The 144,179-nt window shown below is 39.9% G+C and overlaps 1 protein-coding gene across 1 annotated transcript; it reads right to left on the reverse strand.

Annotated features, from left to right (window-relative positions):
• Window positions 1-40,127: 40,127 nt before the first annotated feature.
• On the reverse strand, window positions 40,128-96,193 carry LOC124555818 (molybdenum cofactor biosynthesis protein 1-like). The gene is made up of 7 exons (XM_047129886.1): window positions 96,170-96,193; window positions 96,032-96,069; window positions 95,683-95,938; window positions 76,334-76,558; window positions 67,217-67,362; window positions 62,236-62,321; window positions 40,128-40,183 (listed from the first exon to the last, which is right to left on the reverse strand). The coding sequence occupies exons 1-7, from the start codon at window positions 96,191-96,193 to the stop codon at window positions 40,128-40,130; spliced, it is 831 nt and encodes a 276-aa protein (XP_046985842.1).
• Between the last annotated feature and the right edge of the window lie 47,986 nt (window positions 96,194-144,179).

The raw sequence follows: 144,179 nt of genomic DNA on the forward strand, positions 1-144,179 counted from the left end.
AATATTGAAGACCAGCATCTAAGTTTAGCTGCTACAAAATTATGTCACAGGTAACAATTATTTAATTCACTTCTTAAACATAACAATTTAGTTTAAAAAAGACAACAAATAACATTTTTAAGTACAATATTCAAGTTTAGGTGCTGCAAAGATGCATAACAATCATCTATGTTTCAACATTCTTATAAAAAATACAACATAAAAAGGAAGACCTGATTGTAGATCATGGGTGGGCTATGTAAAATAAATGACAAAAATCAGCAGCTGTAAAAGGCAGATTTTTTTCCAACTACAACCAATTCCTCCATATTACAACAGCATAAATGAATGCAGCTCTTTTTCCCCAAATTTGCTGCTTCAGATTATTAGTGTCATAATGAAGTCTTTTAAGAATTAGAGGCACAAACAGATTAATAAATACAAACAAAAGCAGGAATATTCAATTTGCTCGAGGCTACCAAATGAAAGAAGAAAGGGGGCTACGGAGGAGAAAACAAGATCACGTAAGAAAGAAATAAACTGCTGATTGTTTGCATCATTCCTAGACTCAAAACCCTAAGCAAAAGAAACAGTGATGATACCATTGATTTAAAATCATGTCAGAAAAGACGGCAGCTAATTCTAGGTGATCCTCCATAAAGCCATGGTCTCACGTTGTCAAACCCCTGCATGATTGTTTGAGGGACAATGATTTGACATTGATTGTTAAGTCAAAAAGGCAATGCATCTTTGACTGAAGAAACAATCAAAAATATATTCTTTTAATGGAATATTTACATTGCAGTGTACTGATCTGAGAAACATACTGAAAAGAAACATGACTATGTTGAGAAATTTTCATTTTGTATTTTCTTATATTTGTAACCGCAGTACATGAAAAAAGTGACACTCGACATTTGAGTTAACTGAAAGATGAAAGATTAGGGTTTCATGCCCTGCCGATCCTTGTCCCCAAACGGGGACAGCCCGCAAACAGAATTCTACCAACCAGCTTGGACTGAAAACATAACACACAAGAATCGTGCCCGTGAGTGTAGATGACACTCGGAATATCACGCAACACGGATACCCGAGGATGGTGTCTGTCAGAGCAGATTGCAGATGAAGCACGAAGGCAGAGGGAACAAATTACAGACCTGCTCCATCTGACGGTCAGTCTCAAGTAGCACTTTGTAAAAGCAACAACTAATGTCACCAAAATATGCGAGGAAGACAATGATGTCCAACTGTGCAAAGGACAACTCAGGAATTTCAGCAAACTTCTGGAAAAACCTGAAGAATTAAATGGACAGAAACCTGTTCTGGATTGGTAACTTACAAAATAAAACATTTTCAATCTCTGGACTAGTCACACACAAGAAAGATAATAGGCCTTTAAAAAAGAGGATACCATACAGTGTAAAGCTGAAACATGTAAATTAGTCTGGCCAATATGCTCTACACCTGAGCAAAAGTGTCAATGAAGTGGTGCACCTTTTAGGAACTGTTAAAAAAGTGTCATTTTACATCAATGAACACAGCAATGACAACCTGATCCTAGGAGAAAAGAGCTGATACACACTATTTATTTAAGAATGAACACTTCACCTCAACTTTTCACAGCACGGGACCATCAAAAATTGAAACAATAGAGCAACACAGAGGACACTACCACACAGCTGGGGGAGGGCACAGAGAGAGAGAGAGAGTTTAATGACCTACTTACTCACTTTTTACTGGCAACAAGATAAGAGTGCAGGTGGTGTCATATCAAAATTGTAGAGAACATGCACGAGAAAAAGTTTTAACAATAGCAAATTAACGTACTTGCTAGTGCTTATTTTTTTTTTTTAAATATCTCTCTCAAACTGATCAGGTATTGGAAAAAGAAAGATAAATATTTTGAATTAAGACTTAAAACAGGATGGAAACGGGTACCATATTGGCCTGAATATAAGATACACCATTTCTACAAAAAATCTCCCATAAAAACTGGGACTTTTATGAATCATAGAAACCTCAACTGTAGTGCTTTTTCTTAAGTTTGAAATGAAACAAAAATATCACTACAGTTTGTAAATCAATTGTTGTGTATGAGGTAGCAATGCAAACATTCTCTTTGTTGCTATCCCATTTAGGTAGTGACTACAGAGGGATCCAGAAAAATGTAGACATTCTCTGATAGTTATTACCTTTGGAACAAAGTGTTATATGGCTGCAATTTTGAGTGGTAGCATAAACCACTGTTTTCCCAACAGATCTTGTCGTGTGGGTTTCCAGCAGATGACAATGCAGCACTGGATGAAGTACAACTATTGTTTGAGCAATGCAAGGCTGTACTGAAACAACAATTTATTGTATTTGGTATAAATTTTAAGCCGACAATGCTGTTTAAAATGTGCACAAGGAAAGGTCCTCTGAACAACAACATCAACCTCCAGGTTCCAGCACTGCTGTATTGCAACATTTTTCTAGATCATCTCAAAAATCTATGAAGCATTGTGTATGGGGAAGTGGGATAAGCTGATCAAGTGCATGATAAATTCTGAAGACTGCAAAGTGGAAAGTGTACATTCCAAGATTGTTTCACACTATGAATGAGGACAACTCAAATCGAAGGATGGAGCACTACGAGTGGTCTGAAGGCATGCTTCACGAAGATGAATGGTTTGCAGGGAAGGTTATCTGGCCTAATGAGGCACAATTCAACCTGAATGGTAATGTAAACTGTCATAGCTGCGTGTATTGGGCTGCTGAAAATCCTCATGTTCACATGGACAAACATGTTACTTCACTTGGTGTTAATGTGTGGTGTGGTCCGTCATAGTATTGTTTCTCTGACCCATTCTTCTTTGAAGGTACATAACTGGTGAGGTGTATCATATACTGCAAACATTGATTTTATTAGCCATCCAAGTGGTGTTTGGAAACAAAAGATTTTTACCTACAAGACTGTACTCCGCCTCACCACCACAGAGATATCAGATTCTACTTAGATGAAAATATACCTGGACGACAGATAAGTCGAAGAGGAACTGTCAAGTGCCCACCAAGTTCATGGGACCTTACAATTCTCGACTTCTACCAATGGGGGACCTCGACAAACAAAGTTTACCAACAGAACCCAGCTACACTGAATGAGATATGAGAAACCATCAAGACATCCTGTGCAGCTACCACACTGGCAACATTGACAGCTGTACTTCAGTCAACAATTCAGCAACATTGATGTTGCTTGGCTGCTAACAGGTGTCACTTTGAACACACAAAATGATCTTCCTCCCATGCAAGAATTTTGACACTATGCCATTTTGTTCCATCAATATTGACTATCAAAGAGAGTCTACATTTTTCTGGACCCCTCTGTATTCCCATTCTCACAGTTTCACTATTTTAGACAATGGAACAGGCACAGTTTTTCTCTAACTAAAGAATATAATTTATTCTTCACCAATGAAGCACAACATTGAGAGAAAATTTTGGAATTCGGTACAGTTACGTTGCAAATTTCAAACTCACAGTTATTCATCTAACAGACGTGCTTTTTAAAGGTACGGTTCAAGAAATGCTGCACATGCAATGCCCGGGATTGTAGCGACGGCACTGTACTTTGGGAGGAGAGTGACAAAAATACTGACAGTGACAAAACAATGAATGTTAGTGAAGTTAAGAGTGTCTTACATGAAAACTGCAACTGAAAGCTTTGTTTTTGTGTGTAATTTATCTATAGTGTACTACAAAAAAACTGGTTAAGGGTAAATCACATTTTGAAAAGCTTTTGTAAATGGGCAACTTGACAAATTATTTTTAATTAAGTTTCTCTCTTTTTCGAAATTAAAGGTGCAACTTATATTCAGGCCAATTCGATGTGTATATAATTTATGATAACTATGGACAGACTTTGAAATTTGCCTACATCACACCAGGTATACTTAACTTATTTCACTGCCACACAGATGCTCATGTCCGGTGGAAGTCTCCTCTAGTTCCCCCACTTTTGGCCAGAAGCATTATTTCAGATATCACAATGTCATGACTCACAGCTTTGCACATATCGTACACTGTTAAGGCAGACACCGATACAGCAGCGAGAGCTTCCATCTCCATGCCCGTCTGCCCTCTACACTTTGCCGTGCCAGTTATAATCACACAGTTGAGAGCAGAGTCCAGTTCAATGTCCACAGCCACAGAGGATAAAGATATGTTATGACACAGAGGGATAAGGCTGGACGTCTGCTTGGACCCCACAATTCCCGCCAGGCGAGCAACGCTAAGTACCTTCAGGCCATTTTCTCATATGAGTTTCATCAGTTCGGGTCCGACAAAAACCTTTGCTCGTGCTGTAGCAGTCCGTTCTGTCACCAGCTTCGAACCCACGTTGACCATTTTCGCCCTGCCAGACCGGTCAACATGAGTCCGACTTTCGGACTGTGCTCCCAAACTGCAGAAACGGCAAGAGAAGACAGAGGGCTGTGCTCTGTGTGTTTGTTTTGTTAGGAGTCCTGCATTGCACATAATGCTTGGGGCACAGGGAAGCAAAAGAAACTGTTTTCTAGATTCAGTCACTACACTCAAATTACGTGACAACAACTGAGACGTCTGTGTATCCGACACAAACAGGGGCGAAATATTGGTATCTGAGAAGAAGTACTTTTGAAAATCTTGTTTCTGAAGGTTTAACAACTTCCAACTTTGTGCCTTCACGACATCACTACAGCCATCAAGTTCAGGGCCGCCTGGAACAAAAATACAAGCTGTAACAAACAACTCTTCATAATCTGAAAATAGGTTAACTACAAAAGAATTTTTAAGCATTCGTGTTGAAACACCCCCGATTAATTCCTTTACTGGATTTTGGGTAATTTACCGAAGCCACCAAACAGTTAATTATTATGATATATGACCGTGTGCTTAATGGATGAAAGGCTATTGGTTGTTCTGCTGTGGTTTCAGGAGTATTTCAACCGAATGCGGCTGTTCTGGGACGGAATAGCTAATGATTGAAAGTTTGTCTATTGTTAAGAATCACAAAGGTTGTGATGTACAACTGATATATATTTCCTACTAACACACAAATTCTGAGGCAGTTGCTACCTTTGCCTTACACGTCTAATTGTGGTCATCTCTTTTTATTGATTGCTGATTTTCAGTACTTTGTCACACGCAATGCTGATGGTTAACATTCACAACAATCCTCACTGCAATCCATGGTTGTTGCTGGCCGACACGGTTGACGTGAAACACGTAATTCGGCACTTGTCACTTTCTGTTTCTTATCACTTGCGAATCGGCATTAGTGAGAGTCAACCCCACGACGATCAGGGGGACGTGCTCACTCGTCATACTCCAGTGAATTTTACCGTTTACAACTCACTCGACCACCATTCTTGCCCGTCTTTCCTGCTCTACTGCTCACTTGACACTCTACCATACTACTGCGCACTCAGCACTAGTCTCACTGCCTACTGCAGCGCTCGACAATCGACTCCTGTCCGCTATCGACCTGGGCGTCAGATACTAGCATCTTTGTTTGTGGGATCACGGATCCCTTACAGTGTTCAAGACAAGTTCTTTGAACCTTAATGATCTGTTATGATTCTTTTCTTTCCTAAGCTAAGGTCAAAAATCTGTTTTGTCTGCAGAAGTGTGCAATATGAATATTACACAAAGTTGATAGGAATATCTCACATAAATCTCCTCAGTGGCTGTAGATTTCACAATCTTGCAGGAGTGGATATAAGGGGAGGTCGTGGCAATGGTGAAAACTACCACCCACTTCCCAAACAACATATTATACTGGGGTGCACTTAAGAAGGCAGCAGTGTGGTGCATTCTGTGCAGAAAGAGATGGGGAATGCTTTATGGTGCTGTCTGTGTGTTCTCTCTCTCTCTCTTTCTCTTTGTCCCACGACTCACATTTCAGCCACTTCCAACCCTCATATCTGGCACAGGCCACTGTGTCTGCTTCTGACTCTGCCTAGTAGAATTTATGCGGTCGGAAAGCTATCGCTGTTGCTTTCTAATGTAATACTTGTCATGTTTCCTTTATGCCAGCCATTGTGAACATTAATGGCTAAGTAACCTCATCATACCTAAATGCCTTGTATCGTACACACACCCCAAAATGCACACTACAGACAGATGTGGCAGAATGACACGATGTCTTTATATTTCATACTTCACCAATTTCCAAATGCACACATAACTTTTGGAGAAGGAGGTAGCATGGAAACAGAAGTGTGTCAAAAATGCCAAGTTCTTCCAGCAATGACAAGCTACATTTAATAAAGGACACTTTTCAGTTGCTCGTGCTAGGGTCTGCCCACAAGGACATGCTTTTGGTCTGATTGACAACATTCCAGCCGGGTAATGCTGCACACCACTGGGTTGAACATACCAGCTGTCAACAGATCCGATACAACAACAACAGAAAGAATGACTTCCCGAACACAGTTGGAAATCACTGATAGAAACAGTATTCCCCTCATTCACATGTGTTTGCAGACCTCTGTTCAGTCATAATGTTTATTGAAATAATGATGGTGAGCACACACTCTGACAGAGTTCAACTTCGTTGTTACATGTTTGTTCAGCTTTTTCCTTCTTTCCTCCTCCCTTTTCTCTTCCCAAAATCTTTTCATTCTTTGACTGTGTTCCTGTTTCCTTTGATATGTACATATTTTCTCTGTTTTCTTCCTTCCCTTTACTTCAAGTTTTATGTTCATAATTTTGATTCTGAATCTGTCTCTTTCATTCATCATTTCCATTCTGATTCCTGCTCGTTTTGGCATTCTTCTATCTCTTTAAACCAACTGGTTTTTTTTGATTAAGGCATTTACTACATCCTAAATCCCTTTGTGATTCTGTCACTGTTCGTTGTGTGTATGTGTCCACAGAATGTTAGTCGGTGTTTTCTGATTGTGACTGAATCTGCCTCTGTGTTCTTATAATTCTCTGGTTGATCTCTTCATCCATATGCCATCTCTGTGCACTGCTCCAAAAAATTTTCTGAGGATTTTGCATTGTATTCTTTCTGCTTTGTGGTGCCTGGTCCACAGATTGTGGTCATTTCTGATGCGAAGAGTGCTTCTGATACTATAACTGTATTATAGCGCATGTGTTTGCCTTGTACTGAAATGTTTCTTTTATTACAGTGTGTCCATGTCAGTTTGTACACTTTATGAAGTTCTTTTGTTTGTTCTATGTTTTCTTCCTTCTTTGATCCACCTATTTGTATTGTTACTATTATATTGAATAATTTAATATATTTTTGTGTGTTTATTATTGTTATTAAAATTGTAGATGTCTGTCGTATGCTAACAGCGAGGTTGCTAGCGAGTTGCATTTTTGAGGGAAGCTGGGTGAGGGGGGGCGGAAACAATAACAAACTGTCACTCCCCCCCCCAAATAACCCAACCCTGGATGCCAATACATTTGCTCTGTATAGGTGTTTGTGTCCTGAAGTATGAGTCAATTTAGCAAAAAAAAGCAAAGGAAAGCTTCATGTTCTGGCCCACATAAAAACCAGATGACCAACCACAGTGTAATCCTCTGCAATGGCATCACTGAAAGCAGTATGGTGGGAGGGGGAGGGGGGGGAGTCAGCACACCCTGTTCTGGTCACTGCCAGCTTTCTTGACCTCAGAGTCACTACGTCTCACTCCAACAGTTCCTCAATGGGCATCACAAGGCTTGATGCACCTCGTTCCAGTCCTCCCACCAAGGAAAACCTCGGGCAGTACTACGGGTGAGTCGCAGCTGAGCAGCTGCCTTCCCCCTGTACCTGCAGTAGCTGCGAGAGGATATTTGTGTTACACATACGCTAAAACTGGTGTAGATGCCACAGGACACTCTTTGGAGTGTCACCTACAAGCACACGCTGCTACACACTTGACAGTGCTAGGTGGCCATGAGTTCTGGCTCAAAGATCCTGCAACTGTGGTTGGAACTTCCCCAGTGTGACTCTCTCATTCTTTAATAGGGTATTTCAGTGTCCGGGGCACGTTCACATTGGACAACACTGTCCAGTACAGGCTGCTGTCTTCCACCCGTGCTCTCTTGCACTGAGCATTGCATCTTGCACAAGTGAGTCATAAGGACTCCCCTCTTCTGTATGTACACTAAAAAAGCAAAATTGTCTTTTCAGACGAAAAAGTAAAATTGTCTCATATCCACATTCTATCCTTAAAAGTATCCTTATGTCTGGGAGACGCAGATCCACCGAGCAGATCCCACCCGACGACCCGTAGCAAGACTGCAGCACAAGAGGCAGGAGTGCCATCTGTTCCCTTTGACGTTTCTGTCTTGCTTTGCCACCTATCAGTAAGTGATGAACCAGCTAAATCTGGACTTTGCTGCCACAAATCAAGAAGCAATGGCTCGGAGACAGCATGAGCTTATTGTCCAACTGACGGGTGGAAGCAACGCAACAGCAACAGCAACACCAACACCAGTCACACCACCAGTGAATATACTAGAGAGGCCCTCAATACCACCGCAGTAGTCCTCGAGCTGGAAGTGACAGCTCCGTGGAACAAAGATGGACCTTCGAAGCTGGTGGGTCCAAAATGGAATCAGCAGCAACATACACGAACAACTGAGCCTACTGACTCACACGGCAAATGCAGCGTGCTTTTACCAACACCAGTTCTGAGCATCGGTAATATGAGGGACCATACAAACAATTCTGCAGCACCTCAACTACACAACACTACCCCAGCCGCTACGCAGAACACTACACCGACTGGCTTCCCACTGGTCATAATACACAATTACACTTGCCCCGGCAAGCTAAAAAAGACATTTGTAGAATGTCACTCCCCACAATATACCAAACACAAAACTCACAAGGGACCATGTATCACTGTATGTATGCAACAAAAGAGATTGCACAAATCTCCTGAAAATCGTCAAAGCTGGGGGAATTGAGTATCATAAATATAACACCCAAGGGGGGAGAACTCGAATGTACATCGTGAAAGGAGTTGACACCACAACCCTCAATGACATTCTTCATGGTATAATCACAGCTCTCAGCTGGGACTGTGAGAGCATGAGATGAATTCTTGGATTCGTGACACACAGATTGCAGCCAAACTATTTAGTGGAGTTCGATGACACAGCTTACTCCTGCAGCTTTCTGACGCAGATGCTCCTGGTTCACATGGTCGTAGTAGAAATATACACACTTCCGTGTGTCCCCCAACAGTGCCACCACTGCCAGCAGTTTGGCCATGCGGCACCCGATGTGATCTGGCACACGGTGCCGCAAATGCACTGGTAACTGTGTAGCACGACACTTTAAACTTGGTACAACTATCAAATGTACCAAATGTGGAGGGGTCCATGTGCAAACTACAGATGGTGTGCAGCATACAAAGAAGCTCTAAGGTGCAAAAGTGCCAAAGACAGACAAGTGGTAACCAGAACAGCTCCAAGACACTCCCCACCCCCCAACCAGTAAGGTGTGGAATCTCTTTTACTGGCATTGTCAGTGGAAGTGGATGAACTGAGGATGCACAGAGCTCCAAAAACTCACGGCACACTCCCACAACAACAGAACCACAACCCACACCTGCAATGCTAGAAACTGCCCCTGTACTGATGACAACACTGCCGGTCCCAGACAACACCAAGTCAACTCTGTCTAGGCCAGATTGTGACACTTGTGATATCACAGAAGACACACCCAAACTAGGGCAACCACAAACACACGAAATAAAACAGAGGTACCCAAAAAACAAAAGAGGGGACACTATCACACCACAACAAATACACCAACAACAGACCAGACAAACATAGGAACACATTAAAAGGAACAATGTAACTGTAACTCACACTCTTGCCCCCCTCACCACAGCAATAACACAGGTGACCCCAGATGAAATACGAACCATGAATAACACACAAGCCAGCCCATCCAGTACACCAACATAAGGACCACCAGCCACCAACACCACCGCCAGCACCTTGGCTGACATAACAAACATTCTCACCACAATCAGAGGCATAGTGGAGACACTATACCCCACTCACATGGCTTAAGATCCTCTTGAGGCTCTTCATCGTAACACATGCACAAACTCATGACGGCTACACACAGCCAGTGCATGGCTGCTATACAAACTGCTATCACCACACTGCCCACACACTTCCATAGATAATACACCACAAAACACAAACAACAGTACTTTGACCTAGATGCTATTCTGGAATGCAGATGGGATTGGCAACAAAAGGGCAGAGCTAGCTGCATTTATGGAGGAGAAGGGAATCTGGAATGCTCTCATGAACGAAGCTGAGCTCCAGTCACACAAACAACTACTCTTCTCAAGATATTACATCTACTTTACTGACCACCTGAAGGCACAACTGTGGGTGGAACAGCAATCTTCATATATTGAGACAAAGAATACACAAATATTAAGATCCCTGAACCTGAAAGACTAGAAGCCACAGCTGTTAGGGTCAAGTCAATTGAGTGAACACTACATTGATATCGATATACAATTGATCTGGTAATATCATAACAAGCGATATCAGCACAATACTCAACATAGCATAGTGACTAATAGCCACTGATGATGTTAATGCTAAACACTCTGCTTGGAACTAACAAAGATCAAACACCAATAGCAAAAAAACTATGCGAACATGCACTGCGCCCAAACTACATTACACTAGTGCCAGCTGAGGTGACACTTAAAACAGGGAACAGAGACTAAATGTGATAGACATTAGATGTGATAGGCATTATAGTCACAATCAACATTGAAATTATACATGATTTGGCCTCATCAAACACCTGTAATACTTTACTCGCAAGAAACACAGCAGTATGATGAATCTCACAGGATACTGAGCTACAAGCGTGTGAATTGGGCATTGTTCAAGGAAATGCTTGAAAAGTCGTATCCCACAAATTCCCAAAATTACACAAAGCAGGAAACTTGTTGAAGCTGTCAAAGCCCTTACCACCGCAGTTCAGGATGCAATAGCAGGTACCATTACAGTACTTATACCACAAGAATGCTCAATGGCCCTGCTCCCAGAAATACAGGGGCCAATGTCAATGAGAGATCATCTCGGGAGATACTGGATGTACAAACAGCATATTAGCAGGCTCCAGGGGATCATACAGGCTAAATTAAAACTTTTAAAACCACAAACTGGGACAATAGACTCGCAGGGCTGCACACCACATGACCTGGAGTGTGGCAAATAGCTGTCCACTCCACCAAGAAGAAATACTACACACCAAGTTTACAAATACCTTACAGACCAGCATACTCCATGGAGGGGAAGCATGAGCTGATGACCAGAACACTAGCAACATCATTCACACTGAATCTGGCTCCTTCCAATCCAGCACTGCTACTTGAAATGGACCAGGAGGTTACATGGCCTGTAACCCAGCCCAAGTGCAATGTAACAATACATACTGCTACACATGAAATTACACAGGTTATTAAGCACAAAACAACTAGAAAAGCTCCTGGTCCCAATCACTTTCAAAACCATGTCACCCAGGAGTTCACGAATAAAGCTATAGAGCATCTCGCACATATGATGAATACCATTCTACAACATCAACACTTCCCTGTCCTGATGTTCAGGAAGCCAGGGAAATACCACTCCCTACCACAAAATTATGGAGCCATCAGCCTGCTGAGCTCCCTGAATAAGATTGTTGAGAAGATGATTCTCAAACATCTTACTATGCACTGCAACACCAATGACTCGCTGAGACTGGAGCAATTTGGATTCAGCAATCACCACTCCACAACACAACAACTCCTCCGTGTAGTAGAACATATTACACACACCCCCAACACCATAAAGCTACAGGAGCACTGTTCCTGGTCTTCAGTCATTTACGGAACAATCGTCTCATTCGCAAACTCTGCACTGCTAGTCTCTCTGACGAGCTCGTACACCTTACACACTCATATCTCACTCACAGAAGCTTCAACACCGACATTCAGGGCAAACAGTCAACACAACACAGTATACAAGTGAGAGTACTCCAAGGCAGCATCCAAGGGCCCCTCTTGTTTAATCTCTACGTCAATGACTTTCCAACTGAACAAAACACAATGGCAACCATCTACGCAGATGACACTACCATCCTAGTGCAAGACTGGAAACCATCAGGCATAATTCGCAACTGCAAACAAAACTGCCTAGCTGGAACGACAGTGTGTTAAAGCAAATGCTGACAAGTGTGAAGCAGTTCTGTTCACTGACAAACCATAACAACTGCACAATCATTAAGTGTTCTGGCATACCCACAAGCACTGGAATGAAAATTAAGATCGCAAGAGCAAAGAAGGCAGTGAACACACCGTCAGCGAATAGCCCACTGGCAAGGACCACACCACAATGGGAGCAGGCCCCTAGACAAAGAGAATATAAGTGCCACTCCTGCCAGCCTCGGCCACTCAGTATTTGGACAGGATTAGGACAGTATACGGACAGGCCTAGCGCAGAATGCTACAATAACAGTTACTAGTGATCCACAAGCTGTGTGTGAAACTTGCACGAACATTGTATATAGCAAAGGACTCGGATTTATACTGCATGTCGCCTATTGCTTGCGACACTATTGTAAATTCCAGGTCAAGCATTGTCAAGCTTCTTATTTGTAATAAAAACTATTAATGTTGTTTGCTTGAATTGTTGTATAGCATTTTGAGAATGCAGCATCCTTTAGGCACCCTATATGAGATGAGTGGGTAGGACCCCACATTAAGACTGCAGACAAATAACACTACACACACGCCCAATACGTTTCAGTGTGAAAGTCAAATACTTCAGTGACAGGCCAACTGAGCAAATGCAAGGCTCAAACAGTGTTACTCTAAGCTCAACAGGTAAAGCACACTGAATAGGAGGATATCGAGGTCCGTGTACATGATACTGATTAGACCCATGATGATACATGCAGCTGCAGTCTGGGGTTACGTGGCTCTGACCGCCTGTGCCGCCTACAGGTGATACACAACGAAGTGCACCACAGTCCACACACACTGTCGACCTTCACAGAGAATACTGCCTTGAGACTCACACACAGATATTCAAAAAACTCACCACACTACTGTACAGGAACTTGAGACACTCTGACAATCACTTCATTCTTAACCTGGGAAACTACGACCACAACCACGGGTGAAAACACAACTGCTGAAAAACACTTCTATCTAGGGACAATTAATCACCTGTGGACAGCACAAGCTCACAGACAAAATAAACACTGGTGAATTCCTGCATTACAGCAAAACTAAATGGCATTGCCAGCTGCAAATATCTAGCTGACCAACTGGCAATACGGGAAAGCAGTATTGCACACTAAACATAAACATATCCAACCAAACCTCTTTATGGCCAATTGACCACTCGTATAATGACCTTGGCATGTTACAAGTACAGATGCTGCAGGTGGCCCAGGAGAAACTCAGGTGCACAGCCCAGGAGTACCCCTCCTCAATAGGACTGACACCCGTAAAGAGCTTAGAGTTAAGAAAACTGTTTTATATTCAGGTGCAACACCCTTTTAACATCTCCCAGCCGAAATTAGGAGCAATCTGGAAATCCCCAAATATTCAAATTTAAAGTAAAAAATGTTTTATTAGCCAGTCCACCAATAATTTACCTGGATATGTGAATTTACCTACCTGTCCCACCTCAGATACACAACGCACAAACACTTTCTAACAGAAAACCATATTTAGCCATGCAACATATTCTCTAGGAGCAGACAGGTATGGTAGATGGTTTACTCCACAGAGGGAAGCTGGCAGCAGCTTTGGAATGCCTTTTGAAGTGGTGATTCCATCATAATAATAGCCTATGTGCAGGTACGGTTGGTTCTCCACGGAACAGAAACTACTGTACTGGTCCCAACGTGGCATTGACAGCATAAAGGACATTGCACAGGAAGGAAGTATATGAATTTATCAGAATAAGTTTAGATGACAGTGTCCTGTGTAGAATTAAATGCCCATTTAGCATGAAGTATTAAATCAAAATAGTGGCAGAGCAGTTTAAGTAGCAGAGCATTGGCTTTTTTCAAGTAGTTGCTTCTCTGTATATTTATAAAAATAAAATGATGTAGAACTGATCCCCTTGAATAATGATTAATGTGAGCAGATTAGTAGTAGATGAAAATGGTTGTTAGTAGTTCAGTGGCACTTCTCACTTACTCGTTTTACACCCCTGAAGGCTCTCATGGGTGATGGAGCTGTTGGAATATTACATGTGAATGAATGGCTGAACTCAATAATTTTCAAGGTATTCAATATTCTTGTACAGTGCATTCAAAACAAAGTTATATAAAAATGAAGAGGGATGTGTACTTCATAAACTGGCTTGCCAACAAGCACACAACGAAGCAGTGTGATGTAGCTTACTCAAGCACCTCAGTTTCGCAGGAGACCCTGAGGCAACAAGTACACGCATCATGTTTGCTCACTGTTTTTTATTGCCTGTGCTCGAGCACAGTATGAAATGTATTAATTTCCTTCTCCAATCTGTGGCTGCTTCCCATCTCTAATTAATTTGTCGTTAACAGGATGTTAATTGTAATATTCCCTTTAATGAACTCATTTTCAGCAAATTGCTAAGCTGGTAATCTTCCTTTTTGTATTGAATAATAATAGTAACTCTGACATTTACATGAAGAGGCATACCAGCAGCAGCAGTTAGCTGTCTTTTAAACTTCATTTGATGCATCCAGAACATTGGAGATATACTGCAACGTTAGTAGGACATATGTACTGAGAAAAATCATACACGACACACTTGCCTCCACTGAACGCATCCACACCCATTAATGTACAGGCAAAAATCCACAAAACCTAACATTCTAGAAGTGGAACAAAATGAATAATATTTTTCAAATACAGTGCTTAAAAAAGTTTCACACTGCCCCCACAGCTTGCATACTTTGTTTTTAACCCATTTGTAGGCACATTTTTTGTAGCAGCCCTGTAAAGTTAATTGTTTTGGTATCATTTTAGAAGTTTCAACTAAATTTAATTTTTGATTATTTTATTTTTGTGATTTAGGAGCAAAAAACTATAGTAGTAAGTATACTTCCCACTGTCTTTAGTAAGCTGTTATGAGTTACTACTACATGTGAAAAAAAGGAATTTTCTGTTTTTATTTGACTATCTATTTTACAATCCTAGAAACTTCATTTAACACTGCTTAAAGAAACGAGCTGAGACAAGTCACAATAGCATATATTGCAGAATGAAACAATGTGTTCTGTTGTAACAAGTGACAACAGCACTGATGTCATGACAAACAGACACCAGTTGTTTAGCATATTATCACAAAAGGTCAACCACATCCAGAGGAGGTAGAACATTTTCCCAAGAGCATAGTAAAACAACTAAATTAGTGGTAAGTATGGTCAGTTGGTGGTAAGTATCTTTTCTGCAGTCCAAAAAAGAAATTAATTTTGTGGTAAGTATATTCCCCTTGTATCACGGAAAAATTACTTTGGTAGTAAGCATACTTCCCAGTGGCCTTCAAAACAACATTATTTGGTGGCACGTATATTTGCAACTGCTTCTGAAAGGAACAAGTGACATTTAATGACAATTAAAAGCTACATTTCATAACAGACAGAAAGTTCAGCTGGTGCAGCTAACTAACATCAGGTGCCAGGTGCATACAGAGCTCGTGTGATGTGTTCTCAGGAATACAGTAAAGAAATACAGTTAATGGGAAGTGCACTTCCCACATCCTGTGAAATGGTTAAATCAGGAACTTCTCTCAAAATATATCGAGCGAGGTGGCACAGTGGTGAGCTCACTGGACTCACATTCAGGGCAACTAACAGTTAAAGTCCATGCATTACTCTCCTGTGGCAACCTGTTCATCTCAGAGTAGCCCTTTCAACCTGAGACAATGTAGGTCGAATGAATGACGATACAGCTACAGTAGTTTGGTGCGTGTGGTAAACTTAGCAGTCAAGCTTTACCACGTAGTCATTGCTATGCGTCAGGCTCTCCATCCATATTTATACTAGAGAGCCTTTTTCACGTGCGTCGTCTGGTTTGAATTGATTGCTTATTTTTCTTTGATCTGATAAGTGCCGTTCTCTTTGTTATAGGTGTTTCTGTCACTCTAAGCTCAAAACGCATTATCATACTGTGCCATGCATTGTTTGTCGCATTCTGATTATGCGTGTTTACGGCCTGTCGCCGCTCGCGGGATGGCTTGCTTATGCGCACGCTACTGCCGCTTACAATTAAAAAAAAAAAAAAGAGAGAGGAATCATCTCATCAGTGAAACAATGGCAAGAGACTGCTATTTGTTGTTACTTACACTGCTGGTTTCTTTGATAATGATCAACAAGAACCATATAATAGACTGCATATGATAGATGTTCCAAACGAAAGTTAAGCGAAAAATTTTCTCCGTTTGAAAATTTTTGCAGACGCCTCTTTAGTGCATTACATTCTGCACAGAAATTAGAGCCATCTTAGGTTTAAAAATCTAGTCAGTTGCCGTGCTTCATTTCTGACTGTATCACTATTCAGCATAGGAATAATACGAATATAAACATGACATGATATATATATTCTTCCGCGTTTGCTGTTGTCTCACTCTAGTTTCATAGTTTATTAGGAAGACAGGATTTAAATGAGATAGCAGGAAACATGTAGGAATACATGGCAAAATGTTTACATTCGAATTATTCTTATGGTGAAGAGAATACTGGATGTGATTCACAATTCATAAAAGTTGCTATTAACAACCATCTCTTGTCACAGGTAGGACAAAAATTCAGAACGTAGACTTGGCCATATTGACAAACATCCCAAACAGTCTTCCAGTCAGATTTTCATAGTACATTGAAAGGCTGCAACATTCGGAGATGAAGAATACGGAATTTGTATTTACTTTGTTGGATAAAGTATGGAAATGCAGTGGTTGAACCTTGGGGCAGAGAAAAAAGCTCGTCTTCCACCCCCACCCCTGTTTTTTTTTTAGTTTGTTTACTGACGCATAGGTTTTGGCGCCAGTATTTATCTTTGTGCCTGCAAAGCATGCCTGTGTAGTGCTACATATATTCGACGGCAGAAGTTAGTTGTGGCAGCACCTACCAACATTTTTCAGAACTTCCGCTTACTTTGCACTTGATTCTAAGCCGCAGGCAGTGTTTTGGATTACAAAAACCGGAAAAAAGTGCAGCTTAGATTCGAGTAAACACAATTATGTCTTTTGTGAATCTCGGGAAGCATACTTGCCAACCACTTAGTCGTTTTACAAAGCTTTTGGGAATATATATTACCATCTGTTGATGTACCTGGTATCTTGTGATAGTACACTGTACCAGATGCATAAAAATTGCTACAACAAACAGTTTTTGTTTATTGTCAGATCACTACTATCGTCACTTGTGTAGTCGGAAAAAAAAATTGCCTCATTTTCACAGAGGAAAATAGCAGCTCACAAAAGGGCTCTAGGAGAATTACACTACCACTACAGTTTTTGTACTAAACCACAAAAATAAAATTACAAAAATAAATAAATAAACAAACTGATCACATGTCCAATATAACATCAAAAAATTTGACGTTGCAAAGGGATTAAAGCGTTAATGCTTAAAGACTGCCCAGGCATTGTTACTTTACAGTAAGAATGCTTATCAGCATGGAAAGTTACCACACAATTGGCAAACGCTACAGCGACATCAAATGAACATTCCACAGCCTTTGCAGTAACAAAATGTTAAAAATCAGCACTACAGAGATTGCTCAGAGCCAACAACAACTGATGACTGCTAACTTCAAATTATAGCTGCCAGGTAATACCTCGGGAACTTACTGTAACTGCACTGTGACTTTTTTTGCAGATAATGGGGAGAGCTGTGTTGACTCACACAGTACACAACCATCTCGACACATTCAGTGGGGTCTCTAGGTGTCCATTATGTACTACAGTACAAACCCCCGAGGAATGTAGTGCACAAAGAATCGTGGTGTACATGGAAACCGGTGGATGGCAAGCGACAATCTTTTTAAGGAGCACTAGTGAGAAAATTTAGAGAAATGGCTGTTGATGCTGACTGCAGAACAATCTACTGCGACTAATAGGCATATAGACAAGTCATTTTGCCCTCACTCTGTTTGTGGTGCAACAGGAAAGGAAATTACTAGTGGTGATACAGGGTGTCCTCCAGCGGAACTTGGATCAGTGGTATTGTATTCCTTTCACAACAAGTGAAGCATTTCTTTGATACCTGATGATCCTTGTAGAAGGGTGCGGAAATGGCCAGGTACCAATGCATGTCTCAAGTGTGAAGACCCACAGATTCAGCACATAGTTGAGTCAGTCTGGTTTTGGTCTGGTGTCACCTATGGATATCAAATGCCTCTAACATCTAGTAAGTATAATTTGAGAGCTGTGCAGTATCAGAACTGAATCCTCCAACCTACTGTCTAGCCAACATAATGTCAAAATTTCAGCAATGGGTCTCTCGACTAATAGTGCACTATGGCATAGGTCCTGTTCTTAGCATGCATTTATTGTAATTTCCTGCTTAATGCAAAGTCCTAACCAATTGGAAAAAAGCACAGTAATTCCTGTATATAAGAAGAGTAAAAAAATGGACCCACAACATTACAATCCAATATCCTTAACAATGGTTTGCTGCAGAATTCTTGAATGTATTTTCACTTTGATTTCCACGAGACAGAAAAGCTTCTGTTCACAAATCAGCACAGATTTAGAAATCATCGTTCATGTGAAACTCGACTTGCTCCTTTCTCACAAGATATCCTGCAAATCAGCGATGAAGGGAACAGGCAGATTCCACATTGCTGTTTCCAGAAAGTGTTTGCCACAGTGCGCCACTGCAGACTGTTGATGAAGGTCTGAAATTACAGATTAGGTTTCAAGATATGTGAATGGCTCGAGATGACTTCTTGTGTAGTAGAAGCCAGAATGTCGTCCTTGATGGTGAGTGTTCATCAGAGGCAGGGGTATTGGGGTTATTCTCAGGAGTGCCCCGGGGAAGTATGATAGGATCACTCTCATTCTCTATACAGGGTGTTACAAAAAGGTACGGCCAAACTTTCAGGAAACATTCCTCACACACAAATAAAGAAAATACGTTATGTGGACATGTGTCCGGAAATGCTTAATTTCCATGTTAGAGCTCATTTTAGTTTCGTCAGTATGTACTGTACTTCCTCGATTCACCGCCAGTTGGCCCAATTGAAGGAAGGTAATGTTGACTTCGGTGCTTGTGTTGACATGCGTCTCATTGCTCTACAGTAACAGCATCAAGCACATCAATACGTAGCATCAACAGGTTAGTGTTTGTCAGGAACGTGGTTTTGCAGTCAGTGCAATGTTTACAAATGCAGAGTTGGCAGATGCCCATTTGATGTATGGATTAGCACTGGGCAATAGCCATGGCGCGGTACGTTTGTATCGAGACAAATTTCCAGAACGAAGGTGTCCCGACAGGAAGACGTTTGAAGAAATTGATCGGCATCTTATGGAGCACGGAACATTCCAGCCTATGACTAAGCGACTGGGAAGACCTAGAACGACAAGGACACCTGAATGGACGAGGCAATTCTTCGTGCAGTTGACGATAACCCTAATGTCAGTGTCAGAGAAGTTACTGCTGTACAAGATAACATTGACCACGTCACTGTATGGAGAGTGCTACGGGAGAACCAGTTGTTTCCATACCATGTACAGCGTGTGCAGGCACTATCAGCAGCTGATTGGCCTCCACGGGTACACTTGTGCGAATGGTTCTCCAACATTGTGTCAATCCTCATTTCAGTGCAAATGTTCTCTTTATGGATGAGGTTTCATTCCAACGTGATCAAATTGTAAATTTTCACATTCAACTTGAGTGGGCTGACGAGAATCTGCACGCAATTGTGCAATCACGTCATCGACACATATTTTCTGTGAACGTTTGGGCAGGCATTGTTGGTGATGTCTTGATTGGGCCCCATGTTCTTCCACCTACACTCTATGGAGTATGTTATCATGATTTCATACCTGTGCTGCTAGAACATGTGCCTTTACAAGTACAACACAACATGTGGTTCATGCACGATGGAGCTCCTGCACATTTCAGTCGAAGTGTTCGTACGCTTCTCAACAACAGATTCAGTGACCGATGGATTGGTAGAGGCCGACCAATAGCATGGCCTCCACACACTCCCAACCTCAACCCTCTTGACTTTCATTTATGGGGGCATTTGAATACTCTTGTCTACGCAACCCCGGTACCAAATGTAGAGACTCTTCATGCTCATATTGTGGACGGCTGTGATACAATACGCCATTCTCCAGGGCTGCATCAGCGCATCAGGGATTCCATGCGACGGAGGGTGGATGCATGTATCCTCACTAATGGAAGACATTTTGAACATTTCCTGTAACAAAGTGTTTGAAGTCATGCTGGTACATTCTGTTGCTGTGTGTTTCCATTCCATGATTAATGTGATTTGAAGAAAAGTAATAAAATAAGCTCTAACATGGAAAGTAAGCGTTTTCGGACACATGACCACATAACATATTTTCTTTCTTTGTGTGTGAGGAATGTTTCCTGAAAGTTTGGCTGTACCTTTTTGTAATATCCTGTTTAGACTGGTGGTCCAAAACATTATGACCTGCTTAATAGCTTGTTTGTCCATCTTTGGGACAAAATACATCACTGATTCTGCATATCAGGGATCAGACAGCTTGTTGTTAGGTTTGAGGAGGTATGAAACATTAGATGTCTACACACAGGTCTTGTAATTCACGTAAATAACATATCACTGATTTGCATATGTGGTAATGATGCTTGATAGCGATCCAGATGGGTTCTTTAGGTTTACATCAGGCAAATTTGGCCACCAAGACATCAACATGACGTCACTATAATGCTTTTCAAACCTCTGTAGCATGATTCTGGCTCTGAGACACAGACATTTACACTGCTGAAAGATTACATCGCTGTCGGGGAAGACATCAAGCATGAAGGGACATAGGTGATTCACAGCTGTCAGCATGTCTTCGATTACTACATGCAAGTGCAGGAGAATGTCTCCCAAGCATAATGCTGCTCCCACCAGCCAGCATCCGTGGTGTGCTGCACATTTGGAGCTGCCATTCACCTCAATGATGGTTTTTGTGGAGACACCTACCAACCTAGTGTAGCAAAAATGGGATTCACCCAAAGAGCCAACATTTCCATTGATTGATGGTTTAATCCGAATGGTCCTGTGCCCACTACAATCACAACTGATGATGTTGTTGGGTAGACATGTGAACATGTAGGAGTGGTCTGCTGCGGAGCTCCGTGTTCCAGAATTTACAATGAACAGTGTGCTATGGAACACTTGTGCGTGCACCAGCATTGTGCTACAAATCACCATCTATCCACATTGCAGCCAGACATGCCTCCAAACCCTAAGTACTGTGAAGAGTCATGGATGTCTAACCATTTAGCACCTAGTGATAGATAGCTCATGAACATTTGACCAGCACTGCCGCTTTTGAGATGTGTGTCACAGGCTCAGCATAATAATAATCTGCCATTTATCAAAATCACTTATCTCAACTGATTTCCCCATTTGCAGCCCATATCTTACCTAAAGTGAGCCCCCATCTGCGTCTGCTCTATTTACATATTTTTGTTACTGCATCACATGCCCCCAAATCCACCAGGCAGCATCCAACTCGCAGTGGGCAGTGGTCATAATGTTTTGGCTAATAAGTGTACATTAAGGATCTGACAGCCAACGTGGCCAGCACTATGAGGCTGTTTGCTGATGACGCTATTGTGTATGAGCAAATGTCGCCATTGAGTGACTATAGGAGGATATAAGATGACTTGGACAAAATTTGTGATTGGTGAGATGAATGGAAGCTTACTGTAAATATAAAAAAATGTAGGTTAATGCAGATGAGAAGGAAAAAAAATCCCATGATGTTTGAATACAGCATCAGTAGTATGCTGCTTGACAGTCATGTCAATTAAATACCTAGGCATAATGTTCCAAAGCAGTAAAACATGAAACAAGCAAAATTGGTTGTAGGGAAGGCAAATGGACAAATTGGTTTATTGCAAGAATTTTAGGAAAGTGTAGCTTATCTCTAAAGGACACAATACTAGTGTGACCCATTCTTTAGCATTGCTTGAGTGTTTGGAATCTGCACGACATTGGATTAAAGGAAGACATTGAACCAATTCAGAGATTTGTCACCAGTAAGTTTGACCAGCACATAAGTATTATAGAGATGCTTCATGAACTCAAATAGCAACCCCTGGAGGGAAGATGATATTCTTTTCACAAAACACTATTAAACTATTTAGGTACCTCGTACTTGAAGCTGACTTTAGGTCGATCCTACAGCGACCAATTTACAATTCATGTAAAGGCCACAAAGACAAGAGAAATTAGGGCTTGTACAGAGGTATATAGACTACTGCTTTTCCTAGCACTATTTGTCAGTGGAACAGGGCAAGAAATTACTAAGGTGGCTTGTGGGGTATGTACGTAATTTTAATCAGCATGATAGATACATTTTTGTACATGTTTACTTTCAAGGAACTTTATTGTGCTGTTCTTTTTTAATAAAAACAAATACAAAGCTCGTGTGGGGTATGTACGTAATTTTAATCAGCATGATGGATACATTTTTGTACATGTTTACTTTCAAGGAACTTTGTTGTGCTGTTCTTTTTTAATAAAAACAAATACGAAGCTCGTGCTTATTCACTCCATTCCTGGCTGATGAAAGTATCTATTGTAATTATCATCTTTCTCATGTTCCCAGTACCTCGGAAACTCTCTGTCAATTGCATTTCTTTTTATTTGGCATTTATGGTGTGGACATCTTGGAATTCACGAGCATCTATTCTGTTATCAGAAACATTACATTCTCTTCAGACCATTCTGCTGCTCAAAGATCTTGAGTTGAAGACAAAAGTTCACTGATGAAACACCAAAATTTAGCTCTTTCTCTCCTGCTCTCACCAATGCAGAGATGATGGAGACTTCGTTTGACAGTTCATCGAAGGACTGATAATGGGCAGAACATGAGTGAACACCTGTGAATGCTTACCAAATGCAACAGAATGGTGTCTGCTTGTGCTCAGCTACTGTTCAGAGCCACAGAGAATTCTTGTTCATTTGTGTCCGCTCCAGCGAAAAATGAGTTTCAGACCTGCAGTCCAGTCTTTTAAGTTTAGCAGGCAGATGGATCAGTCATGTTTTGGGCCAGTATGGTATACAGATGTCTGACACATATCATTTCTAATGAGGCTATTTGAGGGCTGTGCAATTTGATGACAGGATCCTCGAAACTACTGACCTGTCATATAGTCGACATTTGGATGATCATTGGTTGTGTTTCAAGATGACAATGCACAAGTACACCATGGGATATGAATGATGGAGGAAATCAAAGTCAAAATGAGGGCAGCTCAGTCTGTATTATTGTAAAATATTAGGAGAGAGAGAGTCACGGACATGATATGCGAGTTGAGATGGTAATCACAAAAAGAAATACTTTTTTGCTGTGGCAAGATCTTTTCACAAAATTCCAGTCTCCAACTTCATCCTCCAAATGCAAAAACATTTTAATTTTCATAGCACTCACCTTCATAGGGAAAAATGATCGTTATAATAAAACACAACAAATCAGAGATCACACAAAGCAATTTAAGTGTTACTTTTCCCCACACATTGTTCAAGAGTGGAACGGTAGAGAAACAGTATGAAAGTGGTTTGATAAATCCTCTGTCAGGCACTGATTTGTGAAATGCAGAGTAGTCATATAGATGCAGACATTTCATATCCCATAAGCACGGTGGTTGTGGAGGTCTAGTGGGTAGCGCACTAGACTCCAATCAGGAGGTCCTGGGCTCGATTCCCCATAAAACATAAAAGTGGGGATTTTTCCTTGTTCCAGTGACTGCAGGATCGCCCCAGGTGACACCAACCTGCTATCAGATGACTCCTGGGGATGTTTCCCAGGGGTAAAAGGAAGCTGGGGTGATAGGCCATAACCCTCTCCCTCCTAGTGCCACGGTGAACAAAGGCTGCACCCTACCTGCTGTCAGGACAACAGCCCAGTCACTGCCTGCCATCATAGACCTTACTTTAACTTTTATGTTGTATGCGTCTGAACAATTACTTTAACACAGAACAAATACAGAAATGAACAAGACCAGAATAATTAACATATTCTGTTGGATTTTCTGTTGCGGCTATATCATAAATTAAACAACAACAGAAAGACATCTTCAATCAATTTTCTAAAATTCATGACATAAAAGTATTGTATAAATCATTAAAACTCTACTGTACTCTATCGAAATTGTAATACTCCTGGGTAGATGCCAACGTTAGCATGCAGCTAGAGCCAGTGTTGACATGATTTTTAGGCTGTTGTCCACATCCAACTAGATGAATAGCAGACTGGTATGCACACCCCACATCAGTTACATGATCCTCAAACATTTTGAAAACATTCTCACACTTTCACACACGATAATATTAAATACATACAGATACAGGGTACATACCTTTCACCCTGGTGTGGGTTGGATGGTTGGGGGGGGGAGGGGGGAGGTGGCATGGAAAGGGCATCTGGCCACAATTTACCACTAATACTGCCAAATCCACATTAACATGCTGAGACTGTGATAGCAGGGGATAAAGACTAAGAAAAAGAAAAAGTAAAATGTATCAAAGTTGTGAGGTAAAAGTTTGTGCCCACTGCCAGAAGAAAATTCACTCCATATTTAATGTTGCAACAGTGCATATGGAGTACATGAAATGATCACATTTACAGATCAATACTGCAAATGCTTCTCAGCTAGCATGTATCGGCCCATGCCAAAACACACACATTAGTATGTGGTGTAGCCCTCACTGGTGACAATGCAGGCACTGACTATAGCATTCAGTCGATAGTACAGATGGCAAAAACTGTCCTGAGATAAATTATGTCACACATGCTCAATCTGTTCAGATAGTTATGTAAGAGTTGTTGGTTGACAAGTTGCACGAGTCACTTCTCATCCCATGTTCCCACATGTGCTCAGTTGGAGACAAACTCGTAGATCATGGTGGCCCGGGAAGTCACTGTTCATCTTTCTGAGAACACTGAGTTTCGTGGGCAGTGTGTGGGTCAACACTGTACTGTTGGAACAGTACATTACCTTCCAGTTGCAAGAATGCAAAAATAATGGGTGTAACATCATTCTGTATGTACCAAGTGCAGAAACACCACAGACGAATGAGAGTTGTAGTTTATCGCCTGGGGTGGGGCCACTGTATCTTGGACAAATGCACTCTACAAGAGAGTGCTCACCAGATTTATGTCATTTGCTGATACGACCATCACTTGTCTGCGAGCGGAATCTGCTTTCATCACTTACAACCATGGCGTGCCATGCCATCCTCAAAGAGATCCTCTGATGGCACCACTCGAACCATGCATGTCAGTGCTGAGGCACGATTGGAAGACGGGATAGATGTGTGCACGTCCGTAACGCAACTGGCAATAACTGCTTCGCAACAGTTTGTGTTGACACATCTGGGCCTCACAAGACCTTTTATCTGTGCTGTGGTAGCCGTACGATCTGCAACTGCTGCCCTTTCAGTACAACAATCCTAGTGAGCATCTGTGCTGTGTGGATGTCCAGAACCTCGACTACGTGTGTGAGAATGTTCACGTGACTACTGATACTAGCAATGTTGCATAACTGACGCAGCACATCCAACTTGTGTGGCAGTTCCCCCGAAAGGACCATCCTGCCACTCGGAAGCCCACAATTTGACCCCTTTTTAAACTCACTCGTTGGCTATAAGAATCACGAGTGTGCCTTCCTGGCATGGTTGCCTGCTTGCTTCACATGTCTGCATCACACTGGCTGTGAGCATTTCCTAATAAAGGGTAGACACATATAGCACTCTGATAGCTATGCCATTACACTATCTGTTGGCGGATGACACTGAAACCATTGCCAGTACATCTACTATTCCCAGGTGACATGTGTTGTCATCAGAACAAAATTGACATTGTGTTTCCAGGTGTACAATATAAGCTGTATCAGCAGAAACATGTGACTAAAAAGATGCTAGCCTTACATTATTCTTGCACATTATCATTATCTTTGATGTTAATATGACAAGAAACATGAAAAATGCAATATTGAAAGTGAAGTTCATGGGAGAGATCTATGAACCGTTCAAAGTAAAGACAGGAGTGAGGCATGAGGATGGCCATCACCCACTCTATTTAACTCAGTTTTGGAGAAAATAATCAGGACATGGGACAAAAGAGACAGATGGGTGAAGACTGAACTGTCGCCCTCCAAGTGCCGTGCCAAACAAAGACTGCACTCTACGTGTAGTCAGATCATGTCACACACCACACCATGACTTTCGAAATATATATGCACATGTAGATAAAATGTCTGGCCTTTGCTGATGATATAGCCATCATAACAAATAACAGAAAAGAAGACAAAAAAGCTCTACAAACTCTTTATCAAATCTCAATCAAAACGGCACTACAAATCTCAAATGAAAAAAACTTGTACATTGACACAATGTAAAGAGACAGACACCCACTGGTAACAAAGTATGGGAAGATATCACATGAAGAAAGTTTCCAGTGCCTGGAAGAGATTACACAGAAAATAAGACTGAACTCAACATCCAATGAAAAAAGAATCACAAAACTACATAAGGTATTCAGACTTATATGGAACAATTATAACAAAAGAAGTTTTTCCATCAATGCCAAATTAAGACACTGTAGTACAGTAGTTACCACAGGCCTTGTACACCTCAGAACAACAGCCATGAAGGGAAGAACAAAAATCAAAGAGATGGAAAAACAGAAGGAAAGATCTACAGGCCAGTTCAGAGAGAGGGGATCTGGATAAACATATTGACAAAAGAACTGTACAAATACAAACAGAGGATTAAAAACAGCGCCAGGTAAAGAAGGACAAGGTTCTAGAGACACATACAAATTATGCACAAAAACAGACTTACCAAGAATATTTTTTATATAGTTATGACTAATAAAGTGAAAACCAACTGGGTATAGGAAACCATGGAGGACCTCAAGAAACAAAACATCTCCACAGAAGACATCACAGACAGGAAAAAATACAGAGTAAAAAACTGGAAAACAGAAATTTCAGCAGATATTGAAAGAGAAGAAAATGGGGAAGAACGGTACAGAAGAGAGGAAGAGGAATCACAATGAATATATGAGAAGTTTTTGAAAGACAAATGAAATAGACAGAAAAAAAGCCTTGAAAATTGATGGTGCTCTCCTTAAGGGGGTATTAATTAACAATAATTCAATATAATAATAATAATAATAATAATAATAACAATAACAATAATAAGAAGAACTAAAAGTAAAATATAGACAAAGACTAACAGAAATACTGAAAACAGAATTGACAGCAAGAAACAAGACAAAAGCTATAAATACTTATGCCATACCAATATTGACCTACTCATTTGGAGTAGTGAAATGGAGTAACACAGACCTAGAAGCACTCAATACACTTACACGATCACAATGCCACAAATATAGAATACATCACATACATTCAGCAACAGAAAGATTCACATTAAGCAGAAAGAAAGCAGGAAGGGGATTTATCGACAGAAAAAAACTACATTATGGACAGTTAGACAATTTAAGAAAATTCTTTCTAGAATGAGCAGAAACTAGCAAAATACACAAAGCAATCACTCATATAAATACATCGGCTACACCACTGCAACTTCATAACCACTTCTACAACCCTTTAGATCACATAACATCAACAGATACGAAGAAAGTAAATTGGAAAAAGAAAACACTTCATGGCAAGCACCCGTATCATCTAACACAGCCACACATCGATCAAGACGCATCCAACACATGGCTAAGAAAAGGCAATATATACAGTGAGACAGAAGGATTCATGATTGCAATACAGGATCAAACAATAAACACCAGGTATTACAGCAAGCATATTATTAAAGATCCCAATACCACAACGGATAAATGCAGACTTTGTAAACAACAAATAGAAACAGTAGATCACATCACAAGCAGATGTACAATACTAGCAAATACAGAATACCCCAGAAGACATGACAATGTCGCAAAAATAATACATCAACAGCTTGCCTTACAACATAAACTTTTAAAACAACATGTTCCTACATACAAGTATACACCACAAAATGTACTGGAGAATGATGAATACAAATTATACTGGAACAGAACCATTATAACAGATAAAACAACGCCACATAACAAACCTGACATCATACTCACCAATAAAAAGAAGAAATTAACACAACTAATCGAAATATCCATACCCAATACAACAAATATACAAAAGAAAATAGGAGAAAAAATTGAAAAATACATCCAACTGGCTGAGGAAGTCAAAGACATGTGGCATCAGGATAAAGTTGACATTATACCAATTATACTATCAACTACAGGAGTCATACCACACAATATCCACCAGTACATCAATGCAATACAGCTACATCCAAACATATATATACAACTACAGAAATCAGTAATTATTGATACATGTTCAATTACCCGAAAGTTCCTAAATGCAATATAACACATACCATACAGTTGAAAGGAAGTGACGCTTTATCAAGGTCCACGTCACTTTCCATTTTTAACCAGACTTAACGTCTGAGGAAGTAAAGAATAACAATAATAATAATGACACTGTCTCTGTCTCAAGAAATTGATCTTCGAAGATCAGCTGAAGTTATCTCCCATGTCTTACTCTGCCTCTGTCCATGTGAATAACAGTAAAATTTAGGCTTATTTGGGAAAACAGCATCAAAGAAATTGTTTATTACAAATGGAACAACAGTATTATAGATTGCACATGACAAAGATTTATTGTCACAAATTGATGTTATCACACCACTCCTTCCTTTTTACCTATTCGCCAACCCAACTACACAGGTCTCTCCACTTGCCCAACTGTGGCTGGGTACAATCCTCCCACTGAAGATCACATGCAAACCATTGTCTGTAACCTCCCATCCTACAGTGAAGACAATGCTTACTTCCTTCACCGCCTTTCTGCAGTTCCTGTTTTGCTACCACATGACTCCTTGCTGGTTACTATGGATGCAACATCATTTTACAACATCCCCCATGCCCATGGCCTCACTTTCCAAACATCCTCATGATACCAAACCCACCACCTCTTTCCAAATCCCCTTCCCCAAACACATCCTGACTCACAATTATTTCACTTTCGAAGACCAAGTCACAGGGTGAAATGCCTAAAGCTCGCACCACAAGTATGAAGTGCTATTGATTTGCGGCTTTGACTGAATGGATTGGTAGACAGGGACTCATTACTGTTACCCAATCAACAGATTGTAAAAATCCTTTCTTGTGCAGATGTACACTTTTTAAATGAAACTGTGCTTACTGACATTAACAAACTAAAAATATGGTAAATCAGAATGTCAGTGGGGTTTGTTGCAGGATTCTAGTACAGGTTGTCAATGAGATACAGTATTTTTAAAAGTTTCCACACCAATACTAGTTTGTGCCACTCAATCTGGGTAGTTGCTAGGTATGATGTTGTTTGCTTACAGTGTGTTTGTGTGTGTGTGTTGGTAGTTGCTAGGTATGATGTTGTTTGCTTACAGTGTGTTTGTGTGTGTGGGTAGTTGCTAGGCAACCTCTTCAACCAGTTATGTGGAAGTCATAGCCTAACTCTTAGCAACATAATAGATGAAACAAGTAGTTGATCCACATGTTACCTCTTGCACAATCGCATGTGGAAATGGCATTAATCGGGCAAGTGTCCTATGCATTCTCCATTGATATAGGTGTATCCCTTTCTATAAAGAGCTGCATGGAATTGATCAAGAGAATTGTGTTAACTTCCATACATGGGCATTAAGACAGGATACTCCAGATGTATCATGTATCTTGTTTAGCGGTGAAGGAAATTTTAACAATCGTGGCCTGGTAAAGTGCTGAAATAAGCACAATTGGTCTGTTAACAATTGTCTTTGGCTGTGGCAGGTGGAATCTCAGCATCCTTGGAGTGTAAACGTGTGGTGTGAGGCAGTGAACCATCAGCTCATAGGCCCGTTTTTCTTAGAAAGAACACTGAATGCGCACAAGTATCACAGCCTCCTAACAAATCATCTTCCACGGATGCTAGAAGAGATTCCTCTGCAGACTAGGAGCAACTTGTGGTACCAATACGATGGCTGTACAACCCACAGTGCACGAAGTACAACATGGCTTCACAAACTGTTTACAAATCATTAGATTGGATGCAGAGGACCTGTATCTCGGTTGATCCACTCGCCAAATTTCATGCCTGGAGACTTTTTTTCTATGGGGAAAGCTGAAAGACTGTCTACAAGGGCATACCAACTACATCTGATGATATGCAATGATGTATTACTGCAGCCTGTCAGATTGTCCCTGCTGAAATACTGGTATGTGTGCAGCAGTCTTTCCATAATAGAATGGGAGCATATACTGGTGCTGCCAGTGGTCATTTTGAACACAGCCTGTGATGGTCAATTGTCTCATTACTGGTCACAATCCACATAACTAGTGTATGGACTTGGACTGTTCTTTGGTTTGTGCTACCGCAGCTAATGTACAAGTGTTGGTGTGGGAACTTTACAGCTAATGTACAAGTGTTGGCGTGGGACCTTTTCAAAATATGATATCTCATGAATGGCTCACACTAGACTCCTGCAACAAACACCGCTGATAGACTAATTTACCCTACTTTTAGTTAATACCGATAGGCATAGTTTCATTTAAAAAAGTTTATGTTTGCACAAAAAATGCACTTTCTAATATCACTACAACCTGTTGGTTGGTTACTAGCATAAGCCCCCAACTACCAATCCATTCTGTGAAAACCACACATCAATAGCACTTTCCATTTCTGCAATGTTTGTGGTGCAGGTTTTAAGTGATTATCCCTGTATAAACAAATCTGTAGTACTGCCATGGGTACTCGCATGGTGCCATCCTATACCAGCTTTTATATTGGCCATCAGGAGAAGTCCTTCCTATCCTGTCAACACCTAAAACCCATTGTCTGATTCAGAGTAATTGAGACATTTTCATGATCTGGACTCATGGTATAGACTGCTTCTTCCATAACCTAAAAACCTACTCCCAAATCATCTTAACCTGATTATTCTCAACTCAATGCGCCATATCACTAGACATCGATATCCATAAATACATGTCAAGTGGACCAACCACCAACAGTACCTCCCTCCACTTTGACAGCCGTCACCCATTCCATGTCAAAAAGGCTCTTACATGCAGCCTTGTCACACGTGGACTCACTATCCCCAGTGGAAAGCAGGAGTTGTCTAAATATGGCAATAGCACTACCAGAGCCACAGTATCCTATCCGTCTCATTCATAAATAGATCTCCCGTGCCATCTCCTCATTTCACACCTGTAACCCTGCTAACCAGACAATGGTCAGCACTCATCTAATCACCCAGGCCTTGAAAAGCTCAACCACATCCTTCACTGGGGCTTTGGCTATCTCAGATGGGGTATACTGTACTCAAGATACTACCCTATTCCTGCAAAGTAATGTTCCACTGCCCACACAATCTAGAGAACATCCTTGTCCGCCCCTAATCCTGTGAGTGACCCAGGTGCAAGACCTGTCCCACAGATCCACCCACCACCTCCTACAGCAGTCCAGTCGCAGGAATCTCCCACCATATAAAAGGCACGATCATGTGCAAAAGCAACCTGTTAAAAATCAGCTATGCTGCAATTACCATACAATTTTCCATGTAGGGATGACAAGTAACCAACTGTTCACTCGCAGTAATGTCCAGCACCAAACTGTGGCAAACCACAGACTTGACATTGCAGTTGCCAAGAGGCTGTACACCACTTCAACAACTGCTTCACTAGACATACCATTTGGATATTCCCTTCCAGTGCAAGTTTCTCTGACCTACGCAGGTGGAAATTGTCTCTCCAGCACATCTAGTGCCATCCACCTGACCTAAACCTCTGCTAATTTGTTTCCCACTGTATCACTTCACCTTTTCCCTTCTCTCTTCTGTACCCACCAATCTTTTCCCATTCAGACAATGTACTGTCTTCTCCAATCACTCTGCCCCCCCCCCCTCCCCCCCCACCCCCCCACCCCACCCCGTGCAGCTACTGCGGGTGTGTACATTTGGGTGTTTGTGTGGTTTCCAAACTAAACCATGTGCATTTTAGATATGTTAGATCCATATACTTTACCTGAAACTAATTCTCTGAGGTACTGAGACTACTGCTTCCTGGCTCTATTTTCAGCTAACACAGAAGTATTGTCTACAAACAAAAGTGTATGGGACAGGATATTTACCAGTGAATCATTCACACGGGACACCAAAAAGACTGTTGTGTGGCATGTAGACAACCCCCGAGATGGTCCACCAAGGCAGTGTGACTGCAGGAGCATACAGCAAAAACTCTACACAAAAGATGGTCCAGCACTTCTCAGAGCTTACAGTCAAAAATTATCAGGCAAGGTGTCCATATTATGCAAATTAACGTAGGATTAACAAGTGACAAATGCAGTTACCAAAGCAAATTAGATGATGAGCATGCCGTCAGTATTATAGCTCTATAGGAAATGCATTTAGGTGATAATTCAGAAGCTACATGCAAGATTACGCAATATAAAGCAATATCAATACTCCTCTCAATTGTTAGGTGCTACCACAATAAATGAAAAAAGAAACAGCTCTTGGATTATGCTGGCTTAAGCTGTCAGAAAATTAGTGATGTAGAAGTAATTAGAATAAAACTCAAAGGCCTGGTTATTACATCAGTCCACAAATCACCTAACGGAAAGTGTCTGACACTAGTCTTACACACAGCAACTAGACAGCACGTATATGTTTAAGATTTTAATTCCAAAACACAACCCGGAGATACATAAATAGAGACAAAAATAGAGAACCATTGTTCGAATGGATCAACACACAAGAAATTATCTAAGTTTGATGCCAAGGAATTTAAAACGTTTTGGGCAGGCAGATGGAAACTGATACAAAACCTTACCCATCCATCTTTTCCACTGATGAGAACAAATTACCACTGAATCACTCAATAGTAGTACTGAAACATTTTTCAAGGAGTGTACATTGGCTCACAAAAGTTATCATTGGTGCTGAAATATCAGTTACAAAATACATTGATAAACCCACATGGAAATTTGAAAAAGCTAACTCGATACAATACACCCAGGAAGTGGCGTCGAGTATGCAAGCAGTAGTAAATCGTGCCGTAGAAAATCGTATTACATTTAGTTTAAAGTGCATAGTCTGCCAAAACAGTATTCATAGCGGTATTTGTTTGTGCTCTTTTTCACATATATGGATCCATCTATCGTGTATGAACAACAGAAAAGTGATAAATCCGAATTGTGTATGTGGCTTTGTTAAGTGCAGTGGTCGAAAAAGTGCAGTCAAGATGTATAATGCTGGTACTGAAGAACTCATCTCTGATGTGCTGAAAGAAGAACTCGCAATAGCTAAAAAATATATGAATGACATCGAATCGTTAATTAATTCTTTGAATGTCGATTTTAATCCTTTTGTGAAAAATGTACAAAGTGAAAACTACAACACTCTCAAAGAAACCGTTACTGAAATTCAAAGTGCTCCAATATCTGCTATAGTTACGAAAAACTCGTTTGCGCCCATTGCACAAGAGAAACACCGACAAATGAAATTATTGAGAGAAGACGAGACAAAACCAAAAGTTTATATCTTTGCAGACAGCCATGGACGAGATTTAGCCACTATTCTTACGAATATGCAATCTAAATTTTCCGTTACTGCCACAGTAAAACCCGGGGCTCCTTTCCAGCAAATAATTAAAGATTTAAGCCCTCAACCAAACGATGTTTGTGTAATTATTGCTGGAGCTAACGATGTTTATAAAAATGAGTCGAAAAATGCAATCACAGCATTGCGAAATGCACTGGAAAGAATCTCGCCAAGAAAAACAATCATCGTTAGCATCCCATATAGACATGACCTAATAAACAGTTCATGTGTAAATAATGAAATCAAATTCACAAACAGAATGTTTCAAAAGGTATGCAAAGCATTCAAGGACGTGAAGTTTTTGGACAGTAATTCCAAAGAGAGAAACCATTTTACTCGGCATGGAATGCACAGGAACTGGCTAGGAAAACGTGTACTCGCTAAAGCATTATTAGCAGAAACATTCAAACTATTTGAAAACACCACTCCTCCAATCATTCTAAAAGCACCTGTGCCCATTGAAACTGTACCATTGGAAGAAATACATACAGTGTCGTCAAAATACTCCTTCAAACCTAATGGAACAGCTGAAGGGAAGACTTCATATGCAGCAGCACCTGCATGTGAATCAACACAAACAGGTCTTTTATACAAAAGCAAGACAGCACCAGCAGTTACAACTCAAGTGGGAAACGTTAGTCCACCGCCAACTTGTGAAGCAGCAGCATTTAAGGAGGAAGAACAGTCATCAATAGCAGAAACAGCAACACCAACCCCCACAGGATCAAGTGTACAAGCCGACAGTGTAGAAACCTCACCAACAGGAGATCCACCCTCTATGGCAAAAAGGAGCACAGTAGTGACTGCAGCTGCTCCACATAGGATGTGCCTGAGATCAAGAAAGTCCTCAGCTGCAAATGGGGATTTTTTATGGTACTGGGGCAGAAGGGGGAAGGTTCCAATCAGAATGTAAGTAATGTAGTTAATAACAACAAATGTGGGTGTTACCAGCACAACAGCTCCCTCTTCCCTGCAGAAAACTGTTCCTGTAATACTGGTATGTCAAAAGTAATAAAACTCAGTCCTAGCAATGGTAACACCACAACTAATCATGTAATTAAAAATGAGCTCAAAATTTTTCACCAAAATATTCAAAGCCTGCTCTGTAAGTTAGACCAATTTATTGTAAATATTGATGAACCAACAGGCGCAAATTGTGCTCATATTCTCTGTCTGACAGAACACCATATCACTTTTGGCATTGAAATGCTCAATATACCAAATTATGGTTTAGCTACCTCATTTTGTAGAAAGCATATGTGCAAAGGTGGGGCAGTTATTTATGTGAAAAACAGCCTGTCCTTTGATACAATAGATGTAGAGAAATATTGTGTAGAGAAAGACTTTGAGGCATGTGTCACAGAAATAGTAGAAGGTAACAAGAAACTGGTAATCGTAGCAGTATACAGGGCTCCATCTGGTAATTTTAAAGTATTCATGAAACAATTAGATTCTGTGCTATTGTATCTCACAAGAAAAAATAGGGACATTATAGTGACTGGAGATTTTAATATAGATTTCCTAGGAAGCTCATCTTCTAAGACAGAGTTTGCAAACTTAATGCATACCTACAACCTTGTCTCCACTGTCAGTTTTCCCACAAGAACTACTGCCACTTCCAGCACTCTAATAGACAATATCTTTGTAGATATGAGTAAAACTAATCACATCAAAGTTGAAAAAGTCATAAATGGACTCTCTGATCATGATGGGCAAATACTCACAATTGACAACTTTAATACAAATCAGAACAAAGCTAGTGCACAGTGGAAAACCATTAGAAACATGAATGAGGAAAATATCCAAAAATTCAAATTATGCATTCGGGAGACTGACTGGAGGTATGTTTATCTTGCAAATGATGTTAATACAAAATATAATTTATTTACTGATGAATTATCAGATATATTTGAAAATTTCTTTCCAAAAAAGGTCTGTAGACTACAGAACAGGCAATCAAGCAAAAAACCATGGCTCACCAAGGGCATAAAAATATCATGCCAGAGAAAAAGGGAACTGTATATAATATCTAGACAATCCAATAATCCCCTGCAGATGAAATATTATAGGACATACTGCAAAATCTTAACTAAAGTCATTAAAAAATCTAAAAGTATGTGCATGCAATCTAAAATTAACTGTTCAAACAATAAAATCAGAACAATTTGGAATGTAATAAAGAGGGAAACAGGTACTTCACCATCTGACAATGAAAAATCTGCTGTCCTAAAAATTAACAATTTGGAAATAACTGATAGTAAACAGATAGCAGACACATTTAACAACCACTTTCTAAGTGTCACCTCTCAAATAGGTTCAGTGGTGACCTAAGAGAAGCTTTAGATATTCTGAAACTTAACCTCCCACAATGTTTTAATGATATAAATGTAACACCCATAACTGTTAATGAAATAAAAAAAATAATTCACTCATTGAAAAGTAAAGGATCTTCAGGTATAGATAACATCTCTAATAAACTGTTGAAAGCCTGCAGTAATGATGTAAGTGTAGTACTTGCTCACATTTGCAACATGTCTCTTTATGAGGGAGTTGTTCCAGAGAGAATGAAATATGCCACTGTGAGACCTCTTTTCAAGTCTGGCGATGCTACAGATGTAAAAAATTATCGTCCTGTCTCTCTCTTAACAACATTCTCAAAGGTTCTTGAAAAGGCAGTGTATAACAGGATTGTGGCACATCTTGATAAACTTAATATTATTAACCACAGACAGTTTGGTTTTCAAAAAGGGGTTTCCACAGAGTGTGCCATATATTCACTCACAAATGATGTCTTGGAGTCTATTAATAGTAAGAAGTCACCAGTTAGTGTCTTCTGTGATATTTCCAAGGCCTTTGATTGTGTAAACCACAAGATACTCTTGGAGAAGGTCTATCATTACGGAATCAAAGGGCCTATAGGTAACTGGCTAAAATCATATCTTCAAGACAGGAAACAAAAGGTGGTTCTACATGGCTGCAACAAAGGATCTCCTAATCTAGTGGATTCTGAATGGGGCAAAATTCAGCATGGAGTTCCCCAGGGATCTGTCCTTGGACCCTTGCTGTTTTTAATATATGTTAATGATTTACCCCTGTCCATTAGTAAAAATTGTGAATTCACAATGTTTGCTGATGATACAAGCATTGTCGTTGATGGTCAGTCTACTGCTGATATGGAGACTGATGTTAATGATATACTCAGAGAAGTTACAGCTTGGTTTTCAATTAATTCTCTTTCAGTTAATATTAAAAAAACTATTTTTATACAGTTCCACATAAAAATAAAACTCTAGAAAGTATAGTAATTGCTCATGACAACCAGGAACTAGAACAGGTGCAATCCACTAAATTCCTGGGGGTTCACATTGACAGTAGGCTCAACTGGGAACAGCATGTGTCCCTTACTCTAAAAAGGCTTTCATCAGCAACTTTTGCTCTAAGAATAATTACTCATTTTGGGGACATCCACATTTTAAAATCGTCTTACTTTGGGTACTTTCACTCATTAATGAGTTACGGAATAATATTCTGGGGTAATTCACCAGCCTCAAAAAAAATCTTAAATGCTCAGAAGAGAGCAGTCAGAATCATGTGTGGGGTTCCTCCACGAACCTCATGTAGAAAACTTTTTATACAGTTAGGTATTCTGACCTCAACATGTCAGTACATATACTCTCTGATGAATGTAGTTAATAAAGACTATGCTCAGTATGAAACAAATTGTTCATACTATAACTACAATACTAGAGGTAAAGATGATCTACATGTTGAACTAAAAAATTTAACACTTGTACAGAAGGGAGTAAAGTATGCGGCTATAAAGACTTTTAATGCATTGCCTAATTATATTAAATGTACAATAGAAAATGAAACGCTGTTCAAAGGTATGTTAAAAAAATACCTGCTCGACCATCCACTGTACTCGTTAGATGAATTCTTTTCCAGAAGTAATGCCCTCCCTTAATAATAGATGTATTTAGTCTCTTAGTTATTAGATGGATGATACAATATTATGTTAATGTTATAGTGTTAATGTTATAGTTATAATGTTATGTTGAGAATTGCTATACTAGTTTAATGACAGCTTGTAATATCTATATCATTGAATTATATTACTATTCTGTAGCATTAATTGTATTTGTACAATTGTATTGACATGTTCCACATCCAGGCGAATCACTCGCATGTACGGATCTATGGAATACGCATATCAAATAAAAAATAAAAACAACCCGCACTGGACACCTCAAAAGGCAGAACATTGGGAATTATTGTAGATGTAGCTAAATGGAATATCTGAAGGGAGGTAACAAAATAATGTGTACTAGGATGGGACAAACCTGCCCAAGTCCTCTACAAAGGATACCAAGGGTCTAAATAATGTTTTGATAACATTTTGTATTTAAAAATATTTGTGTGTATAAATTGTTCGTGTTGATGTAAATTTGACAATTTAAGAAATGGTCATGCTTAGGAACAATGTAAGAAATAGGTGTTATGTAAAAGCCAGTGTGCTTTTGTTTGAAACGAAAATAGCTGTGGGGAGTGGAAAAGGTGCGAAAGGCGAATTGGCGTGCTACCTTGAGCAAGTGTGGGAAGTAAGTCACACAGCAGCAGTGATTGAGGTAACTCCTTTGTGGAGCAGAAGCTTTGCCTGCAAATTTTCATAAAAATGCCTTGGTTGAAGACTGCAAACAGCTTACAGCATAGCTGCGAGTTGTTGAGCTACTGTATGTAAAACTGAATGAAGCCAAGAAGAGAAATTGAGCCCATACAGCAAGAAACTTGCAGGCCATAGTGTGGGTAGTGTAGCCGTCATAAATGTTCGCCAAACCCAAGCCTATAGCCACCAGATAAGATTTTTTTCTATTTTTACCTTTGTACAGCATGAACCATTAATTTAAACTGTGATTTAATAATCATTCTTGAAATTTACGGAAACTGGCTCACCCTGTCATTTCATCCTAATCATACATCTGTATAGGGTTCCTTCCTGGTGTTTGATTGATCCGAGTGTCCTGTTTTACAGACTTATGAAGTGCCAAGTTAATATAAAGAGGAACCATTTAAATTGCTTTAGTGTAAATAATAAAAATGTTTTCTTAACTATTGCAAAGTGTTATAGTTTGCTTACATAAAATTCAATCAGAGTGAAGTGCCAAGTTAATATAAAGAGGCACCATTTAAATTGCTTTAGTGTAAATAATAAAAATGTTTTCTTAACTATTGCAAAGTGTTATAGTTTGCTTACATAAAATTCAATCAGAGTGAAGCCAAGTTACTAGAACCTGTTAGATGGCTATACAGAATTAGTTCAAAGAATAATAGCTTTTGAAAGTAAATTCCACCAAGAAAGAGGTTTTCTTTAAGTGAAATGTTCAGTTAAAAAGTGTGTGCTTTAGTGTCTAAGTATTTAAGTTTCTTGATTATGGAAAGTGCTTTTCTAAAGGTTGTTCCCCCCATCCCGGGCTAATTTTTTTTACCTTCCTTGAAGTTATCTACTGGGCTTTTTCTTTTTTTAAATCATAATGTATAAAGATGTAGCCCAAAATTGTTTAAGTGGGGTAATTTATTCGAAGAGCCAAACTAAACAGTAGCAAGAAAGTAGGCAAAATTCACATTTCTGCTTCTCCAATACTTCACTATTTCATTGCCAGGATAGGTTGGTGACCATTAAGTACATGTTTTAAACCACTAAATGAACTTGGAAATGAGTTGTCCTAGCTTCAGTATATTATTATTCATACTGTGTTTCTATCTAGCCACTGGGTAAGATCTTAGGAAAAGAAGTGAATAGTCCAATTTACTTATCCATTAGACGCAACACACGGTAAATCCTGTAAGAAGGATAACTCTATTGATTATCTTTTCCTATAAACAGGACTATCCATCCACAGTGTATTTTATTTGGAAACTAAACTAAATTTTAGTAAGAGGGTTATACGTGGCAACATAGAGACAGGGTTTCTGTTATTTACATAAAAGCATACTAATATCATAATGGTAGTGTTACAAGGTCCTATTAATGTGTGGTCATCACATTTGTTAAATGTCTCACCACATTCCTATTGAAACTATTTACTCTTCTTGTAAATAACACCTATGACAAATTTATACAAATGTCCACTAAGACTTTGCTCGTCAACTTTCATTTAGGTAACAGCGATCTTTTAGATGTATTTAAATCAGTACTGTTAAGAAATACTGACTAGCTTTATTTTCAAGAATCTCAAGTTTAAGTTATACATACTGTTATCCTCCAATAAGAATCATTGGCCGATTCTTCATCTTTGACAGGTTCAGTATGCCTGCAATGCAAAACATTACCTTTTGTATTAACACATGAAATCCAATTTTTAAATTTAATAAATGCTTATACAAACATAAAGTTTCTTCAAAAAATGTATTTCTGACAACTTCCTGTCACAGATAATTTTCACTGAATGTTTCAACCCAGTTATATTGCTGATGAGAAGCAAATGTTGATCTTTTCCCTCTCTTCCTTCACCATCTCCTGTTTTGTTCGCCTTGACATATTTCTACCAAAAAGACTACCCCAATGGATCCACTGCTTATATTTAACACACAGTAAATTCAGTGCAAATATTTCCTTAACACAGGATGTGCATTGACGAGCTTGAATTAATCAGAAAAATATAAACAGATACTAACCATTCCACAGCTCTTACAAAATACTTGCATTAAGTAATCATCAAAGCTACTTTTTCTACAGCAAGAGGACTAACAGTCAAAATGGTGCTACATGCTACAGGCAGTGCAATACAATTTATTTTACTCATTGCTACAGCAATAAATGTACTTATAAAAATATTCAGACTTAGACTATAATCAAATACAGAGAGAGAAAATATTCTAACTAAAGAGATATAGCAGCCATAGGCAGAAACAAATAAAAAAACTGATACTAATCTTAGCTTTGAGGACCAAAAGTTTCTTCATCTGGAAAATGTAAAAAGAGAAATGAGACTGTTCAAGAAATAAGGATGATAATTTAGGATCTTGAGTCATGGAAGATGGATGGTTAAATGAATGAAAAAACTAGACTGGACATGATGAAATTCAGATGCGAAAGAGCAGCAGATGATGTAATTTTAAATGCTGAGAAATAAGATCTCTTCAAGAGGAGCCACCAAAAGGTCAAATAAGTGAAGAACAAGCTGAAAATACCGGTAAATGGGTTAAAATGGCGGCAAATAGATAAACGAAACAGAAAGATAGTGCTGAAGAACAGGCAACCAAACAACAACAACAACAACAACAATAACAATAACAGCACATTGTAGCAATATATAATAGCAGTCCCACAACATCTGGAGGACGATTTTCCACTAACAGAACAATAAATTCATGAAGCCATCAAATCATTCCAAAACTTCAAAGCAACAAATGAAGACTCCACTACAGCAAAATTATTGAAATAGTCAGAACACACAAATGATCTACAACTGCTGTTTGAGAACATTTGGAAAGCTGAAGAGATTATTGAAAGCATTAATCCACAGCTATGAAAAAAAGGGGACACACAAAATGTCAACAATTGCAGAGATGCCTGACTTCTGCCAGTGGTATACAAAATATTATCAAAAATTCTCTGGACAGAGTTGTAGAAACTTTAGACAAATAACTGGGAGAATCTCAAGGAGCTCTAGAAAGGGAAGACCCTGCACAGAACAGATATTTATTAGAAAATTGATAATTCTCCACAGACTGTTAATCACCAAACCAATAATAGTATCACGTATTGGTTTCAAGAAAACATTTGATTTGGTAGGCAGAGAAATTATGGGTAAAATCATCAAAGAATTTTGTGTTAAAGCAAACATAATCCTCAAAACACTAGCAAATAGGGTGACTGAAGCTAAATTTATGGGAGAAGTATCTCAACCATTTGAAATAAAAACTGGTGTTAGACAAGGGGACAGTTTATCACCTTTACTGTAACACTACATTCTAGAAAAAATAGGAAGTTATTGGAATTTGGAGAAAAAAAAATCACAAAATTGAACCAATAGTTTTAGGACGAAAAACAAATGGAATTAAGGTAAACTGCCTGGCTTCTGCAGATGATTCTGATATACTTTCAAAAAATCTGACAGACAGTTATTAAAAGAAATCTTTTGGAAGAAATAGCATAGAGAGCTGGTCCCAAAATTTCAGCCGAAAAAACAACATTGATGACAATTTCAAACAATGCATCAACATTCTTAGAAAAACAAAAATGTAAAATAGCATTAGTAAGTAAATTTAAATATATTGGACAAACTGTACAACAAAATGGACTAGAAGAATTAACAGTAGATGTAAGAGTCAGCAAACTGGAGAGAGCAAATCGTTTGACAAAGGATATTTACAACAAGAAATGTACAACTAAAAAAAACAAATTTAAACACTATCCCACAGTGGTATGACCAGGATGTTTACATGGATGAGGATGCCTAATGATGAACTATAAGCTGGACAGAACAGAGGTTCCACAAAGGAGCATTATTAGAAAATAATGGTTGCAATACAAGCTACAGATGGCTGGAAAATGAGAAGTAATGAGGAGATATACAAAAATTTTGAGAAAATATCAGAAGTAATGGCTAAAAGAAGATTAATCTTTTTTTAGAGACCTCTACTGAATGAGTAGTTCTGGAAGAAGGAATCAATGATAGCATGGATTACAGAAATAAGAAAGAAACAACATCAAACAATCAGAAATAATAGAAAGAAACCTTTTTACAGATAACATACTGAATGTAAAAGGATCATACCTCTCCAAGATCAAAATTAATTTCATCCCTCTCAATAAGACTGTGAAAACTGGAAATAAATTTCATAAATATGATACTGCGAAGCTCAAAATCAATCAAAACGTAATGGAACAATGCCACCAGTAACTGACAGTTGAATCCCATAAATGTGCAGACATTGCCTCCATGATCCAACAAGCAGCTAATACTACAATCCTGACAGCTAAAAAGAGGAATCATACATGGTGGAATGAGGTTTGTGGTGAGGTGGTGGCCCAAACAGCAAGTGCATGGAAATAGTGGAACTCTACCAGGAGACCTGATGATTTTGATGTATTCCATGAAGTTCGAAAATATGCAGCCAGAACTCTACTGCATGAGAAACAGCAGTTAGAACAGATTGATCAGCGTTGCCAGATAAACAATGTCAGAGACTTCTATCAGACGTTCAAATCGAATTTGAAAGGATACCAAGCCCCTAGTTTTTGTTTTAGAGACGAAAATGGAAAGCTCAGTGTTGTGTACATAGTTCCGCGTATTCAGCGCGTACACAAATTTCCCACTAGAGTGCGCCCCGCTAAGCACAACAGCGCAGGCGCAGCACTCGTCCATCTCCCCACTACGAGATGGCGCTGCCATAGAGACGGACCAAATTCTGCTTCCGCCGATCCGCGTATTAATATGTAACGCAGCCAATGAGATTGCTGCTAACATAGAACACTTTCTCCTCGCGCATCACACTCACGCAGTGATACATGAACGTGCGAGGTATTATAACGGGTGTAAAGACCTTCGATCAGTCAGTCTGCATTTGTCTGCACCAGTCTGCATTAGTCTGTACCAGTCTGCATTAGTCTGTACCAGTCTGTACGAGTTCTACAATTGTCTGTGCCAGTCCATAGTCAAGATCCAGTCTGCGCCTAATAAGATTACCATATTCCTGTACATAGCCATGAAGATAAATGTATAGACACTTTTGTCAAGTATCCGAGATATATGTAAGAATAAGATTAACGTACCAATACCAAAGGAACTTCAGATTGTCAATTGTAAATAGCATCCAGAACCAAGTTAAATAATTTTTATATTTGTTATTATTTTAATAAATGTGTGTGAAAATTAATCAAGTTCTATTTAAAGTTGGTCACCATCAATCTGCTACTCTAAGTGTGCAAGTGGCATTTCTATCGTCTGACCTAATGGCAGAAGATAAACATGCCATGATAAGACCACGAGACATATTGCTGACACTCACTTACTTCGTTAGAGCAACAAGTCAAATAATCTGATGGTGTGTGTACTGAAGGTCTTACAGTATGCACACCACACTCGGCCTGACCAACAAAGAGAACTGCAAGATAATGTCTCGTTACTTTGAAAACCTACTTAATTGTGATGAACCGAAAGAAAGATTCCCTGTATGTGCCCCAATCCACAAACTACCCTTCATCTCCATCTAGTAAAGAGGAGACCAAAGAGATCGTCAACAACTTTAAGAATAATAAGGCAGCTGGAGAGGATTCAATAGTGGTGGAACTACTGAAGCTGGCAAATAATGAAACTCTAGATATACTAGTCCAACTTTTTGAGGAGATCTGGAGAGCTGGGATGATACCAACTGAATGGCAGTCAGCTTTAATCCATCGTATACACAAAAAAGGTGATAAATAGAATGTCAATAACTATAAGGGTACCTCATTAGTATCTGTTCCATATAAGATTCTCTCCAAAGTGATACAGAATAGAATAGAAGATCATTGTAACCAACTGATTGGGGACTATCAAGCTGGTTTCCGAAAGGGCGATTCTTGCGCAGAACAGATCTTTAACTTGAAGAACATGATCAGGTACAAAAAAAATTGGAAAAATAACTATGTGGTCATATTTGTTGATTTTCAGAAAGTATATGACTCCATCGACTGACAGGCAGTAATGAATATTTTGGAAAAGTTTGGGGTGGATAATACATCAAGAAAGCTGATCAAACAAACTCTTACTAACACAGTGTCAAAAATTAAATTTATGGGTGAGGTATCTGAACCTTTTCAATTGTGTCTTGGAAAAGGTCATTCAAGAGTGGAGAAAGTTATTAGCCCAAGGAGAAACAAATGAAGAGTGGTTCAGACTTGGTCCTAAGAACAAAGGGGTGTGCATTGGCTGCTTAGATTTTGCGGCTGACCTAGCCATTTTTGCTAACAACATAGAGTCAGCAGTCAACAAGATAAATAGGCTGTCAGAAATTGCTGAAAAAAGTTAGACTCCAGATCTCTATTCAAAAGACAAAACATATGACGAACATCTGTGATGGACCTGAATGGATGATAACCAACCTGGGAAAAAATTGGATGAGTTAAGAATTTCAGGTATCTCGGTGAAGTCATCCACCTGGAGAATGGATTAAAAGAAGAAGCAATTGTCGGGATGAGGAAGTTAGACCAAGCATACCAACTGACAAAGAATACTTATAACAAAAAGTCTATGAGTATATGGGCCAAGTTCCAACATTATAAAACCTGAGGGCTTATAAGCATCCAAATCTTTGACCACGAATAGACAAGGTAAGCTGAGCGGCTGGAAAAGCGTGAGTGTAGGATATTAAGGAAAATCCTAAGGTAATAGATGGGTCGATGGACAATGGCAAATGAGAGCAAATGAGGACTCGTGCAGCAAGACAGAACCTATCACAGCATCCATTACGAAGAAATGATTGTTATTTTATGGTATCTCATGAAAATGGATGGTGATCGACTAACAAAAAGAATATGGAGTTTCATCCCATCTAAGAAAACGAGGCCGAGATGGTTCAAAGAATGTGAAAAAGATCTTAAGCAGATTGGTATCTCAGAGAGAAATTCCTGAAAGGAACAAATTTAGAAGATTGGTGACCAACTACCAAGGTTTTAACATGGTATCAACATCCGAAAGACAGTGAGGACCATTATCTGAAGAGCATAAAAAGGCACTTCTTGCAGGGGCTCAGAAGATACTGGCAGGAAGTCAAAGCTGGAGCAAGAACAAGACCTGGACACTAGAGTGAAGTCGGTCGTTACCACGCAGTCCGTAGAGACTCACCTCAATAAAAAAAATAAGTAAATAAAAATAAAAGGCTTTCAATGCAGAAGAAATAGGGGATTGAGAACAACACGAATAGAATAAAGGGGGAAAAACATGAGGAGGAGATGGACGAGTACTGGAAAAACAGGAGACGACAAGGGAAGAAGAAGAAGTGAAGTTATTACATGATGAGAGATGGTGATTGGATTTGATTTGATTCAGTTTTCATTACATACACCGAAAAAATGAGATGATTCTCGAGGGTGTGGAACATGTCAGAATGCATAACACAAAACATTTTAATATAATGAATACTACCCTGATCATTTGTCATGAGATTGTCAAAATAGGTGAATACAATACAATAAACTGGAAAAGCTAATATTTACAGAATTAATACGCTGTCAGAATGAAACATTGTTATGCACTATTAATAAATTTATCATACACAAAATACCTAATTTTGACTGTTGCAACCAAGTGCTGTCAAAACTTATATCTAACATATTTTTACTTAAGCTGGCCTAACAGTCTCTGTTAGGATATTCATCTATAGAGTAGAAGGCATTGCCTATCAAAAAGTCATTCAAACTCTGTTTAAACTGTGCTTTATCTGAAACCAAGTTTTTAATGGTTGCTGGTAATTTATTGAAAATGTGTGTTCCTGAATATTGGACCCCCTTTTGGACCAACATAAGTGATTTTAGGTCTTTATGTAGATTTTTCTTATTCCTAGTATTGATAATATGTATTGAGCTACTTGTTGGAAATATAGATATATAACTTGCAACAAATTTCATTAAGGAGTAAGTATACTGAGAAGCAATGGTTGGAATTCAAAGTTCCTCGAATAGGTTCTACACGATGTTCTTCAAAGACTGGTCCCAGATACTCCATTGCACCATTCACCGAACCTGATAACCCCGAGCCGTCAGTAACAAAAATTAAGTCTTGCTTAAGAGATTTACAACACTACATGCACTTGTTACCAAAGTCTCATTTACTTTTAGAGCTATCTGTTCCACTTCCTTTTTGGCCCCACTTCTCTCTGTCTTCACTATATCTGAAACAGTTCTTATTTTGTTGCCCGATACAATTATCATTTTCTCTTAATAAAGCTACTTCGATTTCTGGATTACTTGATTCAATATTTTGCAGTATTCTTTGTAATGCATTACAATTCTAATATCAGAAACGTTCCTAGATAGTAGATACAGTCTCCTTTTTGCCCCACATGATATCTTTATTCCTTGTATAATCCATGGTTTATCTTTTGACTTCTGTGTGATCTGAGTTACCTTTAGGGGAAAACAATTTTCAAAAGAGGAGGTAACTTTATTAATAAATGCTTTGCATTTTCCATTTGAGTCAGGTAAACATCTCTCCAGTTCATGTCTTTGAGCAATTTCCTGAATTCCTCAATTTCTGGCTTATTTATTATCCTCCTGTACTCAGATTCAATATTTTTTTATCCTGACAAGTTTCAACATTTAACACAAGATGCTGCACGTCGTGATCAGATAGTCCATTTACTATTGGTTTTGTGATATGACGTCTTTCCCCTAGATTTGTTCATAAAGATATTATCAATAGCAGTCTCAGAGCATTTACATATCCTAGCTGCAAAGTTCACAATAGGAACTAAATTGAATGATAATGTTAAAAACACCAGCAACCACTATTTCCCCTTCTTTTGTTTTTTACACAAGCTATTCCTTTCGCTTTGTGAAATGAAGCACTGCCTAGTTCCAAAACACAGGACTACTATGACAAGGTGAAATGTTCTCAGAGTGCTACATGTATGATAGTAAATGTAATCAGCACTATAGTTGTTTTCTGAGTAGTTATGCTGTGTGTGTTTCATTCAATCAGATGAAATGGAATAAAATCATCAATTTATTTATTTGGGCTCTTTATCACCAAGATACATTCAATGTTGGTTGAGGTTTATCTTTTGAATTCACTCCAGTGTAGATTGTCAAAATTTTATCAGTTGTCAATGTACTTGTAACACAGTTTCCGAATTTACTGCCATCCAGGAAAGTATCGCACTCAAATTATTCTCAGAGACTGAGAGATGGCTGAAACCCAGAGTAGAAAGCTCTCACATATTTAGTGATTAATGGAATATATATCGGAAAGGCAGGTTAGACACTGTAGGAGAGGGAGTGTCCATTGTCTCTATTAAGGTCAAAGCTGATTGTGACAGTGAAGTTATCTGGTTGCGTATAACAAGTCTAGGTGAAATCACGTAAATTAATGGATAATCAGCCACCCAGTTCTGCTATGACAGTTTTGGAGCCATTCACAGAAAGTCTACAGACAGTAGCACGTAAATACCTAGATCATGCAATACTAGTTGGAGGTGAATTTAGCCTACTGAGTATAGATGGTAGCCTATGGCTTCATTGCAGGGGGTGCAGTCAATCTTGTGAAGCACTTTTGAATGTGGTTTTCGAAAATTGTCTTGAGCACCTAGTTTGCCATGCCACATGCAATGGAAATATCTTAGACCTTGTAGTTACAAACAGGCCAGATATCATCAATGACTTCAGCATAGAGATGGGGATTAATAATCATGATAACATCATAACAACTAAGGTTACAAAAATTAATAAATCAGTCAAGAAGGCTAGGAAAATGTTCATGCCAGAAAGAGCAGATAAGCAGATGTTAGCATCTCACTTAGACAGAACTGACATCACTTAGTTCCATTAAGATGGACGTAGAGAGATTATGGTCAAAGCTTAAACAGATCATGAATTGCACTCTCAACAAGTCTGTACCTAGTAAACGAATTAAGGATGCAAAAGAGCCACTGCGGTTTAACAATGAAATTTGGAAAATACTGAGGAAGGAAAAGCTACTGCACTCTTGGTTCAAAAGAGAATGCCAAATGGCAACAAGGAAAGGTTACTACCACTGTCATACCTCAGCAAAAGATCTGGCTGAGAAGCAGGGGAATTTATTGTCCTATGTAAAATCACTAAGTGAGTCAAAGAATTCCATCAAGTCACTTGACCAGTCTGGTGTGGCAGTAGGAGATAAATGTTTTAAATTTTGCATTTAAGAAATCATTCATGCAAGAGAATCATATAAACATACCGTCATTTGACAATAGCACAAAGACACCTAACAACAATCACCACAAGAGGCCAGCACTAGCACAAGTTGTTCACATGATATTCGTTGGACTGTTGCCTGTAAACCCGTCCCATGTCAGTGCTCTTGGAAGAGAGCTGTGGCAGTGACACGGCTCTGTTGTTGTTCCTGTGCAGTGATCTGCAAAGACGCGACGGTACGGGACGGGGGGTCGGGTCGAGATTCAAGCAGTGATTAAATACTTCATAAAGAAAGGTATAAAAGTGAAGGACATTCATGCCGATTTCCAGAAAACACCAGGGGACTCTGCTCCTTTGTCTTCAACTGTTGCCAAGTGAATAAATGAATTTCAATTTGGTCAGGAGAGCTTAGATGATGATCATCCATGAATAGGTCAGCCAAAACGTGTCACTACTCTAGAAATCATTGCAAAAGTCCGCATAATGATCAAGGAGGATCACCAATTTAGAGTGCATGAAATTGCTCACGCTTGCCAGATGTCATCTGAAAGATATTCACAAGATGGGTGCCGCGACTCTTGACGCTGTGTCAAAAACGCATGAGAATGGACATATCACAACAAGTTTGGCCTGTTTTAGGAGAAACAAACAAGATCTTTTGTGCTGGTTTGTGACCACGAGGAAACTTTGGTTTACTACTATACCCCAGAGACAAAGCAACAATCAAGGCAGTGGAAACATGCTGAATCTCCGCCGCCAAACTCCTTCAGCGGGGAAGGACATGGCGTCAGTGTTCTGGGATGCGCCACCAAATTCATTCAGCGGGGAAGGGCATGGCATCAGTGTTCTGGGATGAGAAGGGGATTCTGTTTGTACATTATCTCCCCACTGGGCAAACAATTACTGGAGAATACTATGCTAAACTTCTGGACAAATTGCAACAAATGATATGCGAAAAAGGCCAGGTTTAATAAGGAAGAAAGTCGTCTAGCATCAAGCAAATGCACGCTCGCATGCATGTACCATTGCCATGGTAAAATTACACAAACTAAGGTATGAATTGTTGCCACACGTGCCTCTTCCCTAAACTTAAAATTTTTCTTTGTGGATGAAGATTCACTTAAATGAAGAATTGATAGCCTGAGTTGACAACTATTTTATAGGCCTGGAGGAAAATCATTGTCGAGATGGGATCGAGGTATTGGAACACTGTTGGACCAAGTGAATTAATCTACAAGCAGGGTACATTGAAAAACAAAAAAGTTTCAGTGACATAAGTACATTTTTTCTATTCTGTTTCAAGAACTTTTCAAACCACCCTCGTAAGCATCCCCGACGCCTGAAATAATTAAAAACAAATAAGTCGCCAGTTGCAGATGGAATCTCAATTTGGTTTTACAAAGAGTGCTATATGGCACTGGACCCTTACTTAGCTTGTATTTATTGTGAATCTCTCACCCAGCAGAAAGACCTAGCAACTGGGGAAAAAAATACAGAGGCGTCTCCTGTATATGCGAAGGGCGAAAGAACAGACCCGCGAAATTACAGACCAATACCCGTAACATCAGTTTGCTGCAGAATTCTTGAACATATTCTGGGTTTGAATCTAATCAGTTTCATAGAGACCAATAAGTTTATGTCCACAAATCAGTACAAAGCATCGCTCATGGGCAACTCAGCATGCCCTTTTGTCATACGACGTCTGTTCAAAAAATTCCAAAACTTTGTCCACAAAATTTTCTATGCTTATCTTTTAATTACTATGGATTGTCTCCTTCGAAATACTCTCCTCCACAATTGATACACTGCTCCCAATATCATTTCCACTTCCAGGAGCAGTCTTGACACACCTCTTGCTGGGTCGCATAAAGTGCCGTCTGCGAATTTTCTTTTATCTCATCTACCATTGCAGAACTTCATCCTTTTCAACTTTGGAAATAAAAAGAAGTCTGCAGGGGTCATACTATTCTCGCAAGGAACATCTCATTCTCATTTGTGAGATCCAAAAGTTTTTTTGGTCTTGACTCATGAGCCGTGGAATGAACTTGGCGGCAACACAATGCATTCCAAGATGCTGTGTCATTTCATAACATGATCCAATTGAAATGTTACATTCTTCTACAATCTCTCAGACAGTGTATCTTCGACTGCCGCACACAATTTCTTTGACGTTCCTGACACAAGCGTCATCAGGGGACATCTAAGAGCGTCCTGAACAAGGATTATTTTTGACTTTTGTAAAGCCATTTTAAAACGTGTGAATAATACATAACACCAAGTATGGCTTAAGCACTCATCGCTATAGGCTCCCTGCATCATTTGGTGTGTCTGTGTAAAGGTTTTCTTGAGTTTCACGCAAAATTTAATGCAGATGCATTGCTCCTCTAACTTTGCCATCACAAAATTCACAAACCCAGATTCCATATTTCTTGATTTCCGAGAAGCATTTGACATAGTGCCTCACTGCAGACTTTTAACAAAGGTACAAGCACATGGAATAGGTTCCCAGACATGTGAGTGGCTCAAAGACTTCTGAAGTAATAGAACCCACTACATTATCCCGACGGTGAGTGTCCATCAGTGACTAGGGTATCATTAGGATCATTCCAGGGATGTGTGATAGGAGCGCTATTACTCATATTTTCTATGTGCATAACTGATCTGATGGACAAAGTGGACAGTAATCTGTGGTTGTTTGCTGATGATGTTGTGGTGTATGGAAGGTGTCATTGTTGAGTGATTTAGGAGGATAAAAGATGACTTGGGCAAAGTTCCCAGCTGGTGTGATAAATGACAGCTAACCCTAAATGTAGAAAAATATAAGTTACTGCAGATGAGTTGGAAAAACTAATCCATAATGCCAGAATCCAGCATTAGTAGTGTCATGAATGAAGTCACATTGTTTCAGTATCTGGACATAACGTTGCAATGTGATATGAAATGGAACAAACTTGTGAGGGTCATGGTAGGGAGGGCGAATAATCATCTTTCGTTTGTTGGGTGGATTTTACTACAGTGTGGCTCAGCTGTGATGGACATCACATATAGGATGCTAGTGTCTGGGATCCACAAGGGGTCGAATTAAAGCAGACATTGGGGTAATTCAGAGGCAGGATACTAGATTTGTTAACAGTAGGTCGAAACAACAACATACAAGTATTATGGAGATGTTTCTGGAACTCAAATGGGAATCCCTGGAGGGATTTTGAGGAACACTGTGCTGACTGCAGAACAATTCTGATTGCACCAACATACATTATGCGTGAGGACCACGAAGATAAGAGACGACAAATTAGGACTCATAGAGAGGCATATAGACATTCACTTTTTCCTCAATCGATTGGCAGATGGAACGGAAAAGGAACTGACTACAGTTGAAATAAAATTACTTGATAGTTGGCACTTCAAACGCCAATAAGAGTAGTCAGCGTCACACTTGAACTGTCTGCTGTTGCCAAACTCCACCAAAATTGGCCAGTCACTTCCAATTCCTGGTTCAGCATTCTTTCTTGATGTATTTGTATCCCGAATTACGAGCCCGACACTTTTATTATGTATTTCATGACACGCGATAGCTACACCAAAAACAACACACATTAACAATGCTAATGAAAGACACACATTTCATTCATAGCACTAACCAAACACTACCGAATAACTCAGCACAAGGTGTAATTCAGTATCATACATATAGTTATCATATTCACAGAGATCATCTTACATTAGATAAGCTTTTCACTACATTGTGTGAAACTGAAATTTTTAAGGTTGCAGTTCATAGTTGCAACTGGATCACTACATTCACATATATAAATACTTCATGCAGTGCTGTGGCATAGCACAATGGTTGGCAGATTAATCTAATGTGTAGCATGTCGTAGGTTTGAATCTCATCAATGTAGCAAAATTTTTATTTCTAAATCTAACCAAAAGAGTGTGATTATTATTTTCATTCAATTAATTGGTTTAAATGTATTTTTTTATTTTTAATACTTTGCTGCATCATTTTTCATCATTGTTTTGACTGTTCTATTTGGTCTTATTTTTCTTCCTGTCACTATTTCTTCATTTGGAATCTGCCTCAGTCATCTATAATCCACGAACAAGTGCCCACATGGACTGTTCACTTGTTTCTAACATGGCAGCATGTGCAGCTAGAGTAAGGATAGTTACAGGTAACAAATGAAACGGAGAAATTTTAATTTGCTTTCAGCCCTGAAATTGAGTTTTTGTTGTCTTGAGTTTACCCTTAAGCGTTAGCTTTAATCGCCATGAACAAAGCGATCATGATATTAGTACTGCTGCAGACTGTTGACCACAATTTTCTCGGCTGGGTTAGGACACAAGTTTACAGTCAGGGATACAAAACGGGTCGTCTTCCCCAGTTCAGTCACTGGTCACTTTAAATCAATAGTCGACAGAGTATCCAACATTTCTGACATACCTTGCACCAGCCACTAGAAAAATTGCTCTGTGTTAAACGTTTAACATAATTTGTGAAGTGAGCCGCTTGTTTGTTGTCACCTGTAACCAAACGGTAGCTGGTAGCCAATGTGGCAACATTGTTGCGGCAAGTGATTGATGTCAACTATCAAGTAATTTTATTCAGACAATTGTAGTGAGACAGGGTACCTTCTGCCATGCACCATATGGTGGCTAGTGGAGTATGTATGTAGATGTGGAATCAGTCTTTCCTTCTCATCCCATCTGGAAAGTCTCCCCTGATCTGCAGTTCTGGGTAACTTTCTCAAAATCTACAATTTTTCCTAGACCTATCCTTCACCCCTCTTCCTTCCACTTCAACCCTTCTGCCTGAAGAATGAGCTACTGGCTCTGAAAGCTTGCCTAATTATAATCTTCTTTTATGTGTGTGTTCTGCCGCCACTTAGCAAGTAGATTGTTTATCTATCCAATTCAATTATCATGTAACCAAAAGCTGCATTTAACACACCAAGTCTCTTTTACCAATCACTTTTAATATGTCCTACAGAATGTACTGTCTATCCTGTCCTTTTTTGAGATTACTGTTTTGTTGTACTTTTCTACAGGCATCATCTTACTTATTAGGAGTCAGTTCCTTCATGTTGTTGTTGTTGTGGTCTTCAGTCCTGAGACTGGTTTGATGCAGCTCTCCATGCTACTCTATCCTGTGCAAGCTTCTTCATCTCCCAGTACCTACTGCAACCTACATCCTTCTGAATCTGCTTAGTGTATTCATCTCTTGGTCTCCCTCTACGATTTTTACCCTCCACGCTGCCCTCCAATGCTAAATTTGTGATCCCTTGATGCCTCAAAACATGTCCTACCAACCGATCTCTTCTTCTAGTCAAGTTGTAGAGCTGCATGTACTCGGGAAAAATTACGGCTGTAGTTTCCCCTTGCTTTCAGCCGTTCGCAGTACCAGCACAGCAAGGCCGTTTTGGTTAATGTTACAAGGCCAGATCAGTCAATCATCCAGACTGTTGCCCCTGCAACTACTGAAAAGGCTGCTGCCCCTCTTCAGGAACCACATGTTTGTCTGGCCTCTCAACAGATACCCCTCCGTTGTGGTTGCACCTACGGTACGGCCATCTGTCTCGCTGAGGCACGCAAGCCTCCCCACCAATGGCAAGGTCCATGGTTCATGGGGGGAGTTCCTTCATAGTCAACAGTTAAGGAATGGGTGGCTGAATTCATATGTAGCATATGTCTCTGTAAGATGACTCATGAACAACTTCCTAGAATTACAATCAAATATGAAAATGCTGAGAAAGAACACAGTGTGATATTGCAAGATCAGTAATTAAAAAGATGAGCAAAACATTTGATGCCGTGGCCATACCAGAAAGTGAGTGGCATGTCTGTTGAAGCCTGACTACAAACTAATGTGAAAAACAATTTGGGACAATCTGACACACAACTGATTCTATGCACCAATCTGTTCCCGTGGATGAAATGAAACAGCAGTTGCACAAAAATAGCCAAGGTGACTTAATCGGAGAGAAAGAGTGGTCATTGTTTTCTAGGATGCAAAAGGGATTTCTATTTTAGATTAGCTTGCAAGACTGAAACAATACCTCACAAATACAATGCAAGTATTCTGACTCAACTGGATGAAAAAATATGGAGCCAAGACCCAGGGGGAAAAAAAAAGTTTATTGTCAGTGAAATGCATATGGTCACAAAGGCACTTTCACAATAGGAAAACTGGGAGTTTCAAGTGTGAAGTTTTCAAATATCTATTCCATTCTCCAATTTTTTCACATTCTGACTTTAGCTTCTTCTTCTTTTCTTTTTGTATGAATGATTCACTTAAGACTACATGCGTCACAGCTCAAAACCGTTTTGTGAGTCAACAACTGGATATGTTTTCACTGGTCTGTCTCTTGTAACTCCGTTGGACATGGAGGTAGCAAATGAGGATGTAGGATGTCCATGACATACTGCTGTGCTGTCAGAGTGACCTGAAGTCATATCCGATGCTGCCCCACACGCCCTCTCCCTATGTCGTTGTCATACTCACTGACAACTGTCATCGCGGGTCTTGCAGAATGTCTCACTGCTGGTCACATGACAGGTGCAGGTGTGAAAGGGTTACTATGTGCTCGGCGTACATTACAGCAATTCTCCCATGGGCTCGTCAGACACGGTAAACCGGAAGCTTGCTGACAAGCACACCACCCTTACGTTCCCAAGCAGTCCAACATGGGGCCACTACCACATCTGAATGACTCACAAATCTGCATATTGCATAATTCAATCAGCCTGGCAAATGGAGACACCCAATTAGGCCCCTTCAAATTTTGTTGCGTGCTGATAATGCTGACTCACAGAAGTACAGGGCATCTGTGTCCTTCACAGGGATCACTCAACATCTTACACTCTTCACATCTCTTATAGCTCCTACCATTCTTGGTAACAATCCGAGACACAAACAAAGCTAATGCAATCTGGTGGCCTTTGTATCCATTTCAGAGAGTTGCGACTCTCATAATTTACCACTGGTATGCACACTCGTGAAACTACGTTGCTTCAGGGAGCTTCCCTTTTTTTTCTTCAAGCTGTTTAGTTCTTTGAATCCATTTTTCTTGTAGCTCAGAATAATTATTTTATTGTGTAGCAAACTTACAGACTAGCATTCTGGTCTGAGCTGTCGGAGTTGGCGGTCATGTGTGTGTGAGGTGTGCTTGCTTGTGTGAATGAATGGTGTGTATTTCTATTTCTTTTTCTGATGAAGGTTGTGGCCAAAAGCTTATGTGTAAGTGTCTTAACTGTGCCTGTCTGCATTTTAACGTGCCATCTTTATGGTAATTAGCACTCTATCTTTTCCTACACTGCTGATATTCCAACCTGGAGTTTCCATTGTTTGAACTTACGGTCTACTGTTTTATGTTGCAGTGCACTTCTACAAGTGTAATACACAAATGTTGCCTTAGGAAAGAGTCACAATAACATCCATGTCTACCTTTTGCTATTTTTTACGAAATAGCACATCACACTCGAAATTTAACTTAGCCAATGAAATAAGTTTGAAGATTTATTGTGTGTAAGAGACACGAGGGCCCACTGTGTGGGAAATGTGGGAAGTTCTGTGCAGAGATGGAGTTATCCACAGACGCAGTAAGTCTTGGGAACTATACGGGTGTTTAAACATCGACACCTGCTGGGATGAGGGGCCACTTACTCTGAGGTGGCGCTGTGCCAGCAACGAGCTCGACCCATTGATTAGCACCACAGATGACAATGAGCAACCAGCTGCTTCTCTGTGCAGAGATATAAAATTTATCGATTTTGGACATCTTTTGACAATCTGTCACATGGAGAACAATGTTTACTCTGGCAATTTTAACACTAATCTAGTGTTCTGCAACATATTAATGTGAAATGTTGTCTATGATGTTGAAGCGTGTAAGTTAAACTGATATCTGAGAATTTGTTGTTTTTGTGGCATTATCTGGAAAATGGCCTCTCTTGCAGCTCCAAGCATAAATGTCAAGTGAAGAAGAATAATTAGCACAGCACACTGGAACCGAGTAGGGATCCGGTTTACTGCTCGGCCACTAAATTAGCATATTGTGAGTACACCAGAAGAGACGCTGTACACACTTGCATATACTACATACACAAGTACAAGCATCGATCAAGCTACTGCGAAACTGCACTCTGTGTGACTCATCACTACATCAGAATACTGTAAATGTGGTGATTCCAATTTCTTAAGGTCTCTTCCTGTTTGTTTTCATCAGTAGGATCATATTTTTCAAGTATGTGGGAATCCAATGAGCTGCCTGTTTGGATACATTCTTTCTGTATGTCCCACAAGTTGGATTCCTTGGAGACACATTGTAACAAGAGCTTTTAGGAATTTGCCTGGAGATTTCACACTGGGTTCTGTGTGATGTATCCCATCCTTTATTCTTGGACCTAAGATTTTTACTACAATTTTACATTCTTCTAATTCAGTTTGCTGTTTTCATGTCTTGTGTTGGACAAAGAGTCTCTCTCATGCATAAAGAAATTCTAATTTGATCACTGTTGTACAATGTTAGATTTTAGAGTTCCAGGAAAAATACTTTTAGTTAACTGAGAGACAGTTTGTACTTTCTGAAGTCTGGATTCTATGGCCTTCTTTTCATTATGATGTTCAGTGGTCTTTTTCACCAAATTATTTAAACTATTTAACACCGAATACTATGTCATTGCCTATATAAGTTCACCCAGTGCCATTTTGGTATCAGCCAAGAATTTTTTCTCCAGGTGAAATTAGTAGTCCAATTTTCCTAGCTTGCTCCCTTAATATTTCAAATTGCTTTAGCATATCAGTGATGTCTTTGTCAATTAGTATTATGTCATCGGTATAGGTTACACAATATAATTCTATCTTTAAGTTTACGTTCTAGTCAGTGTAATAGTGCACCTGCTCTTCTCCATTATCTTACAATTTTCTTAGGGGCATAGTTGAATAGCAATGTGATATGCCATCCCATTTTCATATTCTTATGTCTGTCTTAAATTACACTGCTTGAAAAAAAGTGAGACACTCAGAAGGTGGGGAGAAAACAAATTGAAACATAGCTAATTTAGAGGGTATGTGATGTTATTTCAGTGATAACAAAACAGAGTCAAATTTACACAGAACTTATCAGTTTGAGCCCACTTATCAATACAGCAATGCACCCTGTCTGGCCTGGACAGTGCGGGAGGATGTCGTAAAGCTGCTGCATACCCTCCTGAGAAAGGTGATCCACAACTGTTGTAACTGGACATTGCAATCATGGATACAGGCAGTGGGATGGAGTTGACGTCCATGTTGGTCCCATAATGTTATATCGGGGACAGATATGGGGATTTTGCTGGCCACAGGAGTATATCAACATCACACAGACAATTTAAAGAGACACATACTACATGTGGACAAGCACCGGCCTGTTGAAAAATAGCACCACAATACTATTACACACTGCTGTACCATCAGAGTTCCCATGGCCATTACAAGCCGTGACCTGAAGTCATACCCAATGGCTCCCCACACCATGGGACTCCTTTGTGACCCACCCCCCCCCCCCCCCCAAAATGTGGAAGAATGGGACCTCTCCCCATCTCCCCGGGTCACTGTCAAACTTCTCCACGATAGTCATTTGGAGCAGTGCAGGACTGGGACTCATCAGTGAACATAATGTGACGCCATTCATTAGCAGTCCGTACTTCTTGATCATGGCACCACTTCACATGCAGTCATTTGCTTGGGTGTTAATGGCAGCCTATGCGCAGGACGGCAATTCCATAGTCTGGCTGCTCCTAGCTGTATGACACAGCATGTTGCAAGGAGACTATTACAGTGAACTCCTGTTTATCCGAAATGATCAGGACGGTGGTCAGTTCCGATAACGAAAATTCCAGATAAATCAAAGTCCCCCTGTTTTCACATGTGAACACTCCAAATTGCGTCAATATTGCGAAATACGATCGTAAAACGTGCGTAGGGTATGTAAAACATTACTGATATGGTTGCAAATAACCCTACACTTTTTTACTGAAAAAATTGTGTTGACATGTTAAAAAGGCACCAAACTATGATTGAAAACTCAAAGTTTTTAAATGCTGTATAACAAAGCTCGTTTATTTTGGATTCTTACAGAAAAAATCTCCCTTATTTGGCAGCAGGAAAAAACAGGAGTTTTAATTTTATTATCTACTCTTTTGAATAAAAAATAAACTACTGAACAAAATTATGAAACAAATCTAGAGATTACTCAAAGGAACGAAAAGTCTGTCCAGAGGAACTTTCAAGAAAAAAAAAAAAAAAAAAACTTTTTAAGTTATGGACATAGAAGTTCTAGGATGCTTCATTAGAGTTTATTTTTTGGTAACGAAGTCACGAATGCCTTTTTTTCTTTTTTTTTTTTGCTTGAGAAACTATTGCTGCAACAATACATCTCCAACGTTGAAATCAAACTATTTCAGGATAAATCGTCTCCTCCTGTTGGCTGATGTACTCCAGGGCAGTTTGGATCACTTCGTAACAGAATGTGTGAGGAATATTTTTCTCTGATTCATCATCAGAAACATAGTCTTCTAACGCTTTATGATCGGTCACAATTTGGACGATTTCATCCTCAGTCACATGAAAAAATGCCATTTTCCATCCACTCTTCAATGTCTTCGAAGTGTGTGTCTTTACAACCAGCTTCTCCAGTAAATTCACCAAAATTATGTCAGCTTGAGTTTCGGTGTTGTCTCCTCCTTCCCACCACTTAGGTTGCCTTACGATCTAAGAGTTTTTTCCAAGACCTAACAAGAGGAACTGGAGGAATTAGATTCCAAGCTTCAGCAATCAATGAATGACACTTAAAACATCAATTTTTTTAAGAGCTTCCACAAAATCATCTGCAGCATCAATCACACCTATTAAGTATTCCAGCATCTTGTGTCTGTAATGTTTTTCCATCGCCTCAAGAATACCTTGATCCATCGGTTGACATAGAGATGTGACATTTTGTGGAAGAAATACAACTTTGATATCCCCATCTTGCAGATCACCTGGGTGAGAAGGAGCATTGTCCACAAGAAGTAGCGCTTTTCAAGGAAGTCCTTTTCCTTCCATGTAATTTACTACAGCTGAAACAAACTCTGCCTGGAACCACTCTCTGAAGATGGCACGGCACTGTTCATACATGCCTTAAGACTGATTCATGTACCTCAGTGGGAAAGCTGGTTGGTTGGTGTCTAAATGCTCTTGGTGTTTTGGATTTGCCAATTAAAGTAAGACACAGTTTATGATTGCCAGTGGCATTACTGCAAGTGAGGACAGTAAATCTTTCTTTGATTTTTTTGTATCTGGAAGCCATTTCTTCTTCTTTAGAGGCAAGGGTTTTCGTTGGCAGCATTTTGTAATTCAACCCAGTTTCATCACATTTGTAAAGTTGATTGTCAGTATAACCTCCTTTGTCAATGATTGTGTGCAGTTTCTTCTTAAAATCAGCATAGCAGCTTCATCCCCAGATAATGATTTGGCACTGATGGCAATTTCATGGATGCCATGCTGCTTCTTGAAATGATCCTGCCAGCCATTACTTCCGAGGAATTCTTGCATCTTTCCTTCTATCAGCTCATTAGCTCATTTTGACAAATTAGAGGACCTGAAACTGACACACCTTTGGCTCTTATTTATTCGTGCCACAAAAATAATGCCTCTTCTAACTGAGGATGTGCACCTTTTCTCATTGTTTTTCAAGATTTCACTGCGCTGCCCAATGCTTGGATGGAACAAAAATTTTTCAATTCCTGATCGATTTGTCTTCCGATCAGTAATTGTACTCCTACTCTGCAGCAACTTTTGTGGGTGGCTCACCAGCATCAATTCTCTGCAAAGTGTGATGCTCTTTTTCCAACAAGATCACATTCATTTTATGTTACGTGCCCGTAGTCACGTTCAGTGTTCTTTTTACAGACACTCAACTGAGTCCTTTATGGTTTTTGGCCCCTTTTATCTCTGGACACTTTAAGGCACATAGTGGGAGCACAAAACCTCAAATCAGAAACACACAAATGCACAACTTGACAACACTCGAGATGCACTAGACAAACTTTTGATTTTTGAAACCAGGCTGTGGCAGCCATCAAATGAAAGCATTCGATACATCTATGCCATTTCCTCTGTTCTACCCAAGCCCACATGGCAACACAACAGGGTGTTGTACGTTCACTGTTAAACACTCAGCTTTGATGTACCGACAACAAGCGGAAAGAGTTAGGCGGCGCACTCTAATTGTCAGTTTCGACAGGCCTACGTTGCACTCCATAGAACAATACTGTATGTACTGTACTTCCAAGGAGTTCCAATAGATGGCAGTGGCATGAAACCATGCAATACGAATAAGAAACGCACTAGAGCTTCAACCAACACACGCACGAATTGACGATACTTGGACTTTTGACACGCACCAGTGCACTGATTAGCAGTAGATTGCCAAAAAACACCAGCAAATGCTTGGCTCCAGGTGCACGCAAATTGAAACTTGTCAAGTGTCAATCTAGCTAGCCAAAAGTGTAGCTGCACGAGAGTTTACTGTACTTGTTCTCAAATGGCAGTCACAGACGTGAACAGGTTACAATGTACTCAGTACACTACACAGTGATGCTCCCTTGTAGTGGTCTGATGTAGTCAACTGGAACACTGATGATGAGTAAGCCCTTACTTTCCAACATCAGGCCACTGTCAGATCCAAATACTCCAAAAATACAGATGTTGCAAGGTTTAACCAGGGGACCAAATGGACATCCACAATGAGGTTTCTTTCAAACTCTCATCAGATAATGCTGTCTCACACCAATATGCAGCACCTTCATATCCTCCAGAGTGATGATTCAACATCTGACGCTATTCACATCCCTTATATACCACACGATGCTTGCTAAACAGCAATAAAAAAAAAGAACACTAATGAATAATGAAGGAAAAGACAGACTGTTACTTACCATAAAGAAGATACCTTAGGCTGCAGATGGGAAGAATTAAAAGACACTTACATAAAGCTTTCAGCCACAGCCTTCATCAGTAAGTAGTAATCTGTCTTTTCCAACATTGTTGATATTCCTACTGGAGTTTCCATTGTTTCAAGGACACTGATGCTTTTCTGTGAGTGTTTGCTTTATGATGTTTTCTGCATTTTGGCTTTTTTTTTAAAAAGAAAAAAGAAGAAAGAAAGAAAGAAAAAAAAAAGATTTGTTGCTGGAAAACTTCTGAAGTCCAATAAAGGAGTTACAACAGCCATATATGGTTATCTGGTGGACCTTGCAGAACCAAATTCTAGGGCTGAAATATACTGTTGACCAATGGGCATTAATCAGAATGAATACTAAATAAAAAATTAAATCCAAGTTTACACAAAAAACACAGGTTCTATCACTGTTGCTTTTCATTCTATTTTGCTCTTATGTTTGCTATGACTTGTTAAGCAGAAATTTTCTTTCTATCTACAGAGTTACATTTGCTGTAATGTATCTTACCTCCATGTTGTTTCTTCTTTCTTCTCACTGCTGCCCCAATCATGGCAAGCAAGTCATCCTCACTGCATTTGCTTCGTATTGCATCTCTGAAACAACAGTTAAAACACCCGTTAAACAGTACCAGGCAATTACCACACAGTGAAATGTTGGTACACTAAAAAGGAAGAAAAACTTTGCAGAAATCTTCAACAGTAATCTTGTAGTCTGCAGTAGGCAACAGCAGGATAACAAACCCACTGGACAAGAATGGGAAAGTCATGATAGAAGTTACTTTTATTTTTATAAATAAACAGGTATCTTACACAAATGCTCAAGAGTATACATAGGATCTCGGGCTGAAGAGGTGGAGCAGAAACTGACATTAGTTTTGTTGAAGAGGGAGTACTGGAACACAGCACAATTTCTTGCAAAATGAAGCCAAATTTATTGATAAACTCTTAATTAATTGCCAAGCTCACTAATGTGACCATTTTATAACAGGTACTTACTGCTTGGAGTATATGTGACTTTTCAGGCTTGCTTAATAGATCTGTTGCAAAAACACTTTGGGTTCCCCACCAGATAACATTATGCAAGTCCCTCCCTCAATATTTCAGTGACACAACGTTTTGGCATCTTCAGGTGGTGGTGATTTCCACCATCACTGCTGCAAGATGCAACTGGCAATTTCCACGTGACAGCTTTGAAATTTATCATGTGGATGACTATGACCATCATATTTAGAATTCAGAGGATTTCATAGAATACCTGAAGATGCTTAAACTAGAACTTTCAGATCTTTTAGTTAGCTCAAATGTTATATCATTACTTACAAAAGTGCCCCTGCAGCCCTCATTAGAGGTTATTAGCAGCAAGTTTGAGAAAGAAATTGTGATGCTGTTTAAACATGTGCATACCTCATCCTATTTCTTATGTAACACCAACTACTTTAATCAAGTGGACAGTGTTCCCATGGGAGATCCTCTATTTCCCTTAGTAAATATCCAACATTCCTCCTTCTGGCAGATTGCTGAAGAGACATTTGTGGTGTGGCCCACATAATACAGACACTACCTATGTCCCTGCAGCATTTGCACTCGCTCCATCTGAATATTCAGTTCACTGTGGAAGTACAAAAAGATAGCAGCTTACCATTCCTGGATGTCACGGTTAGAAGAAAAGCTGACATAGCACTGGGGCTTAGTCTCTACTGCAAACTGATACACGCAGAGTTATATTTGAGGTCCAAAAGTTGCCGTTACCCTGCACAATGTGGTAGTGTCTTACACTCCCTGGCACATAGAGCACACGTGATTTCAGATACCGACAGTCTGCCTGGTGAACTGTAACACCTAAGAACAGTGTTCCAGCAGAATGTTTATTCTTGTAAACAGATTTGCAATGTGTTCTGAGCAAAGCAAGTTCAGTGTAGGGATGTAAATGAAGATACTTAGACAAGCACTGCAAATGGCTTTCTTGCCATATTTCAGTGGCATGTTTTCAAAATTAAAAGAATCGCTAAGAGAAACAGAATCAAGTGTGTTTTTCGTCTACCAGCAAAACTAAGGAATTGTTTGTGTTCAGTTAAAGACAATCTTGACCTTAGAAAACACAGATCATATATAAGATCTGATGCCATTATGGGAAACCTTATATAGGGCAGACACCTCACATTGTGCAAGAACACTGTGTTCAACAGCGCTGACAAAAATGCCACCCAGTAAATTAATGGTAGCAGAGCACTGCCTGAATACAGGGCACCACACGTTTCCCAAGAGGACTGAAATTTTATCCTCAGCATCATCACTCTAGGACTGTGTTTTTAAGAATGAGGCATGTATCCATACGGTGGGCAATCTTACCAACAGGAATATGGAATTTTGACTAAGCACTGCCCAGAATCCAGCACTGACTGCCATGAAATTAAAACAGTAGAAACCAGATCCTCCGATGTATGACCTGATGCAGCACCTTGCAGAGAGTTAATTCAGCTTTTAACCACACGAGTGTCCAGAAGTGCAGTCATTGCCCACAACACATAAGCAGAAGGCTACTATGAATGGCATTCACATCCAACTGGGAGTGCCTGTCCACACATTCGTGCTCCTGCTTCTAGCCTGACAAATTTCAATTCTGCTGTGCGAATATCACCAGCCACATCTTGCAGCAGTGATGACAGGACCCACCACTACCTGAAGATGATGAACAGTTGTGTTGGTGAAATATTGTGAGGCTTGGACAAAGTTATTCAGTGGCAAATCTGAGAAGATTTGTATACATTATTTTTCTGTGACGCAGGTAATGTGCAGCAAAATGTGATAACTTTCTTTATTTTCCTTTTTGTACATTTCAAAATACCCCAAAAATTGGTGAGAAACACTGAACATATGACATAACCAGATGACACACCCCACAGCATGTGCAGCAGTCGGGGTTGAGTGTAAATGAATGATTGAGCAGTGCAATACTTTCATTTGAGCAAACAGAGCAAATTTCGAAAACATTTTGTAAATATGATCTGTTGTAAATGTAGATGTTAAAAATTATTGTCCCTGCTGTAATCAAGCAAAAGCAGTTCTGATTTTGTGTTTATTGCTTCTGTCCCTTCTCTTGTTAGTAAAGAAAACATAGGTCATTTAATGGCGATGATGCTATTCTGAAGTTTATACTCATCTACTTGTTATGCAATATGGTAGGTTTTCATTGTACTGTACTTTGCAAGAAATCAAGGAAACTGCAAGACCGGTAAATAAAATAATAAACTTCTATATATAAAAATAAAGATGAGGTGACTTACCAAACAAAAGCGCTGGCAGGTCGATAGACACACAAACAAACACAAACATACACACAAAATTCAAGCTTTCGCAACAAACTGTTGCCTCATCAGGAAAGAGGGAAGGAGAGGGGAAGACGAAAGGAAGTGGGTTTTAAGGGAGAGGGTAAGGAGTCATTCCAATCCCGGGAGTGGAAAGACTTACCTTAAGGGGAAAAAAGGACAGGTATACACTCGCACACACGCACATATCCATCCACACATAAAGACACAAGCAGACATATATATATCTGCTTGTGTCTGTATGTGTGGATGGATATGTGTGTGTGTGCGAGTGTATACCTGTCCTTTTTCCCCCTAAGGTAAGTCTTTCCGCTCCCGGGATTGGAATTTTACTATCATTACTTTTTTTTTTTTTTTTTTTTTTTTTTTTTTTTTTTTTTTTTACTTGTACCACACATATTCCACACGGTTCATGCTCACTCCTTCAATGATACTGCCCATCCTTCTCTAGTGTGTGAGTTGTCCCTGCTTTCCTGCGTGTTTGTTGGTTTAAACACCCTTGTTTCAAAAGAGAGTGACAGCTTAGATACAGTCTTGTCAACATTTTGTATTTTTATTTAGCAATTATTGTTTGAGCCTTATAGGTGAATGTCACAAGATATTGTCAACCACTGCATTCACTAGATGGGAATGGGGTTCATGGGGTTCATTTTTTAAGTTGCTGTTATCTTTTTCATCCTATCTTGGACTAGCTTTTCCATACTCCCACTCTATTTTACGTAGCCAAACAGTTATCCGCCCTTGCAAACTTGCTCCTTTACTACCAAGTCAACTAATACTGGGCAGCATAACAGAAGTTCCAATATCCAGTCTTTCACCACAATTCACCTACACACACTTTTCACTCACTGATTTTCTTTTTTCAATGTCATAAATATTTTGCTTTCACAGGCTGCTGTGCTTTGAACATAAAATTGTAGGAACATCTGCCTCACATGTCTTTTTTTTTTTTTTTTTTAATTAAAGAATATGTTCCTTGCTTATTCTAATTTGCTTCTGATACATTTCCATTCTCACTTTTATTTTGTTTTGATCCATTTCTTTTTTCTTTGATAGACAAGTCAAACAACAATGGCAATATGTTGCAGCCCCCTGTGTTTCACCCTACTTACTATGAACTTACTTTTCTTAGCTTCCAATTTTATTAGTCATTTGGTTTTTAAGATACTTAAATTAATTGTTTGACCCTGTATTTTTATATCTTATTTTACCTTCGGTTGATAAAGGATTTCTGGTATGCTCACAAAGAGAGAGCTGATTCTTCCCACCCCTCACCCCCCTTACCATGTCCTGAAACAAACTTATCGCCAAGTCTTAGTCTAGTCATCAATTTAAAAGTGTCAGTTGTTGGTCCCATTGTCTAATAATTTGTACATTTATACACATGAAGTTCCAATTTTTATTTGGAACATATAGACTCTGATAATCATGAATCACAGTTGAAATGGCTCTGGGCACTATGGGACTTAACATCTGAGCCAAGGCAGGATTCAAACCTGCGACCGTAGCAGTCGCGCAGTTCTGGACTGAAGGACCTAGAACCGCTCGGCAACGGTGGCTGGCGAATCATAGTTACCATCACATGGACAGAAATACTGTGTTAACTTTAATACAACACAGGGACATAGCCAAAAATGTCTTTACATAATTTCCAGTTCTGATTACTTTCCTTTAATTTAATCTCACAAATAGGTTAGTGTAACATGATGTTGACAGAGGCAAATTATATATACTCACAAATTATTTAGCTAGAGGTATCTGGTTTGTATGTCTGGGAGGGAGGAGGGTGCAAGCTGAAAACTTCAAGAAAAGATTACTCATTTCATACCTGCTGGATTTAACTGCAGTTTATCTCTTCCATATACCAACCACATACCTAATGTGCATGGCAAACAGTTTGAAAGTATTATTCTATACTCAGCATTTGGAACTATCAGTTCCTTCATGAGAGAGGAAAGAGGGATAAGTTTCTGAAGGTCTCAAAGGTCACTCGGAGTCCATGACTAATGTGAGGACAAGAGGAACGAATGTGTCTATAAGAAGTTTTGGAATTTCACCTCCTGAAGGTAAAATACTGATCACTCTGTCAGTCTTCTAGTAATTTTATGGTTTCCTCGCATGAATTTTCACTTGGACATGATTATTCTATGTTTCATCACTCACCTGAGAGATATCTCTGAATACCCAAAGAGACACACCTCCAAATTGCCATCAGCTGTTATCTGTAAACGGTTGCACGTGCCACACAAGTGTTCACTCATTGAGGTAATAAATCCCACACGTCCCTTGAAGCCCGGGACATGGTATGCCTGCAAAAAGAAATTGTAAGAAAATAGCTACTGCTGTTGTGTAAATACTATAAATGTGTTGCTCACCAAGTGGAGGAAGGAGAAAATGTGCATTAAGGGGAGTTTGAACGCCCTATCCTGACAATGTTAAATTTGGTGACTTAACTTCCCCGTATTTCAGGAACAACTGTAGCCATTGACAAGAAACTTTTACAGGACATTAAACTATATGTTCTGAGTCTTACAATAATTCCATTTCAGCCACTGCTTTTGGAAATGCAATTTTTTAATTACACAGTTAAAATTTTGTGTACTTTTTTGTATGTTATTCTAAATAATTTTATTTATGCATAATATTACGTTCTTCTTTTAGTTCAGAAGACTCAGAATACGTATGTTATTACTCCCTGAAAATTTTAATTCGCTACTCGAAGTAGTTTCTGAGATTTAGGGAAAAATGCAAGAGAAAATCTAAATTTTCAAGAAGAGTTTTTAAAGTTTTAATAGACTGTAACTCAATATATGCTTAACATTTTATTTTTAGTCACTCAGAAGCACCCTGCACCATACTGTATATCATCCTCTTGACCTTTTTTAAGTTTTTTCTTGTTTTCTTCTTTCTGGACTCCGTAGTGGCCAACTGTGCTGCATACAGTGCTTTACCATTGCAAACCTTGTCCATCCATTCAAATTCTCTGATGCAGTTTGCTCCAGAATTAATTCTCATATGTTGTAGCACTTTTACGCTACCAATGTTGCCATCATTAAAAGCAATAACAGCATGACTGACCCCCACTTTAGTGTCTTCATTACAAGAAAAACATTTTTTGGTCTACATCTACATCTACATCCATACTCCTCAAGCCACCTGACGGTGTAGGCTACCTTGAGTACCTCTATTAGTTCTCCCTTCTATTCCAGTCTCGTATTGTTCGTGGAAAGAAGGCTTGTTGGTATGCCTATGTGCGGGCTCTAATCTCTCTCATTTTATTCTCATCGTCTCTTCGGGAGATATACGTAGGAGGGAGCATAATACTGCTTGACTCCTCGGTGAAGGTATGTTCTCAAAACTTCAACAAAAGCCCGTACAGAGCTACTGAGCGTCTCTCCCGCAGAGTCTTCCACTGGAGTTTATCTAACATCTCCGTAATGCTTTCATGATTACTAAATGATCCTATAACGAAGCATGCTGCTCTCTGTTGGATCTTCTCTATCTCTTCTATCAACCCTATCTGGTACGGATCCCACACTGCTGAGCAGTATTCAAACAGTGGGCGAACAAGTGTACTGTAACCTAATTCCTTTGTTTTCGGATTGCATTTCCTTAGGATTCTTCCAATGAACCTCAGTCTGGCATCTGATTTACCGACGATCAACTTTATATGATCATTCCATTTTAAATCACTCCTAATGCATACTCCCAGATAATTTATGGAATTAACTGCTTCCAATTGCTGACCTGTTATATTGTAGCTAAATGATATGGGATCTTTCTTTCTATGTATTCGCAGCACATTACACTTGTCTACATTGAGATTCAATTGCCATTCCCTGCACCATGCATCAATACGCTGCAGATCATCCTGCATTTCAGTACAATTTACCATTGTTGCAACCTCTTGATATACCACAGCATCATCCGCAAAAAGCCTCAGTGAACTTCCAATTTCATTCACAATGTCATTTATGTATATTGTGAATAGCAACAGTCCTACGACACTCCCCTGCAGTACACCTGAAATTACTCTTACTTCGGAAGACTTCTCTCCATTGAGAGTGACATGCTGCATTCTGTTATCTAGCAACTCTTCAATCCAATCACATAATTGGTCTGACAGTCCATATGCTCTTAAATTGTTCATTAAACGATTGTGGGGAACTGTATCGAACGCCTTGCGGAAGTCAAGAAACACAGCATCTACCTGGGAACCCGTGTCTAAGGCCCTCTGAGTCTCGTGGACGAATAGCGCGAGCTGGGTTTCACACGATCGTCTTTTTCGAAACCCATGCTGATTCCTACAGAGTAGATTTCTAGTTTACAGAAAAGTCATAATACTCGAACATAATACATGTTCTAAAATTCTACAACTGATCGACGTTAGAGATATAGGTCTATAGTTCTGCACATATGTTCGACGTCCCTTCTTGAAAACGGGGATGACCTGTGCCCTTTTCCAATTCTTTGGAACGCTACGATCTTGTAGAGACCTACGGTACACTGCTGCAATAATGGGGGCAAGTTCCTTCGCATACTCTGTGTAATATTGAACTGGTATCCCATCAGGTCCAGCGGCCTTTCCTCTTTTGAGTGATTTTAATTGTTTCTCTATCCCTCTGTCATCTATTTCAATATCTACCATTTTGTCATCTGTGCGACAATCTAGAGAAGGAACTACAGTGCAGTCTTCCTCTGTGAAACAGCTTTGGAAAAAGACATTTAGTATTTCGGCTTTAGTCCATCATCCTCTGTTTCAGTACCTTTTTGGTCACAGAGTGTCTGGACATTTTGTTCTGATTCACCTACCGCTTTGACATAGGAGCAAAATTTCTTAGGATTTTCTGCCAAGTCAGTACATAGAACTTTACTTTTGAATTCTTTTAACGCCTCTCGCATGGCCCTCCTCACATTACATTTCGCTTCGCGTAATTTTTGTTTGTCTGCAAGGTATTGGCTATGTTTATGTTTGCTGTGAAGTTCCCTTTGCTTCCGCAGCAGTTTTCTAACTCGGTTGTTGTACCACGCTGGCTCTTTTCCATCTCTTACGATCTTGCTTGATACATACTCATCTGACGCATATTGTACGATGGTTTTGAACTTTGTCCACTGATCCTCAACACTATCTGTACTTAAAACAAAACTTTTGTGTTGAGCCGTCAGGTACTCTGAAATCTGATTTTTGTCACTTTTGCTAACCAGAAAAATCTTCGTACCCTTTTTAATATTTCTATTTACGGCTGAAATCATCGATGCAGTAACCGCTTTATGATCACTGATTCCCTGTTCTGCGTTAACTGTTTCAAATAGTTCAGGTCTGTTTGTCACTAGAAGGTCTAATATGTTATCGCCATGAGTCGGTTCTCTGTTTAACTGCTCAAGGTAGTTTTCAGATAAAGCTCTTAAAAAATTTCACTGGATTCTTTGTCCCTGCCACCCGTTATGAAAGTTTGAGTCTCCCAGTCTATATCCGGCAAATTAAAATCTCCACCCAGAACTATAACATGTTGGGCAAATCTACTCGAAATATTTTCCAAATTATCCTTCAGGTGCTCAGCCACAACAGCTGCTGAGCCAGGGGGCCTATAAAGACATCCCATTACCATGTCTGAGCCTGCTTTAACCGTGACCTTCACCCAAATTATTTCACATTTCGGATCTCCATCAATTTCCTTCGATACTATTGCACTTCTTATTGCTTTAAACATGCCTCCCCCTTCACTGTCCAGCCTGTCTCTGCGGTATACACTCCAATCTGAGTTTAGAATTTCATTACTGTTTACATCTGGTTTCAGCCAACTTTCTGTCCCTAGTACTATGTGGGCATTGTGACCGCTTATTAATGAGAGCAGTTCTGGGACCTTTCTATAGACGCTCCTGCAGTTTACTATTAGCACATTAATATTGTTATTCCCTGTTGCATTTTGTCTACTCCTACCTTGCCGCATCTCAGGAGGTGTCTTGTCGGGCCTAGGGAGGGAATTCTCTAACCTAAAAAACCCACATGTGCACTCCACATATACTCCGCTACCCTTGTAGCCACTTCCTGCATGTAGTGCATGCGTGACCTATTCAGGGGGACCCTACATTTCTCCACCCGATAGCGGAGGTCGAGAAATTTGCACCCCAGATCTCCGTAGAATCGTCTGAGTCCCTGGTTTAAGCCTTCCACTCGGCTCCAAACCAGAGGATCACTATCGGTTCTGGGAACGATACTACAAATAGCTAGCTCAGATTCCACCCCGCGAGGCTTTCCGCCTTCACCAACTCCGCTAACCGCCTGAACGAACTGAGGATGACCTCTGAACCCAGACGGCAGGAGTCATTGGTGCCGACATGAGCAACAATTTGCAGTCGGGTGCACCCAGTGCTCTCTACCACTGCCGGCGCGGTCTCCTCCACATCTCGGATGAGACCCCCGGCAAGCAGACAGAGTGAACACTGACCTTCTTCCCCGACCTTTCCGCTATTTCCCTAAGCGGCTCCATCACCCGCCTAACGTTGGAGCTCCCAATAACTAATAAACCCCTCCCCCCATGTGCCTGCTCGGACCTTGCTGAAGGAGTGGCCACATGTCCACTCACAGGCAGAACGGGCGATGCCACACGGCCAGCCTCCACACTGACCCTCCACCTTGTGCGCCGCGAATGCCGCTGAACCCGCCACTCCCCTTGGGAAGAGGGTGGCACAACCGCGCCCGGTATCCGCAAAGATGTGTCGACAGCAGGGTCAGTGGGTGAAGCATGTAACACCTGGGGTGTACCATGCAACGCACCAGACTCACCACTGCCTGAAGACGGCTAACCGCGGCCATCAACACGTTCAGCTGTTTGCGAACAGTGGCCAGCTCCTCCTGTGTCCGTACACAGCAGTCTCACATCCTATCCATCTTAAGAAATCAATTTACTGTAGAGAGTTAATCAACTTATAACTAGACTGCTAATTCACTAAAGGCAGCTGATAGTTGACTAAACTGTGGTTACTAGACACTTCCTGTAGAAAACAATGAAAATAGCACTACCTGTCTCTGGACTGTACTGAAAACAAACACTAGCACTACTGGCACTATGGCTGACTAAACGGACTTTCTCTGACTGTATTCAAAACAAACACAAAATCTATGGAACACTATTACTAGCACTCGACAATTAAAGCTTCCTAAAAGCAAAAACACACAGAAGAAGAAGTTACAAGTAAGAAAAATAGAGTTAATACTTAAATCAGCATAGCTCGCTGCACAGCAGACGTGACGCAGACGGCAGTTACGACGACACTGACGCTATAAGATTATTGAACGACTCATTGGGATTTTGAGTCTGACAATGCAGACACTTCTTCAATAATTCAGGATTGCCTGGTCTCTGTAAACAGGTTTTATGATATCCACAACTGCTGCTGGGATATAATGTTTATGGCTGTATGACCTGTTTGAGTACTGGGCATTGCCGTAATTGCACCATGAACCAGATCCAGGAGGGCATGACCAACACATTCCAGTTCTGTGATAAGCTTCTCACCATAACGCTGAGTGGCTACTACACTGTTATATGCATTTGAGTCTGCACAACCTAAGAACTTAGTGTAACACACTCCCCTTTAGTTTACAGATCGATTATAAATTTCAACAGCTGCACAGGCCTCCGTACGACTAGTTGTCCTACATAATTTCTGTCACAGATATGCCCTTCTTCATTCCCTGATTTATACTTATAAGAATGTTTGGTTAAAATCTGGAAATCTATTAGCTTTCCAGTATCCACCACTGGTCACTGTAGCAACAGAATTCTTAGAACTTCAGCTGCGCTTCTACCAAGTGCCCCAAAAGCTACTGATATGTCAATCATACCATCGTTTATTTCAGCAGCTTCATTTGCAGCACCCTTAATTGACTCACATGCAGTGGATTTCACAGCAGCTCCAATAAATCCTGCATACTTGTCCATTTTACAAAGTGGGCGTGGCATATACATGACGACACACATTGTTTCTGCTGCAGTGTGTCCTTTGCCAATAGCTCTCAATCCATAAAACCACCTAACATTTATTTCAAAATAATTATCTTTACACTTATCAGAACTCCAAAATGAATGAGTATATTTACAACTGGCAGAATTAATGATAAGTTTCCTGGCTAGTCCATTTGATACCTCAATGTCTTCATGTAAACTAACTGGCCCTCCACATACATACAGCACACACATTCACATAACACCCCTGTTACGATGTGTAGATGTATCAGAATATAACCTAACCTACCATTTACATGAGTTTTGTTTTGAGATAACTGTGTTATCACTATGTTTTATTTTAATCTTCGAAGCACTAATGGGTGTTTCTCTAGTTACTCATGAGTTTGCGAGTATTTCATTGTCTGTAACTTCACACACCACATGCTGAACACAATGTTTCTCTTTATTCAAAAATTTATTACCATGAAACCCACATTTCTTAAAAACACTTGATTTTGGAGTCATACTTTTTGAGAGATTTACCAGTCTATTCGTCACTATTCCTCAGACAAATGTTAGCACTTCGATATGCAAAGCATGTTTATACTATGAAAAGATACGATACTATTTTTGACAGTGCTACCAAAACAAACACATAATTTAACCTTTATAACACAGCAATCCACAGCTTTCTACAGGGTGGTCCATTGAAAGTGACCGGGCCAAATATCTCACATAATAAGCATCAAATGAAAAAATTACAAAGAACGAAATTCGTCTAGCTTGAAGGGAGAAACCAGATGGCGCTATGGTTGGCCTGGTAGATGGCACTGCCATGGGTCAAACTCATATCAACTGCATTTTTTTAAAATAGGAACCCCCATTTTTTATTACATATTCATGTAGTACATAAAGAAATATGAATGTTTTAGCTGGACCACTTTTTTCGCTTTGTGATAGATGGGGCTGTAATAGTCAAAAATGGTTCAAATGGCTCTGAGCACTATGGGACTTAACTTCTGAGGTCATCAGTCCCCTAGAACTTAGAACTACTTAAATCTAACTAACCTAAGGACATCACACACATCCATGCCCGAGGCAGGATCGAACCTGCGACCGTAGCGGTCGCGCGTTTCCAGACTGTAGCGCCTAGCACTGCTCGGCCACTCCAGCCAGCTGCTGTAATAGTCACAAACATATAAGTATGTGGTATCACATAACATTCCGCCAGTGTGGACGGTATTTGCTTCGTGATACATTACCTGTGTTAAAATGGACCGTTTACCAATTGCGGAAAAGGTCGATATCGTGTTGATGTATGGCTATTGTGATCAAAATGCCCAAGGGGCGTGTGCTATGTATGCTGCTTGGTATCCTGGACGATATCATTGAAGTGTCCAGACCATTCGCCGGATAGTTACATTATTTAAGGAAACAGGAAGTGTCCAGCCACATGTGAAACATCAACCACGACCTGCAACAAATGATGATGCCCTAGTAGTTGTTTTAGCTGCTGGGGCAGCTAATCCACACATCAGTAGCAGACAAAAAGCGTGAGAATTGGGAATCTCAAAAACGTCGGTGTTTAGAATGCTACATCAACATCGATTGCACCCGTACCGTATTTCTATGCACCAGGAATTGCATGGCGATGAATTTAAACGTCATGTACAGTTCTGCCACTGGGCACAAGAGAAATTACAGGACGATGAAAGATTTTTTGCATGCATTCTATTTAGCGATGAGGCATCATTCACCAACAGCGGTAACCTAAACCGCCATAATATGCACTATTGGGCAACGGAAAATCTATGATGGCAGCAACAAGTGGAACAGCAGCGACATAGGCAGGTTAATGTATGGTGTGGCATTAAGGGAGGAAGGATAATTGGCCCCCATTTTATCGATGGCAATCTAAATGGTGCAATGTATGCTGATTTCCTGCATAATGTTCTACCAATGTTACTACTAGATGTTTCACTGCATGACAGAGTGGCGATGTACTTCCAACATGATGGATGTCCGGCAAATAGTTTGCGTGCGGTTGAAGCAGTATTGAATAGCATATTTCATGACAGGTGGATTGGTTGTCAAAGCACCATACCATGGCCCGCACGTTCACCGGATCCGACGTCCCCGGATTTCTTTCTGTGGGGAAAGTTGAAGGATATTTGCTATCGTGATCCACCGACAATGCCTGACAACATGCGTCAGTGCATTGTCAATGCATGTGCGAACATTACGGAAGGCGAACTACTCACTGTTGAGAGGAATGTCGTTACACGTATTGCCAAAGGCATTGAGGTTGACAGACATCATTTTGAGCATTTATTGCATTAATGTGGTATTCACAGGTAATCACGCCGTAACAGCATGCGTTCTCAGAAATGATAAGTTCACAAAGGTACATGTATCACATATGGAACAACCAAAATAAAATGTTCAAATGTACCTACGTTCTGTATTTTAATTTAAAAAACCTACCTGTTACCAACTGTTCGTCTAAAATTATGAGACATATGTTTGTGACTATTACAGCGCCATCTATCACAAAGTGAAAAAAGTGGTCCAACTAAAACATTCACATTTCTTTACGTATTACATGAATATGCAATAAAAAATGGGGTTCCTATTTAAAAAAACACAGTTGATATCAGTTTGAGCTATGGCAGCGCCTTATAGCAGGCCAACCATTGCGCCAGCTGGTTTCCCCCTTCGAGCTAGACAAATTTCGTTCTTTGTAGTTTTTTCGTTTGACACTTATTTCGTGAGATATATGGCCCGGTCACGATCAATGGACTACCCTGTATATAATAAATTACCGATTTTATTAGGTCTTGAAGTAATGCGTGTAAAAATTTTAACATTTTCAACTAGTGTAGATTATATTTTAGAAAATAAAATAAAATACTTCCCACGCAAGTTTATAAGTAATATACATATCATTTTATTTGGAAAATTGCAAATTTTATAATCAGGTAAAAACCCGAAAAAGTGAAAAAGAATGTTTTCCGCTTCTAACTCCCCTTAAAGTTATGGAAATGTGCAAGCTTTCGGAGCCAGTGGCTTCTTCTTCTGGCAGAAACAATAAGGGGACGGAAAAGGGAAGAAAGAAAAGGATTGTCAAGGTTTAGGAAATGGGGAGAGTTGTAGAAAAGCTGCAGAGAAACCCAGACCAGGACAGACTTACTGAATGGGATGAGAAATATGTAACTAAACCAGTCCATCTCTCATACCACCAGCAGATGTGAAGTATTATTGCGATTGGTAGTAAGTCATAAACATTAAATTATTTTCAATGTATGTTCATATGTAATACTGCACGTACCTTTGAGGTATCATTGGGCCCATTGGGCAGAGGATCAAAATTAGGCCACTGCTTTCTAATTATTTGGACCATTTCACTAAATGAGACCATCTTCCCATCATTCCATTTGTTGCCGCTGAAAGGCATGTACTCGATAAATCTTACATCAACATTTTTCTCTTTTGTTAACTCCACAAAACTGCACACTTCATCTTCATTAAAACCTCGCATTACAACACAATTTATCTGTGGAAGAAAGACACCATTAAAAACTTGGTATCAGATAAAGCATGGTTTAAACAGAGTTTGAAAGACTTTTTGATAGGTAACTCATCCTACTCAATAGATGAATATCTTAACAGTGGCTGTTAGGCCAGCTTAAATAAGAATGTCTGTTAGATTTCAGTTCTGAGAGCACTTTGTCATAACAGTCAAGATTATGTACTTTTTGTTTGATAAATTTATTAATAGTGCATAACAATGTTTCAGTCTGACAGCGTATCAATTCTGAAAATATTAGCTGTTCCAGTTTGTATTGTATTCACCTAGTTTGACAATCTCCTGACAAATGATCAGGGTATTCAAATGTTTTATATTTTTTATGTTATACTTTCTGGCATGTTACTCACCCATGAGAATCGTCTCATGTTTTGGGTCTTGGAACAAAAGCTGAATCTAATCTAATCTAACCTACAAAATAATGGTTCTACAAGTCTGTTGTTATATTTGTATACCTCACTGATTCTGTTAAATTAATCTTTTTCTCTCTTTTTAGAGAATGTCTGAATTTATCTTAGCATGCCAAGCTGTTAACCTTCTTAACAATTTATGAAAATTAAACTACATACATCTCCAATCTTTTTCCCCACTCCAACGCACACATCTTTTGCTGAAAGTATTATTTTAACAATTACATGAAACTGTGCTGCCATTTGTGAAACAAAGTTGAAAGTGTTCTCAAGATAAAAGGTCTTCAGAAAAGGAGCATTTAGTATCTGTGCAGGTGGTAATACTGACAGCCATCATATAAACAAGCCCAAATGGTAGAACATCCTGCTTTACACATACACGCAATGCCAGAAAAAAGGAAGAGAGCACACCTTTCATTCAAGCATTGAATATATAAACTGATGAGACAAAACACTATGACCTCCTGTTTGATAATGTGTTTGTCCACTGTTGGAACACAATACAGCAGTGATTTTGTGTGGGACAAGTTCAACAAATTTCAGGTATGTTTCCAGCATTATGTGAGGTATGTTCCCAGCATTATGCAGCACCGCATGTCTAAGCACAGGTCATGTAATTCCCATAAATTGGAGATCAGTGGTTTCTGGGTGCAGAACTGGTATCTGATAGCATCGCAGATGTATTCCATCAGATTCAGAAGGGGTGAATTTGATTCTGGCCTCATGACACTGAAAGTCATATTGTTGAAACATGTCACCTTCATTAGGGACAGGGTGCGGACAGTGCACAATAACGTTCACACAGAACAAAGCTGTTATGGAGCCTTCAGTTACTACCACAGGACCCATAGAAGACCAGGTGAATGTCCTCCATAGCATAATATTGCTCCCACTGGCCTAAGTCTGTAGCAAAGTGCACCTTGCAAGCACCAATTCACTCTGTTGACAGTGTATGTGCACAAAACCGTCAAGTAGGTGTAATGCGAAACTCGAATGATTCAACCAGATGACACATTTCTATTGATTCACTGCCCAATCTCAATGCTCCTGAGCCACAGAAATTGTAATTCAACTGTGTTGTCAACATGGGAACATACAGGGGTTGTCTGCAGCAGAGCCCTATGTTTAACAATGTGCAATGAATGGTGTGCTCTGAAATACTCGTGCTTCCACCAGCACTGTGTCATCAGACATGCCACAGAAATTAGCTTCCTCAGCCGAATGTCATCTTTTTCAAAGGAACCATCCCAGCATTTGTCTTAAATCATTTAGGGAAATCAAGGAAAACCCAAATTTTGATGGCCCGATGGGATTCGGGTCCGTTGCCCTCTGGAAGTCAAGTCCACTGTCTGACCACTGTGGTGGCATGACCTAGTCTTAATTAAGCCAGAAAATCCTGGGAAATGCTGACATACTTATTGATTTAAGATATAACAATTTAAAACAATCCTCTCATGAATTTCACTACAATTTTCCGCTCTTTTGAAAAAAAATTTCTTTTGACTGTTTTGATGTTGTTTATTATGTTTAAATAATGATGGCAGTCTCTATAAAAGGGCAGTTTGACTTTTAAGTTTAGTTATACTGTTTTAAACTACATCCTTCATCTATTTGTCCACCCAGAAGTGCTATAGGATATAACTTGAAGACTATGGTGAGGTGGTGGGGGACAGTCATGTGTTGAGAAGGAGGTGCTGCCAGAAATGAAGTGTGTGAGGTGACGTTATTGACACTGCATACAGGGAGAATAAAAATACTCTATTCCATATTCATTTACAATCTACGTCTGGCCCCCCATATGGTTTCACTTTTCTCCAATAAGAAAAAAGAAATTGTCAGTAACTGTCTTTATAAGGTCTTAAAAGGAAACAAACAATAGAAATCTAGGCTGGAGTAATGACCATATTATAAAAAAGATACATTGCTATTCACTGTATACAGGAGATGTTAGGTCACAGACAAGCACAACAAAAAGACTACTAAACACGTAAGCTTTCCATCAGAAAGTCTTCTTCCAAAGTGGACAAAAAAAACACACACACACACACACACACACACACACACACACACACACACACACACACACGACCGTTGTTTCTCCCATGATGCACAGTTGCTCCCAGTCTGGCCCTAGCAGCCGGAGACAGTGGTCATGTATGTGTGATCTGCATTTGCGCGCATGTGTGTGCGTGTGTGTGTGTGTGTGTGTGTGTGTGTGTGTGTGTGTGAGGGAAAGGGGGGGGGGGGTTGCACCAAAAGCTTACATGTTTAATAATAGGTGGTGTTCCTTCCCCCCCCCCCCCCCCCCCTGCCAGCAACACATCTACACTATACAGTGAGTGCCAATCTATCCTTTTCATAATACTGTCGTTACCACCTTGCCAAGAGGCATATTGTGGAGTAATCCGAAGGGCTCTACTAATTTGTACAAGAGGAAGGAGAGCACAATCTCAATGTAAGTTTTTAGAAAACTGGTATGTGCATTACTTCTGCAAACCTTTCAGAAAGGATACGGTATGCACTTCATTCAGCAAGATGAGTAATAAACAATATTAGCAATACTGCATCAAACTTGTTCACTTTCATCTTTGGATTAAACATTCGATTTCAGAGAGTACAGAATTTGGCAGAATCAAATTTTGGGGATATGTGGAACTGGGACAATGGCATATTTTTTACCCATTCAACAAACTAAGCACTGCTGATTGCTACTTTTATTGTGTCTGCTGCTGCAATGCATATATGAAACTATAAGTGCAGCATCTATGATGGAATAAAATGTTATACAAATGAAACATACAGGTACAGTGAAATAGAGTAGTATGGCTCATCATTTCGGTCTCACAGATTAGCAGGTGTTGACTTGAAATATAATACTTAAGAAGTTGAATCCAAAGGAGAGGACGTACCATATTTACTCAAATCTAAGCTGCACTTTTTTTCTGGTTTTTGTAATCCAAAAAACCGCATGCGGCTTGGAATCGAGTGCAAAGCAAGTGGAAGTTCTGAAAAATGTCAGTAGGTGCTGAAACAACTATTTTCTGCCGTCGAATATATGTAGCGCTACACAGGCATGCTTCGTAGGCACAAAGATAAATACTGGCGCCAAAACCTCTGCGTCAGTAAATAAATTAAAAAAAAAAAGGTGGAAGACAATTTTCATACATTATCCAACGAAGTAAATACAAATTCCGTATTGTTCATCTTCGAATGTAGCAGAACTTCAATGTATTACGAAAATCCGACCGGCAAGACTGTTTGGGATGTTTGTCAATATGGCCAACTCAATGTTCTGAATTTTTTCCTACCTGTGAGAAGAGACGGTTGCTAATAGGAACCTGATGAAATGTGAATCACATGCAGTATTCTCTTCATCATAAGAGTAATACGAATATAAACATTTTGCCACGTATTCTTTCGTGTTTGCTGCTATCTTATTTAAATCCTGTCTGCCTAATAAACTACGAAACTAGAGTGAGACAACAGCAAACGCGGAAGAATATACGTATCTTGTCATGTTTATATTCATATTATTCTTATGCCTAATAGTGATACAGTCAGAAATGAAGCACGGCAACTGACTAGATTTTTATATCCAAGATGACTCTAATTTCTGTGCAGAATTTGATGTACTAAAGAAGCGGCCGCAAAGATTTTCAAATGGAGATAAATTTTCGCCTAACTCTCGTTCAGAACATGTTCTATCATACGCAGTCTATTATTTGGTTCTTGTTGATCATTATCAAAGAAAGCAGCAGTGTAAGGAACAACAAATAGTAGTCTCTTGCCATTGTTTCGCTAATGAGATGATTTCTCTCTCTTCTTTTTTTTTTTTTTTTTTTTTTTTAATTGTAGGCAGCGGTAGCGTGCACAAAAGCAAGCCATGCCACGAGTGACGACAGGCCGCAAACACGCACTATCAGAATGCGACAAACAATGCATGACACAGTACAGTAATGCATTTTCAGCTTAGAGTGACATAAACGCCTATAACAAGGAAAACGGCACTTATCAGATCAAAGCAAAATAAGCAATTGATTCAAACCAGATGAAGCACATGAAGAAGGAAGGGTACCAGTATAAATACGGATGGAGCGCCTGACGCATAGCAAAGGCTACCTGGTAAAGCTTAACTGCTAAGCTTACGACTCGAACCAAACTACTGTAGCTGTATCGTCATTCATTCGACCTAAATTGTGTCTCATATTACAATGGACCGACTTTGTTTCGATTTGGAGGTGCGGCCTAAAACTTTTCTCTCCCCTTGAACTTCGAGTCTCAAATTTCAGGTGTGGCTTAGATTCGGGAATTTTTTTTTTTCTTTCCTTTATTTCGAGTCTCATTTTTCAGGTTTGAGTGCGGCTTAGATTTGGGTAAATACGATAGGTGGTATTTCAACTAATTCTGACTATGAAATAAAACAAAGTACAGCAGGGAGCTCTGACGAATCAAAGAGCAGCGATGAAGATTCTGATGAATAGTAAAGTATGAGTTAAAAAATAAGATGCTACTGAGATCGTAAATTTTTGTTGTGTTGATGAATCTGTTAACAAACATATTCAAAAATGCACTGAAACATTGGCACATGTAGTGTTGGGAGGTGATAAACTGTCATTACTGTATTTCTTGCTGTTCTACTCCTAAATGACACTGTATCTGAAGGTATAGAATGAATCTTCACTGGCTAGAGAAATGGGTAACACAATTTTACAAGTCTCTGCTGTCATGTAATCTCTTCAGGGAAATCATGACTGTACTAAGATTCGGTTTGTGGTTGACAAGGTCAGAGTCATTAAGAAATGCAAGGCAGCTACCATGTCAGTCCTAGAAGAGAGAGACGTAGCAAACTGTCAAAGCATGTACAGTCCCAGTCCATATGTTTGTGGTGATGTACTAACCAAGTAATACTGTGTGTCAGGCAGCGCATTACTCAAGAACCATCATGGAAAAAGGTGGAGTGGTAATTTTTGTAAAAAACAACATATTTTACAATGCATTAGATTTAAAGAGCCATTGTATAGAGCAACAAATTGAAGTATGTGGTGTTGAGATTACTGTAAATGACTTCACGGCTGTAGTGTTAGCACTGTATAGATCTCCCTCAGGGAATTTGAATGTATTTCTTAAGCACTTAGATTCTTTATTATCCATACTGTACTCAAAGTCCAAGAACTTGATAATTACTGGTGACTTTAATGTTGATTTCCTAAATGAGAGCAATAGTAAAGCTGATTTAGTACATTTAATGGAGTCTTATAATCTGATGACAATAGTAGATTTCCCAACTAGGGTTGCTGTTAACAGTAAAAGTCTGATAGATAATATATTTATAGATAAGTCTACATGGAATGAGATCACTGTACATCCAATCCTTGGCCTTTCTGATCATGGTGGTCACTTGCTTAGGCTCAATTACATCAGTGTGTGCAACAGTTCCGAGCATTCTTGGAAATCTTTTAGGATAATAAATGAACAGGGCCTTAAAAAATTCAGTGATAGCCTAAAAGAGATAGACTGGAGCCGAGTTGATAGGGAAACAGATGTAAACAAAAAGTACAATTCATTTTTAAATGAATTCATGTCTGTATTTGAGTCCATCTTTCCCAAAAAAAGTAGTTAGAAATAGTCATATAGGCAATGCCAAGAAGTCTTGGATCACTACAGGGATAACAACATCTTGTAGAACAAAAAGGATGTTATACAGTTCTCTCAGGACTTGTAATGATCCAAAGAAATGACAACACTACAAACTTTACTGTAGCATTCTCAAGAAGGTTATAAATAAATCTAAAAGTATGTGCATAAAATCAGAAATTGAAAGCTCAGAAAATAAAATTAAAACTATAAGGAATGTAATAAAGAGGGAAACTGGCAGGACAACAGGGAACATGTCTCAGGTAGAGATTAAAACAGGGGACAGTATCATAAAGAAACCTGAGTTGGTTGCAGAAATATTTAATAACCACTTTTTGAGAGCAGCAGAGAAGACAAGCTGTAATGGTTCTATGGAAGAATCATTGTCCCTCCTACAGAAAGCTATTAGCAACAGAATCCCACAGTTATCCTTATCTCCATTTACTGTAAGCGAAGTCATAAGAGTAATTAGATCATTAAAAAACAAAAATTCTGCTGGTGTGGACAATATTTCTAGTAAAATACTGAAACACTGTTATAAATTTGTTAGTCCCGCCTTATGCAACATATACAATGCATCCCTACAAGATGGGATTGTCCCTGACAGACTTAAGTTGGCTGTAGTGATTCCTCTCTTTAAAAAAGGGGATAAAAGCATTGTTACAAACTATCGCCCAATATCCCTATTAACTACATTCTCGAAAATTCTAGAAAAACTCATGCACAGGAGGATTGTAGACCATCTCAAATTCCATAGTATCTTAAGCAAAAATCAGTTTGGTTTTCGTGCCGGTCTTTGTACTGAACAGGCAATATTCTCTTTCAGCAACCAAGTTTTGGAAGCCATTAACAAAAAAATGTCTCCAGTGGGTATTTTTTGCGATCTTACGAAAGCCTTTGACTGTGTAAACCACCAAATTCTTTGGAAAAAGGCAGAATACTATGGTTTAGGTGGTACTGTTGGCTTGTGGCTACAATCATATCTACAGGATCAGAAGCAGACTGTAATGCTAAATGGCTCTTCTGGAGAAATTGCCTCGTCTGAATGGGGCATGATAACGTGTGGTGTGCCTCAAGGCTCCGTTTTGGGCCCACTGATTTTCCTCATCTTTATTAATGATCTTCCTCTTTGTTCTGAGACAAACAGCAAATTTACCCTGTTTGCCGATGATACCACAATTCTAATTGACGATTTGACTGATCATGATCTTGAAAAAACTACAACTACTGTTTTTAATGACATCTTAAATTGTTTCTCCTCAAATGGTCTCTCACTCAATGCAGATAAAACTCATTATATGAGGTTCCATACATCACAAAGTAATCCCAATGAAATTGACATAAAATGTAGAGATCAACCAATACAGAAAGTTGAAGAAACAAAATTCCTGGGTGCTTACATAGACAGTAAATGTAATTGGTCAGTTCACATTCTTCATCTATGTAAAAAACTTAGATCGGCAACATTTTCACTACGGGTAATTTCTTCAGTGGCTGAAGTTGACACTATTAAGGTTGCCTACTTTGGCTACTTCCACTCATTGATGTCATATGCTATCATATTCTGGGGGAACCAACCACTTGCAAAACAAGTTTTCACCATCCAAAAAAAAAGCAATCAGAATAACGTGTGGGGTTAATCAAAGACACTCTTGCAGGCACTTGTTTCGGAAGATAGGTATCCTAACAACTGCCTCACAGTATATTTTTTCCTTGCTGACCTTTGTGTGCAAAAATTATTCCATCTACCAAGACAACAGTAAATTCCATGGTTATAACACCAGAAACAAAAACAATCTACATTTAGAAATGAAACGTCTCACTCTGGTACAAAAAGGAGTTTACTACTCCAGCATTAAGCTGTTCAATGCTCTACCACTACATATCAAATGTGTTCATACAGAACTGCCAAAATTTAAACGAGTTCTCAAAGATTACCTGACAGAGAAATCTTATTATACTGTGGATGAATACCTGAAAGAAAATGTATACCATCACTAAACTTATTGTGTCTAGAAGTAGTTCAATTGATTTTATTGTGCATTTGGGAATTAGCTCACTTTTTGTAACAACAGATTGGCTGTACATGTATTTACTCTTGTAGGCCTAATATCTGATTTAACTTTGTGCTCTTGCCTTTAACCTTTATTTGAAACTCCTTTTTCTGTCAAATGGTTGTTATGTTATCTAGCTGATATTGTATCTGTTACTGTATTTATAGTATGTCTTACTTAAACTATGTACAATTTGCCATTGAATTGCCCTTGTATAGTTTAAATTGAAACCTGTACAATTTGACACGTTCCATATCCTTGTGATTGGCTCACTAACTGGATCTATGGAACAAGAAATAAATAAATAAATAAATACTGAAGTGTGATCCAAGTCGCACAAATATGGCTTTAATAATAACCTCCGAACAATATGCCTCTAAGGACTCAACAAGACACAGAATACTGATGTGCACATTACAAACTAGAATCACACAGAGAGTCAGTCAGCACTGTTCCACACTAATATATGTGCGAGTCACCAGCAGATGGCACGGCAGGGACCGCACGGCACGCTTGGCTCCCAGAGACGGCCTCCAGCAGCCAGCCTGCAATGATCAGTCCGTGACCAATTTAAAGACGCATGTACGGCAACACCACTCTCGGTGCACTCACACTGACATGTACTAGTAGCACGATACAGCAGTGATGAGTAGTAGTACCCCTCCTGTCTTGTGCACCTTTTATCTGGCTCTACAATTTACTTTCCTAGACCCACACAAATGCCTGATCCTCCTAATTCAATTTGCTCTGCAGACTATTTAAAACTTTTGAAGAAAAAGGAGCCACAATTGCACTTTGTGTGCCAGTTACTTTCCAATACATTGGCACCAGCTGATCTTATTTAAGAATAGTCAACTTTTGTAGCCATACTTACAGCACATCCTTTGCTTCCTGGCCTAAATCCAAGTTAACTCCCAGCCCCCCCCCCTCCCCCCACACACACACCCCTCTCTCCCCCCTCGCAAATCAGCTAGTTGTGTGCTGTTATCTCACGTCACACCCTAGTCTATGAGTGCCCAGCTGTCTGGCACCTGACCCCTCTACCTGCACCCCTAGCTAGCCCACAGATGGCTCCCCACTCTCCCACGAGCCACTAAATGCTTCCCTCCAAACCCCTCCCATCTCTCTCCATCTCTCACATTGCCTCAACCCACCCCATCCTACCCCACTCTAAAGCCCCACCTCACTCCAGAACACTCACCATGGGCCAGTAAAGAGCTGGCAGTTGAGCGACCACAGCATAAGGAGACATGCATGCGCATGTGAGAGAGAGTGTGTGTGTGTGTGTGTGTGTGTGTGTGTGTGTGTGTGTGTGTGTGTGTGGGCGCGCGCACATGTTTTCCCTACAGCTAGAAAAAGAAAGTGCATTCTGGAAGCTCGCCAAGTAACGTACCTTTTAGTTTGGAAGGTAGAAGACGAGGTACTGGTGGAAGTAAAGCTGTGAGGACGGGTCGTGAGTCGTGCAAGGATAGCTCAGCACTTGCCCACGAAAGGCAAAGGTCCCAAGTTTGACTCTTGGTCCGGCACACAGTTTTAATCTGCCAGGAAGTTTCATATCAGTGCACACTCCACTGCACGGTGAAAATCTCATTCTACATACCTTTTGTTCGTGTGCCTATCGATGAGACAGTGCTTCTGCCTTTTGGTGAGCCATCTCCTTTATTCCTAAATAATTCGTAATTTTCAACAGAAACTTTCTGTACCTTATTGTTGCATCCTACATTACAATATGCAGTTTCCACAATATGTGGTCATCTGTGAATATAATGGGGGTAACAACTGTAGGAGACCAAAAACTGACTGCAGTAAGCAAGTTCAAGTTATTGTACGCTGCAGTAGTTACCCAGAGGTGAAGAGGGTCACAGAGGATAAGCTAGCATGGGCAACTCCATGAAACCAATCTTCAGATGGAAGATCACAACAATAAAAACATTTGATTCAGCATACACCAGACTCCAAACAGCGTACACAACCTGTATGCTCAGAAACACAGAAAATCATATTGGTTCCATCAGCAGGAAACTTCAGCCCGTAATTGTTATGGAACACTGCGGCGATTTTGTTCATTAATAAAACCCAAAACTGGGGAGTAATAAGAGAGTATTGTTGTAACTTCTTATCAACCTGGTTACCAAAATACATATTAAGAAGACTGGTAAAGTGTTATTTTGAAGGGGTCACTCCAAAGCGCCACGAAAGTATTTGAGCAATGTATAAAATTAGAGAATCAGTGCACAATATTGAAAGCCTATCTACATTATCTATATCTGCATGACTAGTCTGTAATTCACAATTAATTGCTGGCAGAGGGTTCAGAGAACCACCCTCAACCTATTTATCTACCATTCCACTCCCCTACAGCATTTGAGGAAAACCAAACACTTCAATATTTCCGTACAAGCTCTGATTTCTCTTATTTTATTACAATGATCATTTCTCCCTATGTAAGAGGGCTCTAACAAAATATTTTCACATTCGGAGGAGAAAATTGATGATTGAAATTTTAAGAACCTGCTCCAGCAAAATGCTTTTGCTTTAATGACTGCCACCCCAATTCACATGCGATATCTGTGGCATGCACTTTCCTGTTTCCCAATAATACAAAATGAGCTGCCCTTCTTTGAACTTTTAAATGATGTCCTTTGTCAGTCCTATCTGGTAAGGATCTCACACCATGCAGAATACTCCAAAAGAGGACAGACAAGTATAGTTGTAGATAGTCTCTTTAGTAATCCTAACCTTCTAAATGTTTTACTATTAAATCACAGTCCTTTGTTTGCTTTCCCACCACGTTATCTATGTGAGCATTCCAATTTAAGTTATTTGTAAATGTAATTCCTAAGTATTCAATAGACTTCACAGCCTTTAGATCTGCGTGAATTATCATGTAACCAAAATTTAGTAGATGCCTTCTACTACTCATGCGGATGACATAACAATTTTTATTATTTAAGGTCAGTTACCACTTTTTGCATCATATGGATAGGTAGCCTAAATCATTTTGCAGTTCGTTTTGATCATCTGATCACTTTACAAGACAGTAAATGATATGCAAGACTGTAAATGATAGCATCATCTAAGAGGACTGCTCAGATTCTTTCTTAAATTGTTAATGTAGATCGGCAACAGCAGGTGGTCTATAACACTTCCTTGAGGAATGTCAGATATCACTTTTGTTTTACTTGACGATTTTCCATCAATTACTATAAACTGTGACCTTTCTGACAGGAAACCACACATCCAGTTGCACAACTGAGACAATACACCATAGGCACACAATATGATTAGAAAATACTTGTGAGGAACTGTTTCAAAAAGTCTTCTGGAAATCTACAAATATGGAATCAATTTGAGAGCCCCAGTCGGCAGCACTTATTACTTTGCGTGACTAAAGAGCTAGCTGTGTTTTAAAAGGTCAATATTTCTGAATCTATCTTGGCTATTTATCAATGAATCATTATCTTTGAGATAATTCATAATATTCAAACACAATATATGTTCCAAAATCCTAATGCAAATCAACATTAGTGATATGAGTCTGTTATTTAGTAGATTACTCCTCTTTTCTTTCTTGAGCATTGGTGTGACCTGAGCAACTTTTCAGTCTCTAGGTATGGATCTTTATCAAATGAGTGGCTATATGTTGTTGTTGTGGTCTTCAGTCCTGAGACTGGTTTGATGCAGCTCTCCATGCTACTCTATCCAGTGCAAGCTTCTTCATCTCCCAGTACCTACTGCAACCTACATCCTTCTGAATCTGCTTAGTGTATTCATCTCTTGGTCTCCCCCTACTATTTTTACCCTCCACGCTGCCCTCCAATACTAAATTGGTGATCCCTTGATGCCTCAGAACATGTCCTACCAACCGATCCCTTCTTCTGGTCAAGTTGTGCCACAAACTTCTTTTCTCCCCAATCCTATTCAATACTTCCTCATTAGTTATGTGATCTACCCATCTAATCTTTAGCATTCTTCTGTAGCACCACATTTCGAAAGCTTCTATTCTCTTCTTGTCCAAACTATTTGCCATCCATGTTTCACTTCCATACATGGCTACACTCCATATAAATACTTTCAGAAATGACTTCCTGACACTTACATCTATGCTCGATGTTAACAAATTTCTCTTCTTCAGAAACGCTTTCCTTGCCATTGCCAGTCTACATTTTATATCCTCTCTACTTCGACCAACATCAGTTATTTTGCTCCCCAAATAGCAAAACTCCTTTACTACTTTAAGTGTCTCATTTCCTAACCTAATTCCCTCAGCATCACCTTACTTCATTCGACTACATTCCATTACACTCGTTTTGCTTTTGTTGATGTTCATCTTATATCCTCCCTTCAAGACACCATCCATTCCGTTCATCTGCTCTTCCAAGTCCTTTGCTGTCTCTGACAGAATTACAATGTCATCGGCGAACCTCAACGTTTTTATTTCTTCTCCATGGATTTTAATACCTACTCCGAATTTTTCTTTTATTTCTTTTACTGCTTGCTCAATATACAGATTGAATATCATCGGGGAGAGGCTATAACCCTGTCTTACTCCCTTCCCAACCACTGCTTCCCTTTCATGTCCCTCGACTCTTATAACTGCCATCTGGTTTCTGTACAAATTGTAAATAGCCTTTCGCTCCCTGTATTTTACCCCTGCCACCCTTAGAATTTGAAAGAGAGTATTCCAGTCAACATTGTTAAAAGATTTCCCTAAGTCTACAAATGCTAGAAACGTAGGTTTGCCTTTCCTTAATCTTTCTTCCAAGATAAGTCGTAAGGTCAGTAATGCCTCACATGTTCCAGTATTTCTACGGAATCCAAACTGATCTTCCCTGAGGTCGGCTTCTACTAGTTTTTCCATTCGTCTGTAAAGAATTCGTGTTAGTATTTTGCAGCTGTGGCTTATTAAACTGATTGTTCGGTAATTTTCACATCTGTCAACACCTGCTTTCTTTGGGATTGGAATTATTATATTCTTCTTGAAGTCTGATGGTATTTCGCCTGTTTCATACATCTTGCTCACCAGATGGTAGAGTTTTGTCTGGACTGGCTCTCCCAAGGCCGTCAGTAGTTCCAATGGAATGTTGTCTACTCCAGGGGCCTTGTTTCGACTCAGGTCTTTCAGTGCTCTGTCAAACTCTTCACGCAGTATTGTATCTCCCATTTCATCTTCATCTACATCCTCTTCCATTTCCATAATATTGTCCTCAAGTGTATCGCCCTTGTATAGACCCTCTATATACTCCTTCCACCTTTCTGCTTTCCCTTCTTTGCTTAGAACTGGGTTTCCATCTGAGCTCTTGATGTTCATGCAAGTGGTTCTCTTATCTCCAAAGGTCTCTCTAATTTTCCTGTAGGCAGTACCTATCTTACCCCTAGTGAGATAAGCCTCTACATCCCTACATTTGTCCTCTAGCCCTCCCTGCTTAGCCATTTTGCACTTCCTGTCGATCTCATTTTTGAGACATTTGTATTCCTTTTTGCCTGCTTCATTTACTGCATTTTTATATTATCTCCTTTCATCAATTAAATTCAATATTTCTTCTGTTACCCAAGGATTTCTACTAGCCCTCGTCTTTTTACGTACTTGATCCTCTGCTGCCTTCACTACTTCATCCATCAAAGCTACCCATTATTCTTCTACTGCATTTCTTTCCCCCATTCCTGTCAATTGTTCCCTTATGCTCTCCCTGAAGCTCTGTACAACCTCTGATTCTTTCAGTTTATCCAGGTCCCATCTCCTTAAATTCCCACCTTTTTGCAGTTTCTTCAGTTTTAATCTTACAGGTCATAACCAATAGATTGTGGTCAGAGTCCACATCTGCCCCTGGAAATGTCTTACAATTTAAAACCTGGTTCCTAAATCTCTGTCTTACCATTATATAATCTATCTGATACCTTTTAGAATCTCCAGGGCTATATATGATTTCTAATGGAGCTATTGTATCAGCATTCTCTGAAAGAAACATAACTGCTTTATGACACTGAGGAGAGCTACTACTAAGTTACTCACAGTTGCAGTTGTTCTTGATTTGAATACTGCAATAACAACTTTGTTGTCTTTGGTGAAGAAATTTCAGAAATCCGTGTTTAGTAACCCTGCTTTAGTAGCACTGTCATCAGTAATATTACCACAGCTATTGCGCAGTGAAGGTATTGGTTGTGTCTTGCCATTGGTGTACTACACATGCAACCAGAACCTCTTTGGATTTTCTTCCAGATTTCAAAACGAAGTTTCACTATGGGAACTATTAAACACACCTTGCACTGAAACCCACCCTAAGTTTCGAGCTTCAGTAAAACATCGCTAATCTTGGAGATTTTGCATTCTTTTAAATTTTGACATGCTTTTTTTCATTGCTTCTGCAGCTGAGTTTTGACATATTTTGTGCACCACCCTTTTAATTTATTTGGTATCCTTTCAATTTATTTGGTATATATCTCTTAATTGATGTCGATACTATTTCTCTGAATTTAAGCCATGTCTGGTCTACACTTACAAAGTCAGGCTTGAAGGAGTAGAGACTAAGTAGAGACCGTCTCCTTGGAAGGCATCAAGTTAATTTTTATATGCTTTCTCATTAAATGCCCTATTGTGTAGGGCTGAAAATTAATAGGGATAAGGTAAACAGAATGTGCAAAGTAAGTGGAAATTACTCGTCTCTTCCCCGATTACAGTGCAATAGAAGATAATACGAGATGTTGACAGATTGCCATATCTCGGTAGCTTTATATGTAATAATGAGGTCACAGATGCAGAAATCACCAGCAGAACTGGAAAATCAGTCCATATGGCAATTAGGTCTGTAATATGCCAACAAAGCTTTGACTGCACTCCTTTATCGTTTATATGTGTGAGACTTGGAAAATGTCAGTAAAATCAGCACACAGTCTCCATGTTTTTCACCAACAATGCTAGAGATGAATTCTGAAGATGTTAACCCAACCAAGTTACAAACGATGAAGTGCTGAGAATAAGAGGTCTACACAGCCTGCACGTAATTATTGTTGAAAGAAGACTGAGGATTGCAGGTTATGTTCTACGCATGTAAGGTGGAAGAATCCCAAAATCAACACTGTTGTTGAAATCAATGGACAGATACAGATGTACAGGAAGACCTTTTAACACCTGGAACTTTTGCAATGAATCTTCAATCCATGGACACAAACTTGGAGGAAGGTGAGAACTTGGCAGCTGATCAAGTGAACTAGTGGAAACCAGTTCCTTGTATGGTACACAGCAAATCTGAGTAAGTTAGTAAGTAAGTAAGTAAGTAAAGTACAACTGGGGATTTTGCAAAACTGTTGGATGATCGATATTATTGTCTAGATTTGACACTGTTGGACTTCTACCTTTTCCTTGATGTGTATTCTTCAAATTGTGAGTTTTACGAGAAAGCTGATAGATACTTACCAATCAACCTTCCCTGACACGAACTGACATTGTCTCTTTATAAATTCTACTGTGCTAACAATTATCTACTGAGAATCCTCGACTAGGTCTCCGCAGCTCAAATGAGCCAGTTTCTTTTAAATTTCTGTCTTTGGCTATAATTGTCTTCCAAGTATGGTGACACAACATCCTGTCATGAAACTTTTGCTTTTACACTTGTTTACTTTTCTGGACACTGCCTTTTTCTGCACTGTGCACTAAATACACTATGTGAGTAATGTCCAATCTCCAACAACCAATCGTGAACTGTAAACAGCTGTAAACTCTACCAGGGCACATAGCAAACAATTAACATTTGTGTTTTAGTGTTCTAAGCTGTGAGGTCATCAGCGGACAAATAATTTAGTACCTATTCCTGGACAGCCAGAGTGGCCGTGTGGTTCTAGGCGCTACAGTCTGGAACCGAATGACCGCTACGTTCGCAGGTTCGAATCCTGCCTCGGGCATGGATGTGTGTGATGTCCTTAGGTTAGTTAGGTTTAATTAGTTCTAAGTTCTAGGCGACTGATGACCTCAGAAGTTAAGTCGCATAGTGCTCAGAGCCATTTGAACCTATTCCTGACGTGCAGTTGTTTGGAACAACAACTGACATGATCCAAAATATTACTTTCTTTTATTATAGCTTCACTTTTATTTTGTCTAATGATTACTAATTTCAGTATCAAATTCCATCATCAAGCCACTATATGATCAGAAAGCATAGTGTATCGTTAAAATATTGTTTAATAAACAGATTACCATTATATCATCATTCCTTAAAGTAATGTCCAAAGTGGAAGGACAGATGATTAATTTTGAGTATATACTAAAGTCAGAGTACTGAACCGGATATGAAAGAAGGAAAACCAGAAGGGCAGTGAGAGACGGGTGCCTTCTATCACCTTACTTCCTTAATATGTTCATCAAGGAAGTAATAGCAACAACAAAGAAAAGATGACCAGAATCAAAAGGTAATTTCTGGAATACGCCATGGAAATGTGATAGGACCATTACATTTACAATGTATATAAATGATCCAGTAGAAAGTGTCAGAGGCTCCTTAATATTGTTCACAGGTACTACACTTGTCCATCAGAAAGTAGCAATAACAGAAGACAGTATCAATTTGCACAATGACCTGCAGAGGATTGGTGAATGATGTAGGCTCTGGCAGTTGACCCTGCACATAAATAAATGTAACATATCACACACACACACACACACACACACACACACACACACACACACACACAGGAAAAGAAATCCAATACTGTACAACAACACTATTAATGACAAATTGCTGGAAACAGAATCTACCATAAAATATCTAGAAGTAACTATCCAGAGCAACCTTAAAGTGGAATGACCACATAAAACAGCAATAGAAAAGCAGATGCCAGACTAAGATTCACAGGAAGAATCTTAAGTGAATGTAAATTACCCCTGTGTCCTTACCCAGTAAGACTGACAGAAGAGAGAAAGAAGATCCAATGAAGTGCGGAGTGTTTTGTCACAGGATCATTTAGTCGCTGTGAGATCATTACAGAGATGCTCAGCAACTCCAGTGGTAGATGCCATAAGAGAGCAGTTGTGCATCACGGAAAGATTTACTACCCAAATTTCGAGAGAGTAGTTTCCGAGAAGAGTCTGACAACATAATAGTTTCTCTCATATACAATTCACGAAATGATCACGAGAAGAAAATTTGAGAAGTTAGAGATAATACAGAAGTGTACTGACAGTCATTCTTCCCAAGCACTGTTCACAAGTGGAACAAGGCAGAGGGGATCAGTTGGTGGCATGAGACGTACCCCCTGCCACACACAGTTAGGTGGTTTTTGGAGCATGATGTCGATATGGAAACTTAATTGCATGCATATACACTGCAGATTGACGACATCACAATAGTAAATCAGAGTAGGAACTAAATAAAATGTTTCAGGCCTTAAATCAAGAAGTTGTAAAACTAAAGCTAAAAATGAATACAAAGAAGACAAAAGTTATGGCTACAGACAAGAAAGGAGGAGGAGGTAGGACTGACACAAGAACAGGCAATGAGCAACTCAAGCAAGGAACTGAAATTCAATATCTCAGTAGCATTTTGCAAGAAAACAATCAATATTTCAAGGCATTCAAGAAAAGAATAGCACAGGTGAAGAGTTCCTTCCAAAATAAGAAGAAGCTGCAACTGAATAAACATATCAGCTTCCACATTAAGAAAATATTTGTAAAGACCTTTGTGTGGAGTGTTCTGACACACAGATGCAAAATCTGTACATTAGAAAAGCCAAAGGAAGCTCGCCTCAGACCTGCTGAAATGTGGTTCTGGAGGAGAAGTACAAGAACTATCTGCATTGACAGAAAAATTAAAGGAAATAGGAGAGAAGAAAGAACCACTGAAAGTTATAGGCCAGGGCAAAGCAAAATACACTGGACACTTAACTGGAGATGATAATCTTTTAAAAAACATTTCTGAAGGCAAGATCGTAGGTAAGAAAACAAGGGGATGACTGAGAACATCCTACTTAAACAATATGATCAATGAATGGGATTTTCTTCACACATGGAGATGAAGACAACTGCTGAAGAGAGGAAGCTGTGGCTGCAGAGACAAGGTTTAACCTTTTGGAAGAGTAAGGACAAACTAATACAAAATATGAGTCTGCATGGTAGCTACATATGGAATAAATGACAACTTCTTGTGTGCAGTCATCAAGTCACTTACCTCAGTAGGTGTCTTATCTACTAAAAGTAAAGGTCACTGTTGTGCTTTCAATAGATGTGAACTGCACCCTGAAAATGGTATGTCTAGTTTGCAGTTGTACAGAAGCTTTTTATTTTGCAAAATGGTTCAAATGGCTCTAAGCACTATGGGACTTAACATCTGAGGTCATCAGTCCCCCAGACTTAGAACTACTTAAACCTAACTAACCTAAGGACATCCCTGCCTGAGGCAGGATTCGAACCCGCGATCATAGCAGCAGCACGGTTCTGGACTGAAGTGCCTAGAACCGCTCGGCCACAGTGGTCAGCTTTTATTTTGCACAGAAATGTTTGATAATAAGATGAACTGATGCTGGCACTTGCTACTGAAACCAGTAGCACTTAGACACAACAAAAATGTGACTACAGAATTAAGAATAATTTTTCCAAACAATCGAGTATTTTTACCAAAACAACACCACAATAGTGGAAACTTATTTTAAACTAAAGACACAAAAGAAAAAAAGAGAAACTGTAAAGATCTTGAGTCTCATAAGACTCTCTTGGGAGGAAAATATAAGATTTTTAATTGGTAAACTTGCAAGGCATCCTTTTTATGTTGTATAAACTACGAAACTGTTAGCATCGTCAACTAAAATTTACTTCTTCTGTCTTAATATACCTTCCTTCACTTACAGCTGCAGTGTGGAGACAGCGGTGAGGGTGGGAGCGGGGATGGGGGCGAGGGTGTGGGCATACTGCTTTAAAATGGTGATTCTTGTATTGATATTCTTAACAACAGATTTATATCTTTTGTTTATGAAAGTCTGCATGCGATGACAGCTGCACTAGTAATACCTTCACAGGGTCGTATTCAAGTTGCAAGGCTAGATCTATGCCAACCATGACACGCTCCCAGCCTTTCCTCCTCGTGATCTGGTTGTAGCGTTGGGACTGCAGGGTGTCTAAGCTGATGTTCAGACCGTCAAGCCCTGCCCTCTGCAAGGCAACCAGCTGTCTTGTCAACATGAGGCCATCGGTTGTCATTAAGACACTTTCGAGATCTTTTATTTCCTTCAAAGCACCCGTGAAACAGCAAATTATTCTATGGAAACTGAAACAAATAATTTGTAACATTGCTGCTGCATATGAAACAAAACTCCAGTTGATAAATTGAAAATACAAATTCCTCAAAAGTTAACTGTACATTTGCCCTAATACAAAGAGATAAGAAGGGTTAATAAACTGAATTGAAGAATGCAAGTTAAGATAGCAATGGAAAAATAATTAGAGGCATAAGATCACCTACTGCAACAGGGAAATGGGAATCAATATGAACCATTACCCAGCTACTGTCAACTGATTCCATGTCTCCATGCACACTGTATAAACCACTGTGGGTTTGTCCGACAAAGTACATTGTTGTACCACACATTATGGTTTTTCCCCATTCAATGCTCATGTGGAGTGTGGGAAGAATGATTCTTTAAATGGTTCTGTGCATGCTGTAATTAATCTTGCCTTCATGGTCCCTATAGGAGTGATACATATGCGGTTATTGTATAATCCCTAAATACCTCACTTAATACAGGTTCCTGAAATTTCATAAGTTAGGTTTTGTCATATATTTGGCGTCTATCTTCACTTGTCTGGCATTTCCAATTTTTAGTAGCTTCTTGATGCTCTCCCATGCATCAAATAAATCTATGATCAATCATGCTACACTATTTTGTATACATTCAATGTCTGCCATTAGCCTTATTTGTTATGGGTCATACTTAAGCAATATTCTAGAATGGGCCACACAAGTATTTTGTAAGCAATGTCCTCTATAGACTGATTGCATTTTCCAGTATCTTACCAATGAATTGAAGTCTGCATTCTGCTTTGCCTACAAGTGAGTCTATGTCACCATTTCATTTCATCCAGATATTTGTATGAGTTGACCAATTAAAACTGTGATTATTTGATAATGTAGTCATACAATACTGTCTTTTTTTGTTTTGTGATGTGCTCCAATTTACATTTCTGAAAACTTAAACTCAGTTGCCTATCTTTGGACCAAATTGAAATGTTATGATCTGACTCAAATTTGTGCAGATTTTTTTCAGGCAATAATTCATTATAGACAACTCTATCATCCAGGAAAAGTATGAGGTTCCTTATAATATCGTCTTCCAGAACATTAAGGTACAACATTAATGTAATGGTATAAATTACTATAACTGTATAAATAAGTTTATAAGTGTGTAAAATACATTGAACTATTTGTTACAACAAAATATTGTACCGGTATACTCAGCAAGATGTTAAATCAGCAGATAGCTACATTTTATGTTCAACATTTTGTGTACAGCATATATGCTGGAAAGGATTTATACCCAAATTAAATAAATCTGAAGAAATGGTAGTGTGTGTCTGGAAAAAAAATCCGTAAAAACTCATACAGTCCAATTTGCTATTATGTCACTGTTACTGAAATATAATACAAAGTAACTGAATTCGATGAACATTCTCAGAGTGCAATATGCCTCAGAGTGAAATGCACAGTAATGTCAACATTATTTTTTAGGCTATGTTTGTGAAAATGGATGAAAGCAAACCACACATTTTGTTCTCAATCTGCGGAAGCATTATGCACTGTGAAACACTGTACTGCTGTTATACATAAAAGCTGTCTCATTGCCAACATCTTTCCCCTGCTGGCTGTTCTACACTTCTCATAACTAATTCAACACGTTGTAAGATATTTTATGCTGTATGACACCACAGTCCAATCTGGTTAGGATAGCATAAAAATAATATATGAATTTCAGTATTGAAACTGGAAAAGCAGAACAGCTCTCATCACACTGGATATCAAATCGAGGTTGGATTACAGCCATGGGTACATCATTTCATGCTACTCAACTGAATGTCATATGTCAGAGTTCTTCAACTGTAGTGGCTGGCGACTGGTGGCTGGCGGCTGGTGGCATACCCATCTCTTGGCATCCTGTGAACAGACGTTCTCCACAGGTGACAGATTTGAAGAAAATGCTGGATACGGCAACAGTGGAACACTCTCTGTATCGAGGTAGCTCAGTACAGCTCAGGTGATGTGTAGTCTTGCATTATCTTGTTAAAAGATAACATCAAAGAAAGACTTGTAAGGGATAGAACAATTTATCAGCTTCCTGAACATCCTTCCAACAGCGAGGAAAACAAAATAAACAAGAAAGAAGAACAAAAATACAACGCTGCTGACATTCCTAATTTAAACTAGAGGTATGTGATGCTGTAAATATGATTCCCAATTACCAAATTGTGAATACGCCCGATTTAAAAATTTATCACCATAATGTGCAATCCCTGCGTAATAAGATCGATGAAATTAACGTTCTATTAACACATGAACTTAATTATATCTCAGTGTTATGCATTTCTGAGCACTGGCTTAGCCCAGAATTAATCCAGAATACTAAAATAAACAAATTTGTCTTGGCTGCTTACTACTGCAGGAAAAACAGCAAACAGTGTGGGGTAGCAATTTACACAAAGGATAATGTAGATTTTATTACACTACCTGACTTAACTAGGGCAAATGTCGAAAAGGATTATGAAATTGCAGCTATAAAAATTACTCAGTTCAACCTGGTTATTGCTACAGTTTACCGATCACCGTCTGGGAATTTTGAACTTTTCTTAAACAAAATGGAGTCATTGCTAAATAAAGTAAATAAAATGGATTGTGAATTTATAATCTGTGGTGACTTCAATATTGACTTCCTCATGAATAGTGGAAATAGGGAGACCATTTTGAACCTTGCAACGTCCTTCAATTTAAAGGCTGAAGTGAAAGCAGCTACCCGAGTATCAGAAACTTGTCAAACAGCTCTTGATCAGTTTCTAGTAAATAAGAGTTTACACAACACCTCACTAAAAATTTTCAATGCAGGTTTTAGTGATCATCTTGCTCAAATATGAAGCATAAAAGTACAAGGCAGTATTATTAACAACATGTCTTTTAGAACAGCGTATCGAAGCTATAATCAGCATAATGTGAACTACTTCAACAACTTATTACACAAAGAAAAATGGCTAGGAGTGTACAAAATGAATGATATTAATGAAAAATTCGACACTTTCATTGATACATTAACCCATTTCTTTGAACTTGCATTCCCACTGAAAACATTAACCATACGGGGAAACTCTAGAACAAACAGCTGGATCACAAAGGGAATAAGGGTTTCATGCCAGAAGAGAAGACTACTTCATGAAATATGTAACTCGAAAAATTCCTCACCTGTAGTACGCGCATACTATAAAAAATACTCCAAAATATTAAGAAAAGTAATAAAAGCAGCAAAAATAATGCATAATGATGAAATCATTTATAATTCAGCTAATAAATCAAAGGCTATGTGGAGTGTTATAAAAAAAGAATGTGGAGAATACAGACAACCTTGGAAAAATATAACACTATCACATAAAAATAAAAAAGTAACAAACCCCTTAGAAGTAGCTAACACATTTAACAACTTTTTCACAGGTGTTGCTGAAAATATGTTACAATCAAATTTTAAGAGCATCCAGGCAAATGAATATAAAATAAGTACATGTAGAGGATCAATGTACATCGGTTCTGTTTCACAAGATGAAGTAGCTAAAGCAATAAAAGGACTAAAAAATTCCAAATTGGCAGGTATTGATGGTATACCTGCAACAGTGTTAAAGAAGAGCGCATCAAACCTAACTGAAGTACTCACACATTTATGCGACTGCTCACTTCAGGCAGGCACTTTCCCTGATGTGTTAAAAACATCAAAAGTTATTCCTGTATATAAAAAAGGGGATAAAGACAATGTAAATAACTACAGACCCATCACAATTTCCTCCTGCATCTCTAAAGTACTGGAAAAAGTTATGTATGAGAAACTTATGAAATTTATAAATAAAAACAGCATCCTATGTAATGAACAACATGGATTCAGAAATAAGAGGTCAACGACAACTGCTGTCTATGAGTGCATCAATTTCATCCTAAACCTGATGGACAAAAAACAGGAAACAATAGGAGTCTTTATTGACTTGTCAAAAGCTTTTGACATGGTGGACCATAAAATTCCGCTATCAAAGCTAGAAAGATATGGTATTCGAGGTCTGTCCAACAAGTGGATCAGTTCCTTCCTGACAAATCGTATGCAGGCAGTGTGCGTCAAGCACACAAATATTGAACTAAAAACTGTATCTAATCACTTATCTGACTATAAACAAATAAAATGTGGTGTACCCCAAGGATCCGTATTGGGACCCCTTCTGTTTCTTCTGTACATAAATGATCTAAGCTTAAATATTGATGCACACAAATCAATCATATTTGCAGATGACACCACGATTCTACTAAAAGGAGATGACAATGAACAGTTACAGCAGACAGTAAACACAGTCACGAAACAACTTAGCAGCTGGGCACAGAGTAATCGGCTTGCAATAAACAGTAAGAAAACCGTTGCTCTAAAATTCCACAATGTTCCTAACAAGGACATGTTTATCCCATCAGTCTCTATCAATGACGAAGCAGTTGGTAACAGTACTGAAACCAAATTCTTACGACTTTGGCTGCAGAGTGACATCAGATGGAACAAGCATATTGAATGTCTCAATGCAGAACTGACCAAAACACGTTATCTTCTTTGTTCATTAAAATCATGCTGTAGTGAGAAAACAGTATTGAATGCATATCATGCGTACTTTCATTCTCGTCTTAGATATGGGGTCACCTTCTGGGGAAACTCTAAAATAGCTAATAGCACTTTTAAACTACAAAAAAAGGGCCATTAGAATCTTGTTTGGGTGCAAGCCTAGAGACTCTTGTAAACCCCTGTTTAAGAAATCTGGTATTCTCCCATTACCGTGTGTATACATTATGGAAACCCTTTTGTTCTTTAAATTAAATGTAATAGGCAAGGACCAGAGGCTAAAAAAAACTGTGATATACATGAGCACTTTACCAGACAAAACAGGAACTTACATATGACTCAAATCAGCATAGCACTGTGCCAAAAAGGTACTTTTCACATTGGAGTTAAGCTTTATAACAAACTTCCTGAAAACATAAAAGCTATCACTGAGGTCAATACATTTAGAAAATCTCTAAAGTCATATTTACAGCATCACTGCTTTTATTCCATTGAAGAATATTTAAATTTATGAAATGCGTTATATAAATACTTGTGTGTAAAGTGTATTATTGTAAGCTTAAATATGTATGCTTTGAAATTACTTTCAGCCTGTATATTTATAACTTGACTTGTCCAATGTCTTATGCATAAGCTGCTATGTAGACAACAGGACCAATAAAATACAATCTACAATCACGGAGCCCTTGAAAATAGGGCACAGCGATAGGCCTTAACAAAACACAAATGCAATGACTGCTGTCCAAATTACTGGATATGTGAACCAGAAGTTGTGACATGTATCCAGTTGCACCCCATACCATCACATCACATGCTGGACCCGCATGAGAATGACAGGTACAATCTGGCCAGGTCTGTTGGCATCAAAGCCTCCAAACACAAGTACATCAATTGTGACGATGTTGCAGAACCGAGATTCGTCTGACACGATGACACAGTGCCATTCCTGTGTCTGGCATTGTTGTCAGTTGCACCGCTGTCAGTTCACCTCTCTCTAGAGCTGCATTAAGGGCTTGACAGTCTGTGCTGCTCCAGATGCCATCACATTGTCTGTGTGGATATCTGTCTCACTGTATACAAGCCCACTTCCTGACTAAATGTACACAACTTCACTACAGGATCACGTACGCATGAGCGAACACTTGTCTGCCCTCTCAGGTGCTAGTTGGGTGGCACTACTGAGGCCCTGCAAGGCATTTAGCATGGCCCTCCTGAACCTACCAATTCTATGTTGGCACAAAATGAGATTCTGAGCAATGCAAGCAGCAATATAGTGAAACAATAAACCAGAGTCTCAGCAGACCATGAGCCTGCCACTGCCAAATCTGGAATGCTGATAAACATTTCTCCTTCTTCCATTATGCTTAACACGGTCTTCGTGTAAACAACCAACACTGAAATAGAATTTCTGAATGAGAAACCCGCTCCATAAGCTTTTCTTGTATGCAGAATATGCATGGGAGTGCTGAAAAGTAATGCCTCTGAATTTTTTATTCTGTTCTCAATATCGGTCGAGGTATGACACGTCACGCATATTACTTGGTCAACTTTCCCACTTCACTGACTCATGGCACACCCACCTCCCGCAAACAGATGGAGTCGGCATAGGCAGCCCACTCTGACCAGAGATTGTGAATATGTTTACAGTGCACTTCGAGGAAGAGGCCCTGATGCCAACCAAATGGAAATCCATCTTCTTCTTTTCTTCTTCTTCTTCTTCTTCTTCTGTTATGTGGATAACACACTTGTCATCTGGCCTCATGGAAGAGACAAACTTCTTGACTTCTTTGTACATCTGAACTCCACACGCCACAAAATCAAATTCACTATGGAGACCAAAGAAGAAGGAAGACTACCATAGCTGGACATCATAGTCAGGAGAATAATGGACAGCACCCTGTGCCACAGCGTGTATCTGACTCTATAAAACACATAAACTCAATTCTCCCTATGGCACTGTGAATAATTTCAATAACAAAAAGTGAGATGAATGTTGCAGCTTACAATTAATTTCCACTTTGGCTTTGTATTCAAGATCAGTCTTACCTGAGAGTGCAACATTACATCTTTAGTTAATTTAATTATATGTTCATTAGATTTTGGTTATAAGGCACGTTTTGCTGCCTAATGTTTCATCTCCAAACACTGGAAACAATCCATGGAGGAAGAGGAGTATGTAAGACATTGTTGGACCAGGTTGGAGGAATCTGTGAATTTCAATACTCTGTAGAAGAGCTCAATCATTTGAAAATAACTTTCAGACCTTGTGGCTATTCTAACAGATATACATAGGGCACTACATTCTAAAATATTTGCATCTTTCAGTGAAAAACAAGCAACTAGAGGAAAAGTTCTCTTGCCACTTGTAAAAACAGTCGCAGATCGCGACCTCTGAGTGCTATAAAGAGAAGGTATTGACGCAGTGCTTAAACCAAACAGAAGACCACAACTGCAGCCATACTCAAGCAAATTGCTATGCAGTAGTTTCAGTGAATTTGACAATGATGTGGCTGCTTTCATAGTGGCCCAGTCATATTGTGGGGTACGGAATGCCAGTGACAGGGCTGGAATTGTAGGTGACAGATGGGTTTTTGGCAAAGCCTTGTATCAATACCTCCTTAATTATTGAGCTGAAAAACTGTAAAAAACATTCATGCAGTAAAATCACACAAAAAAATTTCCTATTTCTGCAGGTATTGTGCCTTCTGTTTCTTTTTCATTACAAAAACATATTGATTCAAGTTTATAAAGTCACAACTATGTCACTGTGATTTGTGTAACACACATTCTGGAACATGTTCCAGGAATGTCATGAAACAGACAGCTTTAAATAATTACTCTAGCTCATCTTTCAAGACTTGCATGCCAACAACAACACCATCTATCCAATCTCTTTTTATTTCACTTTCATGAAAAGATTTCTCCACAAAGGATATCATCTGCCATGTAGGTAGTGCAAGAGGAAACTCCACACTAACATTTGGGTAATTAAGTGGATTCTGTGTCTTGTCAGAACCAAGTACAATCAACCCAATTTCATCTTTACCACTGGTAAATATCTGGAAACATATTAAATGGTAAAAATAAGTTTTGTTTATAACAAGTTGTATACCAATAAAAACATCACACACAGATACTCTTTATAAAATTATTTAATTGGATAGATAAAAAATCTACTCACCAAGCAGTGGCAGAACACACACATAAAAGACTGTTGTGATAGGCATGCGTTTGGAGCCAGTGACTCCTTCTTCAGGCTGAAGGGTTGCAGGGGAAGCAAGAAGGATGAAGGAAAAGGACTGGAGAGGTCTAAGAAAAGGGGTAGATTTTGGGAAAGTCACCCAGAACCATGGGTCATGGGTGACTTACGGTACAGGATGAGAAGGAAAGACTAATTGTTGGGGACTGCATCGGCAAGATTCGGAAACCTGAGAGCTTAAAGGTGGAAGACAGGGTAATATGCAAGACAGAGATTACTACTAAAACTGTATATGGTTAATAAGAGTGAGAAGGTAAGTGTATTGTATGCAACAGTTGTGGGAGGGGGCAGTGAAAATAGACGGGAAAGACAATGAAAGATGTAGAAAGCTAAAACGGAGTGAAGCAAAGAGTAATTACAGTGAAGAAAAGCTGAGACAGGAGAAATTAACGTAAATTAAGGCGAGGTGGGTGGTGAGAACCAAGGACACGTTGTAGTGCTAGTTCCCACCTGCGGAGTTCTGAGAAACTGGTGTCTGGCGGAAGAATCCAGGTGGCATGTGTGGTGAAACAAGTGCCGAGGTCACGTATGCCATGTTGTAGAGCATGCTCTGCAACAGGATATTGTGAGTTTCCAGTATATACACTATGCCTATGCCCACTTATCCTAACTGATAATTTGGTGGTAGTCATGCAGATGTAGAAAGCTGAACAGTGTTTACATAATAGCTGGTATATGACATGTGTCGTTTCTATTTTTCGCCTAATCCGAAGTTCTGGGTGACTTTTCCAAAATCTACACCTTTTGCTGGAACTCTCCAGGCCTTTTCCTTTACCCTTCTTCTTTCCCCTTCAACGCTTCTGTCTGGAGGAGCCATTGGCTCCGAAAGCTTGCCAATCACAAATAATTTATTGTTTTTGTTGTTATAGTTACTCTTTATAACCTACTTAAAATACATCACGTACCCTCCTCTCCACAATTCTTCGAACACATAGTTTTGCCTTTTGCAAAAAATCACTGCGTTTCTGTATAACATACTTGGAGTCAAAGTGTCCAACATCTATTACAATTATAAACAGAAGAAAGAAAGTCATTGTATTTATTGGCAGTATTACGCAATCAAATATTTTGAAAGAGTTCCAGTGGTATAAATTTACAAAATCTTACAAATAAATATATACATTTATTCTTTAAATCAATTCTTAGCAATAACATAATAGTATAAATTGCAGAATCAATATAGCCAATTTTAATGTAATGACTGCAATACAAATACAATATAACAGCGGTAAGTTATAACAAATGAGAGAGAGAGAGAGAGAGAGAGAGAGAAAGAGAGGCATTTAGACAATGTTTCATTACAGTGTGAAACTTATTAGAATTAAAATGAAGCCATAGTGAATTATTACATTCCAAAACTAACAATTATTGTGTTCTTTCACCCCAAAATAATACATTCATTAGGCAATGTATACTTTTAATTTCAGAAATTTTTACAGCTCTGAACTTCACTGCTTCGATGAATTTATTACATGTGTCAATGAATGAGGGTTGATAACACTGCTTTAGTCATTCAATTGTTCGTCATGTGATATTCGCAATGTTCTTAATAACTTCTTATGTAAAGTTCTATCATCAAAAAGATAATCTACGTAAGTTTTAAAAGTCGCGAATCTTTAAACAACAACTTGAAAATGGGTATATCAGTATTTTGTATACATTCTAGCATTGCTAGATTTACTTTTAAATTTTAAAGTATATGAGCAGATTGAGCGACTTTCCATCCAGAAAATTTGCTGTTGGCAAGACCTCACTACAAAGAAAAATGGTCTTTCCGGAGTCAAATGCTAAAAAATTCATAAATACCAGCATTGTAAGTGATACAAACAGGTATTAAGCACCGGGCATAAATATCATTCTGCTTGACGAGAAAAAAAGTAGGTAGATGAAAGAGTAAATTGGGTGCAAGGATTGAACATAAACTAACCCAAATTGCACAAAAAAAAAACATGAGGGTCACTGCTCAAGAATTGAGAACTGCCCCCCCCCCCTCCCTCACCCCTTCCTTTTACAGGCTTACTTTCACTTTTCAGATGAGACCATGTCCCCCATATGTGAAGAAAATAGCCAATATGCAAAGAGAATTACAGATAAAGAGTTTTCTAGAATGAGATTTTCACTCTGCAGCATAGTGTGCACTGATATGAAACTTCCTGGCAGATTAAAACTGTGTGCTTGACCAAGACTCAAACTTGGTGATCGTAGCCCCAGACCTGTGTTGCCGTTTTGGGAGGTAGATCTTGTATCTGGAAAGAGGAGATGACAGTTAGGGTACTATGGGTGAGCAGCTGCCATCAATTTTTGATGGTGCAGAACCCACAATAGTGGAACTGCTGCCTAGTCCAAAGGCACCTGTTACCAGTCTTACCCCACAATAGTGTATCGAATCCAGACGTAATGTCGAAGCTGATAAAAAGTCATATGAGAGATTCCTGTAATCTAGGTGTGACTGCACCAATGCTGCATACAGCCATATCAAAGTAGAGTGGACCACACCGCTGAGGCATAAAAGAGCATTCAGGTGCGACCTACATGTCTGCTTTAGTTGGCAAAGACGGGGAAGCCATGTCAACTAGGCATCAAAGACCGGACCTAAAAAACACGATGACAGAAATGCATAACGTAGGTCATGGCAGCCAAAAAATGGATGCTATGAGTGAAAGCCCAGGATTGTGCTTGGTGTATTGCTCCCTGCATTCTGCCTCCAGCAATAGCCGTCGCGGACGAACAAAAATGATGGGGACAAAATATGTCATGCAGCTGCCGCCAGATCATTGATAGCCACAAAAAGGAGAGTGACACTCAAAACAGAACCTTGTGCAAGCCCCTTCTCCTGCAGGGGGGGGATGCTACAGGAGGCACCAACCTGTACCCAAAATGTGTGACATGGATGAAAGTTCTGGATAAAAATCAGGAGTTGGCCATGGAGGCCCCACTCCTTTAAGGTGGCAAGGACGTTATGGCACCATGTGATATCATAAGATATACAGGCAGATCAATGAAAACTGCAACAAGGAACTGATGCTGAGCAAAAGCTGTTCAGATAGCACACTTCAAGTGGACTAAATTATCTTCAGTAGAGCGCCCTTGGCGAAAAGCACCCTGGATCGAAGCCAAAAGATCCGGGGATTCAAGGACACAATACAGCCTTCGACTAACCATATGTTCAAGTAACTTGCAGGACACTGAGTAAACAAGCTGGACGACAGCTGTCCGTTTGAAGAGGCAATTTATGTGATTTCAAAATTGGAATAACGGCATTTTCTCGCTACTGGGAAGAGAATTCTGCATTGCCCCAGGGATGGTTAAAGAAAGGCCAGGTACACTGACGGAAAAATTTGCAACACCAAAAAATAATTAATGTAGAGTAATGAAATACCAGGAATATATTTGTTGAGACAACGTATGTAAAGTGATTAATGTTGCAGGATCAATGGGAGTGTGAGACAAGCCACTGCAAATGTAAATGCAAATGCTGGTACGCTATTGTACACGTGTCATGTGTCAGTTTGTGGGATGGAGTTCCATGCCTGTTGCACTTGGTTGGCCAATATAAGGACAGTTAATGATGTTTGTGGATGGGTTGAAGCTGTCATCAGATGATGTCCAATACGTGCTCGATGGGAGGTAGAGCTGGTTATCGAGCAAGCCAAGGCAATATGTTGACACACTATAGCATGTTGGCTTACAACAGCAGTATGTGAGCAAGTGTTATCCTGTAGGAAAACACCTCCTGGAATGCTGTTTGTGAATGGCAGCACAACAGGTCAAATAACCAGACGGACATACAAATTTGCAGTCAGCGTTCGTGGGATTCATACAGACAGTTTTGTCAGTGGAAAAGCGAAAGCCATTGTTGATGCTCCACGAGTAAAGACAATCAAGACATTGCTGAAGATGCCACTAAGTGAGACAGGTTCATAGAGAATTGCAATAGAAGGCAAAATCGTCAAAAAAAAAGAGAGCCGGAGATGCCCAGTGGGAGACAGGCCATTATAGGGTTTATGGTGATAGCAAAGAGAATGACACTCAGAATGGAACCCTGAGACACACCATTTTCCTGGATAAAGGTGTCCGACAAGGCAGACCCTTCATGCACCTCGAAAACTCGGTCTTTTAAAAATGTCTGAAGGAAACAGGGTAGGTGGCCACGGAAGCCCCACATGTGAAGAGTATGGACGTTACTAGCTCTCTAGCAGGTGTCATAGGCCTTTTCCAAATCAAAAAACACAGCGACAATCTGGGATTTCTGCAGAAAACCATTCATGACATGGGTGGGCAAAATAATGAGATGGTCCACTGCAGAATGCCGTGTTGAAAGCCACACTGTGCATTCATAAAAAGTTGTGAGACTCCAGCCACCATATCATCCGGGCATGAATCATATGTCCCATCACCTTGAGAACACACTGGTAAGAGAGATGGAGTGGTAGCTAGAAGGAAGAGTGTGTGTGTGTGTGTGTGTGTGTGTGTGTGTGTGTGTGTGTGTGTGTGTGTGTGTCAGAGAGAGAGAGAGAGAGAGAGAGAGAGAGAGAGCTAATTTCGGCAAGAGCTAGATTTCCATCAATAAACTGAGTTGAAGCTGCTGTTGTGGTCTTCATCCAACTACTGCTTTGGTGCAACTCACCAGCCTATTCCTGCCTTTGTAAGCCTCTTCATCTCTGCATAGTATTTCAACCTAAATCCACTTAGAATGGTGAACCACCATTCAGAGAATAACTTTTTAACAACACAGTTTGACTTCTGTAAAGGCTTCTATACTGAGAATCCAACATAATATCTCACAAATTCAATTCCAGTAGAATTAAATAGTGGAAATTATCCCCTCTGTCATCTTGCCAAAGCCTTTGACTGTTTAGATTAAAAAATTCTGAGAGGGGAAGCTAAAATAGTATGGCATTAAAAGTCTTCCCCTTGCATGGATTGAGTTGTACTTTAACTACAGAAAATGGAAGGTCACATTAACAAATGATAAGACAGGAATAAGATTAAACTCAAAAAGGGGGAACATAAAGTATGGTGTGGCACACAGTGTTTGCTGCCAAGTCCACAAAAATGATTTACTTGGGGCACTGGAGGGCTTTGGAAAAACTCTAATGTTTGCAGTGTCACAAACTTATTGATGCAAGATCTAAACTCATCCATACCAGAAACATCCAGGATAATAACAGAACAGGCTTGTATAGATCCACAGGTACCAGCTTAATGCCTAAAAACTTGTATTGTGCAGTTCTAAAGAAATAAAAGCAACTTACAGATACGAATATCAAAAGTAGGGATAAATGGGCAATTAGGCTCCCGTGTTCTAAGTTCCTGGGAATGCAGATACCAATCACGTGTGAGACCAGCATGTGGGTCAGTTAACCGAGAAGCTCAGTTCCGCCCATTTTGTGCTTAGAAATCTCTTACTGTATCAAACTGGACAAAGGATTGCTAACACACTTTCACTCAGTTTACTCATATGGCTTAATCTTCTGAGGTACTTCAGCTAAGCGGAAAAAATTATTTATTCTACATCTTGAAAAAGCTTCTTCAGGGACCCATGGATTCTCACACTTACATGCCTATAGAAGTTATATTCCCTAATGGTATATATGATTAATAACAAGATTTAGTTTAAGATGAACTCAGCAATTCAGAACTGCAATACCAGAAGCAAAAATAATTTCCATATATAAAAACCTAAAATCAGGTTTGCCACAAGTTTCTCCAAGTGAAATTCCCTGATATTTCTCTGATTCCACAGACACGTTTTAGAATTTTTCCCCGACAAATTTTGAGGTCTCAAGGGGAGGTAAAGACATAAGTCGACAAAAGAATGTAAGGGCTTTGTATTTCTCCCCCATTTTGTTTTAGGGTGCAAAAACAACTAGGGTCATATGTGTCCATGCCAAAACTGTGAAACACAAAGATGAAGAGAGGAATTAAAAATGATTACATGTCAACGTTTAATGACGGAAGATAGGACAGCTAGAAACAGGGACGTGGAGAAAGGTCTATGAAGTACGCAATAGTGAAATGGAGGCCCAGAACTAAAAATTAAATGGCCTTCACTATATTGCTACAACTGATAAAAAGTAAAACAGAGTCGACAGCCCACGCATTGTTCACTAAAATGGCCAATAACTCAGATGGCAAACCCAAAAGGGAATGTAAACTCTAAAAAAAAAAAGGGCATCCCCTCAGGAAACGGCAGACAGTTAAAAGTTGGGTGCAATGTGCACAAAGTAGTAGGGGAGCACCACTTAACAAATGGTGATGGCTAAAAAGGCAGTGCCCAATATGCAACCTAGTTAAAATGACCTCCTCGCCACAGGAGGACTGAGAGGAGGTTGTCCAAGCCACTGGGAGAGGCATAATAACCCAGAGTTTATTCCTATGAATGGAGGACCAGTGGCGATGCCAAAGTGACACCACCTCCTGACAGAAAGTAACAAGAGATCATCAGAGGGAATGCAAGAATTATTGGGCTGAAGTACGAGGAATGCAGCTTTGGCAGCAGTGTCAGCAACCTCTTGGACCGATATGACCTGGAACACACATAAACATCACAGTGGCTCCATAAAAAGTGAGCAAGTGGAAGCTTTCCTGGAACCGGTGCACTAAGGGATGGACAGTCTACACTGCACAGAGGCTTTGAAGGGTGCCAAGAGAGTCTGAGCAGTGACACAGTGAAAAGAGTATGTCAGCAGATGTACTCGATGATCTGATACAGGGTGAAGAGCTCTGCTGTAAATACTGAGCAATGTGCCGGACGTCAGTACCAAAAAATGTTGGTTGACGTTGAAGGCACACCCGACACCATGGTCAGTCCAAGAGCCATCAGTGTACACAAAGATACTACTGCAAAATTCCATGCATAGGTCGTGAAACTGAAGGCAATAGACCGAGCCTGGTGCAGTGTCTTTGGAAAGTGAATGAAGGTCAAGGTGAAGATGGGCTGCCGCACGAAGCCAAGATGGTGAAGGGTTCACACCCATCGAAAAAGCTGCAGGGAGCATGAAGTGGGAGGACCAAGATAGTTTTGTATAATGCAGGAGCCTCAGGAATTTTGTAGTTTCAATGAATGGAAGAGCAACAGGCCCAAGATGTAAAAATGGTGGGAGAAACCAGCTGTGCTGCCAGAAATTCATACAAATGTTTTTGTCAGTAGAAAAACTTAAGCCACTGTCCATGCTCCATAAGTAAAGACGATCAAGACATTGCTGAAGACACCACTCAATGAGACAGGTTCATGAAGAGCAGCAGTAGATGGCAAAATTATCAACAAAGAGAGAGCCGGAGATGCCCGGCAGGAGACAGGCCATTGTAGGGTTAATGGCGACAGCAAAGACGACGACACTTAGGACAGAACCCTGAGGTACACCATTTTCCTGGATAAAGGTGTCCGAGGAGGCAGACCCCATACGTACATCGAAGACTTGTCTTTTAAAAATTCCTCAAGGAGATGGCGCAGTTGGCCACATGTGTAGAGAGTACAAACGATACCAGTCCTCCAACAAATGTCGTAGGCTTTCTCCAAATTGAAAAACAAAGCCAGTCTGGGATTTCCACAGAAAACCATTCATGACATGGGTAAACAAAGTGGGTGATAGCCAGAAGGAAGTTGTTTGTCCTTACCGGGCTTAGGTGTGGGTATGACAGTGCCTTCACAACAGTGGCTGGAAAACATGCCCTCTGCCCAGGTCCGGTTGTATGTATTAAGCAAAAAGTGCTTGCCCACAAGAGAAAGGTGCTGCAACACTTGAAAGTTAACAGTGTCTGGTCCAGGGCGGAGGATTGAGATGAAGTGAGAGCGTGGTCTAGCATCCTCATAGTAAAGGCAGCACAGTAACACTCAGGATTCTGAGAAGAGATGTTATTGCCCGAGTCTTCTCTGCTCATCTCCTATAGAGGTAGGCAGGATGATAGTGGGAGGAGCTCAAAATTTCTGCAAAATGGCGACCCAAGGTGTTGGAGATAGCAATAGGGTACACGATGATATTGTCTGCTACTGTCAGTGTGAAAATTGGGGAATGGATCTTGCTCCCAGAGAACCGTCGGAGGTTGGTGCACACGATGGAAGAGGGGGGTGAAACTGTTAAAAGAACTAGTGAATGAAGTTCAGCTGCCTGTTTGGTTATCCCAAAGAATGCGAATTACATCACAGCAGGCTTCAGTCCACCAAAGGACTGGGACACAGCATGGTAAAGAGGAAGTGTGAGGAATGGAATGTTCTGACGGTAAGGATAATGTTTGTAAGAAATTCCACCTGGTCATGACAACTGCGGAAATCGTGTTCGTTGAAGGTCGCCAGGGAGGAGTAAAGTCTCCAGTCAGCCTTAGTCAGCTGCCATTTCGATGTGCACGGAGGTGGGGTAGGAGTTAGCAAATGGATAGCACACAGGAAATGGTCGCTCGAGTAGGTGTCAGAAAGAACGGACCGTTCAAGATGATGTGCAGGACAGGCAGTGAAGAAGGAAAGGACTATGAATGTCATCCCATAAGAGCAGCATGACTCCCCCATGAGACAGAATGCCAACCTCGAGCGGAAGGTCAAAACAGACCAGGAAGAAATGTGAAAGCTCAAAGCAGTCGTGAGGATGAATTTTGTTTCCTGAAGGCAGAGTACAAGTAGAAGCTGCAATTCTAAAAGCAGTCATAAATCCTCTTTGTTGGATCAAAGGCTGCAAAAGTTCCATTGGAGGACAGTCACGATGAGGACAATAGGAAGGGGTGTCACCTCGGCAGCTGCCGAGTGCCAGTCTGCGAAAACTCACTGCTACAGGGCACAGAGGCAAGAGGATCCTGCTCCATGTGGTCCTACAGAAGTGTCGGCTTTCTTCTGCTGTCGACATGAGGAATCCAGGGCACAAGAAAGGTTGGTGGGGCACACTGGCGAAATGGTGGCCGGCCAGGAGAAGTTATCACATGGCGACACCGTCAAAGAGGATCTTTGGGTCAGCAAAACAGAAGACCATTTGCCTTTGGTGGACTTTTTCGAGCCTTTCCAGTTGGCAGAGGGAGACTCATGTGTTGATTGGCTGGAGGGATGTAGCAAGTCTTCAAGGGAGTCTTCCTTCTGTCCTTTCCGGCCTGCCGGTTGTGTAGCTGGTGAGTTGCACAAATACTCTGAGAATCAACGCTAATGAGGATAGTAGCAACTCACAGTATAGATGATTGCTGAGCCACATCCAGGCATGTAAAAAAGACAATAACATTCTCACAACTAAACTTCCGCCATACCCTTTGTCAGAAAACAAGAGCACACAGATATTCAGACAGTCACCCAGACACAACTCATGTATACGTGATCACCACCTCTGGCTGCTGCGTCAACAATCTCTGAGAATCAGATTCAAATAACCACTCCTCCTGCCTCCCTGTCTCTTGTCGATAGCTGCTAGGCTAGTGGCAAGAAGTGGTGGTGGTACTGATTGCAATTCGAGGGGAGTGGTATAAAGGGGAGAAGCAGTAAGAATAAGGGAGTACGGAAGTTACGCACGTACTCAGCTGCACCCAGCCAGTGATGACACATGACATCTCAGTAAACAAACCATTTCATCTACTGAGACAAAAACAAGATTTTTCCAGTGCTCTTTTCAAAATTCCCTGATACATTTGAAATTCCCTGATTTCCAGAACATGTGGCAACCCTGGAAATACACATGGTTGATGTTCCATAATAATATTTATTTCATATTAATAACCATCTAAGCTGTATTATTACACATTTATTGTGTTATGACCAGATTTGTTCACTAAACATATTCAGGTGGCCTACATGTGTAAAGTCATGACACAAATGGGCAATTTGAAGATGTTCAATCAGTGAAACCAACTGCAACATGATAAATATGTAATAACACATATAATCATTAATATTGGTCTCAGCTGTGGTGCTCAGCATGATCAAAGTCATTTATTTTATAGTTCGTTATGAATCAGATTTTGGCTTTTTTGGACATCATCAGAAATTGTCTGAGGATGACACAGAATGCCAAAAGCTGGTTTATAACTGACTATAAAACAAATACTATTGTGGAAAATCAATGATGTGAATTTAAGCATTAATATATCTATGTTCCCTCAAGTACCAATGGCATATTTCCATGTAGACTGTGCACCTCTCCGTACGGTTCAGATTACAGCTTTATATTCTGCTAGAAAACTGTAACAGTATGACAAGAGATGGACAGGCAAACAAAAATCCCCAAATCCTTAAAAATGAAGTAAAAAAATACCCCATGAGACAAGGTGTCCATAATTTATAAGAATATCTGGGCTCCAGAACGTAAATTCTGCATACTAATACTATTATATAGATCCTGACTTTACCCATATATAGAGAGCTGACAGTAGTCTGCGTCCCATTACATGAATGTTTTGTTTGAAGTATTATATAAAAATAGCAGCTAAATAGTATAGGACGAGCAGTGGATATTTTCAAAATCGCTGTTTTACCCCTGACATAACAAATCTACAAGTAATTTCATAATTATCAATTCGAGCAGAGTAGCACTAGCCATAATTTGTTGTTAGCATATTTTACAGACATAGGCAGCAGGGGATTACCAAAAGTTCTTGTTCTCTTATTTGCTTTAACCCGTGGCATCTTCAAGATGGTGACACTCCTATTTCAAGCGTTTTCAATATGGAGACCACGACATCTATCACTACACCCATGAACAAACATAAACAGGACCTAACAAGTGGAATATTTAACACCAGAAATAAAGTGAAACTAATGGGGGAACCGCTCGAAGTAGGGGTTTTGGGCAGTGTCAATCACCACACACAACAATAAGGATGATGACACCATTCCAAAATAAATATCAAACCAAAAATTATGCACACAAAATCCTCAACAAACCCTCAACAATCATCCCACCCCAAAACTGCGAATAACAGCTATTGGTATCATACATTTTGCCTGAACTAAACAGCTCCAATGAAGACAGTGATACTAGAAACCCACACATACACTGAAACTTTCACTTGGTCTATACGGCTCAAACATAGCCAGAGATACCATGAAACCAGACACAAAAACCTGGTACTGCAAATTTCACTTGACCTATATAGCTCAACCAAGGTGCACAATACTACCAACTGCCACAAATCAACAACACCAGACCACACTCCATAAAACCCACCGATATAAGCAAATAAATACCCCCAAAAAATAATACCAAATTAATCAAACATAAATTACCTCAATGAACCGTAAACAAATCCACTACATTACAAAAAGGAAAAAGGTCTTACCAACCACAGTTTCCCCCCCTCCACTCTCTCTCTCTCTCTCTCTCTCTCTCACACACACACACACACACACACACACACACACACACACCTAAGCACCACTTACCAAACAACTGATGCCCATCCCATACATACATACATACATACATACACACATCAAAAAACGTTTTGCATCCCCTCGGTTCCTGAACCTGTGCAGAAATTTGCAATAGAGATCAACATCGTTTCCGCCCTTTCTATTGATCATGAAAACCACACAGTGCATGTTGTACCACCATACAGCGAGACTCTCAGAGGTGTTGGTCCAGACTGCTGTACACACGGGTACCTCTGATACCCAGTAGCAAGTCCTCTTGGATTGATGCATGCCTGTGTTCGTCGTGCCATACTATCCACAAGTTCATCAAGGCACTGTCAGTCCTGATTGTCCCACTCCTCAACGGCGATTCGGCGTAGATCCCTCAGAGTGGTTGGCAAGTCACATGCCCATAAACAGCCCTTTTCAATCTATCCCAGGCATGGTCGATAGGGTTCATGTCTGGAGAACATGCTGGCCACTCTAGTCGAGTGATGTAATTATCTTGAAGGAAGTCATTCACAAGATGTGCACAATGGGGATGCGAAATGTCATCCACAAAGACGAATGCCTCGCCAATATGTTGCCAATATGACTGCACTATTGGTCGGAGGATGGCATTCATAAAACTTTGAACATAGCTGCTAAGGTTCAGTGCCCGTGTCAGAATTATATTAGAAGAAATAAGCCCTCGGTCACAAATATTAAGTCAAAATTGACCAGGTTTCGATGCTACTATGAGCGTCGTCTTCAGAATTAGCCTGACTGTTCTAAAACATATTAGGTATATAATACATTCATAAAATTAAAGTTTGTACTTCATCTTTTCCAGTCAGTACAAACTTTAATTTTATTAATGTATTATATACATAATATGTTCTAGAACAGTTAGTGTAATTCTGAAGACGACGCTCATAGTAGCATCGAAACCTGGTCAATTTTGACTTAATATTTGTGACCGAGGGCTTATTTGTTCTAATATAAGGATGGTATTCACTTATAGCACAGCTGTCATGGTGCCTACCATGACCACCAACAGTGTGCATCAGCCCCCCATAATCCCACCCAAAACAGCAGGGAACCTCCACCCTGCTTCACTCATTTGACAGTGTGTCTAAGAGTTCAACGTGACCGGGTCGCCTCCAAACACATCTCTGACAATCGTCGGAAGGCATATGTGACACTCATTGGTGCAGAGAACGTGATGCCAATCCTGAGCAGTCCAATTCAGCTTGTTATTGGGTTCATCTGTACCGTGCTGCACGGTGTTGCAGTTGCAAAGATGGACCTCGCCATGGATGTGTGGAGTGAAACTGCACATAATGCAGCCCATTGCACACAGTTTGAGTCGTAATGTGATGTAAGGTGGCTGCACGAAAAGCATTATTCGACACAGCGGCATTGCCGTCAGGATTCCTCAGAGCCATAATCCGTTGGTAGCGTCACCCACTGCAGTAGTAGCCCTCGGGTGGCCTGAGCAAGGTATGTCACTGACAGTTCCTGTCTCTCTGTTTCTCCTCCATGTCTGAACAACATTGCCATGGTTCACTCCACGATGCCTGGACACTACCCTTGTTGAGAGCCCTTCTTGGCACAGTGTAATAATGCAGATGTAATCGAACTGCAGTATTGATCATCTAGGCATTGTTGAACTACAGACAACATGCCCTGGATTCCTCATGTTGACAGCAGAAGAAAGCCGACACTTCTGTAGGACCACATGGAGCAGGATCCTCTTGCCTCTGTGCCCTGTAGCAGCGAGTTTTCGCAGACTGGCACTCGGCAGCTGCCGAGGTGACACCCCTTCATATTGTCCTCATCGTGACTGTCCTCCAATGGAACTTTTGCAGCCTTTGATCCAACAAAGAGGATTTATGACTGCTTTTAGAATCGCAGCTTCTATTTGTACTCTGTCTTCAGGAAACAAAATTCATCCTCACGACTGCTTTGAGCTTTCACATTTCTTCCTGGTCTGTTTTGACCTTCCGCTCGAGGTTGGCATTCTGTCTCATGGGGGAGTCATGCTGCTCTTATGGGATGACATTCATAGTCAACCCATCCATCTCCCTGACTACCTGTCATCAAGCTGTTGCAGTTTGTCTTTTCCTTCCTCACTTGAGCTTTTCCCCTTCTACCATTTACATCCCTCCATCATTCGATGTCACCAGGTTCGACTTCCTCCAGCTTATTGGACAGCTTCCTCGCCGATTTCTGCTGCTTGGGGACTTTAATGCACACCATCACATTTGGGGCTCTTCCAGAACCTATCCGAGAGGTGCCCTCTTCGCTGCCATTCTTAATCAACTTAACTTTTTCTTCTTTAGCACAGAAGCACCCATGTTGCTTTCAGACTCGTCACACACCTATTCCCATTTGGACCTTTCCTTCTTCACTGCCCGTCCTGCACATCATCTTGAACGGTCCGTTCTTTCTGACACCTACTCGAGCGACCATTTGCTGTGTGCTATCCATTTGCTAACTCCTACCCCACCTCCGTGCACATCGAAATGGCAGCTCACTAAGGCTGACTGGAGACTTTACTCCTCCCTGGTGACCTTCAACGAACACGATTTCCGCAGTTGTCATGACCAGGTGGAATTTCTTACAAACATTATCCTTACCATCACAGAACATTCCATTCCTCACACTTCCTCTTTACCATGCTGTGTCCCAGTCCTTTGGTGGACTGAAGCCAGCTGCAATGCAATTCGCATTCTTCGGGATAACCAAAAAGGCAGCTGAACTTCATTCACTAGTTCTTTTAACAGTTTCACCCCCCTCTTCCATCGTGTGCACCAACCTCCGGCGGTTCTCTGGGTGCAAGATACATTCCCCAATTTTCGACCTGACAGTAGCAGACACTATCATCGTGTACCCTATTGCTATCTCCAACACCTTGGGTCGCCATTTTGCAGAAATTTTGAGCTCCTCCCACTATCGTCCTGCCTACCTCTATTGGAAATGAGCAGAGAAGACTCGAACAATGCCTTTCTCTTCTCAGAATCGTGAGTGTTACTGTGCTGCCTTTACTATGAGGAAGCTAGATCATGCTCTCACTTCATCTCAATCCTCCGCCCTGGACCAGACACTGTTAACTTTCAAAAGTTGCAGCACCTTTCTCTTGTGGGCAAACACTTTTTGCTTAATACGTACAACCAGATCTGGGCAGAGGGCATGTTTCCCAGCCACTGTCGTGAAGCCATTGTCATACCCACACCTAAGCCCGGTAAGGACAAACAACTTCCTTCTGGCTATCACCCACTTTGTTTACCCATGTCATGAATGGTTTTCTGTGGAAATCCCAGACTGGCTGTGTTTTTCAATTTGGAGAAAGCCTATGACATGTCCATCCCTTAGTGCACCCGTTCCAGGAAAGCTTCCACTTGCTCACTTTTTATGGAGCCACTGTGATGTTTATGTGGGTTCCAGGTCATATCGGTCCAAGAGGTTGCTGACACTGCTGCCAAAGCTGCATTCCTCGTACTTCAGCCCAATAATTCTTGCATTCCCTCTGATGATCTCTTGTTGCTTTCTGTCAGGAGGTGGTGTCACTTTGGCATCGCCACTGGTCCTCCATTCATAGGAATAAACTCTGGGTTATTATGCCTCTCCCAGTGGCTTGGACAACCTCCTCTCAGTCCTCCTGCGGCAAGGAGGTCATTTTAACTAGGTTGCATATTGGGCACTGCTTTTTTAGCCATCACCATTTGTTAAGTGGTGCTCCCCTACTACTTTGTGCACATTGCACCCAACTTTTAACTGTCTGCCGTTTCCTGAAGGGATGCCCTTTTTTTTTACCGTTTACATTCCCGTTTGGGTTTGCCATCTGAGTTATTGGCCATTTTAGTGAACAATCCGTGGGCTGTCGACCGTGTTTTACTTTTTATCAGTTGTAGCAATATAGTGAAGGCCATTTAATTTTTAGTTCTGGGCCTCCATTTCCCTATTGCGTACTTCATATAGCTTTCTCCACGTCCCTGTTTGTAGCTGTCCTATCTTCTGTCATTAAACGTTGACATGTAATCATTTTTAACTCCTCATTTCATCTTTGTGTTTCACAGTTTTGGCATGGACACATATGACCCTAGTTGTTTTTGCGCCCTAAAACAAAATGGGGGAGAAATACAAAGCCCTTACATTCTTTTGTCGACTTATGTCTTTACCTCCCTTTGAGACCTCAAAATTTGTCGGGGAAAAATTCTAAAACGTGTCTGTGGAATCAGAGAAATATCAGGGAATTTCACTTGGAGAAACTTGTGGCAACCCTGATTTTAGGTTTTTATATATGGAAATTATTTTTGCTTCTAGTATTGCAGTTCTGAATTGCTGAGTTCATCTAAAAATAACTCTTGTTATTAATCACAAATACATTCTTTTGTCGACTTATGTCTTTACCTCCCCTTGAGACCTCAAAATTTGTCGGGGAAAAATTCTAAAACGTGTCTGTGGAATCAGAGAAATATCAGGGAATTTCACTTGGAGAAACTTGTGGCAAACCTGATTTTAGGTTTTTATATATGGAAATTATTTTTGCTTCTAGTATTGCAGTTCTGAATTGCTGAGTTCATCTTAAACTAAATCTTGTTATTAATCACATATACCATTAGGGAATATAACTTCTATAGGCATGTAAGTGTGAGAATCCATGGGTCCCTGAAGAAGCTTTTTCAAGATGTAGAATAAATATTTTTTTCCGCTTAGCTGAAGTACCTCAGAAGATTATGCCATATGAGTAAACTGAGTGAAAGTGTCATTCCATGTAGGCTTTCACGGCCTTGTGTTAGCAATCCTTTGTCCAGTTTGATACAGTAAGAGATTTCTAAGCACAAAATGGGCAGAACTGAGCTTCTCGGTTAACTGACTCACATGCTGGTCTCACATGTGAGTGGTAACTGCATTTCCAGGAACTTAGAACACGGGAGCCTAGTTACCCATTTATCCCTACTTTTGATATTCGTATCTGTAAGTCACTTTTATTTCTTTAGAACTGCACAATACAAGTTTTTAGGCATTAAGCTGGTATCTGTTGATCAGTACAAGCCTGTTCTGTTATTATCCTGGATGTTTCTGGTATGGATGAGTTTAGATCTTGCATCAATAAGTTTGTGACACTGCAAACATTAGAGTTTTTCCAAAGCCCTCCAGTGCCCCAAGTAAATCATTTTTGTGGACTTGGCAGCAAACACTGTGTGCCACACCATATTTTATGTTCTCCCTTTTTGAGTTTAATCTTATTCCTGTCTTATCATTTGTTAATGTGACCTTCCATTTTCTGTAGTTAAAGTACAACTCAATCCATGCAAGGGGAAGACTTTTAATGCCATACTTTTTTTGCTCCCCCTCACAGAATTTTTTAATCTAAACAGTCAAAGGCTTTGGCAAGATGACAGAGGGGATAATTTCCACTATTTAATTCTACTGGAATTGAATTTGTGAGACATTATGTTGGATTCTCAGTATAGAAGCCTTTACAGAAGTCAAACTATGTTGTTAAAAAGTTATTCTCTGAATGGTGGTTCACCATTCTAAGTGGATTTAGGTTGAAATACTATGCAGAGATGAAGAGGCTTACAAAGGCTGGAATAGGCTGGTGAGATGCACCAAACCAGTAGTTGGATGAAGACCACAACAGCAGACTTCAACTCAATTTATTGATGGAAATCCAGCTCTTGCCGAAATTAGCTTCTAGCTACCACTCCATCTCTCTTACCAGTGTGTTCGCAAGGTGATGGGACATATGATTCATGCCCGGATGATATGGTGGCTCGAGTCTCACAATTTTTGATGATTGCACAGTGTGGCTTTCAACAGGGCATTCTGCAGTATACCGTCTCATTATTTTGCCCACCCATGTCACGAATGGTTTTCTGCAGAAATCCCAGATTGTCGCTGTGTTTTTCGATTTGGAAAAGGCCTATGACACCTGCTAGAGAGCTAGTACCCTCCATACTCTTCACATGTGGAGCTTCCGTGGCCACCTACCCTGTTTCCTTCAGACATTTTTAAAAGACCGAGTTTTCGAGGTGCATGAAGGGTCTGCCTTGTCGGACACCTTTATCCAGGAAAATGGTGTGTCTCAGGGTTCCATTCTGAGTGTCATTCTCTTTGCTATCACCATAAACCCTATAATGGCCTGTCTCCCACTGGGCATCTCCGGCTCCCTTTTTTTTGATGATTTTGCCTTCTATTGCAATTCTCTATGAACTTGTCTCACTTAATGGCATCTTCAGCAATGTCTTGCAGTGGCTTATCTCACACTCACATTGATCCTGCAACATTAATCACTTTACATACGTTGTCTCAACAAATATATTCCTGGTATTTCATTACTCTACATTAATTACTTTTTTGTGTTGCAAATTTTTCCATCAGTGTACCTGGCCTTTCTTTAACCATCCCTGGTGCAATGCAGAATTCTCTTCCCAGTAGCGAGAAAATGCTGTTATTCCAATTTTGAAATCAGATAAATTGCCTCTTCAAACGGACAGCTGTCGTCCAGCTTGTTTACTCAGTGTCCTGCAAGTTACTTGAACATATGGTTAGTCGAAGGCTGTATTGTGTCCTTGAATCCCCGGATCTTTTGGCTTCGATCCAGGGTGCTTTTCGCCAAGGGCGCTCTACTGAAGATAATTTAGTCCACTTGAAGTGTGCTATCTGAACAGCTTTTGCTCAGCATCAGTTCCTTGTTGCAGTTTTCATTGATCTGCGTGTATATCTTATGATACCACATGGTGCCATAACGTCCTTGCCACCTTAAAGGAGTGGGGCCTCCATGGCCCACTCCCGATTTTTATCCAGAACTTTCTTCCATGTCACACTTTTTGGGTACAGGTTGGTGCCTCCTGTAGCATCTCCCCCTGCAGGAGAAGGGGCTTGCACAAGGTTCTGTTTTGAGTGTCACTCTCCTTTTTGTGGCTATCAATGATCTGGCGGCAGCTGCATGACATATGGTGTCCCCATCGTTTTTGTTCATCCGTGATGGCTATTGCTGGAGGCAGAATGCAGGGAGCAATACACCAAGCACAATCCTGGGCTTTCACTCATAGCATCCATTTTTTGGCTGCCATGACCTACGTTATGCATTTCTGTCATTGTGTTTTTTAGGACTGGTCTTTGATGCCTAGTTCACATGGCTTCCCCGTCTTTGTCAACTAAAGCAGACATGTAGGTCGCACCTGAATGCTCTTCTATGCCTCAGCGGTGTGGTCCACTCTACTTTGATATGGCTGTATGCAGCATTGGTGCAGTCACACCTAGATTACAGGAATCTCTCATATGACTTTTTATCAGCTTCGACATTACTTCTGGATTCGATACACTATTGTGGGGTAAGACTGGTAATAGGTGCCTTTGGACTAGGCAGCAGTTCCACTATTGTGGGTTCTGCACCATCAAAAATTGATGGCAGCTGCTCGCCCATAGTATCCTAACTGTCATCTCCTCTTTCCAGATACAAGATCTACCTCCCAAAACGGCAACACAGGTCTGGGGTTACGATCACCAAGTTTGAGTCTTGGTCCAGCACACAGTTTTAATCTGCCAGGAAGTTTCATATCAGTGCACACTATGCTGCAGAGTGAAAGTCTCATTCTAGAAAACTCTTTATCTGTAATTCTCTTTACATATTGGCTATTTTCTTCACATATGGGGGACATGGTCTCATCTGAAAAGTGAAAGTAAGCCTGTAAAAGGAAGGGGTGGGGGAGGGGGGGGGGGGCAGTTCTCAATTCTTGAGCAGTGACCCTCATGTTTTTTTTTTTTGTGCAATTTGGGTTAGTTTATGTTCAATCCTTGCACCCAATTTACTCTTTCATCTACCTACTTTTTTTCTCGTCAAGCAGAATGATATTTATGCCCGGTGCTTAATACCTGTTTGTATCACTTACAATGCTGGTATTTATGAATTTTTTAGCATTTGACTCCGGAAAGACCATTTTTCTTTGTAGTGAGGTCTTGCCAACAGCAAATTTTCTGGATGGAAAGTCGCTCAATCTGCTCATATACTTTAAAATTTAAAAGTAAATCTAGCAATGCTAGAATGTATACAAAATACTGATATACCCATTTTCAAGTTGTTGTTTAAAGATTCGCGACTTTTAAAACTTACGTAGATTATCTTTTTGATGATAGAACTTTACATAAGAAGTTATTAAGAACATTGCGAATATCACATGACGAACAATTGAATGACTAAAGCAGTGTTATCAACCCTCATTCATTGACACATGTAATAAATTCATCGAAGCAGTGAAGTTCAGAGCTGTAAAAATTTCTGAAATTAAAAGTATACATTGCCTAATGAATGTATTATTTTGGGGTGAAAGAACACAATAATTGTTAGTTTTGGAATGTAATAATTCACTATGGCTTCATTTTAATTCTAATAAGTTTCACACTGTAATGAAACATTGTCTAAATGCCCCTCTCTCTCTCTCTCTCTCTCTCTCTCTCTCTCTCTCTCATTTGTTATAACTTACCACTGTTATATTGTATATGTATTGCAGTCATTACATTAAAATTGGCTATATTGATTCTGCAATTTATACTATTATGTTATTGCTAAGAATTGATTTAAAGAATAAACGTATATATTTATTTGTAAGATTTTGTAAATTTATACCACTGGAACTCTTTCAAAATATTTGATTGCGTAATACTGCCAATAAATACAATGACTTTCTTTCTTCTGTTTATAATTGTAATAGATGTTGGACACTTTGACTCCAAGTATGTTATACAGAAACGCAGTGATTTTTTGCAAAAGGCAAAACTATGTGTTCGAAGAATTGTGGAGAGGAGGGTACGTGATATACTTTAAGTAGGTTATAATGAGTAACTATAACAACAAAAACAATAAATATAATGGAAGGAAACATTCCACGTGGGAAAAATTATATGTAAAAAACAAAGATGAGGTGACTTACCGAACAAAAGCGCTGGCAGGTCGATAGAAACACAAACAAACACAAACATACACACAAAATTCAAGCTTTCGCGACAAACTGTTGCCTCGTCAGGAAAGAGGGAAGGAGAGGGGAAGACGAAAGGAAGTGGGTTTTAAGGGAGAGGGTAAGGAGTCATTCCAATCGCGGGAGCAGAAAGACTTACCTTAGGGGGAAAAAAGGACAGGTATACACTCGCACACACGCACATATCCATCCACACATACAGACACAAGCAGACATCTTTAAATATGTCTGCTTGTGTCTGTATGTGTGGATGGATATGTGCGTGTGTGCGAGTGTATACCTGTCCTTTTTTCCCCCTAAGGTAAGTCTTTCCGCTCCCGGGATTGGAATGACTCCTTACCCTCTCCCTTAAAACCCACTTCCTTTCGCCTTCCCCTCTCCTTCCCTCTTTCCTGACGAGGCAACAGTTTGTTGCGAAAGCTTGAATTTTGTGTGTATGTTTGTGTTTGTTTGTGTGTCTATCGACCTGCCAGCGCTTTTGTTCGGTAAGTCACCTCATCTTTGTTTTTTACAAAAACAATAAATTATTGATAAAATTATTTAATTGAATAGATAAAAAATCTACTCACCAAGCGGCAGCAGAACATACACATAAAAGACTGTTGTGATTGGCAAGCTTTCGGAGCCAATGGCTCCTCCAGACAGAAGCGTTGAAGGGGAAGGAAGAAGGGTAAAGGAAAAGGCCTGGAGAGTTCCAGGAAAAGGTGTAGATTTTGGAAAAGTCACCCAGAACTGCGGATCAGGCGAAAAATAGAAATGACACATGTCATATACCATCTATTATGTAAACACTGTTCAGCTTTCTACATCTGCATGACTACCACCAAATTATCTGTTAGGATAAATGGGCATAGGCATAGTGTATATACTGGAAACTCGCAATATCCTGTTGCAGAGCATGCTCTACAACATGGCATACGTGACCTCGGCACTTGTTTCACCACACATGCCACCTGGATTCTTCCGCCAGACACCAGTTTCTCAGAACTCCGCATCTGGGAACTAGCACTACAACGTGTCCTTGGTTCTCACCACCCACCTCGCCTTAATTTACGTTAATTTCTCCTGTCTCAGCTTTTCTTCACTGTAATTACTCTTTGCTTCACTCCGTTTTAGCTTTTTACATATGTCATTGTCTTTATCGTCTATTTTCACTGCCCCCTCCCACAGCTATTGCATACAATACACTTAGCTTCTCACTCTTATGAACTCATGTACAGTTTTAGTAGTAATCTCTGTCTTGGATATTACCCTGTCTTCCACCTTTAAGCTCTCAGGTTTCCGAATCTTGCCCGATGCAGTCCCTAACAATTAGTCTTTCCTTCTCATCCTGTACGGTAAGTCACCCATGACCCACGGTTCTGGGTAACTTTCTCAAAATCTGCCCCTTTTCTTAGACCTCTCCAGTCCTTTTCCTTCACCCTTCTTGCTTCCCCTGCAACCCTTCAGCCAGAAGAAGGAGTCACTGGCTCCAAACGCATGCCTATCACAACAGTCTTTTATGTGTGTATTCTGCCACTGCTTGGTGAGTAGATTTTTTATCTATCCAATTAAATAATTTTATAAAGAGTATCTGTGTGTGATGTTTTTATTGGTATACAACTTGTTATAAACAAAACTTATTTTTACCATTTAATATGTTTCCAGATATTTACCAGTGGTAAAGATGAAATTGGGTTGATTGTACTTGGTTCTGACAAGACACAGAATCCACTTGATTACCCAAATGTTAGTGTGGAATTTCCTCTTGCACTGCCTACATGGCAGATGATATCCTTTGTGGAGAAATCTTTACATGAAAGTACAATAAAAACAGATTGGATAGATGGTGTTGTTGTTGGCATGCAAGTCTTGAAAGATAAGCTAGAGTAAATATTTAAAGCTGTCTGTTTCATGACATTCCTGGAACATGTTCTAGAATGTGTGTTACACAAATCACAGTGACATAGTTGTGACTTTATAAACATGAATCAATATGTTTTTGTAATGAAAAAGAACCAGAAGGCACAATACCTGCAGAAATAGGAAATTTTTTTGTGTGATTTTACTGTATGAATGTTTTTTACAGTTTTTCAGCTCAATAATTAAGGAGGTATTGATACAAGGCTTTGCCAAAAATCCATCTGTCACCTACAATTCCAGCCCTGTCACTGGCATTCCCTACCCCACAATATGACTGACCACCATGAAAGCAGCCACATCATTGTCAAATTCACTGAAACTACTGCATAGCAATTTACTTGAGTATGGCTGCTGTTGTGGTCTTCAGTTTGGTTTAAGCACTGCGTCAATACCTTCTCTTCATAGCACTCGGAGGTCATGATCTGCGACAGTTTTTACAAATGGCAAGAGAACTTTTCCTCTAGTTGCTTGTTTTTCAGTGACAGATGCAAATATTTTAGAATGTAGTGCCTTATGTATATCTGTTAGAATAGCCACAAGGTCTGAAAGTTATTTTCAAATGATTGAGCTCTTCTACAGAGTATTGAAATTCACAGATTCTTCCAACCTGGTCCACCAATGTCTTACATACTCCTCTTCCTCCATGGATTGTTTCCAGCATTTGGAGATGAAACATTAGGCACCAAAACGTGCCTTATAACCAAAATCTAATGAACATATAATTAAATTAACTAAAGATGTAATGTTGCACTCTCAGGTAAGACTGATCTTGAATGCAAAGCCACAGAGGAAATTAAATATCCGCTGCAACATTCATCTCACTTTTTGTTATTGAAATTATTCACAGTGCCGTAGGGAGAACTGAGTTTATGTGTTTTATAGAGTCAGATACACGCTGTGGCACAGGGTGCTGTCCGTTATTCTCCTGACTATGATGTCCAGGAATGGTAGTCTTCCTTCTTCTTTGGTCTCCATCGTGAATTTGATTTTGTGGCGTGTGGAGTTCAGATGTACAAAGAAGTCAAGAAGTTTGTCTCTTCCATGAGGCCAGATGACAAGTGTGTTATCCACATAACAGAAGAAGAAGAAGAAGAAGAAGAAGAAGAAGAAGAAGAAGATGGATTTCCATTTGGATGACATCAGGGCCTCTTCCTCGAAGTGCACCGTAAACATATTCACAATCTCTGGTCAGAGTGGGCTGCCTATTGCGACTCCATCTGTTTGCGGGAGGGGGGTGTGCCACGAGTCAGTGAAGTGGAAAAGCTGACCAAGTAATATGTGTGACGTGTCATACCTCGACCGATATTGAGAACAGAATAAAAAATTCAGAGGCATTACTTTTCAGCACTCCCATGCATATTCTGTATGCAAGAAAAGCATATGGAGCAGGTTTCTCATTCAGAAATTCTATTTCAGTGTTGGTTGTTTACACGAAGACCGTGTTAAGCATAATGGAAGAAGGAGAAATGTTTATCAGCATTCCAGATTTGGCAGTGGCAGGCTCATGGTCTGCTGAGAATCTGGTTTATTGTTTCACTATATTGCTGCTTGCATTGCTCAGAATCTCATTTTGTGCGAACATAGAATTGGTAGGTTCAGGAGGGCCATGCTAAATGCCTTGCAGGGCCTCAGTAGTGCCACCCAACTAGCACCTGAGAGGGCAGACAAGTGTTCGCTCATGCGTACGTGATCCTGCAGTGAAGTTGTGTACATTTAGTCAGGAAGTGGGCTTGTGTACAGTGAGACAAGTATCCACACAGACAATGTGATGGCATCTGGAGCAGCACAGACTGTCAAGCCCTTAATGCAGCTCTAGAGAGAGGTGAACTGACAGCGGTGCAACTGACAACAATGCCAGGCACAGGAATGGCACTGTGTCATCGTATCGGATGAGTCTCGGTTCTGCAACATCGTCACAATTGATGTACATGTGTGTGGAGGCTCTGATGCCAACAGACCTGGCCTGATTGTATCTGTCATTCTCATGTGAGTCCAGCACGTGATGTGATGGTATGGGGTGCAACTGGATTCATGTCACAACCTCTGGTTCACATAGCCAGTAATTTGGACAGCAGCCATTGCATTTGTGTTTTGTTAAGGCCTATCGCTGTGCCCTATTTTCAAGGGCTCCGTGATGTTATCTTTTAACAAGATAATGCAAGACTACACATCACCTGAGCTACCTCGATACAGAGAGTGTTCCACTGTTGCCGTATCCAGCATTTCCTTCAAATCTGTCACTTGTGGAGAACGTCTGTTCACAGGATGCCAAGAGATGGGTATGCCACCAGTCGCCAGCCACTACAGTTGATGAACTCTGACATATGACATACAGTTGAGTAGCATGAAATGATGTACCCATGGCTGTAATCCAACCTCGATTTGATATCCAGTGTGATGAGAGCTGTTCTGCTGTTTCAGTTTCAATACTGAAATTCATATATTATTTTTATGCTATCCTAACCAGATTGGATTGTGGTGTCATACAGCATAAAATATCTTACAATGTGTTGAATCAGTGATGAGAAGTGTAGAACAGCCAGCAGGGGAAAGATGTTGGCAATGAGACAGCTTTTATGTATAACAGCAGTACAGTGTTTCACAGTGCATAATGCTTCCGCAGATTGAGAACAAAATGTGTGGTTTGCTTTCATCCATTTTCACAAACATAGCCTTGAAAAATAATGTTGACATTACTGTGCATTTCACTCTGAGGCATATTGCACTCTGAGAATGTTCATCGAATTCAGTTACTTTGTATTATATTTCAGTAACAGTGACATAATAGCAAATTGGACTGTATGAGTTTTTACGGATTTTTTTTCCAGATACACACTACCATTTCTTCAGATTTATTTAATTTGGGTATAAATCCTTTCCAGCATATATGCTGTACACAAAATGTTGAACATAAAATGTAGCTATCTGCTGATTTAACATCTTGCTGAGTATACCGGTACTATATTTTGTTGTAACAAATAGTTCAATGTATTTTACACTCTTATAAACTTATTTATACAGTTATAGTAATTTATACCATTACATTAATGTTGTACCTTAATGTTCTGGAAGACGATATTATAAGGAACCTCATACTTTTCCTGGATGATAGAGTTGTCTATAATGAATTATTACCCGAAAAATATCTGCACAAATTTGAGTCAGATCATAACATCCAAAGATATGTAAATTGGAGCACATCACAAAACAAATAAAAGACAGTTTTGTATGACTACATTATCAAATAATCACAGTTTTAATTGGTCAACTCATTCAAATATCAGGATGAAATGAAATGGTGACATAGACTCACTTGTAGGCAAAGCAGAATACAGACTTCAATTCATTGGTAAGATACTGGAAAATGCAATCAGTCTATAGAGGACATTGCTTACAAAATACTTGTGTGGCCCATTCTAGAATATTGCTTAAGTATGACCCATAACAAATAAGGCTAATGGCAGACATTGAATGTATACAAAATAGTGTAGCATGATTGATCATAGATTTATTTGATGCATGGGAGAGCATCAAGAAGCTACTAAAAATTGGAAATGCCAGACAAGTGAAGATAGACGCCAAATATATGACAAAACCTAACTTATGAAATTTCAGGAACCTGTATTAAGTGAGGTATTTAGGGATTATACAATAACCGCATATGTATCACTCCTATAGGGACCATGAAGGCAAGATTAATTACAGCATGCACAGAACCATTTAAAGAATCATTCTTCCCACACTCCACATGAGCATTGAATGGGGAAAAACCGTAATGTGTGGTACAACAATGTACTGTGGTAGCACACACCAAAGAACAGTCCAAGTCCATACACTAGTTATGTGGATTGTGACCAGTAATGAGACAATTGACCATCACAGGCTGTGTTCAAAACGACCACTGGCAGCACCAGTATATGCTCCCATTCTGGTATGGAAAGACTGCTGCACACAAACCAGTATTTCAGCAGGGACAATCCGACAGGCTGCAGTAATACATCATTGCATATCATCAGATGTAGTTGGTATGCCCTTGTAGACAGTCTTTCAGCTTTCCCCATAGAAAAAAAGTCTGCAGGCATGAAATTTGGCGAATGGATCAATCGAGATACAGGTCCTCTACATCCAATCTAATGATTTGTAAACAGTTTGTGAAGCCATGTTGTACTTCGTGCACTGTGGGTTGTACAGCCATCGTATTGGTACCACAAGTTGCTCCTAGTCTGCAGAGGAATCTCTTCTAGCATCCGTGGAAGATGATTTGTTAGGAGGCTGTGATACTTGTGCGCATCCAGTGTTCTTTCTAAGAAAAACGGGCCTATGAGCTGATGGTTCACTGCCCCACACCACACGTTTACACTCCAAGGATGCTGACATTCCACCTGCCACAGCCAAAGAGAATTTTTAACAGACCAATTGTGCTTATTTCAGCACTTTACCAGGCCACGATTGTTAAAATTTCCTTCACCACTAAACAAGATACATGATACATCTGGAGTATCCTGTCTTAATGGCCATGTATGGAAGTTAACACAATTCTTTTGATCAATTCCATGCAGCTCTTTATAGAAAGGGATAAACCTATATCAATGGAGAATGCATAGGACACTTGCCCGATTAATGCCATTTCCACATGCGATTGTGCAAGAGGTAACATGTGGATCAACTACTTGTTTCATCTGTTATGTTGCTAAGAGTTAGGCTATGACTTCCACATAACTGGTTGAAGAGGTTGATAACATCATACCTAGCAACTACCCAGATTGAGTGGCACAAACTAGTATTGGTGTGGAAACTTTTAAAAATATTGTATCTCATTGACAACTTGTACTAGAATCCTGCAACAAACCCCACTGACATTCTGATTTACCATATTTTTAGTTTGTTAATGTCAGTAAGCACAGTTTCATTTAAAAAGTGTACATCTGCACAAGAAAGGATTTTTACAATCTGTTGATTGGGTAACAATAATGAGTCCCTGACAACCAATCCATTCTGTCAAAGCCGCAAATCAATAGCACTTCATACTTGTGGTGCGAGCTTTAGGCATTTCACCCTGTGACTTGGTCTTCAAAAGTGAAATAATTGTGGGTCAGGATGAGATTGGGTAGGGGGATTAGGAAAGAGGTGGTGGGTTTGGTATCAGGAGGATGTTTGGAAAGTGAGGCCACGGGCATGGGGGATGTCGTAAAATGATGTTGCATCCATAGTAACCAGCAAGGAGTCATGTGGTAGCAAAACAGGAAATGCAGAAAGGCGGTGAAGGAAGTGAGCATTGTCTTCACTGTAGGATGGGAGGTTACAGACAATGGTTTGCATGTGATGTTCAGTGGGAGGATTGTACCCAGCCACAGTTGGACAAGTGGAGAGACCTGTGTAGTTGGGTTTGTGTAGTTTGGCGAATAGGTAAAAAGGAAGGAGTGGTGTGAGGAGGGAGATAGATCCAGGAGTCAGGTTATGGGATGGACTTAAGGTCTTGGAGAGCTGCTGGAGTCTTGTTGGAATTCAAGGATGTGATCATGGTTGTAAGGTTTGTATGCAGAGGTGTTAGAAAGTTGGTGAAGACTCTCAGCCACATAGTCACTATGATTCATGAACACTGTGATGAAGCTTTTATCTGTAGGGAAGATGATAAGGCACGGATTGATTTTCAGGATATGGGTAGGTGTGTGTTACATAGGAGTGATGTTGGTCTCACTAGGGAGAATTTAGGAAAGGAAAGTAAGGCCGGGTTAGAGGTGACGAATTCCTGAAAGATAACCAAGAGATGACTGGCTGGAATGGGAGGTTCAGGGTGGGAGGGAGGCTGGAACTGTTTTAAGCAAGGTTCTATGTGAGGTTTTTGTTGGCTGTTATTAGTGGGATGCATCATCATCATCATTTAAGACTGATTATGCCTTTCCGCGTTCAGTCTGGAGCATAGTCTTGATCTATTTCAACAGTTTTTATACCCCTTCCCTTCCAACACACACACACTAGCCACCAAGGAAGAGCCTACAGCTTTGATTCACCCCCCCCCCCCCCTCTTCCAGTCATACCCTCATACCTCTCTAATGCACATTGAAGAAATTTCAGCTGCAGAGATTAGGTAAGGAAAGAAGGTCCTTTACAAGTCCAGCACACTTGAATTTAGGTTTTGGGCTAAAGGTGAGGCCTTTAGAAAGTACCAAGACTTCTGCAGGGCTAAGAGTTGTGGCAGAAAGGTTGACAACAGTTTTACAGGATTGGTGCTTAGGATGTATATATCTCGTGGAGGATGGAGGAATTCGTAGTGATTGTGGAAGATGGAGTAATGAACAAAGCATAGTTAGGGAGGTATGAGGGTATGACTGGGGGGAGGTTGAATCAAAGCTGTAGGCTCTTCCTTGGTGGCTTGTGTGTGTGTGTGTGTGTGTGTGTGTGTGTGTGTTGGAAGGGAAGGGGTATAAAAACTGTAGAAATAGATCAAGACTTCACGACAACTAGCAGGTTTAAATGGGTGGGTGTTGTAATAGATATGTAGAGGTGGAGGTGATGAGGCTTGCACAGGATAGATTAGTATTGAGAGCTGCAGCAAACCAATCTTCAGACTACCACAGCAACAACAAGAAGGTCATAAGATGGAAACAATTTTGCGTCGTAGTATCTCCCTCTGTTTCCACTCCATGTAGTTTTCACTTGTGGTAATGTGGCGTGTGTACAGAGATTTATCGGGTGTTGTTATTTTTTATTGGACTGTATTAACAGGATTTATCAAGAGTGGTGATAACATCAATTTGTGACAATAAATCTTTGTCATGTGCAATCTATAATACTGTTGTTCCATTTGTAATAAACAATTTCTTTGATGCTGTTTTCCCAAATAAGCCTAAATTTTACTGTTATTCACATGGACAGAGGCAGAGTAAGACATGGGAGATAACTTCAGCTGATCTTCGAAGATCAATTTCTTGAGACAGAGACAGTGTCGTTATTATTATTGTTATTCTTTACTTCCTCAGACGTTAAGTCTGGTTAAAAATGGAAAGTGACGTGGACCTTGATAAAGCGTCACTTCCTTTCAACTGTATGGTATGTGTTATATTGCATTTAGGAACTTTCGGGTAATTGAACATGTATCAATAATTACTGATTTCTGTAGTTGTATATATATGTTTGGATGTAGCTGTATTGCATTGATGTACTGGTGGATATTGTGTGGTATGACTCCTGTAGTTGATAGTATAATTGGTATAATGTCAACTTTATCCTGATGCCACATATCCTTGACTTCCTCAGCCAGTTGGATGTATTTTTCAATTTTTCTCCTGTTTTCTTCTGTATATTTGTTGTATTGGATATGGATATTTCGATTAGTTGTGTTAATTTCTTCTTTTTATTGGTGAGTATGATGTCAGGTTTGTTATGTGGTGTTGGTTGGTTGGTTGGTTGGTTTGGGGAAGGAGACCAGACAGCGTGGTCATCGGTCTCATCGGATTAGGGAAGGATGGGGAAGGAAGTCGGCCGTGCCCTTTCAGAGGAACCATCCCGGCATTTGCCTGGAGTGATTTAGGGAAATCACGGAAAACCTAAATCAGGATGGCCGGACGCGGGATTGAACCGTCGTCCTTCCGAATGCGAGTCCAGTGTCTAACCACTGCGCCACCTCGCTCGGTTTTATGTGGTGTTGTTTTATCTGTTATAATGGTTCTGTTCCAGTATAATTTGTATTCATCATTCTCCAGTACATTTTGTGGTGCATACTTGTATGTGGGACTGTGTTGTTTTATAACTTTATGTTGTAAGACAAGCTGTTGATGTATTATTTTTGCTACAATGTCATGTCTTCTGGGGTATTCTGTATTTGCTAGTATTGTACATCCGCTTGAGATGTGATCTACTGTTTCTATTTGTTGTTTGCAAAGTCTGCATTTATCTGTTGTGGTATTGGGATCTTTAATAATATGCTTGCTGTAATATCTGGTGTTTTTTGTTTGATCCTGTATTGCAATCTCGAATCCTTCCATCTCACTGTATATATTGCCTTTTCTTAGCCATGTGTTGGATGCGTCTTGATCGATGTGTGGCTGTGTTAAATGATACGGGTGCTTGCCATGTAGTGTTTTCTTTTTCCAATTTATTTTCTTCGTGTCTGTTGATGTTATGTGATCTAAGGGGTTGTAGAAGTGGTTATGAAATTGCAATGGTGTAGCCGATGTATTTATATGAGTGATTGCTTTGTGTATTTTGCTAGTTTCTGCTCGTTCTATAAAGAATTTTCTTAAATTGTCTACCTGTCCATAATGCAGGTTTTTTATGTCGATAAATCCCCTTCCTCCTTCCTTTCTGCTTAATGTGAATCTTTCTGTTGCTGAATGTATGTGATGTATTCTATATTTGTGGTATTGTGATCGTGTAAGTGTATTGAGCGCTTCTAGGTCCGTGTTACTCCATTTCACTACTCCAAATGAGTAGGTCAATATTGGTATAGCATAAGTATTTATATCTTTTGTCTTGTTTCTTGCTGTCAATTCTGTTTTCAGTATTTATGTTAGTCTTTGTCTATATTTTTCTTTTAGTTCTTCTTTAATATTTGTATTATCTATTCCTATTTTTTGTCTGTATCCTAGATATTTATAGGCATCTGTTTTTTCCATCGCTTCTATGCAGTCGCTGTGGTTATGCAGTATGTAATCTTCTTGTTTAGTGTGTTTTCCCTTGACTATGCTATTTTTCTTACATTTGTCTGTTCCAAAAGCCATATTTATATCATTGCTGAATACTTCTGTAATCTTTAGTAATTGGTTGAGTTCTTGATTTGTTGCTGCCAGTAGTTTTAGATCATCCATGTATAGCAAATGTGTTATTTTGTGTGGGTATGTTCCAGTAATATTGTATCCACAATTTGTATTATTTAGGATGTTGGATAGTGGGTTCAGGGCAAGGCAGAACCAGATAGGACTTGATGAGTCTCCTTGGTATATTCCACGCTTAATCTGTATTGGCTGTGATGTGATATTATTTGAATTTGTTTGGATATTAAGTGTGGTTTTCCAATTTTCCATTACTATGTTCAGGAACTGTATCAATTTAGGATCTACTTTGTATATTTCCAATATTTGTAGTAACCATGAGTGGGGTACACTATCAAAAGCTTTTTGGTAATCAATGTATGCATAGTGTAGCGACCTTTGTTTAGTTTTAGCTTGATATGTCACCTCTGCATCTATTATCAGTTGCTCTTTACATCCTCGTGCTCCTTTGCAACAGCCTTTTTGTTCTTCATTTATAATTTTGTTCTGTGTTGTATGTGTCATTAATTTCTGTGTAATGACTGAAGTTAATATTTTGTATATTGTTGGTAAACATGTTATGGGGCGATATTTTGCTGTGTTTGCTTGATCTTTAGGTTTCAGACAAGTTATTCCACGTGTAAGTGTATCAGGGAATGTGTATGGGTCTGCAATGTCACTGTTAAATAATTTAGTTAGATGTGAATGTGTTGAGGTGAACTTCTTTAGCCAGAAATTTGCTATTTTATCATTTCCAGGGGCTTTCCAATTGTGAGTAGAATTAATTGCTTGGGTGACTTCATGTTGCAAAATTACCACTTCAGGCATTTGTGGTATCATCTTGTATGTGTCTGTTTCTGCTTGTATCCACCGTGCATGCCTGTTATGTTGTACCGGGTTTGACCATATGTTGCTCCAGAAGTGTTCCATGTCTGTTATGTTTGGTGGATTGTCTATTTTAATGTGTTTGTTATCTATTGTCTGGTAAAATTTCTTTTGGTTTGTGTTGAATGTTTGGTTTTGTTTCCTTCTATTTTCACTTTTTTTGTATCTTCTGAGTCATTTGGCTAATGCTTGTAATTTCTGCTTCTTTTCGTCTAATTGCTCTGTCGCTTCTTGTTGTGAGATTTTACCCAACCTTTTTCGTTTTCTTTCCGAGATTTCATTTCTTATAAATTGTGTTAGCTGTCCGATGTCTTTTCTCAGTTTTTCTATTTTGATCTGTAGCCTGTGTTGCCATGCTGGTTTTGTGGGTTTCTTGTGTGTGTTGGTTGGTTCTGATCTCTGCCTAGTGTGTATATTTAGTGTAGTGAGTGCTCCTGTATAAACCAGTAGTTGTAACTCTTCCATAGTTGTGTTTTCATTTATTTTGTTGTGTATGATTGTGTTGATAGTTTTTAACGTTGTTTCGACTTGTGGGTTATTTGGCGGTCTTTGCAAGAATGGTCTAATGTCTGTATTTGTGTCTTTGTATTCTATATATGTCAGCTGAAATTTTTCTTCTATATCTAACATGTGTGTCACTTCATGTTCTATTTGTGCTTGTTCTGGTGGCTGTCTTAAGATTTCGTTTTCCTCTGATTGTTTAATCGATGCGTGTTGTTCTTTGTTTGTTTGCTCTGGGATGTTTGAGTCCATTACTGTATTTTCTTCTTCTTCTGATTGCACATTATTTTGTTCCAGTATTTTTTGTACTTGTTGTTTGATGTTTTCTAAAGTACAACAAATATTATTATTATTATATTGAATTATTGTTAATTAATACCCCCTTTAGGAGAGCAGTAAAGCACCATCAATTTTCAAGGTTTTTTTCTGTCTCTTTCATTTGTCTTTCAAAAACTTCTCATATATTCATTGTGATTCTTCTTCCTCTCTTCTGTACCGTTCTTCCCTGTTTCCTTCTTTCAATATCTGCTGAAATTTCTGTTTTCCAGTTATTTACTCTGTATTTTTTCCTGTCTGTGATGTCTTCTGCGGAGATGTTTAGTTTCTTGAGGTCCTCCACGGTTTCCTATACCCAGTTGGTTTTCACTTTATTAGTCATAACTATATTAAAAATATTCTTGGTAAGTCTGTTTTTGTGCATAATTTGTATGTGTCTCTAGAACCTTGTCCTTCTTTACCTGGTGTTGTTTTTAATCCTCTGTTTGTATTTGTACAGTTCTTTTGTCAATATGTTTATCCAGATCCCCTCTCTCTGAACTGGCCTGTAGATCTTTCCTTCTGTTTTTCCATCTCTTTGATTTTTGTTCTTCCCTTCATGGCTGTTGTTCTGAGGTGTACAAGGCCTGTGGTAACTACTGTACTACAGTGTCTTAATTTGGCATTGATGGAAAAACTTCTTTTGTTATAATTGTTCCATATAAGTCTGAATACCTTATGTAGTTTTGTGATTCTTTTTTCATTGGATGTTGAGTTCAGTCCCATTTTCTGTGTAATCTCTTCCAGGCACTGGAAACTTTCTTCATGTGATATCGTTCCATACTTTGTTACTAGTGGGTGTCTGTCTCTTCACATTGTGTCAATGTACAAGTTTTTTTCATGTAAGATTTGTAGTCCCGTTTTGACTGAGATTTGATAAATAGTTTGTAGAGCTTTTTTGTCTTCTTTTCTGTTATTTGTTATGATGGCTATATCATCAGCAAAGGCCAGACATTTTATCTACATGTGCATATATATTCCGCAAGCCATGGTGTGGTGTGTGACATGATCTGACTACACGTAGAGTGCAGTCTTTGTTTGGCACGGCACTTGGAGGGCGACGGTTCAGTCTTCACCCATCTGTCTCTTTTGTCCCATGTCCTGATTATTTTCTTCTCATGCCTCACTCCTGTCTTTACTTTGAACGGTTCATAGATCTCTCCCATGAACTTCACTTTCGATATTGCATTTTTCATGTTTCTTGTCATATTAACATCAAAGATAATGATAATGTGCAAGAATAATGTAAGGCTAGCATCTTTTTAGTCACATGTTTCTGCTGATACAGCTTATATTGTACACCTGGCAATACAATGTCAATTTTGTTCTGATGACAACACATGTCACCTGGGAATAGTAGATGTACTGGCAATGGTTTCAGTGTCATCCGCCAACAGATAGTGTAATGGCATAGCTATCAGAGTGCTATATGTGTCTACCCTTTAATAGGAAATGCTCACAGCCAGTGTGATGCAGACATGTGAAGCAAGCAGGCAACCATGCCAGGAAGGCACACTTGTGATTCTTATAGCCAACGAGTGAGTTTAAAAAGGGGTCAAATTGTGGGCTTCCGAGTGGCAGGATGGTCCTTTCGGGGGAATTGCCACACAAGTTGGATGTGCTGCATCAGTTATGCAACATTGCTAGTATCAGTAGTCACGTGAACATTCTCACACACGTAGTCGAGGTTCTGGACATCCACACAGCACAGATGCTCACTAGGATTGTTGTACTGAAAGGGCAGCAGTTGCAGATCGTACGGCTACCACAGCACAGATAAAAGGTCTTGTGAGCCCCAGATGTGTCAACACAAACTGTTGCGAAGCAGTTATTGCCAGTTGCGTTACGGACATGCACACATCTATCCCGTCTTCCAATCGTGCCTCAGCACTGACATGCATGGCTCGAGTGGTGCCATCAGAGGATCTCTTTGAGGATGGCATGGCACGCCATGGTCGTAAGTGATGAAAGCAGATTCTGCTCCCACACAAGTGATGGTCGTATCAGCAAATGACATAAATCTGGTGAGCACTCTCTTGTAGAGTGCATTCGTCCAAGATACAGTGGCCCCACCCAAGGCCTTATGGTCTGGGGTGCGATAAACTACAACTCTCATTCGTCTGTTGTGTTTCTGCACTTGGTACATGCAGAATGATGTTACACCTGTTATTTTTGCATTCTTGCAACTGGAAGGTAATGTACTGTTCCAACAGTACAGTGCTGACCCACACGCTGATCACGAATCTCAGTGTTCTCCGAAAGATGAGCAGTGACTTCCTGGGCCAGCATGTTCTACGAGTTTGTCTCCAACCGAGCACATGTGGGAACATGGGATGAAAAGTGACTCGTGCAACTTGTCAACCAACAACTCTTACATAACTATGTGAACAGATTGAGCATGTGTGACATAATTTATCTCAGGACAGTATTTGCCATCTGTACTATCGACTGCATGCCACAGTCAGTGCCTGCATTGTCACCAGTGAGGGCTACACCACATACTAATGTGTGTGTTTTAGCACGGGTCGATACATGCTAGCTGAGAAGCATTTGCAGTATTGATCTGTAAATGTGATCATTTCATGTACTCCATATGCACTGTTACAACATTAAATCTGGAGTGAATTTTCTTCTGGCAGTGGGCACAGACTTTTACCTCACAACTTTGATACATTTTACTTTTTCTTTTTCTTAGTCTTTATCCCCTGCTATCACAGTCTCAGCATGTTAATGTGGATTTGGTAGTATTAGTGGTAAATTGTGGCCAGATGCCCTTTCCGTGCCACCTCCCCCCCCCCCCCCCCCCCTTCCAACCCACACCAGGATGAAAGTTATGTACCCTGTATCTGTATGTATCTAATATTATCGTGTGTGAAAGTGTGAGAATGTTTTCAAAATGTTTGAGGATCATGTAACTGATGTGGGGTGTGCATACCAGTCTGCTATTCATCTAGTCGGATGTGGACAACAGCCTAAAAACTATGTCCACACTGGCTCTAGCTGCATGTAACGTTGGCATCTACCCAGGAGTATTACAATTTCGATAGAGTACAGTACAATTTTAATGATTTATACAATACTTTTATATCATGAATTTTAGAAAATTGATTGAAGATGTCTTTCTGTTGTTGTTTAATTTATGATATTGCCGCAACAGAAAATCCAACAGAATATGTTAATTATTCTGGTCTTGTTCATTCCGTATTTGTTCTGTGTTAAAGTAATTGTTCAGATGCATACAACATAGAAGTTAAAGTAAGGTCTATGATGGCAGGCAGTGACTGGGCTGTTGTCCTGACAGCAGGTAGGGTGCAGCCTTTGTTCACCGTGGCACTAGGAGGGAGAGGGTTATGGCCTATCACCCCAGCTTCCTTTTACCCCTGGGAAATATCCCCAGGAGTCATCTGATAACAGGTTGGCGTCACCTGGGGCCACCCTGCAGTCACTGGAACAAGGAAAAATCCCCACCTTTTATGTTTTATTGGGAATTGAGCCCAGGACCCCCTGATTGGAGTCTAGTGCGCTACCCACTAGACCACCACAACCACCGTGCTTATGGGATATGAAATGTCTGCATCTATATGACTACTCTGCATTTCACAGCTCAGTGCCTGATAGAGGATTTATCAAACCACTTTCATACTTTTTCTCCACCGTTCCACTCTTGAACAATGTGTGGGGAAAAGGAACACTTTAATTGCTCTGTGTGATCTCTGATTTGTTGTGTTTTATTATAACAATCATATTTCCCTATGAAGGTGAGTGCTATGAAAATGAAAATGTTTTTGCATTTGGAGGATGAAGTTGGAGACTGGAATTTTGTGAAAAGATCTTGCCACAGCAAAAAAGTATTTCTTATTGTGATTACCATCTCAACTTGCATATCATGTCCGTGACTCTCTCTCTCCTAATATTTTACAATAATACAGACTGAGCTGCCCTCATTTTGACTTTGATTTCCTCCATCATTCGTATCCCATGGTGTACTTGTGCATTGTCATCTTGTAACACAACCAATGATCATCCAAACGTCGACTATATGACAGGACAGTAGGTTCGAGCATCCTATCATCACATTGCACAGCCCTCAAATAGCCTCATTCGAAATGAGATGTGTCAGACATCTGTATACCATACTGGCCCAAAATATGATCGATCCATCTGCCTGCTAAACTTAAAAGACTGGACTGCAGCTCTGAAACTCATTTTTCACTGGAGTGGACACAAATGAACAAGAATTCTCTGTGGCTCTGAACAGTAGCTGAGCACAAGCAGACACCATTCTGTCGCATTTGGTTAGCATTCACAGGTGTTCACTCGTGTTCTGCCCATTATCAGTCTTTCGATGAACTGTCAAATGAAGTCTCCATTATCTCTGCATTGGTGAGAGCAGGAGAGAAAGAGCTAAATTCTGGTGTTTCATCAGTGAACTTTTGTCTTCAACTCAAGATCTTTGAGCAGCATAATGGTCTGAAGAGAATGTAATGTTTCTGATAACAGAATAGATGCTCGTGAATTCCAAGATGTCTACACCATAAATGCCAAATAAAAAGAAATACAATTGACAGAGAGCTTCCGAGGTACTGGGAACATGAGAAAGATGATAATTACAATAGACACTTTCATCAGCCAGGAATGGAGTGAATAAGCACGAGCTTCGTATTTGTTTTTATTAAAAAAGAACAGCACAACAAAGTTCCTTGAAAGTAAACATGTACAAAAATGTATCTATCATGCTGATTAAAATTACGTACATACCCCACAAGCCACCTTAGTAATTTCTTGTCCTGTTCCACTGACAAATAGTGCTAGGAAAAACGACAGTCTATATGCCTCTGTACAAGCCCTAATTTCTCTTGTCTTTGTGGCCTTTAAATGAATTGTAAATTGGTGGCTGTAGGATCGTCCTGCAGTCAGCTTCAAGTACGAGGTACCTAAATAGTTTAATAGTGTTTTGTGAAAAGAATATCATCTTCCCTCCAGGGGTTACTATTTGAGTTCATGAAGCATCTCTATAATACTTATGTGCTGGTCAAACTTACTGGTGATAAATCTCTGAATTGGTTCAATGTCTTCCTTTAATCCAATGTCATGCAGATCCCAAACACTCAAGCAATACTAAAGAATGGGTCACACTAGTGTTGTGTCCTTTACAGATAAGCTACACTTTCCTAAAATTCTTGCAATAAACCAGTTTGGCCATTTGCCTTCCCTACAACCAATTTTGCTTGTTTCATGTTTTACTGCTTTGGAACATTATGCCTAGGTATTTAATTGACATGACTGTCAAGCAGCATACTACTGATGCTGTATTCAAACATCATGGGATTTTTTTTCCTTCTCATCTGCATTAAGCTACATTTTTTTTTATAATTACAATAAGCTTCCATTCATCTCACCAATCACAAATTTTGTCTAAGTCATCTTATATCCTCCTATAGTCACTGAATGGCGACATTTGCTCATACACAATAGCATCATCAGCAAACAGCCTCATAGTGCTGGCCACGTTGGCTTCAGATCCTTAATGTACACTTATTAGCCAAAACATTATGACCACTGCCCACTGCGAGTTGGATGCTGCCTGGTGGCATTGCGGGCATGTGATGCGGTAACAAAAATATGTAAATAGAGCAGACACAGATGGGGGCTCACTTTAGGGAAGATATGGGCTGCAAATGGGGAAATCAGTTGAGATAAGTGATTATGATAAATGGCAGATTATTATTATGCTGAGCCTGTGACACACATCTCAAAAGCAGCAATGCTGGTCAAATGTTCATGTGCTATCTATCACTAGGTGCTAAATGGTTAGACATCCATGACGCTTCACAGTACTTGGGGTTTGAGGGCATGTCTGTCTGCAATGTAGGATAGACGGTGATTTGTAGCAACTCTGCTGAAAGGGCACAATGCTGGTGCACGCACAAGTGTTCCATAGCACACTGTTCATTGTAAATTCTGGAACACGGAGCTCCACAGCAGACCACTCCTACATGTTCACATGTCTACCCAACAACATCATCAGTTGTGATTGCAGTGGGCACAGGACCATTCGGATTAAACCATCAATCAATGGAATTGTTGGCTCTTTGCTACACCAGGTTGATAGGTGTCTCCACAAAAACCATCATTGAGGAGAATGGCGGCTCCAAATGTGCAGCACACCACGGATGCCGGCTGGTGGGAGCAGCATTATGCTTGGGAGACATTCTCCTGCACTTGCATGTAGTAATCGAAGACATGCCGACAGCTGTGAATCACCTATGTCCCTTCATGCTTGATGTCTTCCCCGACAGCGATGTCATCTTTCAGCAGTGTAAATGTCTGTGTCTCAGAGCCAGAATCATGCTACAGAGGTTTGAAAAGCATTATAGTGACGTCACATTGATGTCTTGGTGGCCAAATTTGCCTGATGTAAACCTAAAGAACCCATCTGGATCGCTATTGAGCATCATTACCACGTATGCAAATCAGTGAAATGTTATTTACGTGAATTACAAGACGTGTGTGCAGACATCTAATGCTTCATACCTCCTCAAACCTAACAACAAGCCGTCTGATCCCTCATACGCAAAATCAGTGATGTATTTTGTCCCAAAGATGGACAAACAAGCTATTAAGCAGGTCATAATGTCTTGGACCACCAGTCTATACAGGATGTTACAAAAAGGTACGGCCAAACTTTCAGGAAACATTCCTCACACGCAAAGAAAGAAAATATGTTATGTGGATGTGTCCGAAAACGCTTACTTTCCATGTTAGAGCGTATTTTATTACTTATCTTCAAATCACATTAATCATGGAATGGAAACACACAGCAACAGAATGTACCAGCATGACTTCAAACACTTTGTTACAGGAAATGTTCAAAATGTCCTCCGTTAGCGAGGATACATGCATCCACCCTCCATCGCATAGAATCCCTGATGCGCTGATGCAGCCCTGGAGAATGGCGTATTGTATCACAGCCGTCCACAATATGAGCACGAAGAGTCTCTACATTTGGTACCGGGGTTGCGTAGACAAGAGCATTCAAATGCCCCCATAAATGAAAGTCAAGAGGGTTGAGGTCGGGAGAGTGTGGAGGCCATGGAATTGGTATGCCTCTACCAATCCATCGGTCACCAAATCTGTTGTTGAGAAGCATACGAACACTTCGACTGAAATGTGCAGGAGCTCCATCGTGCATGAACCACATGTTGTGTTGTACTTGTAAAGGCACATGTTCTAGCTGCACAGGTATGAAATCATGATAACAAGCTCCATAGAGCGTAGGTGGAAGAACATGGGGACCAATCAACACATCACCAACAATGCCTGCCCAAACGTTCACAGAAAATATGTGTCGATAACGTGATTGCACAATTGCGTGCGGATTCTCGTCAGCCCATTCATGTTGACTGTGAAAATTTACAATTTGATCACGTTGGAATGAAGCCTCATCTGTAAAGAGAACATTTGCACTGTAATGAGGATTGACACAATGTTGGAGAACCATTCGCAGAAGTGTACCCGTGGAGGCCAATCAGCTGCTGATAGTGCCTGCACACGCTGTACATGGTACGGAAACAACTGGTTCTCCCGTAGCACTCTCCATACAGTGACGTGGTCTACGTTACCTTGTACAGCAGCAACTTCTCTGATGCTGACATCAGGGTTATCGTCAACTGCACGAAGAATTGCCTCGTCCATTGCAGGTGTCCTCGTCGTTCTAGGTCTTCCCCAGTCGCTTAGTCGAAGGCTGGAATGTTCCGTGCTCCCTAAGAT

The sequence above is a fragment of the Schistocerca americana genome, chromosome X (genome assembly GCF_021461395.2).
Source record: "Schistocerca americana isolate TAMUIC-IGC-003095 chromosome X, iqSchAmer2.1, whole genome shotgun sequence".
Lineage (NCBI taxonomy): Eukaryota > Metazoa > Arthropoda > Insecta > Orthoptera > Acrididae > Schistocerca > Schistocerca americana.

What these genes read in the sequence shown, in the direction of transcription:
- LOC124555818 (XM_047129886.1), bottom strand. Translation starts at nt 96,193, where the DNA reads ATGGAATCAGTTGACAGTAGCTGG. An exon ending in CTCTTTGTATTAGGGCAAAT is followed by an intron (nt 95,939 to 96,031) that starts GTACAGTTAACT and finishes TATTTGTTTCAG; the next exon opens with TTTCCATAGAATAATTTGCT. An exon ending in AAAGAAGAAACAACATGGAG is followed by an intron (nt 40,184 to 62,235) that starts GTAAGATACATT and finishes TTTGCATTGCAG; the next exon opens with GCATACTGAACCTGTCAAAG.